Genomic DNA, 126,387 nt, shown 5'->3' with positions numbered 1-126,387 from the left:
TCTGAATGAGGCGGATTAGTAAGAAACCGGGAAAATTCCGTGGAAAGTGGGGAAACTGGGACAGTTAAACAAGGCCGAGCGATTTAGCGCCAAAGAACAGACCCTAAGGTCTCCCTGGCTGGTGTGGGTCCGTGGTTGAGCGTCCACCTATGAACCATGAGGTCAAGGTTCTGTCCCAGATTCTCGGGTCAGAGCACATGCCCGGGTTCTGGGCTCAATCCCCAGCAGGGGGCGTGCAGGAGGCAGCCGATCAATGATTCTCCTCATTGATGTTTCTATCTCTCTCTCCTGCTCCCTTCCTCTCTGAAATCAATAAAAATATATTTAAAAAATAAAATAAAATGCCCCCCCCCCCCAAAAAAATCCTCACCTGCCCACCCTGGCCAGGATTGATCAACTGCCTCCTGCACACCGCCCATTGGGGGATCAAGCTCAGTGGTTAGTGTCAGCCTGCACAACGAAAGGTCCAGGGTTCGATTCCAAGGGCACGTGCTAAGGTTGTAGTTTCTATCTCTCCCTCTCCCATCTCTGAAATCAATAAAAATATACTTTAAAAAACATATTACGAGGGAAAAAAAGGTAAAAGAGGCAAGATCACAGCAACAGGAGTGAGCCTGGCAGGGAGCTCCAGCCAGGGCACAGACAGGAGGAAACTAATCTACATATCAATGTTTCTCTCTCTTTCCCTCTCCCTCCCTTCTACCATCTCTGAAAATCAGTGGAGAAATATCCTCAGGTGAGGATTAAAAACAACAGAAAGACCCTGCCCTGCCCTGGCTGGTGTGCCTCAGTTGGTTGAACTGTGTCCTGTGCACCCAAAGGTCACCGGTTGGATTCTGGGTCAGGGCACCCAAAAAAAGACAAGATCCTCCCCTCACACCTCCCCTAAAATTCCCACCTTTAGAAAACAAATTTAGAAACCTCAGATAAAGGAAGCCAGAGCATGCTCTCCTTAGAGCGTGCCCACACCTTCCCCCAATTCTTTTCCGCAGGGCCCATCTTTGTTCTCTTTCTCCTAAGCTCTCAGGGCTCCAACAAGGCTTGCAACCAGGGGAGCAGCAGGCAGTGGCAGCTTGTCCGGACTACACCCCTGAAGGGCTCTCCTTCTGCCGCTGTAACTTGCTTCCTGCATCCACGCAGCCCAGCGGGCTCACTTCTGCCTCTGTGACTTTCCTAAGGGCCAAGGCAGCTCTCTGCCAGGCTCACTCCTGTTGCTGTGATCTTGCCTCTTTTATCTTTTTTTTTCTCTTAATATGTTTTTTTAAAATATTTTTTATTGCCGAAACCGGTTTGGCTCAGTGGATAGAGCGTCGGCCTGCGGACTGAAAGGTCCCAGGTTCGATTCCGGTCAAGGGCATGTACCTGGGTTGCGGGCACATCCCCGGTGGGGGATGTGCAGGAGGCGGCTGGTCGATGTTTCTCTCTCATCGATGTTTCTGACTCTCTATCTCTCTCTCTTCCTCTCTGTAAAAAATCAATAAAAATATATTTAAAAAAATATATATATATTTTTTATTGATTTCAGAGAAGTGAGGAGAGAAACATTAATGATGAGAATCATTGATCAACTGCCTCCTGCACACCCCACATTGGGAATCAAGCCCACAAAACCGGGCATTGAACCCTGACCTCCTGGTTCATAGATTGACACTCAACCACTGAGCCACACTGGCTAGGCCGGCGACCTCTTTGTGCATGGGTCTACGCTCAACCACTGACCCACAGCCGGGCAACTCGGCTGGACTTTAAATCTGCTCTCACACAGACGCCCAAGTTGGAGGCAGACGATTATTACACCCAGGGAAGACGCCTGAACAGGCTTAGAGGTGGGCATAGGCTTTACAGTGCAGGGGGGAGAGGGGGATTGAGCAGACTGACCAAAAACTCCCTGAATGCAAGCTCGTCTGGGGTTCTTCCTGTGTGGTCATCACCCTTCCCGCCATCAGCAGGACGTTAGGTCGCCGAAGGAGGAACGCACGAGGCCAGGGTGGGGCGGGATTACGAATTTATTCCATCACCCGCACGCCCGGCGGCTGAGCCTGGCTGGCTCCAGCCCCCAGCGACGGGAGTGAGCAGCTTTTAAAGGACTTTTGGCGGGATTTCTCCTGGGCGGAGACTCCTTTGTGCAGACCCCGAGGGGAGAGAATGGAGTGTGGTCTCAGCAAAGGGAAGGTCCATAGTGAAATGGCCCGAGAAGCCAGTCCCGGGGTGGGGGGTGGGTATCAATTGCTCCATCCAACCTGACAGAGGAGGGCGAGAAGCGTCACCCCAGAGAGAGGCGGCCCCGGTGGTTTCCAGCCCAGCACATAGTAGGATGACGCTCCCAACACAGTGCCCACCGACAGGAAGCACTTCGGGGCCAGGGACACAGCGACGGGCAGCGTACAGTTTTGCTGAACTGACCTTCTACTTGCGGCGAAATGTCCAAAACGTTTTAAAGCAAAAGGCCCCACAAACCAGGACATCTGGATCCGCATGTTGATTCAACCACTTCTCTCCCTGGAGCCCAGAAACAGGCAGCAAAAGCAGCGAAGGCCGCGGTGTGCAGACGCCAGGACCGCTGGGTCACACAGGCCGCGTCCCGGGTGAGGCCACGGGGTGAGCACGCCCAGCGGGGCGAGGAGAACCCAGGAGACTGCAGACACGTGGTGAGCGTGACCCCGGCCACAGGTCACAGGCCGCCGTTCCCGGGGGGCGGGGGGGTTCTGCAACCCGCAGCCCTGGACACCACGGCTGCTGGAACATCTGTGGAAGCCCCTTGAGAGCCCGCTCAGACCCCCGCGCCCCATGTGCAGTGTCCCTGTGCCCGTCTCTTCCCACAGGCCCTGCGGGTTTTGTGGTTCGTCTATCAGACCTACTGCCGCGTCCGATTTCAGACGACATGGCTTCGGAGCGACTCTGGGAAGAGCCTCCTCTGGCCAAGGCTGTGGACCGAGCAGCGTCCCCGGAACCAGGGCCCTGGGAACACGTGGCCCATCCGGTAGCAGCTCCCGCTTTCCTGATCCACCAGGAAACCTGACAGCCAGGCGACACCATTCACCACCAGGCCTCCGGGGTCTCCCTGCAGGTCTCAGGGGCCTGTGAGCCACGCTGGCCAATCAGAGCTGTGCCCTGCCATCCGGCCGGCCCCCCAGGCAGATGGAGGTCAGGGAGGCTGCTCCCTCTGTTCATGAGCCCAATCTCGTCCTTTATCCCCTCACACCGAGACCAGGATCCCCAGGATTAAAGGTGACAAGGCCTTTTTTAAAAAATGGTTTTATTGATTTGAGAGAGAGAAAGGGAAAGGGAGAGAGAGAAACATCCATCGATGAGAGAGAACCATCAATCTGCTGCCTCTCTTGCTGGGGATCGAGCCCGCAAACCGGGCACGTGTCCTGACTGAGAATCGGATCAACAGCCTCTGGGTGCACGGGATGTCCAACCCCGAGCCGCACCGGCCAAGCCAACAACAAGGCCTCATTGCTGTGCCCTCCGGAGCAGTGTCAACAGTACGAGAGACCGTTCACCTTCCCCGCACGCCCGTGGGCACTGCTTAGCGACCGTTGGCCACAGCGGGGCGATGCCCACACCTGAACCAGTCGGGACGTAACGCCCAATATGGGCTCCAACACTCAGGACTCTGTTCTACACGGAGCAGGGAGCATGGAGGTCTGCTGTCCCTGAGCACACTGGGCGGCAGACGCCACCATGGGGACTGCCGGACGGCAGCGGCCTGGGCAGGTCAGCGTGCAGCACAGCTCCCGGAAGCTTCCCGCACACCCGACCCCTCCCGGCGGGGTGTGGGGTGTGCCTGGCTCACCTCTCAAACGGCTCCTCTCCTCCACCTCCTCCCTGGAGAGAGACCTTCCGCGTTGAGCAAGGTGCCCGCTGTGGCGAAAGGCCTTCCCCCATCCCGGCCGCTACGACCCTGCTCCCGTGTGGACTTTCTTGTGCTGCAGGAGCGTGGAGCTGTGTTTGAAGGCTTTGCCGCACTCCGCACACTCGTGGGCCCGCTGCTCCGTGTGGAACTGCTGGTGCCGGTTGCGGTAGGACCTGGTGGTGAAGGTCTTCCCGCACAGGCCGCACTCGTAGGGCCGTTCGCCGGTGTGGGCCTTTCCGTGCTGGTACAGGCCAGAGCGCGTCACGTACGCTTTCCCGCACTGCGTGCACACGTAAGGCTTCTCTCCAGTGTGAACTCTCTGGTGGAGCACGAAGCTCTGGCTGTACTTAAAGAACTTCCCACATTCCCGGCACTCGTAGGGCCTGTCTCCGACGTGCACCTTCCGGTGCCGGATGAGGGTGGACAGAACGCTGAAGGCTCTGCCGCACTCGCCGCAGGCGTAGGGCCTCTCCCCGGTGTGGATCCTCCGGTGCAGCACGAGGGCGTCTTTGCGGCTGAAGGTTCTCCCGCACTCGCCGCAGCCGAAAGGTCTGACGCCCGTGTGCACCTTCTGGTGCTTCCTCAGTTTCGACGGGTAGCTGAAGGCCTTCCCGCACTCGTGGCACACGTGGGGCGTTCCTCCCGTGGGGCTCTTCCTGTGACCAGCCAGGGACCCGTTCTCCCCGGGGGCCTCTCTGCCTTTGGGGCACCCGCAGGGTCTCTCCTCACAGCGAGTTACCAGGTGGCCGAGGAGCGCGGAGGCCTCCGGGAAGGCTGTCCCGCAGCCGCTGCACCTGACTCCCTGCTGCTGGCGCCAGGAGCCGGGTGGCAAGGGCTCCCGGTGCCCCGTGCTGCCGTGCGGCCTCCCCTCACCGAGGGTGCCCTGGTGCCGGGGGTGGCCGGGCGGGGCGGGGCGGTCCTCCTCAGGCTCCCCACGCCCAGGGTGCCTCTCCGACAGGTGGACTCTGCAGCTCCTCACCTGCGGAGGGGCCTCCGCGTCGTCCAGTCTCCGGGGACACCCTGAAACAGCAAGGTCAGGTGCCAACAGCTGGGAGAGAGGGAGGAGGCACCTCCACCCCCATGTGCGTTCGACGCGCCCGGACAGGAGCCGCTACGGCCAGGAGGTGGCTGGGGACTGTCTGGGGGAGAAAGGGGCGAGGAGCAGTGCGGGGAGCAGGGTCTCCGCATCACGCCCCTGCAGTAGGCTTCCCGCGGGGCCCAAGCTGCCGGTGACAGTGAGCTCTGCGAGAGGCTGCGTCTACGCCGAGGAAAAGACGGCTGAGCACAGGGAAGGGGCAATGACAGGGCGCAGAGGCAGAGAGGCGGGTCATCGGGGCCTGGCCAGGGGAGATGGGAAAGGACGGTGGGAAATGCCAGTGCACCAGACCCCGCAGCCAGCAGGCTGAGGTCCAACCCGAGAACGAGGCACCTCCGGCCCCACCGGCCGAGACCAGGACCCTCCCGGCTCCCACTCTGCTGACCAGAGTCTCGCCCACCATGCTGGGTACCCAGGGCTCCTGCAGTTGGGCCACGACATGGGACCCCGAAGGCACAAATCCTAGGAGACAGTGTAAGAGGACCCCCTCCCCCCAAGTGAAGGCTGACCCAGCCGGCCACATACCCCAGGAAGCTCATGTCACCATGGCAACCAGAAGGAACCTGAGTCTTAGAAAAGAAACCTCCCCCGTACATTTAAACATTCACTGAGGCCGGGCCAATGTGGCTCAGTGGTTGAGCATCGACCTATGAACCAGGAGGTCACGGTTCGACTCCCAGTCAGGGCACAGGCCCGATCACAGGCTCGGTCCCCAGCGTGGGCCGTGCAGGAGGCAGCCAGTGGGTGATTCTCTCTCATCATTGACATTTCTCTCTTTCTCTCTCCCCCTTCCTCTCTGAAAACAATAAAAATATATATTTTTAAAAAATTATAGAACAGCCCTAGCTGGTTTGGCTCAGCGGATAGAGCGTCGGTCTGTGGACTGAAAGGTCCCAGGTTCGATTCTGGCCAAGGGCATGTACCTGAGTTTCTAACTCTCTATCCCTCTCCCTCTCCCTTCCTCTCTGTAAAAAAATCAATAAAATATATATATATATATTTTTAAATATATTTTATTGATTTTTTACAGAGAGGAAGGGAGAGAGATAGAGTTAGAAACATCAATGAGAGAGAAACATCGATCAGCTGCCTCCTGCACGCCCCCTACTGGGGATGTGCCCACAACTCAGGTACATGCCCTTGGCCGGAATCGAACCTGGGACCCTTCAGTCCGCAGGCCGATGCTCTATCCGCTGAACCAAACCGGTTTCGGCAATAAAATATATTTTTAAAGAAATTACAGAACAGCTAAATAAATGGAAAGACATGTCATGTACACGGATTGAAAGACACAAAGATGGCAATACTCCCCAAACTGACCTACTGATTCGCATCCGTGGCTCAAGCCTGGCCCGGGGAGGGCCCTAGAGAATTCCTTTAGTTGGAAGAAGGCAAAACGCAGCGCAAGAGGCCATGGCTTCCGCAGGGTCACGGAGGGCGGCCGAGAGCGGAGACCAGCCCACGCCCAGTGCCCGCCCCTGCCCGGGCACCAACCCCGGGGCTTTAGGAGGAACAGGAACCCGTGGGGAACCGCCCTGGGCGGCCAGTGAGGGCGGAGCCTGAGGGCCTTACCCAGCGAGACGGTGAGCGCGAAGTTCTCCAGCATCACCTCCCGGTACAGGCTCCTCTGCATGCGGGTGAGGAGCGTCCACTCCTCCCGGGAGAAGTACACGGCCACGTCCTCGAAGGTGACCGGGCCCTGTGGGGTGGCGTCCACTCAGCCTCGGGGTCCGCAGCGGCCAGAAGAGCCAGCCCGAATGCAGACCAGGGGGTCCCGACCTGTCTGGCCGTGCCCCACCTAAGCACCTCTAAAATCCTGATACCCACTCCCCCCTCCCCATGGCATATAATTCTTATTATTCAAAAAATGAACTGTTGCCCTGGCCGGTGTGGCTCAGCGGATAGAGCGTCAGCCTGCAGACTGAAGGGTCCCGGATTCGATTCCGGTCAAGGGCATGTACCTTGGTTGCGGGCACATCCCCAGTGGGGGGTGTGCAGGAGGCGGCTGATCGATGTTTCTCTCTCATGGATGTTTCTAACTCTCTATCCCTCTCCCTTCTTCTCTATGAAAAAAAAATCAATAAAAAATCAATAAAATATATTAAAAAAAGTAATAATACAAAGTGGTATGGAAAAAATAGTAAACAAAGTTTCAAAACATAACAGAGAACTGAAGTGCATAAATATGTCACACTATACATTTACATACTGTCCATGAGGCCCCAGAGCCATAAGAAATGCAAAAAACTCACTGTTAATAACTCAATTCTCGAGTTGCCCCCCTTAAACACCAAACTGCCCCCCGTGGGGCGTCCGTGGGGCGATGGGGACCCCTGATGTCGACGGGACACATCCAGCCCCGGACTTGGGGGTCCGAGCCCTGCCCCGCCCTTCCCTTTGCGCCCCAACACCCCCCCCACCCTGCACCCGCCAGGAGCACCAGCCGCACCCCATCTACTGCCACCAGGCCCCCCGGGTCCAGGGGTCACCCCTTAGAGCCCAGCCTTCTCTCTCCGGCACCAGGACCTGGTCTGGGGTCCCCCCACCCCCAGGCGACCCTTGCGCCCACTAGGCACCCAGCCCCGCACCCCGCACCCCGTCCCCGCTCCACGGCCAGAGCGACAGCGCTGAGAGCAGCCGCCCTCCGCCCCTCCCAGCCTGGCTCCCTCCTGGGCTCATCGGAACCGGACCCCGTTCCGCTCACCCGCGCCTCCTCGGCCATCGGAACCTGTGGGCGCAGTGTGGCTCGGAGCGCGTCATCCGCGGGGTGCGGGGCGCCGCGGGCGAGGAGCCGTCTCCGGAGGCGCGGGGGACGCGGCCTGATGCAGACGGGGCCGCCCTTCTCCTTCGCCGCCCGCGGGGCCCGCGACACACTCGCCGGGAGACCGCACGGACCCGCCGCCGGAGCCACCGGAAGTCCCGCCCCGGCCGTGCTGCGGCCGCTTAACGCTCGCACTCCATTTCCCAGCGCCCCACGCGGGGCCGCTCGCTTGTTGCCACGGCGACAGGGGAGCGCGCTCCCAGCCGCGGCTGGACGCACCGGAACTACATTTCCCACAGTGCCTCGCGGGGCGTCCGTGACGTAGCAACCGACAACGGCCGGGAAAGGGGCGTTTCGGAGGGAGCCGCGCTGGACGCTTCGCTCCGTTACTACGGACTCACTCGGGGCGGCGGAGCAGGTTGCTGCGCGGTCGCCGGCGTCCGGGACACGGGAGCGGGGGAGGCGAGCGAGCGGGGCGGCCCCACGGCGACCTGCGCGCCCGGGGCCTGGCCGGTGGCGGGGTTAGCGAGGCGGGGGCTCGGGCGGGGAGAACGGCGGCGGCGGCGGGTCTGAGGGGGGCGGGGGCGGGGGGGAGGCACCCGGTGTGGAGTTGAGGGGACGGGGGGTTTCCTTTTTCCTTTTTTAAAAGTATTTATTTTTATAGATTTCAGAGAGGAAGGGAGAGGGAGAGAGAAACATCCCTGATGAGAGGGAATCAGGGAGCGGCCGCCTCCCGCGCGCCCCCTACCGGATCCAACCGCCACCCGGGCGCGTGCCCCGAGCGGGATCCAACTGTGACCTCCGGGTTCAGAGGTCGAAGTTCAACTGCTTGAGCGACTCCCCTGATCCTAATTATTTATTTTCAATATTATTTTCAGCCCTGACCGGTTTGGCTCAGCGGATGGAGCGTAGGCCTGCGGACTGGAGGGTCCCGGGTTCGATTCCGGTCAAGGGCATGGACCTGGGTTGCGGGCACATCCCCAGTGGGGGTTGTGCAGGAGGCAGCTGATCGATGTTTCTAACTCTCTATCCCTCTCCCTTCCTCTCTGTAAAAAATCAAAATATATTTAAAAAAATATATTATTTTTATTGATTTTATTTTTTTTATTGGTTTCAGAGAGGAAGGGAGAGAGAGATAGAGAGATAGAAACATCAATGATGAGAGAGAATCATGGATCGGCTGCCTCCTGCACAGCCCCTACTGGGGGGCATCGAGCCCGCAACCCGGGCCTGTGCCCTTGACCGGAATCGGACCCGGGACCCTCCAGTCCGCAGGCCGACGCTCAATCCATTGAGCCACACCGGCTAGGGCTGGTCTTAATTTTTTATTTATTGATTCTTAGACATAAACACACACACACACACACACACACACGGATTTGTTCCATCTTCATACGCATTCATTGGTTGGCTCTTTTCTGTGCTCTGAGCAGGGATCGAACCCACAACCTCGGCGTACTGGGAAGACGCTCCCGCCAGCGGCAATACTCGGCCAGGGTGAGCGGAGGTGCTTTGCAGGGTGCTCCCCAGTCCAAGCCCCGCCCAGCCCGCCAGCCTCAGTTTCCCCATCCGTCATCCTGGACACTGCCGCTCCCTCTGAGGAGAAGGGGGGGGCTGGGGGGGTCCCAGGAGGGGTCTGCTGAGCTGGGGGGTGGGGGGTCCCAGGAGCCTGCTGGGGAAGCCATGGGGCCAAGAGGATGGCTCTCTGCTGAGTCCGCTGGGCACCACCCGGCTGGTGAGGTCCCCTCCTCGGGCCTGGGGGCCCCCTCTGCCCCCGTGCACCCTGGATACACAGCAGGTGCCCAGTAAACACCAGTGGGTCACAGCGTCCCCCTTCCTCTGCCACGCCCTTTCCCAGAGGCTGAGCCCTTCCCAGGTCTGGGCCGACCGTCAGTCCTTCCCGCAGAGACGCAGCCTCCTTGCTGGGCCTGGGCCTCGGGCTGGCTCCCCTTAACCCGCCCCTCCCGCCTCCCTGGCCCCCTCGGCCACCTGTTCCAGGGCAGAGCAGACGCGGGTCCCCAACGGCCTCCGGCTTTCAGAAGGCAGACATGGCAGCGGCGTCCTCCCAGCGCAAGAGGGCGAGCCCCAAGCCCGAGCTGACCAAGGAGCAGATCCAGGAGATCCGGCAGGCGTTCGACCTCTTCGACACGGATGCCACTGGGACCATCGACGTCAAGGAGCTGAAGGTGGCGATGAGAGCCCTGGGCTTTGAGCCCAAGAAAGAAGAGATTAAGAAGATGATCGGAGACATCGACAAGGAGGGGACCGGGAAGATGAACTTCAATGACTTCCTGACGGTGATGACGCAAAAAATGTGCGAGAAGGACACCAAGGAGGAGATCCTGAAGGCGTTCAAGCTCTTCGACGACGACGAGACCGGCACCATCTCCTTCAGCAACCTGAAGCGCGTGGCCAAGGAGCTGGGCGAGAACCTCACGGACGAGGAGCTGCAGGAGATGATCGACGAGGCCGACCGCGACGGCGACGGGGAGGTCAGCGAGCAGGAGTTCCTGCGCATCATGAAGAAGACCAGCCTCTACTGAGCCTCCTCCTCTCTCCTCGCTGCGAGCACCGCTCCCGGGCCTGCTGCTGTGCGGACCTGGCTTGGGGAGCACAGATGTTTCCTCCCCACTAACCTCCCTGCACAGCTTTAGTAACAACCTCACACCCGTTTTCAGCTTTTGCAACTGTTCTCGGAAAAGTTCTTTGTGAGGTGACCTGCTGCTCCCGTTAATTCTCCGGGAAAAAACAAGAGCCCATCGGAGGGCTCACCCACCCGCCGATCCGCCCTGTGCTGCTTCGCTCTGGCCTGAGCCCACCTTATGGCGCCACAGAAAGACGTCGCAGGCAGACACACGTCGTAACTTTGTCACCACAGACAGCAGGCATCTCTACGACGGTTCTGGTTTGAATCGACACCTGAGTGCAGCGTTCTCTTTTAAAAGATCCAGTGAACTCTCTCACTTGCATTTGAATATTTTTTTCCTATTTGTTTTGTGTTAAAATAAAGCAAAAAAAAAAAAAAAAGTTCCCCGTGCAAGTGGAGTGTTTACTGCGGCCCATTTTACAGAAAGAGAGAACCGAAGCCCCGAGTCCAGGCCTCTCAGGCAACCTACCAGGACCTGCGCTTTGGGGGTTCAGAGGACCTGGGGGGAGGAGCAAGCCTGGGACAGGTGTGGGGGGCGGTGCCCAGCAAGGAGGAGTAGGCAGAGGGAGAGCTGGGTGGGCACAGCTCCAGGCGGCCACAAAGGCTGTGAAGCGAGCATCAGGGGTCGGGGGGAGGCCCCCATGATCCGGGCCCCAGGCTGGTTTCAGCAGCTCCTTTGTTTCCGGGGCAGTGGGCGGGCGGGCGGGCATCGAGGTAGCAATCAGCAGCGGGGATGCCCAGCAGTCCCCGGCTCTGTCATCAGCCCCATTTTACAGGAGGAGAGACTGAGGCCACAGGCTCCCAGCTGGGAGGGTGGAGAAGCCCAGCTCCCTTGTAGCCCCCAGGAGGAAGCTGGTTAGCAGAGGGAGGGGCCAGCCCTCCCTGGACCCTCAGCCACCACCTCACTGGTCCAGTTACCCTGAACTCAGTGCCACCTGTCATCTCCCTGAGTGTCCTTGAAGGTACAGCGCTGAGGTCTCTTCCTCCAGGCAGCCTTCCTTGAACACACTCAGGCAGAGAGCATCATCTTTTGCTCTTCTGTGAACCGCCAGTCAAGGGTCCCTTTCTGGTCCCCCGGCTGGACCCATCCCTGGCAGGTCTGTCCCCTCCTGGGGCGCAGGAGGGAAAGGATGAAGAGGGCGCTGTCTGGGACTCGATATAAACTAGATAATGGCCCCCACAGATGTTCGGACCCCGATTCCTGGGATCTGATACCTTCATGGCAAGATGGGCCTGTAGATGTGGTTAAGGGGAGAGTGTGCTGGCTAGTCGGGGTGGGCTCACTTCGTCGCAAGGTTTTTATTTAGTTTTTTCTGTTAATCCTCACATGAGGATATTCCACTGATTTTTAGGAAGAGTGGAAGGGGAAAGGAGAGACAGAGAAACATCGATGTGAGAGAGAGACGCATCGATTGGTTGCCTCCTGCACGCCCCCTGACCAGGGCCAGGGACCTGCAACCAAGGTACATGCCCTTGACCAGAATCGAACCCAGGACCCTTCAGTCCATGGGGAGACGCTCTATCCACTGAGCCACACCGACCAGGGTCAGCGAGAGATACAGAGATACTACCCTGCAGCCGGGAGGACAGGCATTCGCCCCCGGAGCCCCTGGGAGGAACCGGCCTGTGAACACCTGGACTTCAGTCGGGAGACCTATCCTACGACGTCTGCCTGCAGAACTGCGAGGCCCTGCCTGTTGTTCTCAGGGACCGAGTTGGCGGAAGGATGTGGCAGCCGCCAGAGAAAACGGCACATCGCCAGCCTTGCTCCTGCCTGACCGGCCCCTCCCTGCGGGGCTGGGCTCCAGTGACAGGGGCACGCAGGTATGGGACTGGAACTGGTCCGGGAAGACACTCCCTGGGTGCCCTGCTGCTCCCGGCTCCAGGCTTTCCCCCGGGAAGCAGCAGCTCCCATCCACAGGAGCTCCGCCAGCTGCCAGGTCAGGGTGGCGGGCAGCCAGCGGGCTGGGCCCAGGTGTCCACAGGCATCCTGGGCGGCTCCCTGGTCCCCTGCGAGGCTGTCCCTCCCTCCCTACCTGTGTGCCAGCTGCCGAGGACCCAGTGTCAACAAACCAAAGGGGCACGGTTCCAGCCCGTCAGGGCACATGCCTGGGTTGTGGGCTCGATCCCCAGTGTGGGCTGTGCAGGAGGCAGCCGATCCATGATTCTCTCTCATCATTGATGTCTCTATCTCTCTCTCCCTCTCCCTTCCTCTCTGAAATCAATAAAAATATATTTTAAAAAAGGAAAAGCCAGGTGCCCACCCACAACACGCAGCACCCCAGCCCTGGGTCTGGGGTGGGGCAGGGGACTGGAGTTTAGCTGGTGCAGAGGTGGCTGCCATCTACTCTGCTGTGACTAAGCCAGGAAGGCTTCTGAGAGGAGGAGGCCGGGAACCCTAGGGCTGCCCGCCCTGGAGGCGGCTGTCCACAGGGAGGGCCGAAGCTGCACCTGGGGGCCCAACAGGGATGCCAGGAAGGGCACAGCTGGCCCCAAGGAACGAATGAATGGAGATGGGGTGATGGGGGCTCTGGTGGCCAGGGAGGCCCCGGAACAATGCCCCCAAATCAGGCGGCACTGACCCAGAGGGCAACTCTGGCCTCCTTGAGCCTGGTGACACGGCGGCCCCAGACTCTGGAACCCGGCTGCCCCAGCTCAGTGGCTGAGCACTGACCTGTGAACCAGGAGGTTCAAATCCCGGTCAGGGCACGTGCCCTGGTTGCAGGCTCAATCCCCAGTGCTGGGCCTGCAGGAGGCAGGCGATCAGTGGTTCTCATTGTTGATGTTTCTCTCTCTCTCTCTGAAGTCAATAAAAAATATATATAAAGAAGCCAGGACCCATGGGGGACGTTGAGGCCTCGCTCTTGGCAACTCGGTACTCAGCACCCAGCTGGATGCAGCCACTGGTTGAATCCTGGATGTGCCCTGACCCGGGATTGAACCCCCAGCCCTGGCGTATTGAGAGGACTTCTAACCGAGCTACCCGACCCGGCAGCGCTGTGAGCCAGTCTTGGAGGCTCAGGCCCCGTCTGTCCTCCCAGGCCTGGACCCAGCCAGGGGCACAGGGCAGCCCAGGACCGGCCCTGACACAGCTGGAGCCACTCGCCCAGCTGCAGGCGGCAGAGAAGACAAACCCCCACCTGACACCTGGCGGGTCAGCCCTGTGCGCCCAGGTGGGGCGTTTCCAGCAGATAGCACCTGCCCCCGCCCCCTCCCCCCCAGCCTCCTGCTCCCCAGGGCTCTGAGGATGGCAGGGTGCACTCCATGGGGCCCGTGTGAGGATCAGGGTTGGGGTGCCACTGGCAGGCTCCCTGCAAGGGGCCTCCCACAGGGATACGGACCAGGTAGCCCACTTAGGGCGCCTCCCAGCAGTCTTTTATTTTAATCTTTCCCGAGGATACGTTTCCATTGGTTTTTAGAGAGAGCGGCAGGGAGAGGGAAAGAGAGAGAAACATGGATTGGTTGCCGCCTGCACACGCCCCGGAGGGCACCCCGACAGGAGCCTGCACACCAGGTGCGCGCCCTGGACCGCTGACCAGAGTCAAACGCGGGTCCCTGCAGTCCGCGCGCCCAGGCTCTGTCCTCTGAGCCGAGCCGCCAGGGCCCGCTGGGTCTTTGTAAAGATGGGGTCCGGGCGCCCCCCGCTGGATGCCCGCGGGGGTCGGGGTTACTTCCTGGGGCGCCGTGTCCGGTGGCGGTGACCCCGCCAGGCCTCGCTCTGGAGAAATGGTCCCTGCGGCGCCGGGGAGGGGCGGGGGCGAGGGGCTGGCAGGGCCCCCGGGAGGACGCGAGGTGCCCGGGCGGAGGGAGCCCGGATCTGCCGGAGGCGCGTCTACCGCGCCCCCCACACCCGCCTCCTGCCCCGAACCCAGCCGGGGCCGCCCTCGCCTTCCCACGCGCGGTCCGCAGGCCTGTCCCGCACCCCCTCCGCCTCCGCCGCGTCCTCGGGGTCCCCGGGGGGCTCCGGCGTGTCCTCCGCGGCCCCGGGCGGCGTGGCGTCCAGGTCACGGCCGGTGGGGCCCGGCGTCCAGGCGGGGGTCCAGGGCGCCCCGGGCTCGGGCCGCGCCGGGAGCCAGGAGAAGCCGGGCGCGGGGGCGAACGCCACGAACTGCGGCCGCGCGGGGGCGGCGCGCGGGATGAGGAAGAAGATGTAGACGCCGGAGACCACCAGGCCGGCGGCCACGAGCGCGGCGAGCGCCACGGCGGCGTTGAAGGCCCAGGTGGGGCTGTCCAGGGTCAGGCGGCGCGACAGCGGGCGGCCGAGGCGCAGCGGCGGCGGCGGCGGCGGCGGGGGCGGGGGCGGCGGGCGCGCGGCGCGGGTCTTGCGGGGCCCGGGCGCGGGCGGCGGGCGCAGGTAGAGGAGCCCGCGGCGCCGGTCGAAGCGCACGGAGCCCTGGCGCGCGGGCGGGGCGCGGGCCTCGCGGGGCAGCAGGCCGACCTGCGTGGGCAGCGCGGGCAGCCCCCCGCGCGGGGCCAGGCGCGTGGGCGCGCGGCACACCGGGCAGGCCACCGCCTCGCCGCCGCCCGCCGTGGCCAGCGACAGGCGCGCCAGGCACTCGAGGCAGAAGACGTGGCCGCAGTCCAGGCGCTTGGGCAGCTTGAAGGCGCCGTCGAAGGGCGACACGCAGATGAGGCACTCGACGGGGGACGCGGGCGGCAGGATGGGGGACGCGCCCGGGCTCGCGCCGCCATCCCCGTCCTCCTCCTCGTCCTCGGTCTCGCCCTGGTCCGGGGACCGGGGCGCGGAGAGCGCGCCCGGGGAGCTGGGGCCGGAGCCCGGCGAGACCCGCGGGCGGCGCAGCCAGGGCGGCCTGGGGCAGGGCATCCGGACCGGGCCTGCGGGGAAGGCGGCGGGAGGATGGCGGCTCTGGGTGCCGCGGGGCCCCCCTCAGATGGGAAGATTGAGGGGCTCTGCAAAGGGTGGGGGGTGGGGGCAAACTCAGGGGTCAGGGCGGGTTATGCCCCGGAGACGGGGGCTGAGCGGCTGACAGGCGTGGGGAGGGGGTTCCCAGAGCCGGACCCACAGGCCCCGGGCGCACAGGGACCCAGGGGGGACCCCAGGGATGACGCCCACAGCAGGGGAAGGGCCCCCACCGAGACCCCGGGGCGCCGGCGGCTTCCTACCTGCGGAGCCTCCTCCCTCGGCCGGCAGGTCAGCTTTGACCCGTCCCTGGCCCAGTGGCCAAGGGACACCGAGCGCCCCGCCCCGTGGGAGGGGCCCGAGGCGGAGCCACGCCCTCGGGTTCCGGCCTGACTCGTCGGACCGCCCGCCACGCCCACCGGCCGGATGTCTGGGGGCGGCGGCAGGTGATGGCCCAGGGCCCTCAGGTGAGCGATGCCCTCAGCACCTCTTGGTGGACTCCCCACCCGGAGCATCGGTGCGGGGAAGCGGGAGGCAGTGCCCCCTGCAGGCCGCCGGGCCTGGCTGCAGCCGGAGGGCAGGATGGGGACCAGCCGGAGGGACTGGGGTCTGCGGGCGGGAGGCGGCCGACCCTCGGGGACTGCACAGCCGGCAGAGGAGCTGGACGTGGCCGCCGCCGCCCCCGCCAGCCCTCCTGGACCAGGGGCACCTCCGTGAGGACAACCCCGCCCCACTTCCAACCGGCGGGACACTCCCGGTGGCGGGCACCCCGGCTGCCATGGTTCTGAGTCAGTGCTTCCTGGGGAATCCCGGCCCAAGACGTGCCAAGAACGCGGTCAGCTCTCAGGACTTGGGGACCCCCGCTCCCGCGACCCCCAAGGACAGACAGCGCGCAGGCAGGCAGTGCTGCCCGAGGGCAGACGGTTTATTAGAGCCGCAGCGGGATCAGCGGTTGGACTTGGCCACGCGCTCCAGCTCGTCCTTCTTCTTGATGGCGTAGGAGTTGGAGGAGCCCTGCGGGGGGCACGGGGTGAGCTCCGGGCCGGCAGGCCCCCCCCCCCACGTCCTCACCCACAGGACCCCCCCCCCACCGCGTCCTCACCCACAGGACCCCCCCACCGCGTCCTCACCCACAGGACCCCCCCACCGCGTCCTCACCCACCTTGGCAGCGTTGATGAGCTCATCTGCCAGGCACTCGGCAATGGTCTTGATGTTCCGGAAGGCAGCCTCGCGGGCGCCCGTGCACAGCAGCCAGATGGCCTGGGGAGCACAGGGGTCGGGTAAGCCTGGGGCAGAGGACACCCCACACCAGGCAGGGCCGGTCCATGGCCCCCAAGGAATGCTGCCGACCACACTGCCGCTCAGGGGGCAAGCCGCCAGGTCTGGGGTCAGACTGGGGCCACTAAAGTGTAGACACAAAGGGTCCCCGATTCCTGGAGACCTGCCATGACAGGGGTGCTCCCGGCCTGGACCCTGGGTTGAAAACGAGCAGCTAGAGCGCTGGGGACGGCTGCATACAGAGGACAGAGGGAGCCCAGACCAGGAGGAAGTGGGAACAGAACGTCCATGTTCTCTGAAAACGTCATCAACTGATCCTCCAATGGTCCAAGAAACACACAGTGACAGAATATACACCAGACTCAGCCCAATGCCGCCCCAAAGGTCCAGAGCTGGGATCTGCCCTGCACGGCCAGGAATCCAGGAAGGCTCCCTGGAGGAAGTGACACTCCAAGCAAAGCATGCGGCTGGGCGAACCTTCCCACTGGCCGGCCCCTGCCCCGGGCAGGACTCCTCTGAGGCCGCAGCCCAGGCCCACCTGGTTCACCCGGCGCAGGGGGGACACGTCCACAGCCTGCCGCCGCACGGTCCCAGCGCGCCCAATGCGGGTCGAGTCCTCCCGGGGGCCGCTGTTGATGATGGCGTTCACCAGGACCTGCAGGGGGTTCTGGGAGAGAGGGAGCCAATGAGCCGAGGCAGGCCGGACCGTCCATGGTCACCCCAAACCCTGAAGGCCCCCCCCCCCCAACCCCGCGCACTGTGGGCGGTGGCACTGCCCGGCCCGCCTACCTCGCCCGTGAGCAGGTGGATGATCTCGAAGGCGTGCTTGACGATGCGCACGGTCATGAGCTTCTTGCCGTTGTTGCGGCCGTGCATCATCATGGAGTTGGTGAGGCGCTCCACGATGGGGCACTGCGCCTTGCGGAAGCGCTTGGCCGCGTAGCGCCCGGCGCTGTGGGGCAGGTACTTGGCATACTTCTCCTTCACCGCGATGTAGTCCTGGGGCAGAGGCAGGGACCCGTCAGGGCAGAGGGACCAGGGGCCCCTGGCCGGCGGGTCCGGCTGTGCAGCGGGACGGGGCGGGTGGAGGACGAGAGAGAACGCCCCACACTCCCCGCTGTTTCCCACTGTTTCCAACGTGCACCTCAAACTGCACAGGGACGTTCTGAGTTGGACGCTGTGGGGCTCGGGCTGTGCTGAAGGAACCGCCTAACTTCTGAGACGGTGCTGGTTTTTTAAAACACGTTTTTATTAGTTTTAGCGAGAGGAAGGGGAAGGGAGACTAAGAAACATCGATGTGACCGATAGAAACACTGATGGGCTGCCCCCTCGGGCTCCCACCCGGGACTGAGCCCCAAACTCGGGCCTGTGCATGGGCCACACCAGCCAAGGCTCAAAATGTGTTTTTTTTCTTGTTTTTTAATGGATTGATTTTAGAGAGAAGGAAGGGAGAGAAACACTGATCTGTGGTTCCACTTATCTATGCATTCATCGGTTGATCCTTGTCTGTGCCCTGGCTGGGGATCAAACCCGCAGCCTTGGCACACGATGCTCTAACCAACTGAGCTACCTGGGCAGGGCCCAAACCGTGGTTTTAAGAATCACACAGGCCAAAACCGGTTTGGCTCAGTGGATAGAGCGTCGGCCTCCGGACTGAAGGGTCCCAGGTTCGATTCCGGTCGAGGGCGTGTACCTTGGTTGTGGGCACATCCCCAGTGGAAGATGTGCAGGAGGCAGCTGATCGATTCTTCTCTCTCATCAATGTTTCTAACTATCTCTCTCCCTTCCTCTCTGTAAAAAATCAATAAAATATATTAAAAAAAAAATCACACAGAAGTCCTTCCTATACATACATTTCCCGAGAAAATGTCTAGAAAACACGAAAATGTTGGGGAGAGGTTGGGACCAGGAACTGTTGTGTCCTATGAAACACGCCCAGGCCTCTGACTCACACATGAGGACACGGCCCAACAATGCTTTTCTAACGACACAAGCAGCGCTGGCATCTCAGCGGTTGGAGCGTCATCCCGATACCCAAGGCTGAGGGTCCGATCTCTGTTCAGGCCTCAAACAGGAACCAACAAATGAACGAACAGCTGGAACAGCCGGCCAGAATGGCTCAGTGGCTGAGCATCAATCAATGAACCAGGAGGCATCGGATCAATGATCCTCTCTCTCATCATCGATGTTTCTCTCTCTCTCTCCCCCTTCCTCTCTGAAATCAATAAAAATGTTTTAAAAAAATTGGCACAAATGATGTTTCTCAAGTCAGTAAGTTTCAAAACATAATAAAATGAAAATACAAGCAGTAACAGGGAAAGGACGGGATGAGGAGGCTGGTGTCTATTGCACGAGGCAGGTGACCCTGCGGACACAGCCGTCCCATGAGGGTCTGGTTCACGGGCCCCAGCCCAGGGCAGAGGGAACCCAGGGCCATGATGACACCTGCTTCCCGTGAGGGCACCAGGGAAGAGTGAAGACAGGTGTAACGTTTTTCACGGGCTGTACACACACACACACACACACACACACACACACACACACACACACACGACAGAGACCACAGGCGACCCAGAGGCTGAAGCACTTGCTATGTTGTCCTTTGAGTTTGCAGACCTGCAACGTCGCCCATGAAGGAAAACGATCCCTAAGACATTCAGAGCGAAAAAACGGGGCTGAGTCCTCCGACAGGCAGAGGACCTGGGCCCCAAATACACGCAGAGGCAACAAAAATGCTTCTTCTAAACAAGAAGGGGACACAATAAATATAATCCCACCTGGACTTCATTCATCTCCGTACAAACGCAGTCACAAAGCAGTTTTTGTTTCGTTCTGTGAAGGGCCCACAGAAGCGGTGCCGGGGCCACGCAGACAATGTATGGGCGTGAGGCACCGGGGAGGCCTCCCATTTCCAATCTCAAAACCCAGTGCAGCGTCAGCAAACAGGCTGTCAGGCGTGAGGACAGGAACGTGAGGATAGAATCAAAGGAACGGGAATCGCTCTGGCCCGTCGGCTCAGGGTCTCGGGTCCGATTCCAGGTTAACGGTACCAGGTTCCCCGGCCCCGTTGGGGCACGTATGGGAGGCAGCCAATCGATGTCTCTCTCATTTAGATATTTCTCTCTCTCTCTCTCCCTTCCGCTCTCTCTAGAAATCAACGGAGGAAATATCCTGGGTGAGGATTTTTTTAAAAAAAAATAAGAAGAGTGCAGGAATTCAAAAAGGGCGCCACATCCATTCAACAGGGGAAATACCCTTTAACAAACGTTGCTTGGAAACATGCATATAGTGCATAAAAGAGGTTAAACTACAAACATCCTATGGCCTAAGTTTGTTAAATAAATGTGCAGAACTGACAAACAAAATGAGGAGGTGCTGGGACAAATGGATCTCCACATGCAAAACAATGATGTTGGACCCTTGCACTTTAAAATGGTTGCCATGGACACAGAACCTAGACACAGAACCTAGAGACAGAAGAACTTCACTGGAGAGAACATGGCAAAAGATCTTGGACAGAACCTGGCTACAGAACCTGGCAATAGAACCAGGCAAGAGAACCCAACCTTGCTGATCAACTGAACGCTGTCTTTGTGTCATTACTTCTTCGCCGACTCCGTCCACACCTTTGGGGACCCCTGGACCTGCTGGGGCTGGACCACAGCAATTTTTATACTTTTTTATTGCTCTAAAGGGATGCTAACATGCAGATGTACGAATTCCAAAGGACAAAATTTGGGTCTCTAACACATACAATGGTGAATTATGTATGTACTTCCAGGTATAATGGTAATCAATCTATTCAACTGCAAAAATAAAATAAAATAAAATAAAATAAAATGGTTGCCATGGTGACTTCTGGGTTATGTGTATTTTACTACAAAAACTGCAGCGCCCTGGCCCCAGGCTCAGCCGGCTGGACTGTCTGCTGGCACCAAAAGGCTGTGGCTCAGGCCCTGGTGGCGGCATGTGCAGCAGGCGACCCGTGGGTGTTCCCTTCTCCCTCCAAAATCAGTGAGCAGCCCGGCCGGCGGGGCACAGAAGGTCAGGGTTCCACTCCAGGTCAGGGCACAGGCCCCGGTTGCAGGCTCCATCCCCGGTGTGGGGGCGCGCAGAAGGCAGCTGATTGAGGATGATTCTCTCTCTTCCCCTCTGATATCAATAAAAAAATATATTTTTTTAATTTTAATTTTTTTTATATATTTCATTGATTTTTACAGAGAAGACAGGAGAGGGATAGAGAGTTAGAAACATCCATGAGAGAGAAACATCGATCAGCTGCCTCCTGCACGCCCCCTACTGGGGATGTGCCCGTAAACCAGGTACATGCCCTTGACCAGAATCGAACCTGGGACCCTTGAGTCCGAAGGCCGACGCTCTATCCACTGAGCCACACCGGTTAGGGATGGAGATATGTATATATAAAAATAAAATATATTTTTATTGATTTCAGAGAGGAAGAGAGAATGAAACATCAATGAGAATCATTGATCGGCTGCCTCCTGCACGCCCCCTACTGGGGACCACGCCTGCAACCCAGGCCTGTGCCCTGACCTGGAATTGAACCCAGGACCTTTCAGTCCCACTGGGCCAAAGGGGTCAGGGCAATAAAAACATATTTTTAAAAAATAACAATAAAATCGACAAGCATATCCTCCGGTGAGTATTAAAAACAAACAAACAGGAAACTGTAGCAGCCTCTTTCAGGACACGGGGGTGTGGTCCAGGCGTCTCCCGTCCACCTGTCACTTCAGCTCACGGCCAGCAGGGCAGCTCCACGTTCCGAGTGACCCCCCGGGAGGCCCCCGACCCCGAGCCCCGCTCACCTGCAGGGAAATGTCATTGATCTGCACGTCGTCGGTGCTCCACTTGCCGAAGAGCTTGATGTCGGGCGTCTCCGCCACCGCGGGGGCTGCCGTCTCCCACTCGCTCATCCTGGGGGCACAACCGCAGGGCCCGCTCACCGCCTGGCACCCCGGAAGCCACGAGGCGCCCGGGCCGCTGCTCCACGTCCTGAGCCCCGAGGGACCCCTCCAGCGTCAACCAGGAGGAGGCGCCTGCCCCCCAGGAACCCCGGGTCCACCCTGCTGGGCTGTTCGAACCCCAACCCCGGGGTTCAGGGGGTCCGCGTCCCCGGGAGAGTCCACAGCCTGGACCCCGCTCCCCCATCGGCAGCACCGACACATGATCTGCCATCGAGGATCCCCCCGCAGAACCAGGCCGAGCCGACGGTCCGTGTCGGGCGCGAACGGGCACGAGGACTAATCCGTGTGCAGAGCGGAGGGTGCACCGCGCACCTCGGGATAACGGGGGCCCCCGTGTCAGCGCGGGGTGGCAGGGGTCCGCCCACCAGCCGCTGCCCGGCAGCCGGCAAAGCGACGGCGGCGGCCGGGCGCCCACGACTTCCCCGCGCCTCCCCGGGTCCGTCCGCACGTTTTCCGGGAAGAGAGGCGAGGGCGCCCCAGGGCACCCCCAGGCCTAGCGGCCGGCCCGTGGCTCCCCGGGAGACTCTGGGGCGCCCATCAGACCCCCGACCCCGCGGCGGCCTCACCTTAGCGCGCAGCCGGTGCTTTTGGGGCGTCTCGGTCGCTCGGCGCGGACCACGCGCTCCGCTGACACAGACAGGAAGAGGCCGCGGGCCGCGGGCCTACGCTTTTAACAGGGACGAACACTTCCGGGTCACCGGGCTGTACTTCTGAACCAATCCGGACCAAGCAGATAAAGGCTCTCTTGGCGAACGCGGCATGCGTCAATTCCGGACGCATGCGCACAAGCAGAAGCGTGCCCACCAGCCGGCCTGGCGGAAGTCGGACCTCTAACTCTTGCCCGGCCTTGAGGGATCCTGCGCACGTGCGGAGGCCTCCTTGAGGCCAGCGCCGCCATGTCTACTGAGGGCAGATGTCCCGCCAGGGTTCGCCGCTGTGTTCCGCCGCTGGTTTCACGCCCCACCTGCTGCAGGTTTCGAGCGGGTCCAGTTTTCGGCACCGTCTCGTTTTCCGTAATGTCCTATCCGCCGGCACGCACGCGCCACAGGCTCGGGCGGCGGCGTGGGGTTCAGTGATGACGACCGCCCTCCGCTGGTCCCGGCCGCCGGGCGCCACGCGTGCGGCACACTTCCCCGCCCTCCCCCCGCCCCGCCGACACTCGCGAGCTGGGGGCTGCTGCGGGCCTGCGTCCCAGGAGGAGACATCTTTCAGTTCGGCCTCACCCATCACCCGTCCGGGGCACCCCCATAGCTTCTCCTCTACCCCCGTTACAACGCGCGGGCGGAGGCCCGGGAGGGGCGCTGTCCTATGGCCTAGGGCGGCGCCCAGACGGTTGCCTAGGGAACAGCCCCCACGCCCTGGGGTCGGTCCGGAGCCGGAGTTGACGCTGAGCTGAGTTCGCTGGACGGGTGCAGGGAGTCGGCGTGGTGGAGGGTCCCCGACCTCTTTGCAGCCATACCCAGTGACCCCCACCCCATCTGTTAGGCGCCTCTGGCCTGGGGTGGGCATCTGGTGGAGCCTGGGGCCCCCCACCTCCCGGCGCCCACCTCAGCACCCAAGGGGGCCCCCCCACCCAGACCCCAAGGCCCTCAGCCAGAAGGGCCAACATCTGTCCCCAGCGGCCCCCCCTTCCCCCGCCCACCCCCGGGTGCTCATCAGCTGTATTGCTTGTTGACTGATCCCTGAGGCTCACCCTGCCCATCCCCCACGTCCAGGAGCGTCTCAGAGACTCTGGGTTTCTTGGGCTGGGGAAGGGGTTCGATCTCAGCCTCCGGCAGGAGGCACAGGAGCTGCACCCCAACACCCCTGCCTGCAGCCCGTGGCCCATGGCCCTGCCCTCCTAACCATGGGCATGACCAGAGCAGCAGGCTTGGGCCTCCCAATGGGGAGTCTGGGGCTGGGGAGGGGCTGGGGTGGGTTCTGGCCCTGGAGGCACCCTCCCCGGCCCTTGGGGGTCCTCCCTGGTCATAGGGATGCTCGCCGCGAGGTGCTGACTGAGGGACCCTCACACTCAGCAGGACCCAGAGGGCCCCCACCCCTGCCTCTTCCTCTTCAAAGGCAGACACGGACTCCCCCTCGGAACCTCGGTTTCCCCCTGCAGCGTGGAAGGGAGAACAGAATCGGAAAAGGTCCCCTGGTAACTGACGTAATACAGACGTCACGAGAGGGACCCTGCTTGCATTGGAAGGCTATGAATTCAGGAGTCGCACGGACACGGATTCCTGGTGGCTACGATTTGGGGGGGCAAGGCACCAAGTAAGGCAGAAACGGGGACCTGGAATTGGGGGGGACCCAGAGGCAGGAGTTGGGGAAGGACTTTAGACGAATATTGGGGGAGAAGGAGGCATCCGATTTTGATGGAACTAGAGACGGGAATTTAGAAAATTATAGGTCACGAAGACGGGGGGCCCTGGCCGTCGGGATGTGGGGGCCCGAAGACGTGGCGCCAGCATTTGCGGGGCTCTCGGGCTCTCCCCGGCTCTGAACAGGGGTAGGCGGACAGCCTGGTACCCGACCTGAAGCCACGCCCTCCCCTGGGAACGACCAATCACCAGCATCCAAGTGCCTAGAAGGCGGGACGATGTGGGGAGTCTCCAAGGCAACGGCGAATCGCAAGCCGACGTCTCCACTCCCTCCCGCGGGCGGTCGCCATGGTAACCCCGACGCTCAGTTAAGTTTCCACAGGATCTTTCTTTCCTCTCCTGACGGATTTCCTTTCTTTTTCTTTCTTCTTTCCTTCCTTCTTTCTTTCTTTCTTTCTTTCTTTCTTTCTTTCTTTCTTTCTTTCTTTCTTTCTTCTTTCTTTCTTTCTTCTCTCTTTCTTCTCTCTTTCTTTCTTTCTTTCTTTCTTCTCTCTTCTTTCTTTCTTTCTTTCTCTCTCTTTTTTAATATTTTTTACAGAGAGGAGGGGAGAGGGATAGAGAGTTAGAAACATCGATGAGAGAGAAGCATCGATCAGCTGCCTCCTGCACACTCCCTTCTGGGGATGTGCCCGCAACCAAGGTACATGCCCTTGACCGGAATCGAACCTGGGACCCTTGAGTCTGCAGGCCGACGCTCTATCCACTGAGCCACACCGGCTAGGGCACCTCCTGCCGGATTTTCTACCGCAAAGGACCCTGCGGAGAGTCTGGTTCAGACTCGAGACGGAACTACACCTGGAGCCCAGATCCGCCCACTCGGGGCGCCGCTGGGGTGCGACCAGCTGGACCCCTGCCCTTCAGGTGCAGGCGGAGCCAAGGCGGGTTGGTGTGTTGGTTCCGGACTCTGGCTGGCCCGGTTGGGCCGAGACCTGGAGGGTCGACCAGCCTGGGCACCTGCCGCGTCGGGCCTCTGGGGCCTATCGCCTCTGTGTGTGGAGTTCAGGCTGTGGGCAGGGGTCTGGGGGCCCCAAGTTCCAGAGCTGGCGGGGGGTGGGGGGGTCTGGAGCCTGGCACACAGCAGCAGCGTCCCCTACATGTCTGCAGAGTGAACAGCCCATTTTATAAATTAGTTAAAAGCAGCCGCAGGTTTTCGAGCTTCGGCTGGACACCAGACAGCCCTGTGCCCAGACCGTGACACGGATGGATTCATTTAGTCCTCACGCCAGGGTTAGAAAGGTGGCAGCATCGCGTCTCTGTTATATTTTATTTTATTTTTATTATATATATATATTTTTTGCGTCTAGTGTACAGATGAGAAAATGGGGACTAGAGAGAGGAAGCCAGGTCTGGGCTACATTCTTAGCCTTTAGGTCTAAAGGAATCTGAAAATGTTAGCTCCAGAGCTACCACAAGGATTTAAGAAAAAAAAAAAACAGCCCTGGCTGGTGTGGCTCAGTGGATAGAGCGTCGGCCTGCGGAGTGAAGGGTCCTGGGTTCGATCCCAGTCAAGGGCACATGCCCGGGTTGTGGGCTCAATCCCCAGTAGTGGGTGTGCAGGAGGCAGCCGATGCATGATTCTCTCTCATCATTGATGTTTCTATCTCTTTCCCCTCTCCCTTCCTCTCTGAAATCAATACAGAATACATTAACAAACAAATACATGTTTTTATTGATTTCAGAGAAAGGAAAGGAGAGGGATAGAGAGAAACATCAATGATAAAGAGAATCATCTATCGGCTGCCTCCTGCACACCCTTGACCCCACAACCCAGGCATGTGCCCTTGACTGGAATCAAACCCAGGACCTTTCAGACTGATGCTCTATCCACTGAGCCAAACCAGATAGAGCAATAAAACTATATTTAAAAAAATAACAATAAAATCGATAAGCATATCCTCTGGTGAGTATTTATAAAACAACATATCCCTGGCCGGTTTGGCTCAGTGGATGGAGCGTCAGCCTGCGGACTGAAGGGTCCCAGGTTCGATTCCGGTCAAGGGCATGTACCGTGGTTGCGGGCACATCCCCAGTGGGGAGTGTGCAGAGGGCAGCTGATCGGCGTTTCTCTCTCATCGATGTTTCTGACTCTATCCCTCTCCCTTCCTCTCTGTGAAGAATCAATAAAATATATTAAAAAAATGAAAGATACATAAAACTATAGCAACCTCTCGCTTCCTCTCTGAAATCAATAAAGAAATATATAAAATAAATAAATAAGGAATGTGTTCTGTCTCTGTGCTGGAGGTCAGAGTCTGCAGTCAGGGTGTTGGCAGGGCCGCGTCTTGAAAGGGTCGCAGGCAGAAACCTGTCCTGGCTCCTGGCTCCTGGCTCCTGGCAGGTCCAGGTGCTCCTGGCTGCTGGCGGGTCCAGGTGCTCCTGGCTGCTTCCCTCCAATCTGGGCCTCTTCCTCTCCTCCCTACGCCTTCCTCTTGTCAGGACACAGTCATTAGCCGTGGGGCCCACCCAGGGAATTTCCCATGAGCTCATCTCAAGATCCTCACCTCCATCTGCAAATGCTCTTTCCCCAAAGGTCCCATCCACAGGTTCTGGGGATTAGGGTGTGGAAGCACCTTTTGGGGCTGCGGGCACCGTTCAATTACTACGGCCTCCTTCAGGGGGACCTGCTCAGTCGTGGATGACTCGATGCCCAGGACACCTGTCAACCGATTGGTGGCGATTGGCCATCTGGCTGCCCAGGGCATTTTCTCCCGCCCTGGTGGGTCCTTGGCCTCTGGATCTCTGATGATCCGGGAGGTCACGCTGGGTGCTGGCCGGGGGCCAGCTGTTGTGCAAACCGGGACACAAAGCCAGCAGCCATGACCCCGGATTCCCTGGAAGTCCTGAGGCAGGGTCGGGGCAGGTGTCCAGGTCCCACCGTCCCTCATGCCCGCAGCACAGAGAGCTGCCTCCTGACGGCGAGATCTGGGTCTCGGCTGGGGGTTCCAGGATGCGCTGGTACCCCTACCCGGGTGCCTCCCAGGGGTGCCGCTGAGAACCATGGGCACCTGCCCTCTTGCTGCTCAGTGGCCTCTGTGTGAGGGGCCACAGCTCACTCTGGGGTGCCAGTTGTACCAGGAGGAAGGGGGTGGGAGGGTCCCCCACATCTGTGGTCATGGCTGAGGGGCCCCTTTCCCCGTGTGGCGACCTTAGACCCCAGCCTGGCCATGTCCCTCTCATGTGGACGGTGGCGGGGAGCCACGGGGAACCTGGGTGTGGGGGGCGGGGCTCCCTGGCCACACAGGTGGGGGTTCGAGTGCCGGTGCCCCATCCTGCGAGTCACAGCTGCCCGTCTGGAATTCAGTGCCCGTAGCGCCCCAGGGCTGGGACCCCAGGAGGCATCGTGGGCTGTGGCCCAACATGCTGCCCGGGATTCCCACAAAGAGCTTTCTGCCTGGGCTGCGTGGACTGAGACACGTTTGTGGGAGAAAAATCCGTGTCCAGGGGCAGAACTCAGAGTTTAAGTATCTGATGTGAACACCGGTGTGAAGACCCCTGGCCCAGGTTCACACTTTATTCTTACCTAGCAATTCTGAAGACCTTGCTTTCTATATATATATATATATATATCCCTAACTGGCGTGGCTCAGTGGATAGAGCCTCGGCCTGCGGACTCAGGGGTCCCAGGTTCGATTCCGGTTGATGGCATGTACCTGGGTTGCAGGCACATCCCCAGTAGGGGGCGTGCAGGAGGCAGCTGATCGATGTTTCTCTCTCATCGATGTTTCTAACTCTCTACCCCTCTCCCTTCTTCCCTGTAAAAAATCAATAAAATATATTTAAATATATATATTATTACTATATTTTTATTGATTTCAGAGAGAGAGAGGGAGATAGAGTAGAAACGTCAACGATGAGAGGGAATCACTGACTGGCTGCCTCCTGCACGCCACCCACTGGGGATCGAGCCCGCAACCCGGGCCTGTGCCCTGACCGGGAATGGAACCCGGGGCCCTTCAGTCTGCAGGCGGAAGCTCTAGCCACTGAGCCAAACCAGCTAGGGCTTAATTGAGTTTTTTTTTTTTTTTATGCGTATTTATTATTGCTGAGGTTCCTAAAGCCGCAGATGATCTCCCTGTCACCCCACTCTGCAAGGGCGCACAGGTGCACCCACCCACACACACACACACACCCCTGGCCTTGGGGAAGGACAAACACCAGGAAGAGGTCAGTGCCCGGCTCCACCCACTGCCCCCTCCCTCCCTGGGGCCTTATGACCTCCCTCCCTCACCCGCTGGAGCCGGGCTCACACCATGGCCACGCTGGCAGCCTTCCTGCTGCTCTGGGGTGAGGCGCCTGGGCCCCGGTCCCCTGGGGAGGGGGGCGGGCGGGAAGGGGCAGGTATGGGGGCCTCACCGGCCTGTCCCCACAGGTCTCTCGCTGAGCCCGGCGGCTGAAGCGGCCACATGTGAGTCGGGGCCTGGGCTGGGGCGGTGGTTGGAGCACTTGGGACCTGAAGACGCGGGGTGCACAGGGACTTGGGGAAGGTGGGCGCACACAGGGGGTGCCCTGTCCTCCTCCCTGGGTCTGACCTTCGCGCCCCCCTCGCCCCCCCAGTTATTGAGACCCGGCCGGACCTGTGGGCAGAGGCTGGCTCGCTGCAGGAACCCTGGGCCAACCTGACCCTGGTCTGCCGCGCCCTCCTGGGCACCTGGGACTTTCAGCTGTTCAAAGACGGGGAGCTCCAGGAGGGGGTGCGCTTCAGTGAGGGGGGCTTGGAGCGTCGCTTCCCACTGGGGGCGGTGACGGCGGACACGCAGGGCCTGTACCGCTGCCGCTATGCCATGGGCGAGAACAGATGGACCTCGCTGAGCAACCTGCTGGAGGTGACGGGGGCAGGTGCGTGGGGGCCCCCCTCCCTCCTCACTCTCCTTGTCGGCCGCTCCCCCGAGCGCCTGGGGGGCTTTGGGCCAGACCCTGACATGTCTGAGCCTCAGTTTCCCCGTCTGTAAAATGAGGGTGAATTTTGCACTGACCCCAGAGGGTTTGTGAGGAATCCATGACTGAGTTCCTACTGTTCACCTGGCGCACAGTAGGGCCTGTCACACACCTTCCTCCTGTTTTTTGTGTTTTTTTAAAAATATATATTTTATTGATTTTTTGCAGAGAGGAAGGGAGAGGGATAGAGAGTTAGAAACATCGATCAGCTGCCTCCTGCACATCTCCTGTTGGGGATGTGCCCGCAACCAAGGTCCATGCCCTTGACCGGAATCGAACCTGGGACCCTTCAGTCCGCAGGCCGATGCTCTATCCACTGAGCCACACCGGTTTCGGCCCTTCCTCCTGTTTTATGTCCCTGTCCATCTCCCTGGCTCCCTCACTTTATTTATTTATCGATTTATTATAACACTAGAGGCCCAGTGCACAAATGTGCAGGGGTGGGGTCCCGCAGGCCTGGCCCCAATCTGGCAGATCAGGGCTAGGCCTGTTGGGAGGAGGAGATGGCGGGAGGTTGGTAGGAGGCCTGCCCCCCATTGGGGTTGGGGGGCTGATTGAGGGAGGGGCCCATGCAGGGGTGGGAGGCCAGGGGGAGGGGCTGCAGGAGGTTGGCTGGCCGCGGGCCCCCTATTGGCTTTGGGGGGGGGGAGTGACCAGAGGTGGGGCCGGCTGGGGGAGGGGCTGACGGCCGATCAGGGTGGTGGGGGCCCATCGGGGGTGCGGCCTGTGGGGGGGAGGGTCTCCAGGCCCAGCCAGGCCATCCTGCCGCCTAAGTCAGGCCAACCATCCACCCTGCCCGGCCCCCCCCTCCCCGCAGACACCCTGCCCGCACCCGAGCTCTCCAGCAAGCCCGCGTCCTGGATCTCACCGGGTCTGACCCCCACCCTGCTGTGCCGAGCGGGACTCGCGGGGGTGACCTTCCTGCTCAGGCGGCAAGGCGACGACCAGTTCCTGGAGGTGGCGGAGGCCCCCGAGGCCGTGCAGGCCACCTTCCGGGTCCACCGGGCCGGCAACTACAGCTGCAGCTACCGCACCCACGAGGCCGGCGCCCCCTCCGAGCCCAGCGCCACCGTGACCATCGAGGACATGCGTGAGCCTGGGGGCCACCCGGAGGGCTTCCTGGGGGAGGCGGCTCCCGGAGGCCAGGAGAACTGCCTTTCCCTGGACGCCCCTGCCCAGGCCTGGGTCTGGGAAGCCGTGGCCCACGCGGTGCGGTGGGGCGGCCTGGGCTGCCGCAGGGCGGGCGGAGGTCTGGGGGCTGGAGGCTGGGCCTCCTCAGGGAACAGGGTTGGGGGACGCCGGCGCCCCAGCTGCCCTCCTGCCTCGCAGCCAGGCCGCCGCCGCCCAGGCTGAGCGTGGAGCGGGAGTCCGGGGAGTCCGCCGCCGTCCTGTTCCCGGCGAGGCCCCAGGTCTCGCTGAGATGCGTGGCGCCCGTGGAGGGCGTGGAGTTCCAGCTGCGGCGCGGGGACCGGGAGCTCCTGGTCAGCAGCTGGGGCACCACCCCCGGCACCGTCAACTTTGAGCTGAAATCCCTGAAGCCCGCGGACAGCGGCCTGTACACCTGCCGCTACCAGCTGCGCGGGGAGGGCCTGCCCTGGTCCCTGGACAGCGCGCCCGTGGAGCTGCTGCTAAGCGATGGTGCGCTGGGCGCTGCGCCCCGGGGGCGGGGGGCGGGCGCTCAGGGAAGCGGGGGCGCCCAGGGGAACGGGGTGTGTGTGTTGGGGGGAGGCCCAGGGGATGGGAGGGGCTCGCCCGGGGGAGGTGCCCGGGACTGCGGGCCCCGCCTGTTTCCCAATGAGCTCAGCAACCTGGAGGCCTCGGGAGGAGGAGTGATTGAGTCAACACTCAAGTGTGGCGCTTGGCCAAGCAGGCGGCGCGCCGCGCACCCGGGGACCCCCCCCCCCCCCCCGCAGAGCAGACGCCGCGTACGACAAGACAGGACTCCCTCCCCCAGTCTGTTCCTTTTATTTTTAAAAATATATTTTATTGATTTTTTACAGAGAGGAAAGGAGAGGGACAGAGAGTCAGAAACATCCATGAGAGAGAAACATCGATCAGCTGCCTCCTGCACATCCCCCACTGGGGATGTGCCCGCAACCCAGGTCCATGCCCTTGACCGGAACCGAACCTGGGACCCTCCAGTCCGCAGGCTGACGCTCCATCCACTGAGCCACACCGGTCAGGGCAGGGCTGTTCCTTTTATTTTTATTTTCATTGATTTCAGAAAGGAAGGGAGAGGGAGGGAGAGAGAAACATCAATGACGAGAATCACTGATCCGCTGCCTCCTGCGCGCCCCCCGCTGGGGATGGAGCCCTGTGACCTCCTGGCTCCCAGGTCTGCGCTTGGCCTCCGAGCCCGGCCGCGGGGGTTACAGACAAACAGATGGACAAGGACGCGAGGAGGAGACCCAGGAGGACGGGGCGGGAGGGCGGGCGGACTGTTCCCGACGGAGGAGGCTCGCTCGGCGGGTCCCGGACCCTCCGCGCTCACCCGGTCCTCCCCCCGCCCCCCGCCGCCCCCCGCAGAGTCGCTGCCGGCGCCCGAGCTCTCCGCCGAGTCGGTGACCCCGCTCTCGGGGCCGGGCGCGCGGGTGAAGATGCAGTGCCGCGCGCCGCGGGCCGGGCAGCGCTTCGCGCTGGTGCAGGAGGACGCGGGCGGGCGGCGCCGGGTGCGGGGTCTCCAGAGCCCCGAGGGCAAGGAGGCCCGGTTCGAGCTGCGCGACGTGTCGCCCGTGGACTCGTCCAACTACAGCTGCGTCTACGTGGACCCCGCGCGGCCCGGCGGCTCCGCGCCCAGCGCGCGCCTGGAGCTGCGCGTGGACGGTGAGGGCGCCGCGGGCGGCTGTTTCCCTGGGATGTGAGCGGGGAGGCGGCTGAAATCCCCCCCCTCCCCCGTTTCCCGTGTTGTCTTTTAAAAAATATATTTTATTGATTTTTTACAGAGAGGAAGGGAGAGGGATAGAGAGTCAGAAACATCGATGAGAGAGAAACATCGACCAGCTGCCTCCTGCACGGTCCCCACTGGGGATGTGGCCGCAACCAAGGCACATGCCCTTGACTGGAATCGAACCCGGGACCCTTCAGTCCGCAGGCCGACGCTCTATCCACTGAGCCACACCACTCAGGGCTATTTTTTAATCTATTTTTATTGATTTCAGAGAGGAAGGGAGGAGAGATAGAAACATCAATGATGAGAATCACTGATCAGCTGCCTCCTGCTCGCCCCCCACTGGGCAATCCCGCAACCCAGGCAAGTCCCCTGAGCGGGAATCGAACCCGGGACCTCTTGGTTCCTGGGACAGCACACTCCATGGAGCCACGCCAGGCCCTGTGCGCAGGGTGAAGGGTTAATGTGCAGCCCTCGCGGCCCTGGGTCTGCCTGTCCCTCCGATATCCTCACCAAGGTCCCCACGGGCAGGGGGCTGGGCGGCAGGTCCCCCACCCGACCTTTGGCTGGCCGCGCTCTGCTCCGCGGGGAACACCATTTCCACCCTCATGTCTTCCTTCCCTCGCCTGGGCCCCTGCTGCCACATGCGGGGGCCCCCCTCCCCAAAGCCCCAGAACTGGGCCCAGGTCCGGGGGACTCTCAGGGTCCTGAGGACACCATCGGTTTCCAGGGACGAGGTGTGAGGGCGGTTGTCTCCGTTCAGGGCCAGGAAAGGGGAGAAGGGTGTGGAGGGGAGGGCCTGGTGCCGGGGTGGCTGCCGTTGGAAGGGGGACTGACCCGCCTGCCCCCCCCCCCCCAGGACTCCTCCCCAAGCCGCGGCTCCGGCCCCTGTGGAGCGGGAAGGTGAGTCCGGGCCGGGACGCTGCCCTGCGCTGCGAGACCCCCGTGGCCCACCAATCCTTGGAGCTGCTGGCAGCGGGCGAAGTGGTGGCCTCGGCATATGGCCCCTCCGAGGACCTGGTGCTGACCTACGTGGGGCCCCAACACGCCGGCAAGTACAGCTGCCGCTACCGCTCCTGGTGGCCCCTGGTGTCTGAGCTGAGCGACCCCGTGGAGCTCCAGGTGGCAGGTGAAGTCCCCCTGGGTTCTGAGAGCTGGATTCCTCCCCTCCACACCCCTCACCTCTGCCCAGCCTGCGCCCTCTATCGGGCGTGCCCTCCCGGGTGCATCAGTTAGTGCGCTCGGCTGGAGTTGGTGGGGGAAAGAGCAGGTGCAAAGGCCCTGGGGCAGCGAGGAGATTGGTCAGCTGGAGCGCCAGGAGGGAGGCCTGGGCAGGGTTTTGGGGCAGCTGACTCATCTGCTTCCTTCCTGCGGGGGCTCCAGGAGGTCTGCCAGGGTTGCACCCAGGGCACCTCCCTCTCCTACCATTTTTGTCAACTTTGTCTAGAACGCTGATCCAGCTGCAGACCTGGCTGCTGAGCGTCTCCTGGTTCCCTCCGGCCCTGCTCCTCCTGCTGCAGCTTGAGGCTGGACCACGCCCGGAGCAGGAAGAGTGTGTGGGGCATCAGGAGGGCTCCCCCTCACTCCTCCCAGGAATTAATAAATGTGAAAAGACCTTAAAACGTGTCTTTTGCCAGTAGCAGCCCTGCTGAAGGGCTGGATGCCCAGGGCCGAGGGAGGTGGGCGGGTGCTGGGCTGGGGCCTCGGACTGGCTCCAGGGCCCACCTTTTTCTTTTCCTTTTTAAATTTTAAATATGTTTTGATTGATTTCAGAGAGGAAGGGAGAGGGAGAGAGAGAGAGAAACATCCATGATGAGAGAGAATCACTGACCAGCTGCCTTCTGCACTGGGGATGGAGCCCGCAACCCAGGAATCGGACTGTGACCTCCTAGGTCAGTGATGGCGAACCTTTTGAGCTCGGTGTGTCAGCATTTTGAAAAACCCTAACTTAACTCTGGTGCCGTGTCACATAGAGAAATTTTTTGATATTTGCAACCATAGTAAAACAAAGACATATTTTTGATATTTATTTTATATATTTAAATGCCATTTAACAAAGAAAAATCAACCAAACAAATGAGTTCGCGTGTCACCTCTGACATGTGTGTCACAGGTTCGCCATCACTGTCCTAGTTCACAGGCTGATGCTCAACCACTGAGCACACTGGCCGGGCTGGAGCCCACCTTTTACAAGATCTTCCTCCACCCAGATGCCTCCCTCCTGGCTGCTGGGCCCCAGCCAGTGTGGTAGGGAGCTTGAGGCTCCAGACACCCAACCCCTCCCACCCGGACCAAACCAGCCCCCACCCAGGGAGGCAGTTGAGGCTGCACTTTGTTCCGTCCCGGGCTGAGCGGCCACCAGGTGGCGGTGCTGGGCTGTGTCCCGCCAAAGGCCAGGCCTCCCAGGGGGAGCATGAAGCTGTGGGAGGGACGGGACTCCTCTCTGTTCTGTCCCTGCGATCCCAGCCCCCTTTGCCCGCAGGACACTCTGTGAAATCAATGAAAACATTAAGAACAAAGATTCCGCCCTAGCCGGTTGCTCAGTGGGTAGAACGTCGGCCCACAGACCGAAGGGTCCCAGGCTCTAGGGCACACAACTCGGTTGCAGGCTCAATGCCCAGCCTCAGGTCTGGGCAGTCTCTCTCTCTCTCTCACATCGATGTTTCTCTCTTTTCCTTCCATTCTCTCTAAAAATCAATGGAAAAGTATCCCAGGTGAGGATTAAGAACAACAAAGACTCCTCTCCCTACCCCGCCCCACCCCCCACTCCACCCTCTTCCTGCTTTAGACAGACGTGGGCACACACCTGGCGACAGCGGGCTCTGGAGATGCTGAGTGTCAGCGGAGGGAGAGCCTGCTCCTTGGGTGACAGAGATGGGCCTGCCGTGCAGAGGGAGGTGGAGACGGACGTGCCAGCCAGAGCCAGGCCAGGCCCTGGGCCAGGTGCTGCACAGAGCAGGTCCCCCGGGTTGAGCGGAGTCACTTCTCCGGGTCCCTCTGCAGCTGGACTGCAGGCTCACGTCCGTCTCCTCCACTCCCCGCAGCCTGTCCCAGGCCCGAGCCAGGTGCGTGCTGCGGCCATGTCCCTGGGAAGACATGTCCTACGTCTCGGAGTTCCTCCCTCTGTCCATCAACTTGCTCTCCTGCCCGCCTTGGTGCATTGTGGGTGGGCGTCTGTCCAAGTGTCTCAGGGACCCTCATGGAGATACTGACACAAGATCTTTGTCTCCCCAGGGATTTGCCTTCCTGTTCTGAACCTCTTTCCTTGGTCTTTTATAAAAAATATATTTTTATTGATTTCAGAGAGAAAGGGAGAGGGAGGGATAGAAACATCAGTGATGAGAATCATTGATTGGCTGCCTCCCGCGTGCCCCAAAAGTGGGGATGGAGCTGCAACCTGGGCATGTGCCATGACAGGGAATCGAACCGTGACCTCCTGGTTCATAGGTTGATGCTCAACCACGGAGCCAGGCTGGCCGGGCTGGTAACATTTTATTGAGGCCACTGCGTGCTGGGACCCTGGGAGAATCCGGTTGCTCTTGCCTTGTAGAGCCCATGGTGGTGGAAGACAGCCCAGAACACACACACACAAGGACATGCAGCCGCCTGGGAAGGCATGGGCCCCAGCACATGCATTCAGCAGACAGGAGTCCGGGTCTGCTGGGTCCTGTAGGAATATCTGGTGGGTCAGAGAGTAAGACAGGGCCCTGCTCTCGGAAGCTCACGGCATCTCGGGAAACACGTGGAGTGACTACCGTGTGGTAGGTTTAGGAGGCGAGCCGCAGACACAGATACAAAGGCACGTGGGCAGGAAACATGGCTTCTTTAGAACTGCGAGTCGTCCCCGTGGCCCGTGGGGCCGCATCACGAATGGCAGGCACGGGGGTTTGAGCTCCATCCCTGAGGGCAGGACTTGGAAACCATTTCATATCACTGCGCACTCGCAGAAAGGTGACCACATCCGGGCGCGCGTGAGGGTGCGTGGTGAGGCGGATTGGCCCAAAGTGACTCCTGTCTTGGCAAACCCGTATCCTGTTCAGGAAGCTCTGCGGTGGAAGGTGAGGCATCAGAGAGCTTCCCATCACCCAGAACAAGGTCAGATGCAGGGAGTGGAGAGGGTGGCCTGGAGGCCGGAGTGGCGAAGGCAGGAGGGGGCCCTGCTGGAACCGACATGGGCAGCAAGGAGGCCGCACAGGAGGTCCGGATGGTGGAGAAAGCAGAGCCGAGGTGAGTGTGGGTAGAAGGAACAGGGCCGATGGCTGGTGGGAAGCGGAAGGACGGGCAGGAGCACAAACGAATGCCGCTCGGGGAGGGTCAGCAGCTCCCCCAGCGACGGTGGGAGCATGAGGGAGCGGGTCTGGGAGCCTCATAGGAGAGGCAGACGCCCCGGCCGGCCTGGGCGTGGGGCACGAAGAAGTTGGAGGAGCAGCCGGTGGAAAGGCACAGCCCTGGCTGGTGTGCTCAGTGGTTAGAGCTCTGGCCCTTCCACCGGAGGGTTCGACTCCCCGTCAAGGGCACGTCCCTGGGTTGCAGGTTCTTCCCTGGCCCTGGCCTGGGCGTGTGCGGCAGGCAACCAGTCCATGTCTCTCCCCCATCGGTGTTTCTCTCTTCCTCCCTCCTACCCTTCCACTCAAAATCAATGAAAAAAGTATCTTCGAGTGAGGATTAACCAGAAAAATAAAAATAAATAATAAAAAACGGAAGGCACCGAGGTAGCGTGGGCCGTGTGGCTCCCGGGCTCGGCAGGCGAGGACCCCGAGTGTGAACCTGGGGCCCAGATCGTCGTCCTGAGACCACCGAGTCCTGACAGAGGCGCCCCCCCTGCCCTGGCTGCGAGGACCGACACCGTCCGCAGCGCGCTGTCCTCTGAGACGGGCCTGGCGGGGACGGAGGGCGGCGGGTCCTTCCGGAAGCGGAGGTCTTGGCATCTCCCGGGTCCCCCAGTGCAGAGCTGCTCCCAGACAGCCCTAAGTCTGCCCTCGAACCTCCTCATTCCGGGGGCGTCCTCGATGCCCCACCCCATTCTTCTTGGCTCCTTGGAAGTCGGGGTCTCCCACTCCACGTTGCGCAGGAGGCCGCTGCCCGGCGGGTCACCTTAGCACCGGGCCGTGGACCCGCAGGTGCGCCAGGAGGGCGGAGCTGCGGCTGAAGGCCTTCCCGCAGTCCCCGCACCGGTAGGGCCTCTCCCCCGTGTGCACCCGCTGGTGCTCGATCAGCGAGGAGCTCTGCGCAAAGGCCTTCGGGCAGACCTGGCAGCGGTAGGGCTTCTCCCCCGAGTGGACCCGCAGGTGCCGGATCAGCGCCGAGTAGTCGCTGAAGGCTCGCCCGCAGGCCTCGCACGCGTAGGGCTTCTCGCCGGTGTGCGTGCGCAGGTGCTGCGTCAGGTGCGCGCTCTGGCTGAAGGCCTTGCCGCAGGCGGCGCACGCGTAGGGCCGCTCGCCCGTGTGCACCCGCTGGTGCTGCGTGAGGTGCGTGCTGCGGCTGAAGGCCTTGCCGCAGTCCCCGCACGCGTAGGGCTTCTCCCCGGTGTGGATGCGCCGGTGCTGCGCCAGGTGGGTGACGCGGCTGAAGGCCCTGCCGCACTCCTGGCACGCGTGGGGCTTCGCCCCCGTGTGCACCACCTGGTGCTGGGCCAGGTGCGTGCTGCGGCCGAAGGCCTTCCCGCACTCGCTGCAGGTGTAGGGCGTCTTGCGGGAGTGGCCCTTCCGGTGCGCGTCCAGGGCCCGGGCGCTGGAGAACGTCTTGCCGCACTCCCCGCACTCGGAGGGCGCCCGTGCTGGGCGCGCGCACGGAGGGCCGGCGCCACCACCGCCCAAAGGACCGGACTCCTCCGCGGAGGGCGCCTTGTCCGGCCAGGTGGCCTCTGACCACACGCTGGGGACGTTCCCGAAGGCACCGGAGTCACAGCCCGGCTGGTCCCTGAGGGCCGCCTCGGGAGGCCCCGGAGCGGCCCTGAACCCTGTCTCCGGGGCGCAGGGCTCGGTCCAGACGTCCCCCGGGAGCCCCACCATCCTCTCCGAGCTGCCCTGGGGTCCAAAGGCGTCACCAAAGCCGTGTCCCAGGGACGCGCCCCCCGCGAGGGCCTGGGCAGCAGCCTCTGCCTCCTCCGAATCGCTGTGCTTGCAGCTCGGCCCTGGGGGCTCGGCTCCCGGCTTCCAGCCTGAAACACGGAGCCGCAGCGTCAGGCCTCGGGCATCAGCCTCTGGACTCACCCGGGGGACACGCAGGCCACTCCTGACACACCCGCTGGGCGCTGCTGAGAGCATCCAGTCCCTCACCCCCCAAATTCAGAGAGAGAGAGCGAGAAACATTGATGAGAGAGACAGCGATTGGCTGCCTCCTCACACGCCCGACCCCAGGCGGGGATGGAACCTGCCACGCTCCAGCGCACAGGCCCGCTCTAACCACTGCACCGTACGGGCCGGGGTCTGAGGCCCGGCCTCTCCGAGGTGCTGGGCGGGCCGAGGGTGGCGAAGGGCAGCCGGAGGTAGGGTTGTGTTCCCACGAGGGAGCACCTGCCTGGCCTCCCCTTGAGGGGAGCACAGAACCCGGTTCCTGGAGGACCCCAGGAAGGGGGGAGGGGGGCCCCCGGCGACCCGCCCCGGTCTAGCCCCCGGTTTCCTCATCTGTGAGGGAGGAAGGACACACTGCGGGCCCCGGGCTGCTGGCCGCTATCAGGCTTCAGGGCAGCAGACACTGGCCATGGCCTTTCGGCTTCAGCCTGCGGCTCAGACGGGAACGGAGGCCCAGCTGAGGGAAGCTCGGAGTAACTGATGCGCGGCCACATCATCAGCCCAGAGGCCGAGTCCCTGGTACAAGGTCGCACAGCAAGTGGCCACGCTGGGCTTCGGCTGGTGAATCTCAGCGCCCTTGAGTCCCCCAGGGGACCCACCGGCCTCGGGCTGCCCCCCTCCCCTCCCCGTCTCCCTCTGGTCCAGGAACCTGCTCTTCCCAGGACCACGGGGGCCACCCACACCACAGGGCCTCGGCCCCACCTCTCCATCTGGCTCTCCCTCTTCCTTTCAGCCCCGTGTTGCCTTCCTCTCCCTCCCTCCCTCCTCTCCCCAGCCCGATGACATCCGCGTGGGCACAGCGATGGGACCAAGGGCGGGCACCTAGCCGACCTCTTCCAGAAACGCCTGCTTCTCGAGGAGCTGAACAAGCTGCCCCGACAGTGGCTGTTTCACGGGCTGCAGACGCACCGCCATCCCCATTTTACTGACAGGGAAACTGAGGCATAGGAGAGTCACACAGCCGCCCGCCAGCATGGTTCAGTGGTTGAGCGTTGACCTGTGAACCAGGAGGTCACGGTTTGATTCCTGGTCAGGGCACAGGCCTGGGTTTCGGGCTCGATCCCCAGTGTGGGGTGTGCAGGAGGCAGCCGATCAATGATTCTGTCTCCTCATCAATATTTCTTTTCTTCTTCTTCTTTTTTTTTTAATCCTCACCCAAGGATATTTTTTTCCGTTGACTTTTAGAGAAAGTGGAGAGAGAGGGAAAGACAGGAACACCAATGCGAGAGAAATACATGGGCTGGCTGCCTCCCGTTCGCCCCCGACCAGGGCAGGGAGCCTGCAACCGAGGTGCCTGCCCATGACCAGAATCGAACACGAGACCCTGCAGTCCACAGGCCCACGCTCTATCCACTGAGCCAAAATGTCCAGGGCTCAGAGTTCCTCATTGATGTTTCTCTCTATATATCCCTCTTGCTCTCCCTTTAAAATGAATAAAAACATTAAAAAAAAAAGGTGTGCTATGCACAGCGCGAGCGTTTGGGTGAATTACAAACAGGGGGGCAGGCACTGGGCGGCCTGAACCCTGGCCCCTGCCCTCCCCCAAACAGCCCCGCCCCTGCCTGGGGTGTCCTGTGAACACTTGCCCACCGCCGTCTCCTCACCTTTCTGGTCCAGCGCCTGAGTCAGATCCTCCACCAGCATGGCGGCCTCCTTGCCGCTCCTGGGGCACTGGGCCCCCACCCAGGCCTGGATCTTGGGGGGCAGCGCGCCCAGGAACTGCTCCAGCACCAGCAGCTCCAGCATCTGCTCCTTGGAGTGCACCTCCGGCCGCAGCCACTGGCGGCACAGCCCGCGGAGCTGGGCCAGGGCCTCGTGTGGGTCGGACGCCTCCTCATAGCAGAAGCGCCGGAAGCACAGGCGTGCAGCCTCCTCGGGGTGGGCCGCGTGGCCGAGGCTGCACGCCTGGACCTGGGAGAGGCTGGCGTCCTCATCCTCCACCTTCACCCGCAGGACGCCATCCAGTTCCCAGGGCACCGGGCTCAGGGGGGCCTGGAGAACGGCCATCGGGCAGGCGCACGCCAGCGAGCCTGGGAGCTGGGTCTGCAGGGAGATCAGAATGGTGTCATCAGGGAACCTGGGTGCTGCCTCACACCCAGAGCAGGACAGACGCTGGCCTGGGGCCTGGGACACGAGACACATGCTCACAGGAAACAGATCCTCAAAATAATCAGGACAGTGCGACTGGCGTGGCTCAGTGGTTGAGCATCAACCTATGAACCAGGAGGTCGAGGTTCGATTCCCAGTCAGGGCACAGGCCCGGGTTGCAGGCTAGATCCCCACTGTGGGGGTGCAGGAGGCAGTCCATCAATGGTTCTTTCTCATCACTGATATTTCTATCTCTCTCTCCCTTCCTCTCTGAAATCAATAAAAATATACTAAAAACATAATCAGCCCTAGCCAGTTTAGCTCAGTGGATAGTGCATCGGCCTGCAGACCGAAGGTTCCCGGGTTCGATTCCGGTCAAGGGCACGTACCTCGGTTGTAGGCACCTTCCCGGCCGGGGCCCTGGTTGGGGCACGCGCAGGAGGCAACCCATTGATGTGTTTCTCGCACATCGATATTTCTGTCTTTCCCTCTCCCTTCCACTTGCTCTAAAAGATCAATGGAAAAATAGCCTTGGGTGAGGATTAAAAATAAAATAAAATAAGCCTCATTTGTTAAAAAAAAAAAAAAGAAATTCACAATAGACTCAGAGGATGGGAACTTTCTTTCCAATGAACAGATCTGAAAATAGACACAGAGAAGAAAACCATTGGCCCAGTTTCCTAATGATGGGATGGGCGGTGGCTGCGTCGAACAATCCAGGCAGCCCGACTCTATGGCCAGCCTGCTTAAATTGCACGCCTCCCCCCTCCTCTCTCACACGCTCCCCAGGTAGCCACGTGTGTGTGTGTGTGTGTGTGTGTGTGTGTGTGTGTATGAGACGATGCTTAAACCTACTGAGCCACCTGGCTGGGGGGAAAGTGGGTTTTTTTCTTCAATTTTTAGTTTATTTTTTTTAATTTTCATTTCAGAGAGGAAGGGAGAGGGCAAGAGAGAGACAGAAAAAACCTCAATGATGAGAGAGAATCATGGATTGGCTGCCTCCTGCACGCCCCACACTGGGGATGGAGCCCGCAACCCGGACATGTGCCCTTGACCGGAATCGAACCCGGGGCCCTTCAATCTGCAGGCTGATGCGCTATCCACTAAGCCACACCAGCGAGGATAGAGTGTTTTTTTTCCATTTCTCGCTCCTTACTCGTACCCGACCGGATAACGGCACCCACCTCAGAGGGTGGTGGTGAGGTTACCCAAGGCGATCCATGTGTGTCCAGCGCAGGCCGGGCTCACAGCAAACACGCAGGGAACGTCCAACCTGATGACTTTGCAGAGCCTCAGCAGACGCCAGCTCCCAGAAGGCACCGGGGGACACATCCACAAACCGCTGGTCACACGATTGCCGCTGCAGACGAGGCAAGACACAAATTCTTCGTCATATAATTAATAAACACTGCAAATCCTCCACGTTTCAGCCCCCCTGACAAAAATGACAGTCAATCGCACAGGTATGTGCACACACCCTACCTCAGGCAGCCTGTCAGTCATACCCCAAAATATTCCCAGGCACATACAATTTCTTTCTTTTTTTTTCTTTCAATATTTTTATTTATTTCAGAAAGGAAGGGAGAGATAGAAACATCAATGATAAGAGGGAATCATGGATCGGCTGCCTCCTGCGCGCCCCCTGCTGGGGATCCAGCCCACAACCCAGGCCTGTGCCCTTGACTGGAATCGAACCCGGACCCTTCAGTCCCCAGGCCGAGGCTCTATCCACTGAACCACAATGGCCAGGGCCATTTTTTTTTTTTAATGTATTGATCTGGGAGAGGTGGAGAGGATGGGGAGCGAGGGAGAGAGAAACATCGATGTGAGAGAGATGCATTGGTTGCCTCCCAAACTCACCCCGAGCGGATACTGAACCTGCTACCCAGGCGTGTGGCCTGAGCAGGGATCGAACCCACAACCTGCTGGTGTCGGGGAGGCCGCTCCAACCAAACCGGACCCCGCCAGGGCCGGGAGCACAGTCTCCGTCACACACAGACAGCCAAGCACACAACCTGCTGGGCGGTGTGTCTCAGGGGGTGAACTTTGACCTATGAACCTGGAAGTCCCGGGTTTGCTTCCGGGTCAGGGCTCCATCCCCCCCCCCCCCAATGTGGGGCTGTCAATCAATGATTCTCCTCATTGATGTTTCTCTCTCTCTCTCTCTCTCCTCTCCCTTCCTCTCTGAAATCAATAAAAATATTTAAAAAATAAATAAACAGATAAACACAGTCTCGGGGCATCTCCACTGCTTGGTCGCCGCCGCAGCCAGGCCCACAGGGAGGCCCGGTCACCTGGGGCCACGCGCCAGCCTCTGACGTCACGCCCCCACCTGCGGCCTCCCACGCCCCCGCCCCCGTCGGCGGCGCCCCAACCCGGCCCGACCGTCAGACCCCGTCACACCCGCGGACCCCGCGCCCCTACCCGTCTGCCAGGCGCCCGCGCCAAGGCCTGGGGTAGACCCCTCGCCCCGCGCCCGGTTAGCGGTCCCCACCTTGGACCAGTTAGTTCCGCGCAGTCAGCCCTTCACACCCGCCCGCCCTCCCGTGGCCGCGTCCAGCCCGTCTCGCTTTGGGGCGCAGCGGGCGCTCGCGGCTTCCGGGCCCCACCCCAGCGGGAGCCCCCTCGGACCCACCTCACTGTGGGGCGACGGGACACTTCCGGGAGCGGACGCGTAGGCGCCCGACTGAGGAGCCCGCCAGCGCGTCGGCACGCCGGAACTACAACTCCCAGAATGTGCCGCGCAGCTCACAAGAACCACAACTCTCAGAATGCGCCGCGCAGCCCGCCTGGACCACAACTCCCGGAATGCGCCGCGCCACACGGACCGGGCGTCGCCCAGGGCTACAGTTCATAGAAGGTGCCACGCAGGAGCCCACCAGCAGCCCGAGGCCCGCCGGGAGTTGTAGTCCAGGTGGGGCAGCGGGACGGTGAGTGCAGGATCTAGCTGGACCGTGCGTGGGAGGTTGAAGGTGTGTGTGCGAGGGGGTGAGGTGTGTGTGTGCTGGGTTGAGGGGTGTGGGTGCCGGGGTGAGGGGTGTGTATCGTGTGTGTGTGTGTGTGTGTGTGTGTGTGTGTGTGTGTATCTCACTGGGACCATGTACAGGGATCCCACGTGTCTGTCGTGTGTTTGCACATGACCTGGAGGCTGAGCTGTGTGTCACCGCTCCGTCCCTTTCCTGGATTGTGGCTGATAAACAGCGTGGTCACAGGAGCCTCTGTCCCAGATCTGCCCGCTCTCGTGACAGGGTCCCGAGCCCCACTCTGAGGTTAGGAGAGGGAGGAGCGGCCGGGGCAGAGGAAAGGGCTCTGTCCCAGAATACGAGCTCCCTGTTTCGGGATGCACGGTCCTCGTCCTGGGATGCGTGGTGCCCGCTGGGACCACTGACAGTTTTGGAAACTCGCGTGGACTGTCTGCCCGGGAACGTGGAGTCCGGGTGTGGCCAGGAAACCGGATGTCATTTTAATTAAGTCATTTCAACCAATTCCCCTTTCAGCCACCGCAGGGCGTGTCAGCACCTCGGACAGCTCCTGGCCCTTCCTGCAAGGGGTGTGTTTGTGGGGGGCGGGGGGGGGGGTGCGGGGTGGGTGAGCGCTCTGAACATCATATAAAGTGAATTCCCTGCTGTGTGACAGCCGGAGGCCCCCCCCGCCCCCCAGGCTCTGCGCTGCCAGGTGTGCGGACAGCGGCGGCAGCAGACACCTGTTGGCATGCTGCTGCTGCTGCTGCTTTAAAAAAATTATTGATTTCTGAGAGGAAGGGAGAGAAAACTATCAATGAGGAGAATCATTGATCGACTGCCTCCTGCACACCCCCTACTGGGGATGGAGCCTGCAACCCGGGCACGTGCCCTGACCAGGAATCGAACCCTGACCTCCTGGTTCGTAGGTCGAGGCTCAAGCACTGCGCCAAGCCGACCTGGTGTCAGCGTGCTTCCTTACGGGGACTGTCAGGTGGGGGAGTGCTCTGCAGTCCCAGCTGTCCTACATCCAGGCCCTGGCGAGACTCTCAGGAGGGAAGGGCTGATGTGTGTGTGCATGGGGATTGGTTGCCTCCCACAGCACCCTGACCTGACCGGGGACCGAACCCGAGACCCTTTGGTGTGCAGGCTGATGCTCTAACTACTGCTCACCGGTCAGGGCGAGTAGCAGCTATTTTACATTAACCAGGTTCCGCTAAAACACACACACACACACACACACACACACACACACACACACACGTGCATGCACCTGTGTATATATAGAGCAGGTGTGGCCAAGACACAGTCATATGGATGTTTTAATGCAGTGGTTCTCAACCTGTGGGTCGCGACCCTTTTGGCGGTCGAACGACCCTTTCACAGGGGTCACCTAAGACCATCCTGCATATCAGATATTTACATGATGATTCATAACAGTAGCAACATGACAGTGATGAGGTAGCCACGAAAATAATATCATGGTTGGGTCACAACATGAGGAACTGTATTTAAAGGGCCAGAAGGTTGAGAACCACTGTTTTAATGGGTTAGAGAGACAGTAAACAATGGAAGAAATGATTACACTTACTTTCATGTGAGAGTTTTTTATTTCTTGAACTGGTAGGACTTTTCCATGTTTCAAAATTCCAAAAATATCAAAAGATGCAGAGTGAAAATTATTCCTCATCCCTTTCTCCTCCCCAAGAGCAGCTGGTACGTTGCACCCTTTCTCACAGCGAATGTGTGCGACACAAATGGGAGACACAGCACACACGGCTGCCACTGTCTCACTTAACCACGTGTCCTGGAGCTCTGCCCACGCTCGTACACGGAGACACCCCCAGTTTTTTTTAAAGTATATTTATTGATTTCAGAGAGGGAGGAGAGAGAGATAGAAACATCAATGATGAGAGAGAATCGTTCATCAGCTGCCTCCTGCACACCCCCTATTGGGGATCGAGCCCACAACCCAGGCATGTGCCCTTGGCTGGAATCGAACCTGGGACCCTTCAAGTCCGCAGGCTGGGGCTCTATCCACTGAGCCAGGGCGACACCCCCAGTTTTACGGCCGGCAGTTCTCCACTTCACCCCACAGGCCACTCAGCTAGGCTCCCCGTGGTCGACGCGAAGGTGGCTTCCGCAGCTTTACTTTTGACATGAGACGAGAAACGGGACATTTGCAGAGGTTTCGGCTGCCTGGGAGGCAGGGGGGTGCCCGCCCAGAGCCCTCTCTGAACCGTGGAAACAGCCCTTCAGGTGCTGCTGTCTCGGGACCAGTGGAGGGGACGGGGCAACCTCAGGCCGGTCCCGGAGCCACCGAGAACACGGAGCCACAGTGGGGTCCCCCTCCCGGGAACGCCGGCCGGTGGAGCCGTTCTGAGTCTGCACCCCGCACAGCAGAGGGGCAGCGAGAAGGGACTGTCCGAGGGGGTTCAGGGCGCTGGCCTGCTGGTGGCCTGTCCCTTTCCTCTGGGGCTGGAGGTGGGGGAGTGGGAGCAGGAAGAGCCGACATGCAGGTGGTGAGGTCTGCAGAGCAGGAGGCCACCGAGGCCAAAGCTCATTTACCTTCTGGCTTGGGGGGGCTGTGGGGGGGCAAGAGGAGGGGAAACAGACCCCGAGAAAGGGCCCTGGAGCAAGGGGACGGCTCTGCTGCTGTTCTGGCCGGAAGGTAGAACTCGGCACCAGAGGCCCAAAGGGGGGACAGAGCAGCAAAGCTGTGGGTGAGGAGAGGATACGTGGGGAGGGCGAAGCGCACAAGACGGGCCCTGGGGCACTGTCCTGGGACCCCCAACATTTAAGAGGGGAGGGGAGGACAAGGAGGTGGAAGGGATCAGAGGGGCAGGACCCCAGGATGTAGGAGGGCCCAGCCGCAGGCTGGACGACCCAGGGGATGAGGGGATGGGCCAGAGGCAGGGGTGTCTGACCCGGGGACGGGGCCTGTGAGGCTGGAGGAGGAAGGCGCAGAGGACGCCAGCTGCCTGTCACCCACTCTACTCCCCACGCCCGTGTCTCGGGGTGCAGGTCTGCACCATGCAGCCTGGAAAAGCTGAAGACCAGCTTTCCGAGCCCCCTATCCTGAAAGGGGGGCCGTCCTGGCCCATGAGACGCAGTGGGCGTCTGCTGGAGGCCTGTGCGGGCCTGCCCTTCCCGCTTCTCTTGATCTGGATGCAAGGGCTGGGGCCACAGTCTCCCGAGACGCTGGGGGAGGCGGAGAGGCTGCAGAGCGCGCGACGCTGGCCCCGAGGTGGCCTCCAAGGAGCCCCGACCTGCTGAAGCCACTCGGACGTCAGTGTAAAGGCGGGCGGCTCCGCGTCCTGTGCCCCCCTTCCTTCCGAGGCCAGGCCTTCCTGTGCGAAGGGAAGGCTCCCGCCCGCAGGGACCCAGAGGGCGGGGCGGCCGAGGGCGGACACGGGGGCTGCGCAGGGACACAAGCCTGGGCTCCGTGGGGGCCCTGCAGGCAGAACCTCAGCGCTGAGCCGCCAGACGCCCGTCTTTCCGGGACTCTGGGCTCCGCCGGCCTCACCTGCCTCCCGCCGGCTGCAGTGCCTCCCCTCCCAGGGCCAGTGCTGCTTCCTTCCTACTTCGGATGGGAATGGATGCAGCTAACTTCCCTGCGATGCCCGTGCCGGGGGAACAGCAAACAAGGAGGCCGCGTCTGTATCTCGGAGGAAATGACTGACGTGCAGCAGGGCAGGTGCCGCGTCTATGGGGTCCACTTGGCTCCACTCTAGGTTAGAAAGCGGGAGATTCAAACCCTGGGTTTTTGTTTTTATTACATTTATTGGGGTGACACTGGTCAACACGATCATATAGGTTTCAGGTGTGGGCTTCTAGGTCACAAGGTCCATACCACCCAAGATACAACCTTCTGCTGTCACCACTTTAAAAATATATGTTTTTATTGATTTCAGAGAGGCAAAGGGAGCGAGAGATAGAAACATCAACGATGAGAGAGAATCATGGATCGGCTGCCTCCTGCACGCCCCACACTGGGGATCAAGTGTGCAACATGGGCATGTGCCCGATCAGCAATCCTCACCCGAGGATGACTTCCCATGACTTTCTAGAGACAGTGGGTGGGAGGAGAGAGAAGGTTGACATGAGAGATACATCGTTCGGTTGCCTCCTGCACGTGCCCCTACTGGGGCTGGGGAGCCTGCAACTGAGGTACGTGCCCTTGACCCGGAATCGAACCCGTGACCCTTCAGTCTGCGGGCCAAGGCTCTAACCGCTGACTAAACCAGCCAGGGCTATCACAGTGCTCTGTATGTCAACAACAGCGTGGACCAAGTTGGCCAGCTTGGCTTTGCTCAGGTTTAAAACTGGAGAGCAGTAAGATGATCGAGGCGGGGTTTGCAACTGTGAACATGAAGGTCCCGTGAGCATGCCCCGCGTCACAGAGAAATAAACCATGTTCTCAGAAGTCTGGCCTCACCTGGCACCGACATCTGCGGCCTCCAGCAGAGACCCCATACAAGGTGACGTCACACAATTCACGAGGAGCCCCAGCACACCTGGAGGCATGAGGCCAGATCAGAGGGCATTTCACCAGGCAAAGCGAGGAGCAGCTGATGGGCAGGCTGGAGATGGCGACAAAATTCCCCCCCAGAACGAATACAGATGGAAGAAGAGCCCTCGCTGGTGTGGCTCAGTGGACAGAGTCCCAGGTTCCACTCCTGTCAAGGGCACGTGCTCCGGTTGCAGGCTTGATCCCCAGTGGGGGGCATGCAGGAGGCAGCCCATCAAGAATTCTCTCTCATCATTGATGTTTCTGTCTCTCCCTCTCCCTTCTTCTCTGAAATCAATAAAAAAACAAACAAATGTAAAACATTGTTAGCACAACCCCAACCAACCAATATACAGTTTGGGAAATGGTGGCTGGCGCTGGGCGCGGTGCCTCTCCCTTGGCAGCGTGGACATTATGGGATGGTGAGCAGCATCCCCGCCCGAGCCCACAAGACGCAGTGGCCCTGCCTCCTGCAGTCCTGACAGCCAGCTGTCACCAATGGAGAACCAGCCTGCGGCTCAGAGCAGCGCCGGCTTTCCCAGGCAATGGCTTTCCCAGGAGCAGTGGCATCTCAGGGCTTCCATGCCACCTGCTTTGGGCATGAGGGTGGCTGATGTGGCTGATGGGGGTGGGGGCAAGCTGCTCTAAAGCCCGTGAAGTGCAGACTGGCCCTGGGGGCGCCGCGTGTGCGTATGAAACAATCCGTGTGTAAGTGTGAACGGAGACCCTCGGCCGCCTTCACGGGTGCACACACTAATCCCGCACGCTGACAACTTCCCAGAAATGCAACGGCATTTTGTTTTGCTCAAAACTCTTCCAAGAGCGAGTCAACTCTCTGAAGATCCACCTCCCGCCCTGGCAGGTTCTCAGTGGTTAGAGCACGGCCCGTGGACTGAAGGGTCCAGGGTTAGGTTTCTGGCCAAGGGCACGTACCTTGTTTGCAGATTCAATCTGTGGCTCCCTTTGGGGCATGAGTGGGAGCAACCAATCGATGTGTCTCTGACACAACAATGTTTCTCTCTGTCTCTCTCTCCTCTCTGCACCTGTCCCTTCCACTCTCTAAAAAAATAATCCATAGGAAAATTTTTTTATTCTTCTGGTGAGGATTAAAAAAAAAAAAAAATCCGGTCCCGGACAGGAATGCCCCTCTCAATGCTTCCTGGCCAACCTCAGACCCAGTTACTAGACGACGCCCACAGGCCCTGCCAGGTCCCCGGCATGGGACACGTTACTCCATTACAGTTACTTTTGCTTTAATCATCCTGCACAGAACGGGGTCCATGTGGGCTTCCTGACGTGACCTGTGAACCCGTCTCAGGGTCCCAGAGGCAACAGAAAGAGTTTAAAGGGTGCGCCGGGCTCCATAGAGCGGAGGCCCCCCAAGCTCCTGCATCTGCGGAGAGCGGAGGCGCCCAGACCTTCCTCCCCGCGTCAGCCCCACGCGCCCCTGCGCCGGGTCGGTCTCTGCGGTGTCCGTCCGCCTAGGGGGCCTCCTTGATGTCAAACACCACGGACGCGCCCACGGGCGGCTCCTCCACCGCAATCACGTGCACGGGCTTCCTGTCCTGCACGATCCCCTGGATGTCAAACAGCGCGAGCGCCTTGCTGGCAGGCGGCCCTGCCCGGGGCCCGTCCCCGGGGGCCTCGCCTGGGCGCAGGTGAGGCACCGAGCTGCGGCCCAGGGGCGGCTCCGGCCGCCGCCGCCGCCGCCCGCGAGGCCCATCCCGCGTGTGCGTCACCTGGTGCCGGATGAGGTGCGAGCTCTGGATGAAGCACTTCCCGCACTGGCCGCAGCGGAAGGGCCGGTCGCTGCGCGGGGCGCTCTCCCCCGGCGCCAGGGCCGGGTCGCAGCCCAGGGCGCCCGCCCACGGGTGCGCCGCGAGCGCCGCCTGCTGGAAGAGGAGCCGCTGGCGGCACTCGTAGGGCTTCTCGCCCGCGTGCTTGCGCTGGTGCTGCGCCAGCGAGGAGCTGTGCCGGAAGCGCTTGCCGCAGTGGCTGCACTCGTAGGGCCGCTCCTCCGTGTGCGTCCGCAGGTGCAGGAAGAGGCAGGTGGTCCGCGAGAAGGCCTTCCCGCACACGCTGCAGGCGTAGGGCTTCTCGCCGGTGTGCGTGCGCCGGTGCCGGCCCAGCGAGGAGTTCTGGTTGAAGGCGCGGCCGCAGTCCTGGCAGGCGTAGGGCTTCTCGCCCGTGTGGATGCGGCGGTGCACGGTCAGGTGCGTGCTGTGGCAGAAGGACTTGCCGCACTCGGCGCACTTGTAGGGCTTGTCGCCCGTGTGGATGCGCGCGTGCTGCACCAGCGAGGAGTTCTGGCTGAAGGCCTTGCCGCACTCCTTGCACAGGTACGGCCGCTCCCCGGTGTGGATGCGCTTGTGCACCGTCAGGTGCGCGTTGTGGTTGAAGGCCTTGCCGCAGTCCGCGCACTTGTAGGGCTTCTCGGGGGGGCCGGCCGCGAGCTCCGCCAGGGCCCCGCCGTCCCAGGGCGGCTCCGAGGGGCCGGGCTGCTGGCCGGGGGCGCGGGGATGGGCCCCCGAGTCTGCGGCCGGCGAGTCGGAGGGGCCGGAGGCGGCGCTCCCGGGGGCCGCGGGGAACGGGCCCAGGTCTGCGCTCGGGGCACGGCTCTCCCCGGGGCCGAGGCTCTCGGGGCTCCTCCCCGGAGCGGGTGCTGCCTCGAGGCGGAACTCCGCGGGCCAGGAGCCGCCCTGGTCCTCCTCGCCCCAGCCTTCCCCCGGGAGGCCTGGCCTGTCCGTGACGCCGGACGGCGCTTCCTCAGGAAGGACCTGCCCCGCGGGGGGTGCGGGCCCTTCAGGTCCCGGGTCCCAGCCTGGAAGAAAGCAGAGCTGATGAGGCCGGGAAGGAACAGGGGAGTCGGCCTGCCCCCCGCCCCCGGTCCCCCGAGGTCTGCTCTGATGCCAACGCCAGTGCCTGGCTACACCCACCGCTGCCCTCTCACCCATCCTCCGACCCCATGTCCAGGCCCCGCCCCGGGCGGGGCAGTCGCCCAGAGCACGGGCGGAAAGCGAGGTGCCCAGCGATGGGTGGCTTTTATGTTTGTTTGTTTCTAAACTTTAAATAGTTTTTACTTTTTCACTCACAGCTGACATACAATACGGGTACCGGTATATTTAGTTTAAATGGACAACCCAGTGATTAGACTTTATATCACATAAGTGATCAGGTTTTTGTGTTTGAAAAGGGTCTGTCTGTAGAAAAAAAAAAAAAAAAGAATATGCACCACAGACAGGCAGGATTCTAACCTCCGGCCTGCGGTCCAGGCGCAGCCACGGGGGCACTGCCTGGAGGGTCTGCAGGCGGCAGGGAGGTCGCCATCAGCTGCCCTGGACCCTCACAGCAGGGAGATGGGCCCCGGCGGGCGTGGCTGTTGGCTGAGCACGTCCCGTGCACCGAAGGGCCACCGGTTGGATTCCCGGTCAGGGCGCATGCCTGGGCTGTGGGTCTGGTTCCTGGTCAGGGTGCATGAGGGAGGCAACCAATCAATGTTTCTCTCTCCGCCTTCCTCTCTCTAAAATCAATAAAAACATATTTAGGGAACATGTGGAAGCACCCTATCAGTGGGCCTCTCTCCCACATCAATTTCTCTCTCTCTCTTGCCCTCCTTCCCTTCTACTCTCTTTAAGCCACCCCCTCAACGTTTACGGGACGAGGGAGGAGGACGGGGGCGCCTGTGCAGGGGCATCTGTCAGGAGTGCAGGAGCCTCTCTGAGCTGAGAACAGCCCTTGGACGATGGTCTGCAAAGAGCCGGGACCCGCAGTCCCAGGACGCACAGAGCTGAGCTCGGCCAGCAACCCGGTGCAGCCTCCCAGTGAGCCCACCCCGGCCTGGCTGACGTGACTACGGCCATGTGACCCGGAGCAGGAAACCAGCCGGGTCTGACAGAACTGAGACAATCAGTGTGTGTGACTGTTTTTTTAAAACTTACCTTTATTGTTGAAAGTATTACAAATGCCCCTTTTCCCACCATTAACCCCTTCTAGCCCACCCGCTCTCCCTGCCCAATGTGTGTTGTTTTAAGCTGTTATGTTCGTGGTGATAGAAAACAGACTACACGCAGCCTGCAAAGCCTAAAACACTTGCTATCTGACCTCAGATGCTGGGGATCAAGCAGTCACCCCAACAGAGAGAGAGCCTGCCGTCAGGAGCTGGGAGCAGACGCTGAACGAAGCCTGGAGCAGCAGCCTGGGGGCTCAGGGCAGGCGAGCAGCTCAGTTTTATAAAACCCGAGTCACAGGCCACAAGCAAGCAGGGGTGCCCACCTCAGGACACCCTGGGGGGCTGCAGTGCCGAGGCCTCCAGGCCCAGGAGGGCTCCCTGCTTAGTGCACTGAGGTGAAGGTGGACCCATTTTCTCTGGCTGCTGCAACCACCACCAGACTCAGCACCAGGGGAGCAGTGACCCGGAGCCCATGGGGACAGCGACCTGGAGCTATGGAGACAGCGACCTGGAGCCCATGGGGACAGCGACCCGGGGCCCACGGGGACAGCGACCCGGGGCCCACGGGGACAGCGACCCGGGGCCCACGGGGACAGCGACCCGGGGCCCACGGGGACAGCGACCCGGGGCCCACGGGGACAGCGACCCGGAGCCCACGGGGACAGCGACCCGGAGCCCACGGGGACAGCGACCCGGAGCCCATGGGGACAGCGACCCGGAGCCAGTCTTCCTCTGGACTTGGCCTCGCCTGCCCTTTCCCCTTTCTGGACCTTCCCCGTCACCTTTCGCTGTGAGCACTGGTCTGGAGGACCCGGCTCACCACCCATTCCCAGCAGCGCCCCATAGGGATCCCCACCTGGACAGCAGCCCTGGGCGAGTCCCTGCTCCACCACCCACAGCTCAGCGCCTTGCTCCAGCTGGGAGATGACTTCCGGTTTGGGAAGCTCAGGCCCTGGAAACAGAGAGAGACACGGAATGTGGGTTCTGCTCGGGACACGAAGCAGCTGCCCGCCCCCAGCCCTGGACCCCTGACCGCCAGGCGGGGAGTCTCACACAGGAGGAGGCTCTGCCACGGGACAGAGAAGGGCGGACACCTCCCCGTCCACATGTCCCTCAGGGAAGAACCCAAGGTCCTGGTCCCCAGCCCCAGGCCCCATGAAGAATTAGTGCAGGAATCTGCTCTCAGCTCAGGCAGCGGCCTCACCCACAGAGAGCAGGTGCCCGAAGGTCTCCAGCATCACGTCCCGGTACAGGGTCCTCTGCGCCGGGCCCAGCCGCCCCCACTCCTCCGGGGAGAAGTCCACGGCCACGTCCCGGAAGGTCACCGGCTCCTGAAACATCACACACAGGCTCAATCAGCTGGGTGTCCCCTCCGCGTTCGCAGGAAGAGGAGGAGTGGGGAGGAGGAGAGCGTGCACGTCTGGGGATGTGAGCCGGGTCTCGCTGGCACCTACAGGGCATCTATATGTCTCTGTGGATGGCAAAGCGAGGACATGTGAGAGCCGCCAGCGAGATCAGAACCACCCCCGCAGACCTACAACTGGTCAGACAGGTGAGGGTGCGGACAGAGGTGGTCTGCACTCCTGCCTCTCAGATCTGTGGGCCACAGAACGGCTGCTGTCAGGCCCTGGGCCTGGGAGGGTTTGTTATGCATCTACAGTTAACACGAACCCTCAGACTCAAAGCAGGCCTGGCCGCTCTGACAAGAGGGCTACAGTGAAGTCAGAAACACCCCTGCCCTCAGGGACCGAGCAGGCTCCCAGGGCTGGTGTGGCCAGTGTGAGCGTTTAACCCGAGGCCGACACTGGAGGGGACAGGGGATGGGCCCCGTGTACAGGGGCAGCTGGACTCACTGACTGCGGGGGAACGCGGCCTCAAGCGGTCAGAACTGCCCGTCTCGGGTGAGAAGCTGAAAATTAGGTCATGTTTTCAAGGGAAAACTCTTAATTTTTAGACACTGATACAATGTACTTAAAACGTGTCCCACAGCCCTGGCCAGTGTGGCTCAGTGGATAGAGCATCGGCCTGTGGACTGAAGGGCCTCAGGTTCCGTTCCAGTCAAGGGCACGGACCTCGGTTAGGGCTCGATGCCCGGGCCTGGGCAGGGTGCGTGCCAGAGGCAACCAATGGATGTGTGTGCCTCTTCCTGTCTCTCCCCCTCCCTTCCACTCTAAAGATCAACAGGAAAATGTCCTCGGGTGAGAACTGACAACAACAACAACAACAAGCAGCACGGAGCAGGGACCCACACGGCCTCCTCGTTTCCTGCCTCCTCGGGGCTGTGGCGGGGCCTGCGTGGCTGTGAGACACGTCCTCCAGGACAAGCAGGGAGCCGCGTGCACAAGCGTAACGTCGGTCCCCTGCCTCACACAAACGTAGGAGCTGAAGCGACGGAACTCTTCGAAGAAAACACAGGGATAACCTTCATGCCCTTGGACTTGGCAAAGGACTCTTAGAGACGGCAGCAAAAAGCACAAGCAGGAAGTAACGGAACGCCCTCAACAGGAAGAACCTGTGCGCCAGAGGAGACCAGCGAACAGACACCCACGTAACGGAAGGTACTAACTGCAAAACACACACTAACCTGATAAAGATCTGTACCCAGAAGATACAGAGAAATCGCACAACTCAACAGTAAAGGCCGCATGACAAAGCTAACAGAGGAGCTAAGAGAAAACCTCCAAGCACATGGAGCCCTGGCAGGGGAGAGCGCCGTCCCCATAGGCCCAGGGTCAGGGTGCAGGGGTGAGGCCAGGTCCGGGCACGTGCAAGAACCCACCAACGGGCTGGACAGCGTCTCCAGGTCCGGCGCCCTCCCCTGCACAGAAGGGCTGCCCATTGGCTTCTCCCTCAGGGCACAGGCCTGGGTTTCGGGCTCGATCCCCAGTGGGGGGCGTGCAGGAGGCAGCTGACCATGTTTCTATCTCCCCGCTGAGCATAGACCTAAGGACCAGGAGGTCCCAGAAACGCCAATCAGAAAGGAGATATGCACCCCTATGTTCCCAGCAGCACAAGTCACCATAGCTAGGATCTGGAAACAGCCCAAGTGCCCATCAGCAGATGAGTGGATTAGAAAACTGTGGTACATCTACACGATGGAACGCTACGTACGCTGCTGTAAGAAAGAAGGAACTTTTACCATTTGCAACGGCATGGATGGAACTGGAGAGCATTATGCTGAGCGAAATAAGCCAGTCGGAGAAAGATAAATATCACATGATCTCACCCATGTGTGGGGTACAATGATCAACATAAACTGATGAACAAGAATAGACCCAGAGACAAATGGAAGGGGAGGGGGAGGGTTAGAGATGAACCAAAGGGCTTGTGTGCATGCACATTAGCAGAACCAACGGACACAGGCCCTGGGGCAGTGGGGGCTTGCCCGGGTGGGAATAGCTGGGGGTGGGGGTGGGGGGCGTCAATTGGGGAAAAAGGGGCATATGTAAAACTTTAGACAAAAAAAAAAAAATTATAAAAATAAGCAAACAAATAAATAATAATGATAAATACTATATATATATATAGGTATATATATATATAGAACCAGGAGGTCACAGGTCAATTCCCAGTCAGGGCACATGCCCGGGGCTCAAGCTCAATCCCCACTGGGGGCCGGTGCAGGAGGCAGCTGACCCATGTTGCTCTCTCAAATCGATGTCTCTCTCTCCCTCTTCATCCGCCGCCCCCCCGCCCCGCCCCTTTCTGCTAAAAATCAGTAAACATATCCTCCAGTGAGCATTTAAAAAAAAAAAAAAGTTCAAAGATGCCAGCTTCAGGAATTCTGACTTTTGTCTCCTTACAATGGGGAGAAACAGCACTTTATTTATTATTATTATTTTTTTAAATAAAGTTATTCTTTTTAAAAATTTATTTATTCATTTCAGAGAAGAAGGGAGAGGGACAGAGCGATAGAAACATCAACGATGAGAGAGAATCATGGATCGGCCGCCTCCTGCACGCCCTGCACTGGGGATCGAGCTCACAACCCAGGCAGGTGCCCTTGGCTAAAATCGAACCCGGGACCCCTCAGTCCGCAGCCCGACGCTCTTATCCACTGAGCCACACCAGCTGGGGCGGCATTTTATTTTTTTTTAAATTTATTTTCGCTCTAGCCGGTCTGGCTCAGTGGATAGAGCGTCAGCCTGCGGACTGGAGGGTCCCGGGTTCGATTCCGGTCCAGGGCATGTGCCTTGGTTGCGGGCACCTCCCCAGTGGGGGGTGTGCAGGAGGCAGCTGATCGATGTTTCTCTCTCATCGATGTTTCTGACTCTCTATCCCTCTCCCTTCCTCTCTGCAAAAGAAATAAAATAAAATATAGTAAAAAATTGATTTTAGAGAGAGGAAGGGAGAGGGAGGGAGGAAAGCATCAATGAGAGAGAATCAGGCATCAGCTGCCTCCTGCACCGCCCCCCACCCCCCGCAAAGAGCCCGCAGCGCCCCGACCAGGACTTGAACCTTGACCTCCCGGTTCATAGGTCACGCTCAGCCAGACTAACACAGGCAGCGGCCACTCCGCCTGGACTCGCGGGGCCCGGGGTGTCTCTCCGCCCCTCACGGGGGGCGGGGCCGCCTGACGTCTCCTCGCCTCCCGAGGGGCTGCCCGGCCCGCAGGCCAGGGTCCCGGGAAGGACCCTCAGCCGCATCCGAGCCCGGGAGGCGGGGGAGCGGCCGCGCACGCCCGCCTCGCCTCACTTTCCCCGCGCGCCGCGGGGGTGAAAGGTCAGACGCGGAGGGAGACGTCCGGCCGGACCCGCGGCCGCCGTCGTTACGGCTATTGTTACTGTTACCTGCGGCCGTCCCGGCGGCGGCCCCGGCGCCACCGCCATCGCTAGTGCGGCCGCTCCCTCCTCAGGGTCCATCCGCGGCCAAGAGGTCGAGGACGAGAGCGCGGGGAGACCCCAAACCCGCGAGCCTCCCCCGCCGCAGGGTCCGCTACTGCTCGCCCACCGCGGGACAATGGCGGCCGCTCCGGGGACGTCCAGACTACAACTCCCAGAAGGCCGCGCGGCGCGTGGCAGCGCGCAACCAATGGGGTCTCCGGTTGTTGAGGCTTCGACCAATGGGAGGCTTCTGGCATCGGGCCAATGGGAGCCTCCGCCTACCGACTTCCGGCCAATGGGGCCCGAGGCGACTCCGGGATGCGGTGACGCGAGGCGGTGGGGCGACCGGGGCCTGTGTCGCTGGGGAGACGCGGGGGGCGGGGATGGCGTCCCAGACTCCGCGGTCAGCACCTCTCTTCCTGCGGCTCCCGCCTGCGCCCCCCTCACAACACTCTCTACGCAGGAACTGGATGAGCTGGTGTTAAGTCGGGCCTTGGGGGCCCCCTTTTTATCTATTTAAAAAAATATATTTAAAAAAATATATATATATTTTTATTAATTTCGGAAAGGAAGAGATAAAACATCAATGATGAGAGAGAATCGTGGATCGGCCGCCTCCTGCACGCCCCCTACTGGGGATCGAGCCCGCAACCCGGGCGTGTGGCGTTGACCGGAATCGAACCCGGGACCCTCCAGCCCGCAGTCCGACGCCTTATCCACTGAGCCACACCAGCCAGGGCCCCTTTTTATCTTTGGGGTGCCTTGCTGCCTCGGACTCTAAAAATATTTCTACCGCCTTGGCCGGGAGGGTCGGTTGGTTGGAGCGTCATTCCGCACATGGAAAAGGTTGCGGGTTCGATTCAGGTCAGGGAGAGTGCCTAGGTTGAGGGTTTGATGCCAGTCAGGGCACAATAAGAATCAACCGATGAAAAAAAACAAAAAGAATCAACCAATGATTGTGTAAGTGAGTGGAACAACAAATCGGTCTCTCTCTCTCTCTTTCTGTCTCACTTTCTCAAATCAATAAACCTGGCAGGTGTTGCTCCGCGGCTGAGAGTTGAGCCTTGAACCTGAGAGGTTCCCAGTTTGACTCCGTCAGGGCACATGCCTGCGTTTCAGGCTCCATCCCCAGTAGGGGGCGTCCAAGAGGCAGCGGGCAGATGTTTCTCATCAATTTCTATCTCTCCCTTTCCCTCGCTCTCTAAAAGAAGTCAATAAAAAGCCATACATTTTTAAAAAAATATATTTTATTGATTTTTCACAGAGAGGAAGGGAGAGAGATAGAGAGGTAGAAACATCGATGAGAGAGAAACATCGATCAGCCGCCTCTTGCACATCTCCTACTGGGGATGTGCCCACAACCCAGGTACATGCCCTTGACCGGAATCGAACCCAGGACCTTTCAGTCCGCAGGCCGACGCTCTATCCACTGAGCCAAACCAGTTTCAGCCAGAGCTGCCGTTTAAGCAGCTTAATGGAACAGGTTCTGTGGCTAATTGTATTCATGTTTGACGAGGTATGAAACTTACACAAAAAGGGTGAAGACGGCAGCCTGAGGCTGCACATGTTCAAGGTCCTAAAATGTAAAGTGGGCCCTTGGCTGTCATCCGGGAAGTAGGCTTTGAGTGTTGTCTGTAGGCTGATGCCTCACTGTGCCCAGTCTCTGGAAAAAAAAAAAAAAAAGTAAAAAAAACACGTTATTTGCACTGAGCCCCAGCTTTGCTTCTGGGAGTGTGGACTTTGGTACATGCTGGGCAGAAGGTGCCTGCTTGCCAGGTTCTGTGCTGTGTGTGACCACCTCAAAGGCGGGCCAGCGATGTTAACCTACACATGGATTTCCCCAGACTCTGCCTGAATTTTCCTTTACAAACCAACTGTGTATCCTCGGCACATCACCTGCATAAAACTACACATGGGGTCCCATGAAATCTGGAAAATCTCTGGATGTGGGGGGGTGGTCTTGTGGGTCCCCAATCATCCCACTGCTAGTTGTATCAAAATTATGTTTAGGAGCCGAAACCGGTTTGGCTCAGTGGATAGAGCGTCGGCCTGCGGACTGAAGTGTCCCGGGTTCGATTCCGGTCAAGGGCATGTACCTGGGTTGCGGGCACATCCCCAGTAGGGGGTGTGCAGGAGGCGGCTGATCGATGTTTCTCTCTCATCGATGTTTCTAACTCTCTCTCTCCCTTCCTCTCTGTAAAAAAGCAATAAAATATATTTTAAAAAAATCAATAAAATATATTAAAAAAAAATTATGTTTAGGAGAGATACAAGGACATGAGGAGACGCCATGCTGATGGAGGCAGAGATGGGAGCGAGGCAGCTACAAGCAGAGGATTGCCAAGACGAGGCAAGGGATTCTTTTTTTTTTTTTAATTTTTTTTTTATTGATTTCTGAGGAAGGGAGAGGGAGAGATAGAAACATCAATGATGAGAGACAGTCATTGATTGGCTGCCTTCTGCACGCCCCCTACTGGGGATCGAGCCCACAACCCAGGCGTGTGCCCCTGACCGGAATCGAACCTGGGACCCTTCAGTCCACAGGCCGATGCTCTATCCACTGAACCAAACCAGCCAGGGTGAGGCAAGGGATTCTTCTGAGAGCCTTCACAGGGAGCTGCTGACATCCGATCCCAGAATTCTAGTCCCCAGGCTGTGACAGAACAAACTTGTTGCGAGGCATCTATCTGATGGTGGAAATTGGTTGTGCAGCCGTAGGAAGCGAGTGCAGGCTCCATCAGGGGTCCCATGCTGTGCTGTTCAGTGGGGCTGCCCAGAGAGCTGATGAACCTCAGCAGACGGAAACTGGAGCTTCCCTGGGGCCAAGGAAAGAGGAAAGCAACCTTTTTTCTTTTTAATATATATTTTTATTGATTTTTTACAGAGTGGAAGGGAGTGGGATAGAGTTAGAAACAGATGAGAGAGAAACATTGATCAGCTGCCTCCTGCACACCCCCCACTGGGATGTGCCCGCAACCCAGGTACATGCCCTTGACCAGAATCGAACCTGGGACCCTTCAGTCTGCAGGCCGATGCTCTATCCACTGAGCCACACCAGTTAGGGCAGGAAAGCAACCTTAAAGGCATCCACCTGATAAGAAAATTGTAGGGAAAAGACCCCCAGGGATGGAATATCCCTAAGAAACCCATAAAAGTGCCTCATGAGACAGACTTTGAACCACCTACAAGGCTCAGAAAGCACAAAACCACCTTATACACGTGTTAGAGAATTACGAGGGACCCCGTTCCCGTCTCCTCTCCACGTTCTTCCCTGGCAGCATCCCCAGTGGAGTCAGAGACAACAGCCAGGGAGATGGAGGGAGGAGAGGAGGGAGAGGAAGGGAGCTGCCTTCCCCGCAGGTGGCTGGCAGGAAGCTGAGGGAGGGAGAGGGGCTGTAATTTGGAAGGAAGTTCATGAGCTATTTTGTGGCACTGGATCCTCTAAGCACCTTAACTAAAAGTGTTTTCCAGGCGGAGTTATCTGAAAGGGAACGGAAAGGTCATGAGACAGAAGAACTTCCATTGAAAAAAGGCAAAAATTAAGTTGCTTTATAATAAAAAAAAACCCCAAAACACATTATGTGTAGGATTATTTTGGTATCTATTTTCAAAAGCGGGGGAAGATGTGTTTGTTCTGTTAAAAGCAGCCCTGCTTCCCGGCTGGCATGGCTCAGTGATTGAGCATCAACCTATGAACTGGGAATTCTCGGTTAGATTCCCGGTCAGGGCACATGCCCTGGTTGTGGGCTCGATCCCCAGTGTGGGGCATGCAGGAGGCAGCCCTTCAATGATTCTCTCTCATCATTGATGATTCTCTCTCCCCCTCTCCCTTCCTCTATGAAATATTTAAAGCAGCCGGCGGTACGACAAAATAGGTCTGGTTTCTCTTTTGGGTCTTCTTTTGACCTAAGTGACTACTTCAAGTGAAACCAACAAAAAGGAAACATAAATATACAATTTTAAAAAGTATATTTTTATTGATGTCAGGGAGGAAGGGAGAGGGAGAGACAGGAACATCAGTGATGAGACAGAATCATTATTGGCTGCCTCCGCATGCCCAACATCGGGGATCGAATTCACAACCTGGGCATGTGCCCTGACCAGGAATCAAACCATGACCTCCTGGTTCATAGGTCGACGCTCAACCACTGAGCCACACTGGCTGGGCATAAATATACAATTTTGAGAATACAAAATGTTTACAAATATAGGTTACAGAAAGTGTCTTCAAACTACAGAAATATCCAGGTACCACCTAAGCCTGACCAGATGGACTCTCTGAAAATGGGCCCAGAAACCTGCAATTCCAACACCTTTTTCAGGTGGGTCCTACGCACAGTATGAGGATCATTTCAGGTGGAAAGGTCTTAGGTTCCCATTTTAAATGAGCCCAGTTCTTGGGTCCTTAGGAGCCTCAGGTTTCTGATTTGTTAAGGGCAGAACGCCTCTCAGGAAGGGCCGGACGCCCTCACTGCAGACACCCCGTCCCCCCACTTCCTGCACACAGATGTCTCTGTGTGTGATTCCCACTGGGGGTTGCCTCCGGGAGCACATAGCCACAGAGCCTGTGTGGGCTCCCCATTTTGGAGAGAAGGGACGTGAATAGTACCCTGGGACCTCAGATACACATTCTGAGACTCCAGTAGCACCTTCACTGAACAAAGCTACTTTCAGGACTTACTGAGTGGAACCTGCTTAGATGTCTGGACAAGAATGTCAAACAAGCCCTAGCCGGTTTGGCTCAGTGGATAGAGCCTCAGCTTGCAGACTGAGGGGTCCCAGGTTCAATTCTGGCCAAGGGCACATGCCTGGGTTGCGGTCTCCCTTCCTCTCTAAAATCAACATACACACACACACACACACACACACACACACACATATATAGTGGGGACTTGACTTACGAGTGTCCCAACTAACGAGTTTTTTTGAGATACGAGCCATCTCTCTGCCGATTTTAAAAAAATATATATATTTTATTGATTTTTTACAGAGAGGAAGGGAGAGGGATAGAGAGTTAGAAACATCGATCAACCGCCTCCTGCACATCTCCCACTGGGGATGTGCCCGCAACCCAGGTACATGCCCTTGACCGGGATCGAACCTGGAACCCTTCAGTCCGCAGGCAGACACTCTATCCACTGAGCCAAACAGGTTTTGGCATCTCTGCCGATTTTTTGATTTGAGTTGCAAGCTCAAAAAAATTCATGTCATGAACCAGCTTCAGATACCCCACCGCTAGTTGGCGCAGCGAGCGTCACAGTGATTTGACAAACGAGTAATTTGAGTTATGCGGTCCATCACGGAATGAATTAAACTCGTAAGTCAAGGCCCCACTGTATGTATGTGTGTGTGTGTGTGTGTGTGTGTGTATATATATATATATATATATATATATATATATATATATATAATGTCAAACATTCACTTTGCTGAATCTGTTGGGTGGGTCCTTCCTCCCAGGCCCCACCTTCTGAAAGCTGCAGAACTGTGCTGGTTGCGGCAGCAGGGCCAAGTGTCCCAAGATGCAAAGCCCCCACCAGCCCTGTACAGACCGCCCATCACAAGGGCTGTTACCTAAAGGATGTTATGAAAGGTGCCATCAACTGCCTGAAGGCCCTTGGGGAAATACAGTAATTGTGGCTACGCCAATTCCCACACGTCTTATTTATTAATCCTCACTTGAGATTATTTTTTTCCATTGAGAGTGGGAGAGAAATATCTATCGCTTGCCGCCTACACTGGTCCTGACTGGTGCTGGTGATCGAACCTGTAACCCAGGTACGTGCGCTTGACCAAGAATCAAACCCAAGACCCTCTGGTGTACAGGCCAAGGCTCTAACACTGAGCCACACTGGTTAGGGCCACACACTTGTCTTTCCTCTTCAGACGGATCCTGCCTAGTTGTCCCAGGATGACAACCCCCTCTCCAGGCCCACAGTGACTTCCTGATGAGGCTTCTGCAGTATCAAGTCTTAAAAACAGCCCATCCAGTGTGGCTCAGTGGTTGAGCATCAATCTATGTGCCAGGAGGTCACGATTCAATTCCAGGTTGGGGCACATGCCTGGGTTGCGGACTCCATCCCTAGTGAGGGGAGTGCAGGAGGAAGCTGATCAGTGATTTGCTCTCATCATGTTTCTGTTTCTCCCTTCCTCTCTGAAATCAATAAAAAACCAACCAGCCCTGACCGGTTTGGCTCAGGGGATAGAGCGTCGGCCTGCGGACTGAAGGGTCCTGGGTTTGATTACGGTCAAAGGCATGTACCTTGGTTGTGGGCTCATTCCCAGTGGGGGGGTGTGCAGGAGGCAGCTGATCGATGTTTCTAACTCTCTATCCCTCTCCTTTCCTCTCTGTGAAAAATCAATTAAAATATATTTTAAAAAAACCAAACAAACCAACAAACAAATAACATGAACCCATCTTTAATTCCAATGACTTCTAAGAAGCCAAGGAGACTTTCTGTCCTACTATAATGAGGCAAACAGGAGAGTCTGACGTATTTTCCTCTCACGCCTGCTGTTTAAATTGCCAATTTACTTCTACAACAATAGTGAATCAAAAAAAGGGAAAGTGTACATAATCCCACAAATCACTTGCAATTGTCCTCATGTACATTGTTTTGCTCACCTATAGGTACATATGTGAAGTTACTCGAATAAGACGTGTGCCAGGGAAGGAAAGACAGGCTTAAAGTGGAAAGCAACTGTCTCCGGCTCCACCCCACCCAACAGCCACACATTCCACTGATTACTTTTAACCATTTTTATTCCAGTTCCTAAGTAAGGCTATGTCTGTAATTCCGATCTTCCATGGCTTATACACTTTACTGCCTTCCTTCTTTGATAAGGAATTAAGATTTTACTTAGTTCTGTGATCCTCTTTGATTCCAATTTTTGTCCTATCACTGTTTCATGTTCTAATTTTGGCCTCCTAAGTAACCTAACCTATTCTATTTAAAAGCTAACTTCCTAAGATGAGGATACAGAGAAACTCCCCTACACCCCACCCCCAAATTCACCATTACACCTCCGAGTTTCTTTGTAAAATGCAAAACCAGCACCTACTGTTTATACTAGTTATAAAATAGTGTTTAGTGAAGGGCCAAGCGAAACAATCTGAGTATATTTCTCCCTCTTTTATTCCAATCTCATGAGTCCTCTGCCTTTTCTAGGATGAAACATTAACATCACAGTCAAAGGAAGACTCCTTTCTAAAGTCTGGCTCACACCTGGACTACAACTGTCTCGTATATTTGTTTCTTTTTAACAATTTGTTTACCCTAGAGTTCCGATACACACCCCTTCTCCCCCATCCTTAGAACACTCCTTTTTAAAAAAATTCCCCTAGTTTTAAACTTATACTCTCCAGAAGTTTCTACAATGTTTTCTTGACTACAGTATTCTCAATTTCTCATGCTACATGGATCCCACTAATCCCGGACAGTATTTGGCATGATCTTAAGATTTTCTTTCAGCTCTGCAGGAGTTTCTTTTTCTTCGCCAACTTTCTTTTTTCTTAGCCAATTATAGTGTATTTTTGTCCTCATAACTCTCTAGGAGTTATCTTAGACTTATTTTCATTTGCAATTATTTCTTGGCTCAATCTCCATTTTATTTTATTATTATTTTTTAATATATTTTATTGATTTTTTACAGAGAGGAAGGGAGAGAGATAGTTAGAAACATCGATGAGAGAGAAACATCGATCAGCTGCCTCCTGCACATCTCCTACTGGGGATGTGCCCGCAACCCAGGTACATGCCCTTGACCGGAATCGAACCTGGGACCCCTCAGTCCGCAAGCCGACGCTCTATCCACTGAGCCAAACCGGTTTCGGCTCAATCTCCATTTTAAATGTTCGGTTCCCCAAGTATCTGTTCTTTCTTTTTTCAATCCGTTTTTCCTTTCACATGGAAAGCTTTCACGTCTCTTGCTCCCTACCTTCCATCTATATTGAAGAGACTATCTGGAAAAACATGGGAGCCTCCATAGATGGGGAGGGAAGCTTGTTCAATGGCAAGATCTGCTTTGAAGGGAGTGGGGCCAGAACCAGGTATTAGGATGAAGGTAACTGAGATGCCAAGAAAAGGCAGCCCTTGTTCTGGTGCATCAATCTCCCAGTCTCCAGACGAAATTTTTTTTTTTTTTTGGGGGGGGGAATACCTCATTTACTTCCTATTTTATTTTGCTCAGCCACAGGCAGATAATGCAAAACAAGAAGAGGCAGGAAACTTGGAATTTCACCAACAGACCACCAGTTAACCCTGCTTTTCTGCCCCAAATGTTAGTCTGAAACTCTGTCAAGGGGCTGAGACCTCCAGTGCCATGGCCCTCTCTTCATGGTCCTGGCTTTAGCCTTTTCCACTCTGCATCTCCAGGTGATGGTCTCCCACCTGCTTTCACTTTGCTCAAATCTGCAGTAATGGTCTCTCCACTTTACCATTATTGATATACACTTCAGCCTTTTTTTGGGGGAACAAATCTTCCAATACCTTATCATTTCTACGAATGTATTATAGGGATAACATCTGATTAAGTTTGGGTGGTTGTTTGCAATAAAATGATAGTGTGATGGACACAGTTCCATTCTGAATTTCCCATTTCCTGCTAAAAGCTTTGAAAGCTTTCCATCAGTTGTCATGTTCATACCTTCTCACCTAAATGTATACGTACACACATTTTAGTGCACATACAGGTAACTTGTGCTGTTTTGGGAAATGACAGGCTCTTGGGTTTTATTGATAGAGATTCTGACTTTGTAAGTCAGGGTAAGATTGGTAATCTGCAGTTTCAATGTACACACCAAGCAATTCTGGTGCATGTGGTTGTCTGATGTCTAGAAAAGAAGTTCTGGCATTGAACTCTTCCATCTTAATTACTCATAGGGTTCCTCTCCCCCGAGTTGTCTCATATTGAATAAGGGATCTGTAATAATTGAAAGCCTTCTCACATTCATTACACTTATAGGGTTTCTCTCTAGCATGAAAAGGCCTCTTCATAGTGATTACATTTATAGGATTTCATGCCAGTGTGTTCTCTGGTGCATCTCCATTTGAAACCTTTTGTACAATGACTGTATTAATAAGGTTTCTTCCCTCTAGAATGAATTTGCAGATACACAAAGCTCTGATCACTGCTAAAAAGTTTCCCCACAGTGGTTACATTCATAGGGCTTCTCTCCAGTGTGAATCCTTTTATGTGCAAGAAAGATAGTTACAGCAGAAGGACTTTCCCCAATGAGCACACAAATATGGTTTCTCTCCAGTGTGAATTCACTGGTGCCTGCCCCATAAAGAACTTTTTCACAATGATCACATTCATTCATGGGGTTTCTCAACCATGTGTGTCTTCTCGTGTTTTTTAAGAGCTAAACGACCACTGAAGGCTTTCACACACATGGCACACTGATAGGGCTTCTCTCCAGTGTGTGTTCTCTGATGCACAACGAGGAGATATCTCTGGCTGAAGGCTTTAACACAAATTTTACACTTATAGGGCTTCTCTCCAGTGTGTGTTCTCTGATGCACAATGAGGCCAGATCTCTGGCAGAAAGCTTTCCCACAATGACCGCATTCATAAGGTTTCTCTCCAGTATGGGTTCGCTTGTGCACGACAAGCTGTGACTGTTGCCGAAAAGATTTCCCACACTGGTCGCAGTGGTAGGGTTTCTCGCCAGTGTGTGTTCTCTCATGTTTTCTAAGAGATGACCCATCACTGAAGGCTTTCCCGCAGTCAATACACTCATAAGGCTTTTCTCCAGTGTGTGTTCTCTGATGCAAAATGAGGTGAGACCTCCATTTGAAAACTTTCCCACAATGATTGCATTCATAAAACGTCTTCTCTCCAGCATGAGTTCGCAGATGCGCACGAAGCTGTTTTCGCTCCCAGAAAGATTTCCCACAGTGGTTACATTCGTATGGTTTCTCTCCACTGTGAATCCTTTTATGTGCAACGAAGTCAGAGCTACGGCTGAAGGAGTTTCCACAGCGAGTACACAAGTACGGTTTCCCTCCACTATGAATTCTCTGATGCCTAGTAAGGTGACGCTGCCAGTTGAAGAACTTTTCACAATCATTACAATCGTGGTGTTTCTCACCTGTGTGGGTTCTCTTGTGTTTTAGAAGAGCTGACGGACCCCTAAAGGATTTCACACACAGGTGACACTGATAAGGCTTCTCTCCAGTGTGCGTTCTCTCATGCGCAACGAGGAGATATCTCCATTTGAAAGCTTTTCCACAATGACTGCAGGTATATGGCTTCTCTCCAGTGTGTGTCCTCTGGTGCGCAAGCTCAGAGCAACAGCTACGGGATTTTCCACGTAGATTACATGCGCGTGGCTTCTTTCTGGTCTGGATGATGTCACTGTCATGAACAGATGAGGCCGCACAGAAGGCACCATAATCCTCCTCACATCCAGGATCACCGACAATTATTTCAGTTTGTACAATGTGTTTGTCACATGTGTCCTGACTTTTTCCAAAATGCACTGGCTTGTTTTCTTTCAGGGACATGCTGTGCTTAACATTTCCATTGTCCTTACAATCATCTCTGTTCTCTACTGAAAAACTTCTATTATGGAAACGCACAGATGTGCCATAGCGGAAAGAATCACTGTCAACAGTATAATCATAAGGCTTATTATTTCCCGTTTCAACATTTGCAAGTTTATTCAAGTGAATGCTCTGACAGAAGGCTCTGGCACTTTCAAGATTTTCACAGGGCTGCAGATGGGCACCACCTTTCTGATGATTAATGAAAACTGAATTCTGTTTCAACTCTTGAAACTGTGAGTCAAGTTTGTGCAAATGTGTTCTTGCAGGTAATGTCAGAGGTAGAAGGCTTTCACTCAGATAACTTCCACCAAGGTCATGCTCACAATGTTCCACTTTAGCAGACACATTTTCCCCCGAGGTAGGTACAATCTGACTCAAAGATTCCTCCTGGTGCTCCTCTGGCTGGTCCCTCCAATCCTGTATTTTTCCTACTGACACAGACCAGGGGCCCTCTATACAGCGTTTCATTTCCATGTGGAAGGATGGTTCTTCCACACCAATAGCCTCTTCAGAACTGGACTCTTTCTTTTCAAGTGAAGTCTTCCACTCTGAAAGAAATCCAAAAATGCCTGAATGACTGCAAAAGCCTTAGGTGGGAAGGAGAATGAAGGAAAACACCAAGTATGAGAGGTGCCTCTGGGTTTGTTTAGAGTCCACGAACTATAATTCCACGCAGGATGTAAAAGAGTGGGGTGGACCAGCAAATAGGAAATCAGTGAAGCAGCACAAAATCAAGCAAAGGTAATGAAGAGCTGATTGAGGAGAGCTGATACCCAAAGAGGGAGTAGGGAAGTAAGAATAAGCACGAGCCCTAGCTGGTTTGGCTCAGTGGATAGAGCGTCGGCCTGCAGACTGAAGGGTCCTGGGTTCGATTCCGGTCAAGGGCACATGCCTGGGTTGCAGCCTCAATCCCCAGTGGGGGGCGTGCAGGAGGCAGCCAATCAATGATTCTCTCTCATCATTGATGTTTCTATCTCTCCCTTTCTCCTTCTCCCTTCCTCTCTGAAATCAATAAAGATATATATAGCCGAAACCGGTTTGGCTCAGTGGATAGAGCGTCGGCCTGCGGACTGAAGGGTCCCAGGTTCGATTCCGGTCAAGGGCATGTACCTGGGTTGCGGGCACATCTCCAGTGGGAGATGTGCAGGAGGCAGAAACATCGATGAGAGAGAAACATCAATCAGTTGCCTCCTGCACACCCTCTACTGGGGATGTGTCTGCAACCAAGTACATGCCCTTGACTGGAATCGAACCTGGGACCCTTCAGCCCACAGGCCGACGCTCTATCCACTGAGCCACACCGGTCAGGGCGAGAATGTATAGAAGGAACTGATCTGAGGACATGTGGTCCTCAATAAGCACAAAAGATATTGATGCCAAGTTGCTGGGACCTGAGAATATGGTATCTTATTTATTTTTTATTTTTTCAATATGTTTTTAATTAATTAATTAATCCCCACGTGAGGATATTTTTCTATTGATTTTTTTAGAGCAAGTGGAAGAGAGAGGGAAAGACAGAAACATCGATGTAAGAGAAACACATTGATTGGTTGCTTTCTGCAGGAGTCCAGAACAGGGCCCAGGCCAGGGAGGAGTCTGCAACCAAGGTACATGCCCTTGACCGGAATTGAACCTAAGACCGTTCAGTCCGCAGGCTGAGTGACGCACTATCCACTGAGCCAAACTGTCTAGGGCTCAAATATGTTATTATTGATTTCAGAGAGAGGAAGGGAGAGGAAGAGAGGGACAGAAAGATAACTGCTGAGAGAGAAACTGAAAAGAGACCTGAGGACTGCTTCCTCAGGTGGAAGCTAGGATGAGGGGCTGGTGAGAAGAGAGGGCAGGAGGCCTGGGGACAGGACAAGGTGGCTGAAGGTAAAGAAGAGAGGGAAACGGGAACAGAAACGAACCCAGGCCTGAGAAACGCGCAGGCGACAGCAGCGAGTGTGCCTGCTGGGCCGGACCCGTGGACGACGACACGGCTGTCTCGCTGGACATGAGGAGGCAGCAGAGAACGCCGAGGAAGCTCCCGCAAATGGCCTCCCTCCTCCTCTGCCCGAGTAACGAAATGCTCTCACCTCCGGGAGGCGGCTCCTGCCCCGCCCTCCACGGACCAGCACCTCGCTCCAGGCAGGAGAGCACATCCACAGTGGGGAGCAGAAGTCCTGGTCAATAGGGAAAAACACAGCACTTGATGCTCTGCTTCCAGAGAGAAACTGTGTCCCCAGGCCCAGCCCTCTCCCCTGGGGTCCGACCGGGATGGACCAGGAGGGCCCGGGAGCCATTCCTAGGAAATAAGTCACAAACGTGCAGTGGAGGCTGACTGAACAGCAATACCCAGGATCTGCATCTAAAAGGGACTCACTTCTGTCCTGAGTATAGGGTTAGTTCTTAAAGGCACAATTTAAGATGAAGGAAAAACAAACAAACAAACAGAAATATATATACATACATATATATATATATATATATATATATATATATACACACACACACACACACATGCATATATATATATATACACACACACACACACACACACATATATATATATATTCTGTAATTTTACAAAATATAAGGTGTTCTAGCAGAATAACTGAATAGACAGTCCAGAAATATGTTTCCTCCTAAGAGAAAGGATTATCAGGTCTTTATATTAGAGTTTCGCTTTACTGTAAAGAATGACAGTTATCTGTGGACCTTACTAAAGTGTAGGTTTTATTTGTAAGCAAGCGCGCGCACACACACACACGCACACACACACACACACACTCACCCACTCTGGGGATCACCCAGCACAAGCACCTCCCTGGAGTCAGAGCTCGGAGTCCCAGGGGCAGAAAGCCCCTGCGATGGGTAGAGCCCAGCTTACCCAGAGAGACAAGGTGGTCACATGTCTCCAGAGTGACGTCGCGGTACAGTGTCCTCTGGACCAGGTCCAGCTGTCCCCACTCCTCATGTGTGAAGCTCACCACCACATCCTTGAGGCTCACGGGGAGCTGAAACATCACCTGTGTTACTAGGGGCCCTGCCCCTCCGACAGGAAGGTTGAGGAGGGCAGGACGGCGAAGGGAGGGAGGTGGTGTCCAGAGCATCCAAAGGGTTCCCGCCTCTGGGCAGTGCTCTGGTCAGACACCAATGCAGTCAGTCCTCAGCGTCTTCACTTCTGAGGGCCTGTCTGTTGCTGGTCACTCCACTGATTCTGACTTTCTGTCCCAGGAAACAGCAGGAACTCCACCCACTACTTTTCCACAAAATCACAGATTTAAAGGCAAAGAGGACGTTCAAAGTCGTAGATGAGCAAAACACAGCCCGGCAGACAGGCCACGACTGTGTGTGCTTTCAGAAGGTTAATGCCAGGAGCTAAACTGTTCCCCCCAGATTGACACGTTGAAGTCCTACCCCACCATGTGACTGCATTTGGGGAGAGGGCCTTTATGAAAATAATGTAATGGGGGTTCTACGGGCAGAGCCCTAATGCAGTGGGATTGGTGCCCTCAAAAGGAGACCACCAGAGACTTCTTTCTCCACCGCTGAGGACACAGAGAATTAGCAAGCGAGGAAGAGGGTCGTCAGGAAACCAACTGTGCTGGCCCCTGGTCTCAGACTGTTAGGTTTCAGAACCGTGAGAAAATGAATGCTGCCTGAGCCACACAGTCCGTGCTGTTTTGTTACAGCAGCTGCAGGAGACCTAATACAGCTAAAAAGGGATTTTACTTTTTTTCAAAGGCCAGGTACAAAAAGAACATGGGGGAGCGAACATAGGTGGCCTGCAGAGCCTAAGGCAGTTCCCACCACCTGGTCCTTTACAGAAAACACGGATGGAGCAGGCGTTCGAGGAAGGCTGGCAGGTGAGGGGTCACACACCCTGACCCTGGGTGCCAGGCCCAATGTGGCATCTCAGCTTCACAACTGAGTCCCTGAACTTCTCAGGCGTGAGCTGCCCTGACGTGACCATGAAGGCAGCACCCCACTCTGGACGCGAGGGAAAGAGACCTGGCCCAGGGCACCAGGTACAGGAGGCCCCAGGAACCCCTGGCTCACCCACACAGGGAGGGAGCTGGATCTGCAGGGAGCCCGGGGGTCTCACCCAAAGGAATAAGGCAGCTTCATGGCTCCTGGGGCGGCGAATGCTATATTCCTGGACCCACTTTACAGCTGAGGAGAGAGCGAGGCAAACACAGCCAAGGTCTCTAACTCACCTGGGATGGGACTGGCTGAGCACACACTTCCATTTCCTCCTCAGACCTGAAGACGCCGTCTCAGAGGGGCAGCCGTCCTCAGGGGGCAGTGCTAGTGGCGGAGGCACAATCAGGAGTCAGCCCCTCCTCGGCACCCCCACACCCCCAAGCCCACCCCACCCCCAAAAAGGAGAGAAATGTTCCGGCTGAAGGGCATTGCCTTTGGGTATGAGGGGCAGGAAGGCAGGACTCTTGAGGAAAGCCATGCCGGCTTCCCAGTGGGGAAGCGGGTCCAGCCTGCTCAGGCCTGGGCTGGGGATGGTCCTGAGCTGCCCCAAGGCTAAAGGAAATAAATGCTCAGGCACGTGCTGTGGTGTCTGAACTGTGATCTCACAGATACAGTTTTCCCTCAACATACAAACAAACAGGTAAGTTTTTTTTTCCTGTCATTTCAAGAGAATGAATGGGAGAGATAAAGGCAGGGTGTCAAAGCAATTGTATAATTTTTAGTTATTGCAATGAGCCTGGTCGGTGTGGCTCAGTGGTTAAGCGTCTACCTACGAACCAGGAGGTCACGGTTCGATTCCCGGTGAGGGCATACGCCTGGGTTGTGAGCCTGATACCCAGTAGGGGGCGTGCAGGAGACAGCTGATCAATGATTCTCTATCTCCGTTCAACTCTGAAATCGATTAAAAATATATATCTGAGTCACGGCACCAAATAAATAAATATATATATAAAATATTCCAATGAAACATCTAGTGGTTTGGAAAAAAAAAAAAGAAAGAAAGCAAAGAAAACCTGTACAGTTCTCAAACAACAGTGAAACATGACCTGGTTTCAAAAAATGTTTTTGCACAATTTAAAATATTACAAGGAAACATCTACCAGTTTCAAAATATGTGTGTGGAGGATGGTGACAAGGAGGATATGAGAATCCCCAGGACAGCAAAGGACACTACGAAAGAGGGGTGTCGCCCCACATGCACCCTCCCTCCAGACATTCTGGAGGTGCCAAAATGCTGCCCCACTGCCTGGGCCAGAATAGCAGAATAGACAGTCCAGAAATAAAACCTCGCTTATATGGTCAATCCATGACAAAAGGTTAAGACAGTCTCTTCAAGAAATGGTGATGGGAAAAACTAAACAGACAGATGAAGAAAAATGAAACTAGGCCACTTTCTAACTCCATATGCAAAAATAAACTCACACTGGATTAAAGACTTAAATGGAAAAGAAAAAAAAGGAAAAAACTTTTGACACTGGTCTTACCAATAATTTTTATTTATTTAATTTTTAAAAATCCTCACTAAAGGATATATTCATTGACCTTAGAGAAAAAGACACACACACACACACACACACACACACACAGAAATGGATGTGAGAGAAACTTCATTAGTTGCCTTCCATAAATGCCCCAACCAGGGATCGAATCCACAACCATTTGGTGTATGGAACAATGCTCCAACCAACTGAGCCACCCAGCCAAGTCCTATCAATCATTTTTTTAAATACACACACACACACACACACACATATATATGTATATATATATATTTTTATTAATTTCAGAGAGGAAGGGAGAGGGAGAGATGGAAACATCAATGATGAGAGAGAATCACTGATTGGCTGCCTCCTCCACGCCCCCCACTGGGGATCGAGCCCGAAACCCAGGCACGTGACCAGAATGGAACCCGGGACCCTTCAGTCCACTAAACCAAACCAGCTAGGGCCTACCAATCATTTTTAGATATTGTGTCCTAGGGCAAGGGAAACAGAAGCAAAAATAAACGAACGGAAGTATATTAAACTATAAAGCTTTTGTGCTGAAAGGAAACCATCAACAAAACAAAAAGGCAACTTGTGGATGGGAGAAGACATTTGTAAAAGACATATCTGATAAGGGGTTAATATCCTATATGCTAGTATATCAAGAACTCAGACAGCTCAACATAAAAGAAGAAAATCCAGCTGAACAATACGCAGAGCCCTGCCTGGGGTGGCTCATTTGGCTAAAGCATCGTCCAAACGGAACCCGAGTGCCCTGCTGGTGAGCGTGCAGAGGGCACAGCCACTGTGGACAACAGCGTGGAGTGACCTCAAGAAATTTAAAATGGAGCCGCCTTATGACCCAATGACTCCCTTTGGGAAATTTATCCCAAGAAACCTGAAACACTAACTTGAAAGAATGTATCCACCCTTATGTTCACTGCAGTATTATTTACAATAACCAAGATATGGAAGCAACCCGTGTCCGTCAATAGATGAGTGGATGAAAAAATTGTGGCACATATATGTCTACAAACAGAATATTACTTGGCTATGAAAAAGAATGAAATTTCGTCATTTGTGACAGCACGGATGGACCTAGAGTGTATTATGCTCAGTACACTAAGTCAGAAAAATAAAAACTGTATAATTTCACTTACATGCAGAATCTAAACATAAACAAAATAGAAACAAACTCATAGATATAGAGATAAACTGATGGTCGTCAGATAGGTTGAGGGACGGGTGAAAAGGTCAAGAGGATCAAGAAGTACCATCTGCCTGTTATCAAACTAATCCCATGGATTGGAAAGTACAGCCTCGGGAATGCAGTCCCTAACACCATATTAACTGTGAATGGTGCCGGGTACCAGACTTACCAAGAAAAGCACCAGGTACCTGAATGTCTAATCGCTATGTGTACACCTGAATCTAAGAGTGCACGTCAACTATAATTAAAACAGACTTTTTTAAAAAAAATAAAAAGCTCGAGTAAAAATTCACCAAGGCCTGGTGACTGGGGAGCCAGAAGCCAGGAGCTCTGCAGCCAGGATCCTGAGCACATTGTCACCCTGATTTTCAACTTGCCCCCCCAGCACAGCCCTGCCCGGCCCAGTGCCCCTGCCCTTTCTTGTCATTCTCCACCAGGAGCCACCTCTCAGCCCCTCCCACCTGGGTGCCCTGCCCCATCTGCCCCGTGCTACCGGATGCTTCTCTCTGCCTTCTCCTGCTGGTGTCTACGTTCTGGGTGGTTTGAGACTGCAAGGACATCGACATCCAATCCATCTCCATCCCTTACAACTGCAAGGTCTGGCTCTCGCTGCCCCTTCTGGCCCCACTCACCATTAACTCTTCTCTGCAGACAAACTTTTTTTAAAAAAAATATCACTGTTTTATTTCAGAGCGGAAGAGAGAGGGAGAGAGAGAAACATCAACGATGAGAGAGAATCATTGATCCGCTGCCTCCCGCATGCCCCACACCGGGGATCGTGCCCTGACAGGGGATCAGACAGTGACCTGGTTCTTAGGTCGACACTCAGCTGCTGTTAAACCTCGCCCGAGGTTATTTCTCCATTGATCTTTTAGAGAGAGGGAAAGACGGAGAGAAACATCCATGTGAGAGAAACACGTCGATGGGTTGCCTCCTGCACACGCCCCAACCAGGGCCGAGTCCAGGGAGGAGCCTGAAACCAAGGTACGTGCCCTTGACCAGACTTGAACCCGGGGCCCTTTGATCCCCAGGCCGATGCCCTATTCACTGAGCCATGGTGGCTCGGGCCCATCTCTGCAGACAAACTTCTCAATTCATTCCAATCAATGATCCGGGACGCCCCCAAGTCCACAGCCTTCGAAGTGGCTCCTAGCCAACTTCTCAGGGGAGGTTTTCCTTCAGTGTAAGCCCCGCCCTTGCCAGCTGGGTGGCCAACACCCTCAGTCTCTCCTCTTCTCCCTGCCCATCCTCGCCCTGCCCGCTCACCTATGCCCACTCACAGGCACGCCACACCCAAGAAGGCTGCCCACAGCTGAGATAATGCCGTCTTGTTGGGACACTCCAGCCCAGCGGTTCTCAACCTGGGGGTCGAACGACCCTCTCACAGGGGTCGCCTAAGACCATCGGAAAACACATCTATAATTACATACTGTTTTTGTGATTGATCACGATGCTTTCATTATGTTCCATTTGTAACAATGAAGTTGGGGGTCACCACAACATGAGGAGCTGTGTTAAAGGGTCGCGGCGTCAGGAAGGTTGAGAACCGCTGCTCTCGCCCGTCCCTGAGCAATCTCCTACTGCCTAACCATCTCCACCCTCCGATCCTCTCCTTCCTTGTCTGGAGGCACCCACGGGCCAGGTCTCGGAGCACCCACTCTGCAGCCAGACTGCTGGCCCCCCGATTTTTTTTTTTTTAAAGAAGTTTGCTGATTTTTGGAGAGGAAGGGAGAGGGAGAGAAACATCCTTGTGAGAATGGAACACCGATTGGCTGCCTCCTGCACAGCTCCTACCAGGGATCGGGCCAACAACCTGGGCACGTGCCTTGACCAGGAATCAAACTGACAACCCCATGGTGCACAGGATGACACTCAACTCACTGAGCCACACCGGCCAGGGCCAGAAGGTCTGCATTCAGAGTCCCAGCTCTGCCACTGCCTCAGTAGGAAGGACCCCCGCAGACGTTAACCCCCTGGCCTCCGTCTCATCTGTAGAGTTCTGGGAGAACAGCAGGCTCTGCCTCATGGTGGTGCCGTGAGAATGAGATGAGCTGAACCCTGAGCTGACACCCAGGATGGGCACAGCACATTCACATCAGTTACACACAAACATGAAATCCTCCTTCCGTATCGCATGCTGGACCTGGGAAAGGGCTGGTCTGGCTGGGACCCTGCAGGACTGGGGAGGAGGCTCCTTCTCTTTACATTTCCAATTTCCTCTTTCCCTGATTATGGGGTGGGGTTTCAAGTGCTGCCCCAGGCTCCCGGACACTGCCATTCCCTCCTCCACATCTAGTCATACCCCCTATAGAACCGGTGGCGAACCTATGACACGCGTGTCAGAGGTGACACGCGAACTCATTTTTTTGGTTGATTTTTCTTTATTAAATGGCATTTAAATATATAAAATAAATATCAAAAAGATAAGTCTTTGTTTTACTATGGTTGCAAATATCCAAAAATTTCTATATGTGACACGGCACCAGAGTTAAGTTAGGGTTTTTCAAAATGCTGGCATGCCGAGCTCACATATAGAAACATTTTGATATTTGCAGCCATAGTAAAACAAAGACTTATATATATATTTTTATTTTTATTGCTTAAAGTATTACAAAGGGTATTACATATGTGTCCTTTTTTCCCCCCCGCCCTTGACAGTCCCCTGGCCTCCCCTATCCCCCAGTGTCTTATGTCCACTGGTTATGCTTATATGCATGCATACCAGTCCTTTGGTTGATCTAGACTTATATTTTTGATATTTATTTTATTTATTTAAATGCCATTTAACAAAGAAAAATCAACCAAAAAAATGAGTTTGCGTGTCACCTCTGAGACGCGTGTCATAGTTCACCATCACTGCTCTAGGGCAAGGGTGGGGATGTAAGGGCGGGGGCAGCACCCCTGGAGAACTTTTCTAGTTCATGGGAGCCAAACAGAGAACACAACTAGAAGCAAGATCTCCGCAGACTGACAAAGGGCTTTCCCGGAATGAGCTTGCAGCTTCTTTTAGGCCAGTGGTCGGCAAACCGCGGCTCTTTAGCCCCTTGAGTGCGGCTCTTCCACAAAATACCACGTGCGGGTGCGCACGTACAGTGCGAAGTTGACTTAAAACTTTAAGTAAAGTTTATAAAGTTAATTTTAGGGAACGTTGTGGAGTGAAAGAAGATGTAGTGTCGAGGATGGAGAAAGGTATGTGGAGATGGTTTGGACACAGAGAGAGGGTGAACGAAAGGAGATACAGAAACAAGTCTACAAGACGAGTGTGGGTGGGAGAGTTGGAAGGGGTCGACCTCAGCGGACGTACCTCAATCAGATGGAGGGCGTTTTTAGCAAAGGCCAGCTTAGGAGCACCCTGATTAAGTTATTAACAATGTACCTACGTATATAGTTTAATTTAAAAAATTTGGCTCTCAAACGAAATTTCAATCATTGTACTGTTGATATTTTACTCTGTTGACTAATGAGCTTGCTGACGGCTGTTTTAGGCATTCAGAATTAAGGAAGGAACACGTGAAGATTACGTGCAAAGAGGGGAGGGGAGGGGAAGGAAGACAGGGATCAGGGATGACACAATATTCAACAACAAAAGCATTTCAAAGGGGTGCCAACCCCGGGTAGAAACACGGAAACAATGGGCACAGTCTGCCTAAGACCAGTGGTTCTCAACCTTCTGGCCCTTTAAATACAGTTCATGTTGTGACCCAACCATAAAATTATTTTCGTTGCTACGGTGATGAATCGTCATGTAAATATCTGATATGCAGGATGGTCTTGGGCGACCCCTGTGAAAGGGTCGTTCTACCGCCAAAGGGGTCGCGACCCACAGGTTGAGAACCGCTGGGGCCCTAAGACAATGATAAGCTTTTTCACTACAGAATAGCCCTGGGGCGTGACCACCTGCCAGGACCGGCCTGGTAAGGAATTTCCGACCTTCTTAGGACCCTGAGGGGTCACTTTTCACAGAGGACTCCTTTCTTTATCCACAAGGAGGACCTGCACCCAGAGCCTCACTGGGTGGGCAGTGTGGTTTAACCCTTTGAGTGACAACCCAAATCCTAGGAACTCTGCTAAAATTGCCAAGGCATTTTTTGCTGATTATACAGCAGTTTTTTGGGGGGGAAAAAATTATGAATCGCAAGTAAATGAAGTGACATATTCAAAAACTTAAGGAAACCTTTACTACATTGACATACTTAGCAATACCGTCGTCACTAATAAAAGCAGACTTAGAGCCCTGTCCTGTTTGGCTCAGTGGATAGAGCGTGGGCCTGGGGACTGAAGGGTCCCGGGTTCGATTCCGGTCACGGGCATGTACCCGGGTTGCGGGCACGTCCCCCCCAGTAGGGAGTGTGCAGGAGGCAGCTGGTCGATGTTTCCCTCTCATCGATGTTTCTAACTCTCTATCCTTCTCCCTTCCTCTCTGTAAAAAAATCAATAAATTAAAAAAAAAAAAGCAGACTTAGAACTGGACGCCCTTTCGAAGCTTTGCTAGCGCTCCCGGCACTCTAGGGGTTAACAGAGGGACAATGGAGGCGCGGTCCAGGCGGGGGTGGGAGGCGCCACAGCCACAGACAAAAACACTGCGGCCCGGGGCCTGCTTTCCGGCAGAAGACGGCCCACGAGAGGCGCCCCGCCCGGTCCGGCAGCGGGAGGGCCGCCGCCACCACCGGGCGACAGCGAGGTGCCCTGGCGGGACCGACCGGCCCTCTCCCGTTCCCGCAGCCGGAGCGCCGTGAATCGGACAGGCCCCTGCCCGGCCCCACAAGAGGAGGCCTCCGGGCCGGTCCGCTCCCTTCTTCCCCGGCGCCGTTCGGGTCACCTCGGCCCGGTCCAGCGACCCGCTCCGCCCCACTCACAGCGGAACCTCCGCGCCCGTCGCGGCGCGCCTGACTCACCTGCGCGGGCGAGGCAATGGCGGCGCTTCCGGTGCGCGGCGGAAGTGCGCGCGCTCGGCGCCGGCAACTACAAGTCCCAGAAGGCAGCGCGCCGGGGGGTGGGGGGGGCGCCTGGTTCTCGCGCGCCTTCGGCCGTTTCTCGCGTGGCGCGGCGCGGCGGTTGCTCATCGCAACGGCGGCAGCGTCGTGACTGGCGGTGGGTTTAGGGCGCCGCTGGCTTCCCCTCTGTCCCCTGCCCCTCGCCCCCCGCACGCCGCACCCCCGTTTTACTGAGGCTCACGCTGCGGCCCGGACCCTCCCTTTCTTCCGGTTCTGCCCCTGGGGGCGCCCTCTCTTCCGGGATCGATGATTCTCCTTGTCCGGCGTCCGCGGCCGACGCTACAGAAAGGGGCGCTGAGGCCGCTGACGGACGCTGAGACCCACGGCGAGGGCGGGGGTCGAGTCTGAACTGCGCTTGGCCTTGCTTCTTCCTTTTTTAAGCCCTCACCGAGGACATGGGGATTGTTTTTAAAGAGACACGCATTGATTACCGATGTGACAGAGAAACGTGCCCCGGAGGCACCCCGCCTCCGCCGACTGTGCCTGACCCGGGGGTCGAACCCGCCACCTGGGTACCTGCCTGACGGGAATGGAACCGAAAGCTTTGGTGCTGGGGAAGGACGCCCCAAGGAATGGATACCCCCCGCACCCGGGGACACACAGCCTCCTCTCCTGGGGGGACCTTGATGACGTCCGCCTGGACCTGCCAGGGAAGTGGAGGAGGACCCCGATGGGGGAGCCCGAGTTCACCGCATCCCGCGCGTTTGGCGGAGGCTGAGATGCTGGGCGCAGACAGTGACCATCAGGAAAAACCGAAGCGTGTCGCCCGGTTGCGTGTCGCCGGGGCTGGAAGCCGGAGGCAGGAGGACCAGAAGCGGGTCGTCGCCTGTGGCTGCTCAGGGGGCCGTGTTTGCCTCCCCATTGGCCCTAAGGACGGGGGCGAAGACCGGGGAGGCTGGCAGTTTCGGATCCAAGTCTTTTTTTTTTTAATTCGCACCCGAGGATATGTTTTTATTGTTTTCTTTTTTTAAAGAGTGGGGAGTGTGGCGGGGAGAGAAACATGGGTTTGAGAAGCATCGGTCGCTTGCCTCTTTGCACGCACCCCGACCAGGGAGGGAACCCGAAACCCAGGACCGGGAGTCGAACCCGCCACCTTTTTGGTTTACCGGATGACACGCCAACGCACAGAGCCGCCACGCCTGGGCTGTGACCACCGAGTCCTGGCCGATTGGAGCCTTGTTGGCTGCAGGGAGGGTCGGCAGGGCCGTCGCCTGTAAAGTCAGTCATTGCTCGGTGTGTAGGACACAGTCAGGCCCGACACCCGCCCTGGCTCTACAAGACGGACGTCTTCCCAGGCAGCCGATTGGTGGGAGCCACTCCCCATCTCCTGAGCTCCTGGATTGTGCTCCTGTGTCTGGGGTGCTCCTGGCACTCACCTGGGACCCACCTCGTTGGTTGCTTTACCCAACAGCCATTGCCTTCCTACTCACAGATACTTGGTACTTGCTACCATGACCCTGCAATTTGCGTATTCCAGAAAGTCTGGAATCTACATTCCAAAGGATGTCTTTAAAAAAAAACAAACTATATATATATAATTGATTTCCTAGAGGAAGAGAGAGGGAGCGGGGTGATACCACACCCCTCAGGGAGTCTCCCAGAAAGTCTGCGGGACAGCGGTGGCAAAGGGCCTGGGCGTGGGGGCCCCTGGCCTGGTGCAGTGGGACAGTGTCCCCTTCCTGTTAGAGGGTGGACGGTTGGTTGGGAGCGGGGCGATGAGGTCTCCAGGACTCCTGGGCTGGGAAGGGGGTCTTGGCCAGGCTATAGGGGTCTCTCTAGGCAGGGGAGGCCTCCGGTTGAGCTGGGAGTGGGTGGTTCTCTGCTGAGGAGGTAGGTGTCAAGCCTGCCTAGGGGTTGTGGACCGGGCTGAGCTCAAGTAAATGGTCCTTTGGGCTGGTCTGAGGGCCCTTGGGTGTGGGGTGGGGCTGAACTGGAGGACCAGGGCACATGGTGAATTTGGGACCCCATTCCCACCGAAACTTCCCAGGTTCAGTCAAACAGCCTAGAATGCAGGCCTCTCTGACCGTCCAGCCATAGTTGAGAAAGGGACCCGGGGACTCACCTTGTGCTGGAGGCCCAGGGTGGTCACCGCCCGTCCCTCCCAGCTTCCCTTGCCCACCTGGCACAGGCTAGGGGCGTTTGCCCAAGTACAGTTTGGTTTCGTTCAGCCATTGGGAGGGGGAGAATTGGAGGGGCTAGAGTTGTGCCCTGAGCATAAACTTGGTTGAAGGAACTGAGAAATCTTGGGGGACCACACCCAAGGGCATGCCTGACTGCAGGGGAGCAGCAAAGGGGAGCCGTGTGGGGGCTGCTAGGAAAGGCCTCTCAAACTGGGTATCCACTCCCATCCTTGGGTTTTGCCCTGTCTGGTACTCTCCATTTGATTTGCTTAATAATCTCCAAATCCACTCACTTGTTAAAACTCAAAACTCCTCCATTTGACCCAGCAATCCCACTTCTAGCAATATATCCTGTATTCAATAGCAGTGTTATTTACAATGGCCAAGCTCTGGAAACAGCCCATGTGCCCATCAGTAGATGAGTGGATAAAAAGAAAAAGTGGTATATTTACACAATGGAATACTACGTGGCTGTTAAAAAAAAAGAACCCTTTTGCTTTGCAATAGCGGGGATGGACCTGGAGATTACGATGCTAAGCGAAATAAACCCGTCAGAGAAAGACACCTATATGTGGAACCCGATGAACAAAATAGGACCAGAGACATGGACGCAAGGACCAGACAGATCTCAGAGGGAAGGGGCCTTGGGGGGGACTGGAAGAGATGAGCTAAAGAACGTATGTGCATATATATATATATAAAGCCCATGGACACAGGCTACAGTGTGGTGAAGGCAGGGGGTGGGGCTGGGTGGAGGAAAATGGGGGACATCTGTAATAGTGTCAATAAAAAACCCTCAAAACTACTTTTAAAGGGGTCTTTCAGTTATTCACTTATTAAACATGAATTAAATTCAGTTGAAACAAAATATTGAATTTTAGCCAGATTATGTTGCCTCTGAAAGCCTGTTCTTTTTATTATTTTTTAAATCCTCACCCGAGGATATTTTTCAATGTTTAGAGAGTGGAAGGGAGGAGGAGAGAGAAATACGGATGTGAGACACATCAATTGGTTGCCTCCCGCATGTGCCCTGAGAAGGGCCAGGGATGGAGCCTGCAACCTAGGTATGTGCCCTTGACCAGGATCAAACCCAGGCCCCTTCCGTCTGCAGGGCAGCGCTCTATCCACTGAGCCAAACTGGCTAGGGCATGAAAACCTGTTCATTTTGTTAAAAAAAAGGTTTATTTGCCAAGTGTGTGAGAGGCTTAAAAAACAGCACCAAACCACGACCTTGATATTGGGAATCTTTGGTGGAAAACCACGAAGGGAGCCTCTTCCTTGCTTTGAGGGTTGGTATGAAGGGCAGATGATTTAGTTGCTCATCTACACCAGTGATGGCGAACCTTTTGAGCTCGGCGTGTCAGCATTTTGAAAAACCCTCACTTAACTCTGGTGCCGTGTCACATATAGAAGTTGTTTGATATTTGCAACCATAGTAAAACAAAGGTTGATATTTTTGATATTTTATATATTTAAATGCCATTTAACAAAGAAAAGTCAACCAAAAAAATGAGTTTGCGTGTCACCTCTGACACATGTGTCATAGGTTCGCCATCACTGATCTACACCGTTCTTGGGTGATTCTAGTGTTAAACCAGGGGGTGATCTTTCCATCGACCCTGAGAGGAGGGGTGTCATGGAATTCCGGGGATGGTCATCCTGGGAGGAGAGATGCTTGTGGTTGGGGGATCGGTTTGTTGATTTGAGAGGCAGGTGGAGTGAGACACACCTGTTTGTTGTCGCATTTATTGGTTGCTGGTGTGTGCTCTGACAAGGGATCGAACCTGCAACCTGGGGGTATCAGGACACGCTCTAACCAACTGAGCCACCCTGCCAGGGCCCAGCAAATGTTTCTTAAGGGGAGAGTAGTGAACAGCCACGCCCAGTCTCTGCCCGCATGGGCCTCATGTTCCAGCCAGAACCACAGGCCTGTAGTTCCATTGGTCATGCAGGGCTATGGGAGCTGTGAGGCTGAGTCAGGGTGAGGGCTGAGGGCATGAGCAGGGCGGCTGGCCAAGCCATCCCAGAGGGAGGGAGAGTGTCAGCAAAGAAGATGGAGCCACATCCTTCTAAGACAGTGGTTCTCAACCTTCCTAATGCCGCGACCCTTTAATACAGTTCCTCATGTTGTGGTGACCCCCAATTTCATTGTTACAAATGGAACATAATTAAAGCATCGTGATTAATTACAAAATATGTAATTATATATGTGTTTTCTGATGGTCTTAGGCGACCCCTGTGAAAGGGTTGTTCTACCGCCAAAGGGGTCGCGACCCACAGGTTGAGAACCGCTGTTAAGACCTTGTCTCAAGGAAGTCACATGGCATTATTCTGCTGCCGCTATTGGCCGGAACAAGCCCAGGCGGTTTCTGGGGAGGAACGGCTAAGGATTTGTGGCCACGTTTGAAATTGCCGTGGACAGGAAGGCAGTCGGCTCACCTCCCGTGACCACCTTCTCAGCACAAACCAGTGTATGACATTTAGGATGAAGGAAGCTGGTTTGAGGACATGGCTGTGAACTCACCAGCCAGTGCTGGGCACCCCGGTGAGGCGCGTCTACATCGCTGGTTCTCGGAGAACTGCTCCTTCTTCCTAGGAAAGGTCTCCCACTCATGCATGGGAGGGCAGCAGCACCCACGTACCTTCTTCAACCCAGATCTTCCCATTGCTCCAAGCCAACAGGGCCATGTCAGGTCGTGGGAAAGACTAAATATGATACCACAGCCAGGAGCCCTTTGCCTGGGGAGGCCGTGCAGGCAGCACCCAACCACTAACTGCTGAACGTTCATTACTTCTGACCCAGGGGTTTAGAAGATGTTTTAAAATGTTTATGCAGAACCCAAGAGAACAAAGGTGGAGGAGGAGTGGAGGAAGGGGTAGAATGGGCTGCGGGTTACAGGCTGTCACCTGGAGAAATTTGTAAAGAAATACATTTTTATTGATTTCAGAGAGGAAGGGAGGGGGAGATAGAAGCATCAATGAGGAGAGAGAATCATTGATCGGCTGCCTCCTGCACACCCACTACTGGGGATCAAGCCTGCAACCCAGGCACGTGCCCTAACCCGGAATCAAACTGTGACCTCCTGGTTCATAGGTTGATGCTCAACCAACAGACCCACCCCAGCTGGACCTGGAGAATTTTAATGTCATCTCACGTGAAACATGGGCGTCAAATACATGTCCCTCCCTCCCACAAGTCCCTCAGGGAAGTGGAAATGTGAAGCGCACATGCCTAGGTGTCCATGCTTGCCTGGGTTTCCAGCTCTCTGGGCCCCTAGGACAGTGATGGCGAACCTGACACGCGTGTCAGAGGTGACACGTGAACTCTTTTTTTTTTTAATATATTTTATTGATTTTTTACAGAGAGGAAGGGAGATAGTTAGAAACATCGATGAGAAAGAAACATCGATCAGCTGCCTCCTGCACATCTCCCACTGGGGATGTGCCCGCAACCCAGGTACATGCCCTTGACCGGAATCGAACCTGGGACCCTTCAGTCCGCAGGCCGACGCTCTATCCACTGAGCCAAACCGGTTTTGGCTGAACTCACTTTTTTGGTTGATTTTTCTTTGTTAAATGGCATTTAACTATATAAAATAAATATCAAAAATATAAGTCTTTGTTTTACTATGGTTTCAAATATCAAAACATTTCTATATGCAACACGGCACCAGAGTTAAGTTAGGGTTTTTCAAAATGCTGGCACATCGAGCTCAAAAGGTTCGCCATCACTGCCCTAGGACGTTCTCTCTCTGTCCCCATGCCCTGCACCTAACTGTATCTTGATGGGACAAGGGACCCAATGACATTCATCCTGACTCACTTGGCATCTTGGGCTGGAGGGATTGCAGCCTTGCACAGAATCTGCCAGAATTGGTCTGACAACCTCCATCCTTTTTTTAAAAAAAACCCAATTAATTTTGTTACCCGCCCGCCCCACCCCCGAGGATTTTTAAATATTGATTTTTTAGAGAGGAAAGGGGAGAGAGAAACATTGATCAGTTGCTGCCCACAGGCGCCCTGACTGGGAATCAACCCGCAACCTTTTGGTGAATGGGACGATGCTCCACCCAACTGAGCGGCCTGCCAGGGCTCCACTCTTGTGTTAACATCGCTTATTTATCAAAACAATGAAGGGTATTTAAACAGGAAAATACACAGACTCTACCGCAGAAATATAGTTTACTTATCCATCTTCTCTTTTAGTCCTTGTTCATACACATAAATACTTTACTACAAATATCAGTGCACCCACTTCATTGTAAGCACTTCGCTTGCAGTAACATCCCTCGTAATGACCAAATCACAACTGCAAATCCATTGAGTAAAAAACTAGATCTCTTTTCCAGCTGTCACATTCATTATCGACGATGCCCACGTCCCCTGTGTGCGCAGGACGGGGCCCCTGGAGGTCCTTTGGTCTTGAGAACACCGTCCTTCAGTGCTTTGGGGTCAGGCCCGAGTCCCAGCACACCACTCAGGTTCTGGTGCAGGACTGGGCTGAGAAGGCAGCGTCTCATCAACTGGCTTTAGCGCCCGATCGGTGTCTCTTCTTGCGTTTAGCCCCACTGTGCGTCTTCTGGTGCCCGATGAGGTGTGAGCTCTGGGTGAAGGCCTTCCCGCATCTGTCGCAGACATAGGGGCGCTCCCCGGTGTGGATCCTCTGGTGCCGGATGAGGTGGGAGCTCTGGCGGAAAGTCTTGTTGCAGAACTTGCACAGGTAGGGCCTGGCTCCGGTGTGAGTCCTCAGGTGCTGGGAGATGGCCGAGCGGTCATTGAAGGTCCGCCCACACTCTCGACACTTGAACGGCCTCTCTCCAGTATGAATCCTCTGGTGCTGCGTGAGGGAGGAGCTCTGGATGAAGGCCTTCCCGCAGTACCGGCACACGTAGGGCTTCTCTCCCGTGTGGATCTTCCTGTGCACGGAGAAGTACCTGGGGTTCCGGAACAGTTTGCTACACGCGCTGCAGCGGAACACCTGGCTCCCCTTGTGGATCTGCACAAACGTGACCTGCGGGGTGCTCCTGCTTTCCCGGGCTCTGCTCCCTTGGCGGCTCTGCTGGGTTTGTACCTGGGAATCGAGCGCTGCCTTTCTAAGGCGTGAGCTATGCCTGCGTGAGCTATGCCTGCGCAAGCCTTTCCGGGGTAGGGTTTTCCGGAGGGAGGCGCGGCTTGTGGCGAGACCCCTGCCTGCTGGGGACTTGGGGCTTTTATGCTGCTGCTTCTCAGAGAGGGCTTCCTCCTGGGCCAGCCCCACAGGCGGCAATGCCGTGTCCCCAGCTTCCAGGGCCCGCCGCTGCGGGGCCTCCCCTGAGGTAGAGGGTTGGGCCTCAGCCCCCGCGAGCTCTTCCACTTTCAGGTTGGGGGCTGGTTCTGCCTCAGGAAGAGCTGACTTTGGGGGTAACTGCTCCCCTTCCAGTGTGGTCTCCCAGCCTGAAAGACACCAGAAGGTGTGGGTTACGCAGAGGAAATGCTGACGTGGGCTGAGAGCAGGACGATTACGTTTGAAAGCTGGGGGATGTCTTATGTGTTTTTTAATCCTCAGCTGAGGGTATGTTTTTATTCACTTTATTAAGGAAGGGGGAGAGAAAGAGAAACAGTTGCCTCCTGTAAATATCCTGACCGGGGAACCAACCCACAACCTAGGTATGTTCCCTGATGGGGAACTGAACCCGCAACCTTTTGGCGTGCGGGACCAACACCCCCACCAACTGAGACACCCCGCCAGGGCAAAGCTGGGGATGGTCTCCCCCAAGTGCAGTCTTGCAACCTGGGGAGCGACTGAGAAAAGCAGTGATGCAGCCAAGCGGGGACACTGTGCTTGAGACAGGCTAGGGTGTCTGCCAGCTCTCCATCTCCCGTGCGGCCCTCAGACGCCCACAGTGAGGTCCTTCAGTGGGACTGAGGCTGCCCCGTGCACACAACACCCACCCCTTCAGGGCCACAGGCCAGTAAAGGCCCTGGTTGGAGCAAGGGACTTGAGAAACATCCATGTGAGAGAGACACATCGACCGGTTGCCTCTTGTATGCGCCCTGACCCAGAATCGAACCTGCAGCCTTTCGGAGTACAGGACGATACTCCAACCAACCAAGCCCCCCAGCTCTTGAGGGCACACCCATTCCTCCAGCTGGGCCCAGAGAAGGCACTACCTGACGCGGGGCCCCCGTGCCACCCCTGTCCTGAGGGCAGTGCGGGCGAGAGTGAGGGCAAGGCCTCACCCACGGAGACCAGGTGTCGGAAGGTCTCCAGCATCACGTCATGGTACTCGGTCCTCTGCGTGGGGTCCAGCAGCTCCCACTCATCCCTGTTGAAGTCCAGGGCCACGTCCAGGAAGGTCACTGGCTCCTGCGAGGCCACGGTGTGCTGATCAGCAGGAGGGTCAGGAGCCCTCGAAGGGGACAGAGCCTGCTCTGCAGGGAGGGGTGCCTTTGCTTTGGGGAAGAGTGTGGGCTGAGGCAGAGCCCCAATTTCACCAGGAGTAGCAGGTACCTCCGCTACCCACACCTGAGTGCAGCTCACCTTTCCCCACACTCCCCACGCGTCCGGCTCCTGGGCAGCCGACCCACGTGGGGGAACAACAGCTGCCGTGGGGGGTGTCCCCCGGCCGCCATGACCGGGATCAGTCCTTTCCGAGGGGCCCACGAAGACTCCAGGGGGAGAGGCCTCCCACGGCCCTTTGCCTGGACCTGGGAGCATTTTGCCCCCAGGAGGCAGAGCCACAAGATGGGCTGGAGAGCCCCCCACCACCGGGGAGCCCCTGGACACAGCCTTGCCTGAAGCACCCCCAGATCACCCCACACGAGCGCCAGCACCTTCCTGCAGAGGCAGCTTCCGCCAGGAGCAGCCCTGGCCAGGGCCACACAGACACAGGGCTGGGGCCCACCTCTGAGCTTCAACAACTCTGGTTCTTTTGCAGCGAATCTCGACCGTCTCTGTCACGCTCTCCTGCCCTTCGCGCTAGGGAACTCCGAAAGGCCTGGCCCGCAGGCTGTGGGGTGGGGTGGGGGTCCCTCACAGGAGAAGCTGTGACAGAGCAGGAAGGGGTGCCGCTCCCCTCACCTCTGGCAGGACCTCTGCTGGGCAGGTGGTCTCCTTCTCCTCCTCCTCCTTCTGAGCTGGGGTCTCCGGGGGGCAGGTGGGGCCCGGGGCAGGCAGAGCTGGGAGAGAGCAGCACAGGGTCAGGGGGTTGCAGGACAGGGTCAGCCCATCTCTGGCCCGACGGGGCTCCGTGTGCTCCACTCACCTTCTCCTCAGAGGCTAAGCCCGCACCTCTGGCCCCTGAGTCCTCCGACCGCCTGTCCCCACCTGACACTGTGGAGGGTGGGGCTGTCCGGCCCCAGGACAGACCCGCTCTCCGACACACCCGTCCTGATGTGAATTCTGCCAAGTCTCCTCCAATTCAGGAAACAGCCCTGCTCAGCCTCATAGCCCTGCTCAGCCCTAACTTTCCCCAACCTCCGTGTACCCCATCAACGTCTCTCTCTCTCTTCCTCTAAAATAAAAAAAATATCCTCAAGTGAGGATTTAAAAAAAGAAAGAAAAAAATCCATCAGGTGCTGCATGGGGCAGGGAGGTGAGCAAAACGGACCTCAGCCACACAGAGGCCAGTCCCATGGACTCGGCTCCCAAACGCAGCCACCCCTCCTGGCTGGGTGGCTCAGTGATTAAAGCGTCACCCTGATATACCAAGGTTGCGGGTTCCATCCCTGATCGGGGCATAGGTGGGAGGCAGTTAATTGATGTCTTTCTCTCTCTAAAATAAATAAATAAGTAAATAAAAAAGACCCCAGTGGGTGTGGCTCAGTGGTTGAGTGCCAACCTATGAACCAGGAGGTCATGGTTCAATTCCTGGGCAGGGCACATGCCTGGGTTGTGGGCTCAATCCCCAGTGTGGGGCGTGCAGAAAGCAGCCGTCAATGCTTCGCTCTCATCATTGATGTTTCTCTCTCTCTCCCTTCTCTGAAATCAATAAAAATACTTAAAAAAAAAAAAATACATAAATAAGTGGAACAACAAATCAATGTTTTTCTTTCCTAAATAAATAAATACATTTATTTAAGAAAAAAAAGCAACCCATTAGCCACCAGCCACACCTGCTGCCAATGAGGAGTCTGGGAAGCTCCCTCAGACCTGCCGCTGCCCCTGAACTCAGGGCTCGGTGCCCCGAGCCAGGGAACTTCCCAAGGGCCCTGCCCTGCGCTGTGCTCCTGCTGGTGGACCTACCCCACCTTCTGATGCCGGAACAGACTGACGGCTCCCACCGTGGCCTGTGCGGGGATGCTCCCCCCTGGCACACCCATCCTGCTGCCTCTGAGCTCTGCTCCGGCCGGGTGCTGGCCTCCACGGCCCCACTGCCAGCGCCCTCTAGTTCCTCTCAACGCCACCGTCTCACACGCATTCATCCGTCACATTCGTCTCACACGCATTCCTTCGCCATATTCCCACCTCACACTCTCATCTGCCACGTTCCGTCTTTGCTGGGAGACTGGGGCCGGCTGAGCTCAGGAGCCTGCGTGTCCTGGTCACTGCGGTGGGTGTGCACAGCCCCACCGCAGGGGAGACACGGGACGGCGCCCCAGGAACGTGCCTGTGGGACTGAAGTCAGGGTTCCTCCTGGCTGTGGGCAGAGCCGACGGAGGACACTGAGCAGCTCATTGGAGAGCTCCCTGAGAAGCCTGGGGTGGGGGTCCCTGCACCGGCAGCCCCCCCCCCCCCAGGGTTCCATAGCGGGGGTGGGGCCCGAGGCCTCCATTTCCACAGCTGGGTCCAGGGAGGATTCGCCAAGCCCTTGAGCTGGAGGCCACGGCAGGGACCCCCGCAGCACGGACGCACAGGGCACCCCCACCCCCACCCTCCAAGAGCCCCACAGGGGTGCCCCCTCCGCACCCGTCCCTGCACCCACCTTTCTCCTCGGATGCCCAGGTCACATCCTCCACCAGGGCCACCGCCTGCTGGCAGTCCTGCGGGTGCTGCGACTCCACCCACAGCCGGAGCTTGGCGGGCAGCGCGCCCAGGAACTGCTCCAGCACCAGCGCCTCCAGCATCTGCTCCTTGGAGCGCGCCTCGGGCCGCAGCCACTGGCGGCACAGCGCGCGGAGCTCGGCCTGGGCCTCTCGGGGCCCCGCCGCCTCCTCAAAGCGGAACCCCCGGAAGCGCTGTCGTGCGGCCTCGGGGTCGGCGGGGTGGCTGCCCGGCGGGGGCGGGGGCTCCCCGCGGCCCTCGGGGCTCAGGCCGTCCTCTCCGGCGTAGAGGGCCCAGAGGCGGGCGTTCCGGGAGCGCGCCGCCTCCTCGTTCAGGGAGAGGACCTCCACCACCTCGATCTGCATCCGCGGCGCCCCGGGGAGGAGGTCCGACGGGGGGTCCGACGGGGGGTCCAACGGGGGGTCCGGTGGGGGGTCCCGCGGAGCCTCAGGACGCCCTGCAGCGAGAAGCGGAGGAGCCGTGACCCGGGGGCTGCACATGGACCTGTGAACCGGGTCACAGCTCCATCCGGGTCGGGGCACAGGCCGGTTCGGCTCCATCCCCGGAGGCGGGGGGGGGGGGGGGGGCTCTCTCCCTCTTCCTCTCTCTCTGTAAACAACCGATAAAATATATTAAAAAAAGAAACACATGAAAAGACGTTCAGCATCAGTCGCCACCTGGAAAGCGCAGAGTAAAAGCAGGTGAGATACCTCCTCCCGGAACAGGGCGAGCAGTGTGCGCCCGGAAGGCCCAGCGCCAGGAGGGGGAACCACAACCTGAGACGGGAGGCCGGCACCCCCCCCCCCGGGGGCAGGAGCCCCGCAGGCACCCCCCCCCAGAACAGGAGCCCCGCAGGCACCCCCCCCCCGGGCAGGAGCCCCGCAGGCACACCCCCCCCCGGCAGGAGCCCCGCAGGCACCCCCCCCAGGGCAGGAGCCCCACAGGCACCCCCACCCCAGGGGCAGGAGCCCCACAGGCACCCCCACCCCAGGGGCAGGAGCCCCGCAGGCACCCCTCAGGGCAGGAGCCCCGCAGGCACCCCCACCCCAGGGGCAGGAGCCCCGCAGGCACCCCCACCCCGGGGGCAGGAGCCCCGCAGGCACCCCCACCCCAGGGGCAGGAGCCCCGCAGGCACCCCCCCCGGGGCAGGAGCCCCGCAGGCACCCCTCCCCGGAGGCAGGAGCCCCGCAGGCACCCCCACCCCAGGGGCAGGAGGAGCCCCGCAGGCACCCCCCCCCCCCCAGGGGCAGGAGCCCCGCAGGCAGCTCCTCGGACGTGACACCGGAGCCGCTGCCCCCGGTGCAGCCAGGAGACCCGAACCTGCCGCTCGAGCCTCAGGCTTATGCTTATTGGAACTAGGCGGACATATTTGAGAAGTTGCTTTAAAACAAACAACGAAGAAAATGGGCGTGGACCCCGAACTATGTCCCCACAGGGAGCGGGTGGCCGCGAGGAGGGGCGCAGGGCTGACTCGCTGCGGGCGGAGGACGAGCGCGGAGCCCAGGGAGCGGCCAGGCGCCTGGCCCGGCTGTGGGACTCCATCCACCTGAAGGCGGGCAGGAAGCGGGCCGGGGCGGCCAGGCCTTCCCGGGCTGCGGGGCCGCGCTGACGGAGGAGGGACTTTAGCGGGTGCAGAGGCCTGGCCCCAGGTCCGAAACCAGAAACAGAAAGGAACCCGAAGGCAGACAGCCCGCGGTCCCCACGGGAGAGAGGCCGGGCGACTCCACGGAGGAGGGCGGGCGCGGGGACAGCCAGCGGGCGGCTCAGGAAGGCGGCGAGCACAGGGGCGGGGCGGCGACTCCCGGGCGGCGGCCCAGCGCGGGCGGGGGGTTTGGGGAAGAAACGCCCCCCCCCCCCCGGATCGGCCAGAGACGGGGACCAGGCGTGATCGGCACGCCCGGGACAAGTGAGGGAGGCCAGCGGGTGCTGCTCCCGGAGCCAGGCAGCGGCCAGGGGAGCGCTGGTGCCCGTCCGCGCTGAGCCGCACCCGGCAGCGGCTGCGGTTGGCGGGACGGAGACAGAGCCGCGCCGGGTCCGTCCCCCGGGGACACTCCAGCCGCCGGGGGTGCAGGTGCGGGAAGGAAAGGGGACCCGCGGGCAGGCGGTTCTCGGGGACCGCGAGGGAGGCCCCAGGAGCTTGGACTCGGGCTCCACAAGGGACACCGGGCTTTGCTGAGGCCTCACTGGGTGCTGGGCTGTTCCTTCAAAAAAATATCTTTACCACATTTCCATTTCCAGAAGTAAAAACAAAACCAAGAAAGAAAGAAAAACTACGCTTTCGAACCCAGGGTTTGGGTGGGGAGGGGGGGGCAGAGGGAGCGAGCCCGCCCTTCCCTGCACCCGGCCAGGCGCTGCGACGCCGGACGCGGTTCCCGAAGCCCGTGGAGCCCACGGAGCCTGAACACCCACACGGACCTCAGCCTCATCACCACAGGAAAGCGGGGGGAGGCAGGGCAGGAAGTCACCACCAGCGGCTGCGGCTGAGAAAAAGGAAAAAAAAACGGACGCAAAAGGACGCGACGTTAGGAGCGACGGCGCAGCCCACCAGCGCGCGGTCAGCCAGGCGCGGGAGGGAGGGGGAGGGGGAGGGGGACGCCGCGCACTACATTTCCCAGGAGCCTCCGCGGCGCGGACTTCCGGCGCCGCCATGTTGCCTTGGGCGCGGCGCGGCCACGCCCCCAGGACGGAGGTTCGGCGGGTAGCCCGGCTGGTCTCGGGTGTCCCGACCCCCGAGGAACCACCGGCGCCTCACCGTCTGCGAGTCCGTCCCTCCGGACCCGCGGGAGCGAGCGCGGGCGCCTTCCCTCCCGCACCGCAGCCGGCATCCCGGCCCCTTCGCCCGCCATTAACCCCTCGCCCTCTTCTCGGAGGCCTCCCCGGTTCCCATTCCAACCCCCACGTCCTTCTAACAGGGCGCGTCCGACGTCGCGGTGTCCCCGCCTCCAGACCCCACAGGGACGCAGACGCGGGAGCGGGAAGGGCGCGGCCCGCGGTCCTGCCCCCGCCCGGGCGCTGCGCTGGCGCCACAGCCCCGAGCTGAGCTGAGCTGAGCGGGGCTCGCTCTCCGGGTCTCACCGCCACCCAGGCGCTCCCGTCCCAGGTTCGGGGTGCTCCCCCTAAGAATGACAGCGCTGCCCCGCCCTCCTCCGCAGCAGGCGCCCCGGGCTCCACGGGCACCCGCTCTCGCTCCTTTTCCCGCTCCCTCTGGCGCTGACCTCCCCGCCGGGGCTTCAGGGCTTCGGGGTTCACCCTGCCCCCACCCCAATCCTGGGTTCGAAGGCGTAGTTTTCTTTCCTTTTTTTCGGTTTTGTTTCACTTCTTGAAATGGAAGCTCTCAGGCTTGAAACTTCCCTCCGCGGTAACGCGGCCCCCTGGCAGTGCCCCCAGCGGGTGCGGGCGAGCGGGCGCCTCCCCAGAGGCCGGACTGTAGCCATCAGCAGGCCTGGCCCCGAGCCCTCATCTTCTCATCTCCGCGCTGCTGCAGCTTCCTGACCCCAAACATGTGGGTTTTGGATCCTGGTTCGTCAGGGCGTTTTACTTGGTGCCTCCCCTTAAAGTAACTGCTGGGTTCTTATCCGCCGCCCCGGTTCTGACGGACTTATTTCTCCTTTAATGTTGGTCATGAATTTAGTTTCTTCTCATCCTTGGGGGCACTGGGGTGCTTTTCAAAATCTTGCGTTGAGTGCTCGCTCAGAAATGTGAGCTCGTGTTGTTTTAAGCCGCAGAACCTTCTGGGTCGGGGTGTCAGGAGCTCAGTGGGTCCTTACGGTGCCGAGCGCCCAGGGGACCGCAGGCCAACACGGTTCTGCACAGTCACCATCAAAACCCCCGACAGCTGAGCTCCAGCTTGACTTCCAACCTCACGAACCACCCGCAGTTGAAAATGAATGCGACACCGGACCCAGGACTCTCCCCCCTGAGCCCGGCCCACCCCCTTACACAGCCCAGAACCCACACCGGCCCGCAGCTGTTCCCATTCCACCAGGAACAGGAGAGCAGATGGGCGCTCTGTGGCTGATGGGAAGGGAAACACAATGGTCCAAAGACGCTGGCAACACGGTTCCTCCCGTGGTCACATGGCTGGCTGCACAGGCGCGTGTTACTCCCGTGGTCACGTGGCTGACTGCACAGGCGCGTGTTACTCCCGTGGTCACGTGGCTGACTGCACAGGCGCGTGTTACTCCCGTGGTCACGTGGCTGACTGGCGCGAGCATAGGCTCTGCCACTGCTAGCATTGGGAGAGTGTTGTGACACCCCACCCACCACTAGCCCGGGGAGAGATAAAAACTCTGGGCACGGTTTCTATTGCAAGCACACTGCTTTTGAACCTTCATTAAAAAAAAAAAAAATCGTAGTGTGAACCATCTGCCGGGGAACAGAGGTCCTGGCTTTCGGCCCACCAGCCGAGTGCCCCCAGGGAAACCTGGGCCACGTAATCCGCTCACTTGCAACTAGGACAGGCTAAAGGGAGCTGCTCTTTTCCTCTCATGCGCCGTCACCTGCTTCTCTCTCAAGGTAAGTGGCTCCCTCACAGCAGTTTCCTAAGGAAGCTGACAGCTAACCAGGTGTATGTCAGCGACGGCCCACAAACCTAAGTTACCTAATTACAGTGACTGCTGAGGCCGCCAACTGGGTTTTGTGCACCGGAAACACCAAACCCAGGCCCAGAGAAGGACCTGCTGAAGGTGTGGATGATCACCTTGACATCAGCCAAAGTCTTGGAATCCACCACAGCAGCTGCCATTTCATTAAGGCCCCATAGTCTCTGTAAACAAGTGTCCAACCTTTACACAAAGAAGATCATGTTGGGAGAGGCTGGGAACCCTGCCCAGGGCCCCTCGGGGAACGTAGCAGGGATACAAACCCTGCTCTCTTATGCCCTTTACACCAAAGGGGACTTATAATAACCAGCACCTCACTTTTTCTCAGATGTGCCCAAGTGTGTCTCACCCAGAGGTCTTCACATTGGCCACCTCCCTACCAGGCTGTTTTTCCCATGTTCCCATCCAGCTCTCAGCTCATGTGTCACCTCCTCAGAGCTGTCTTCCTGCCCACTTCCAAAGCAAGCACACTACCCACCCTCCCCAGCAGGCCCCATTGTGTCATTTCTCTCAGAGCACTGACTCATCTCCAAGTCTCTGGTCCAGTAATTACTGTCACCTCTTCACCTCTACAGCAGCCCTGCCCAGGGAATTTGATCGAAAGACATGTCCTAGATCTGCACTGTCCCACTCGCAGCCACCAGCTGCACATGACCAAGGAACATTTGAAGGAAGGCCAGTCCCACTAAGTTCAATCAGCTGCATGTGCTCTGGAATTAAAGAGGCCAATGAGATGGGCCTCCCCACTTGGTTCCTCACCGTGACCCACACCTGAGACAGCGCTAGGCACTCGGGCAGGTGCTCAAGCAGTATTCGTTGACTCAACACGGCTTCTAAGGGCCTTTTAGTCTTCTGCCTGGATTTCCCATTTCTGTCAAATTCCAGAAAATGTCACTGGCACTGAAACTGTGTCCTATGTAGAAATTATCCTGGGAGGATTGCTGCTGCTACAAAGTCCCCACCTGCTTGGGAGTCTGAGCCATGGCTTGAAGTACAGGCCTCAGAGTAAGAGGACACCTGGTTGACACCCCCACCTGCTGCTTCCCAGAGGAGCCAGGCCAGCAGGTGGCATTCCTGCTCCCACGGTAAAGTGGCGCCAGCGGCACTTCCCTGGGGGCTATCGGACTTAAGTCCTAACTTTATACACTTCTAGCCTTTGTAAGCCCTCAAAAGTTAATATTTACACTTATTCTTCTACACTCCACTAACGGAACTTTCTTCAAATAAAGCCTGTCCATTCCTTAATTTATTCTTGGGTACAATTTCCAAAAAGTATTAACAAAATCTTTCCTTCATTTGTATTCAATTGATTATTCCTGGTATAAGGCAAAACTATTAATTTCTGCATTATCTTATACTTTGTCACACTTTTATATGTATATTTTTTTTTATTGATTCCAGAGATGGATAGAAACATCAATGATGAGAATCACTGACTGGCTGCCTCCTGCATGCCCCCTGTTGGGAATTGAGCCTGCAACCCAGGCATGTGCCCTTGACCCGAACCGAACCTGGGACCCTTCAGTCCCCAGGCCAACAACCTATCCACTGAGCCAAACCGGCTAAGGCTAATTGGTCACATTTCTGAGCTCATTACTATTTCAGAGGGTCAGCCTTTGCCAGTCTGTGTTCTATTCTGTCTGAATTGTTAATGTTCCATGAAACCATCTTTCTTTTTAAATATATTTTTGATTTCAGAGAGGAATGGAAGAGAGAGATAGAAACATCAAAGATGAGAATCATTGAGTAGCTGCCTCCTGCACGCCATCTACTGGGGATTGAGCCCAAAACCTGGGCATGTGCCCTTGACCTGAATCAAACCCAGGACCCTTCAGTCAGCAGGACGCTCTATCCCTGAGCAACACCAGCCAGGGCATGGAAACCATCTTTTAACAGAAAGCTGGAAGGTAGTCCCTGCCCAGATTAGGACTGAGATGTAACTGGCCGCTGCATAGTTACGGGCAGCACCTCTAAGATGGAATATCGCCCCCCCACGCAGTTTCCTTCTTGGGCTGTATTCACAACCTCTCAGTTTCTACATCCTGCCAGCCACAAGCAATCAACACACATTCATATTTGTGTTTTATGTGTATGTTTTTAAGAAAAAGGCATAGATGATATGTGCATCCATGTATCTTTACATATGTAAGATACATGTGGTTAAAAGATATTTTAAGAAAGGCACATATTAGAGATGTTTTCATCCAGTACACAGATTTGGCTCATCCTTTCTAACAGTTGTGCAAAGCAGTATAATGAAAACAACTACACATGGTGCTGAATATCTGTATAGTTTTCCCCTGTATAGTCTTTTACCTTGACTCTTTATTTGCTTAATCAAAGTTACCCCCAAAATGGGCTCTTCGATCATTTTTTTCTCCTCCATTTGGATTCAGTTATTCCTGCTTTGATCTGATTTATCCTCTTTCCTTAGATCTTTTGGAGGTGCCCCCCCCCCAAATGTTGGCTATGCTTAGTTGATTTGTTTCTCTTCATATTCAATTAATAGGTAAGGAATTACCCTGGGGATTACATCTGGATATCCAGTGGTGCCAGGTAAAAGGATCAAGATTGCATGGGCCTTAGAGAACAAAACAGGTATGTGGAAGGTGACAGAGGACATAGTGTTTTCAAATAAAGATTGCACAGTATTTGACCGCACTCTTCCAGGCTGGGTTCCTATCTCCAAGGACGTGAGCTCTCAGAGTTCTTCATAGCACCATTTCATCTCAAGATTTCCTTCATCATCCCTTACACACTCTCATCGCAAAGCCTTGCCTTGTCTTCAAAGCCTCCTCTCTTTAAGACGCCCTCGTGCAGCACTTATTCACTCAAGTTTCCTGAGTCAGAGATTCAGTGACTGTCTTAGCAACTGGGGACACATCACAAATTGAAATAAGGATGCCTGTCCTCACCCATGTTACTTAATATTTGTTCCAGGTGTTCAGGTCAGATAACAGGACAAGCTGGGAAAGCAGGCCCTGTTTTATTTGTATACTTTTATCATCTGTTTTATGCAGTTTCCCTCCTGTATGACTTATTCAGTATAAAAACAGAGTGAGACATTTCATTCTTCTTCAATATGGTTGGTTCAATCCAGTGTAAGGCTTTTTGTTTGCTTGTTGTCAGGTAAGGTGAGACCAAGGCTGTGGCTTTCACCTGCGCAGGTTGCATTGAGAGTGACCTCTCATATGAGTCCTCTGTTGCGGGACACGACGAGGACTCCTACTGAAGGGCTTGCCGTGGATTCTGTGATTCCTGAAGCCTTCCTAACACTGGCCACATCCTCAGGCGCATTCCAGTATGACTTGTGAGGCTGAACGAGAGAGCTACTCCTCAGGCCTTTTCCACAGCAATCACATCCCCATGGTTTCAGATTTCTCAGATGTAATTACTTGATGTTAGAACTTTTTCCATATGACTAGATTTTTGGGGGGTCCAGTATGAATTCTCTCAAAACTGACTGACTCAGACCAGATGCCTTTCCTGCTATGGCCATATTCCTCAGATTACGTCTGTTTGAGCCATCATGTTGAAAACTCATGAAGAGGTCTAACTCCGTTCAGTCTCTGCATGGTAGTCTCCCATATGTAGGGAAGGATTTCCTTCTCTTCCAACAAAATTCTCATGTTTTTTTTCCTACTAATGTTAGTACTCCTTTGAGAGTTGCCACATTCATATTTGTAGGGCTCATCTTCTGCTTAATTTCTTGACAAATCAAAAAAAAGTTAAATGTCCTGCAAGCTTTCCTACAATCATGACCTTCAAACAGTGTCTTCACTCCATTGCTTTCCTAAGGGTTAAATCTAGATTATGCGTCAAGTTTTCTACGCGAACCACACATATGGCAAAACCTTCTTTAAAGAACACTGTGTGATGGTTGAAGATCTGAGTACCATCAAATATTTCTCCACATATGCCCTGGCCAGTTTTGATCAGTGGATAGAGCATCGGCCTGCAGACCAAAGGGTCCCGGGTTAGATTCCAGTCAAGGGCATGTACCTTGGTTGCAGGCTCCTCCCCGGTGAGGGCCCTGGTCAGGGCTCATTCAGGAGGCAACCAATAGATTTGTTTCTCACACATCAATGTTTCTCTCTGTCTTTTCCTCTCTTTTTCACTTTCCCTAAAAAATCAATGGAAAAATATCTTTGGATGAGGATTAACAACAACAAAACAACGACAAAATATTTCTCCACATTCCTTATCTTCACAACATCTTTTCAAATCAGCACCTATATGAAAATGAATGCCCTCTGTCTCAAGTGTTTACCATTTCCTTTTACTTCCACCAACACCCATGCTGCCATTGTTGCAATCATGGGGAGCCAGAGGGGCATGTGAGGTGAGCTGAGCTGTGTCAGAAAGGTCTGGTTTCCACTCATTTCCCCTCCTCTGCATGAGCTGTAGCACAGCTATAGCAGCGTTGGGAGAAAGTGACCACTGCAAGAGATGGCTGTCTCCTCTAACAGTAAAGCATGCCATTCCAAACACCTATGATTCCCATGCTTTTAATACATTCCCCAGGCCTCCTGAGGTTCAGAAAGGTGCACTCAACTCACAAACTTCTAAGGCCCCTCTCATTCATAACTCATTAACAGAATGGGTCAAGACATGGGACAATTCCAAACACTTGAATCTAGGTGAAAGTTACTAGGGAGTTCTTTGTACTCTTCATGTAACTCTTCTGTTTAAAAAATTTATTATTATTATTATCATTATTTATAAGTGCCCTTGACAGGAATCGAACGCGGGACACTTTGGTCCACACGCTGACACTCTATCCAGTGAGCCAAACCAGGTAGGGCAAAAAAATTATTTCAACATAATAAGAAAAACTAAACCTCTACCCTTCAAAAACCTATGCCTTAACCAGACTTCCCCGTGTCACTGCACAATGCCAAAAGTTCTTCATTACTGTATTTTAAGAATGAGATACAAAAAGAACTTATGTGGTAAAAACACATGCAACAAATACTAGTCACAGGAAGTTCCTGGAAGCCTTTGCCTGTGGGGGATTGCCAGCAGGTTCCTCACTTGCCCCCTTGGTCAGTCACTCGCCCAGCCCACTGCGTCCACCTCCGAATGGGGAGAAGCACCATGCCAGCCCCACGACTGCTCTCTCAGGCCAAGTACCATCACCTCTTCCCCAGATGCTACCTCGACCACGGCTTCCAGCTGCCTACCACCGTTCTTTCTTCACAAGCCCCCAGAGTGAGCTGTGAAAAGCCACATACACCTCATTGAAAATCAAACCACCTGCACAGCGGGCCCTGTGCACCTGCTGAACTTCAGCTGTATGTCAATACGTGACAGTTACCTGCCCTCTGCCCTCAATTGGGTGACATGTTGTTCCCCGAATATGGGGCGCTGCTACAGTGTTTTGGACAGGTTCAAGCCTTGGACTGAGGAGAGGGCACAGTCCTCTCATTGCCACGTGCAAGTCCCAGCTTGGAGGGCAGAGCCTTCCCAGCACAATTAGCCAACAGCTATAGCTGTAAGCTTGAACCTGTGGTCCAAACACGTGGCCCCATGTGCCTGAGTGATAGAGTTCAGGTGCATGTAGTTGAGTAGGGTTGAAACCAACGAGAATGTTGTAAACATCTTGATCACGCCCCTACTTTGCCTCATGGCATCTACTATAAAATAAAGACACGGCTTGTGGGCGCTGTCTCTCTCCATCAGAGAGGGCAGCGTCCTCTGAGACCCAGCTTTTCTCATGTCTGTCTTTTCTAAGCCTTTCATCACCCCCACTCCGGTTCACCCTTGGCCATGCTGGCGCGGCACACCCGAATATGCCAAGCTCCAATCTGTCACCCCAAACTCTGTCTCCATGCCTGGAAGCTCTCTTCACCATCACTCTTAAAAGTCTGCAGAATCCCACCTACCCACCCCACCCCCGGAATCAGCTTAAATCTCACCCCACAGTGTCCACGACCACCTCCTGTGGAGTAATCCCCACGCTCCCTTTACGCCAGGCCCTTTCCCTCAGGACGCACCACTATTTATGTGAGCACGGTCCCATCTGTGCAACTTGTCTGCAGAAGCTATAAACTACCAGACCACAAAGTCCAAGACAGCACCACCAGAGTGATTAGTGCCTTGCACAGGACACAGGAGGGCTTCCACGGTGCCGGGAGGCGAAGGGACTCTGACATCAGAGGAGCCAGGCACCGTCCCTCAGGGACACACACAGACAGGACCTGATGGCAGAGGAGCCAGGCGCTGTCCCCTGATGCCTGGCCAGGGCGAGTGTCCTGCTGAGCCCCCTACACATGGTTTCTGCGCTGGCACAAGCCCTGATCTCATCCTCCCTGGCAGCTGGAGTCAGGAAACCCCCAGGTCAGGCTGAAGTGCACTCAGGTGAGGACTGAAAACAAACAAAAAACCTAGTTCATGATAAACAGGGTGTTTCCAGTAAGTGGAAGAACCTAGACTGAAAATGGGCACTGAAAGAACACATGCGATTCTCCCACCGCATGTTTCCACCCAAGTTCATGCAGGCACCTTGGTAATTTCCTTAGTTGTTGTTATGTCTGTAATAAAGAAGGGCTATATTGGGAAGAAAAAAAAACACACGCCCTACGCTACACAACATGAAGAAATGCCAGACAAGTAAAACAGCTAAGAAAAAAACCAAAGAAACTAGGAAACAAAAATATTTGTACAACCTACCTATGTATGATATAGAGCCTAGAACAGGAATAAAAATAAATTCTAAAACTTAACTTTTTTTACTCCTCACCAGACAATATTTTTTCCATTGATTTTTTAGAGAGAGTGTAAGGGAGGGGGACAGAGAGAGAAACATCGGTGGGGGATCAAACTTGCAGCCCAGACAGGTGCCCTGGACTTGGAATCGAACCTGCAGCCCTTTGGGGCATGGCCAACACTCTAGCCACTGAGCGCACCAGCCAGGGCTTAAAGAATTTTACACAGCAATTTGTTGCTACCACTTTCAGCTTACATCTTGGTTGATTCTCAAGTTCCATTTCTATAAATCCTACCTACAAGAAAAACCAACTTCAATGTGCCAAAAAATAAAATGTATACAAGGAATTTTTTTCCAACAACTTGAATGTCCATCAAGCGAAAAATTAAATATGAACTATACTGCATCTTTTAAAATGAAGCAGACCTGTATTAAGAACAACCCAAAATATAAACATATACAAATGTCCCTCGACTTAGGGATGAGTTATGTCCCAATAAACCCATCCTAAGTTGAAAATATCCTAACTTGAAAATGCAGTTAACCCAGCCTACCTTAAACACACTCAGAACACTTCCATTAGCCCACAGCGGGGCAAAATCATCTAACACGGGTGGGGAACGTCTGGCCCACAGGCCTTATCATTTAGTCTGGCCCTGTCAAGGCATTAGGGGTGAGTTCATCAAATGTTTGACCAACTATAGCAGGCTAGTTTTTAAGTGGATAATTTTGTATGGCCTGAGAATGATTTTATAAATATCTTAATGGTCCCTGGCAGAAAAAAGGTTCCCCACTCCTGATCTAACACAAAGCCTGCTTGATAATAGTGTTGAACATCTTAAATTGTTAAATACTATACTGAAAGCACCACCATAAAGTTAAAAACTTCTTTCAAACTATAGTTGAGTAGGGGACAGAATTCATATACATATATGTAAACATAAGAAGAAAAGGCTGGTGTTGTTCAGTGATTGGAGCAGCGGTCGCCAACTGGTGGTCTGTGCATTAGAGTGTCTTGAGGGTTCGATTCCTGGTCAAGGGCACGCACCTGGGTTGCAGTTCACTACCCAACCCTGGAGAGGGCGTATGTGGGAGGCAACCAGTTGATGTCTCCCTCCCTCTCTCTGAAAAGCAATGGAAAGAATATCCTCAGGTGAGGATTAATAATTTTTTAAAAAGCCTGGCCAGGGACACACCCCAGTTAGTGGTGGTTACATGAGGGGAGAGCAGTTGACCATGAGTGGAGCCAACCGACCACCAGCACCAGGTTCACGTTCAACCAAGCAGCACACCCTGACCCTGAGGCCCGAGGAAAAGGCAGCGTGTCTGCAGCCACTCACCCCAGCACCCCACCCAGTTCCCTGTCCAGTCAGCCCATTCCCTGCCAGGACTCCGCGTGCCTGGCTCTCACCTGAAAAGGTGTCTTGAGGAACTCCTCTCTCCACCGACCAGAGCTCTTCCTCCTCCTCTAACCGAGACACCACCTCTGGCTTGGAAAGCTGATACTCTGCCCAAGGGAAGAGAGACAGGACTTGGGGGTCGGTGTTCGGAAGAGAATGCTTTCCTGCTGTGGCGCCTGGTCTCCTAGGATGTGACTTCGGTCTAGGGCAGTGATGGTGAACTATGACACGCGTGCCCGAGGCGACACGCAAACTCATTTTTTTGGTTGACTTTTCTTTGTTAAATGGCATTTAAATATATAAAATAAGTATCAAAAATATAAGTCATTGTTTTGCTATGGTTGCAAAGATCAAAAAATTTCTCTATGTGACACGGCACCAGAGTTAAGTTAGGGTTTTTCAAACGCTGACACGCCGAGCTCAGAAGGTTCGCCATCACTGGTCTAGGGCAGTGATGATAACCCGCCCACTGACTATGTCCGCTGCTGCTTGCTTTCCGGGACTCCCTTGCTGGTAAAGCTGGCAGTGGACCCAGTTCTGGCCAGCAAGTCATCAAGGGAAGTGTGTCAGAGGGGCCATAGGGCTTTTTCTCTTTTGCTAAATACAACAGCTGGGAAAACACCACCAACCGGGGCTGCCCATCCCCTTCGTCCTGCTTTTTAACAGGAAAGTGATGCTTGGAGTCATGATGCAGTCACCCAGTTACCGACCTAAGACTGGAAACGTTCACCCTAACCCCAGAGATGGAAGGGGTCAGGGTCTGGGACGCCACCCCTGAGCTGCTGGACGCGGACACCATGCCCTCTGGAATTCAAGGCCTCTGAGGGGTGGGCTAGGTGAAGCTTGCTTCCTAAGTCACAGGTGAAGATGCCCTTTACCCAGGGGTACAAAATAAAGCCCTCTCCCTCAAGCTCTGGGCCTTGACTCTTGCACTCTGACCCCTGCAGCCTGAGCCCAAGCAGACACACACAGGTCAGCGGCACCACAATCGAGCAGCAAAGCGCACATCTTTCTCAATGCGGAGGCTGGGCTTACCCACGGAGGCCAGGTTCCTGTAGTTCTCCAGCACCACCTGTCTGTACAGGGACTTCTGCTCAGGGTCCAGCAGTTCCCACTCTTCCGGGTCAAAACCCAGGCTCACATCTTCAAAAGCCACCAGTTCCTAAAAGCCACAGGTTCCTGTTCAGCTGGGGCGTGTCACCTTTCCGAGTGACAGGACGATGTGGGGGGCTGAGGACGGGCAGGCACAGGCTACCAGAGGACCGGAGAGGGTGCTCGGGGTCTCATCGGGTGTTCCTGTGCCCGCCTGACCCTGAGCAATCCCAAGCTGGGCTTCATTCAAGCCACGCGGCTGAAGAGGGTTTTTGATGTTTTTTTTTTTTTTTTTTTTAATATATTTTATTGATTTTTTACAGAGAGGAAGAGAGAGAGATAGAGAGTCAGGAACATCGATGAGAGAGAAACATCGACCAGCCACCTCCTGCACATCCCCCACCGGGGATGTGCCCGCAACCCAGGTACATGCCCTTGACCGGAATCGAACCCAGGACCTTTCAGTCTGCAGGCCAACGCTCTATCCACTGAGCCAAACCGGTTTCGGCGTTTTTGATGTTCTTAAAGCCCAGTGGTTCTCAACCTTGGCTGCACATTAGAATCATATTGGGAATCTTTTTAAAATCCTGATTTCTGGGCTTCATCCTCTGGAAATTCTGTTTCTTTGTTATGGGGTGAGACCACAACATTGGGAACAAAGAAACAGAATTTCCGGAGGATGAGGCCCAGAAATCAGGATTTTTAAAAAGATTCCCAAGTGATTCTAATGTGCAGCCAAGGTTGAGAACCACTGTTAAAGCCTCCCCATTCCTTATGAATCTAGGGCCTAGATTCTAGGGTTTCCAACACTGGTGTCAGGGTGTCTGCCTCCTCCTAGGGGAGTCCCTGTGCTGAATCCTGGCACCCCAGCCGTCATCCCCCACCCCCTGCCCGCAATGCTTCCACTTCCTTCAAGTGCCAAGGAGCCACCTTTCCTAGTGGCCGAGCTCATGTCACCTCTAGCTTTGCTGCTAGCGTGGCTGTTGAAATCTAAAAATGAGTGAGATCTGCCTGGCGGGTGTGGCTCAGTGGTCAGGGTTGGATTCCTGGTGGGGGCACGCTCTGGGGTTTTCGGGCTCGATCACCAGTGTGGGGTGTCAGGAAGCAGCCGATCCATGATTCTCACTCATCACTGATGTTTCCATCTCTTTCCCTCTCTCTCCCTCTCTGAAATCAATACAAATATTTTTAAGAAAATAAAAATTAAATATGAAAAATATAAATAGGAGTGTGGTTGGCCTGGCTGGTGTGGCTCAGTGGTTGTGCATTGTCCCAGGAACCAAGCGGTCTGGGTTCGATTCCTGGGGGTTGCGGCCTGATCCCCAGCAGGGGGCGTGCAAGAGGCAGCCAACCCCTGGTTCTCTCTTATCACTGATGTTTCTCTCTCTTTCCTTCTTCCTCCCTCTCTGAAATGAAGAAAAATATACTTAAAAATATGTATATTAAAACATATATATGCCCTGGCATCAGTGGTCAACAAACTCATTAGTCAACAAAATCCAATATCAACAGGACAACGATTGAAATTTCTTTTGAAAGCCAAATTTTTTAAACTTAAAACTATATAGGTAGGTACATTGTTATTAACTTAATTAGGGTACTCCTAAGGCTTAGGAAGAGCCACACTCAAGGGGCCAAAGAGCCGCATGTGGCTCGTGAGCCGCAGTTTGCCAACCACGGCCCTAGCTGGTTTGGCTCAATGGATAGAGTGTCGGCCTGTGGACTGAGGGGTCCCAGGTTCAACTCTGGCTCGATTCCCAGTGGAGGGTGTGCAGGAGGCAGCCCATCAATGATTCTCTCTCATCACTGATGTTTCTAGCTCTCTCTCCCTCTCCCTTCCTCTATAAAATCAATAAAATATGTTAAATAAAACCACAAAACACACACACACACACACACACACACACACACACACACACACACACACACGAGGCCTGATGCACGAAATTCATGCAAGGGGCCCCTGGCAGCCCCAGCTTTGTCCGGAAGGTAGTCCGGAAGGACATCCGAAAGGTCGTCCGGCTGTCCAGTCTAATTAGCATATTATGCTTTTATTATTATAGATTATTATTATAGATGTATTAGAATCCCGGTTAGGGACCTCAACAGTAACACTCCCTTGGGAAGCTAAGCACCTGCGGCCCCTCCCTCCACCCAGCTCTCCCGCCTGGGCTCGAGGTCCCAGGGGCACCCCACCCCCGACCGCTCCCTCCCACCCCCTCATTAAGGCCCGGGTACCCTAAAACCTAAGGAGGCCTCTACTCACATGCAACCAGGCCATCGGAAGCCCGGAGGCCATGCCTTCCTCTCCGACGCGGCTGGCGGGAAAGGGCGGAGTCCTAAGAGGACGGAATTGGGAGGCGGGAGCAGCGTGAGGGCAACGCCCAGGAGCCCCGCCTCGGTCCCCAAACCGCCGGGTCAATGGAAACGCCCCGAGGGGTGGCCTCCACCTGCCCCCAGGCGCGTGGACGCCGCTTCCCGACGGACAGGGATCCCCTCCCACGTTCCGCATCTGGCGGGAGCCGCCTGCGGGCCTCACCGCCCACGCCCGGTGGGGGAGGGGGGAGGTGAGGAGAGGGCGTTGGCCAGCCCACGCCCGCAGGGAGTTGCCTTCTTGCTCCGACCCCCAACACCCACCACAGCGCCCCTCCCAGCCCCGCGGCGGAGGCCCCGGGCTGGGCCGGCACCGCCGAGTCCCCGACGGGCGGAAGTTTCCCTCCGGACTCACCCGCGCGTAGTGCACAATGGCGCCCGTCGCCCCGCGGCCAAGTGCGTCAGTGCTCGGGCCAGGACTACAACTCCCAGACACCCCCGCGGCGCGCCGCGCCGGCCGCTCCCAGGCGGCGGCCATCTTGTCTGGGCAACTCGGGGCGGCCGACGAAGCCAAGGCGGCCAGGAAGAGGGCTTTCACCCGTGTGACCCCGGCGGTCCCGCCGGGCAAGGGGACACCTGCGGGGGAAGGGGTCTGTGCACGCCAGGCCGCAAAGTCCCAACCACTCCTGCGTGGGCGGCGACGCAGGCCGGGAGACAAGTGCTGCCCGACCAGGAGGGCGCCCACCCGTGGGGTGAACCGGAAGTTGGAGCTAGAAGGAGCGGGTGGGGGAAGACTGTGCCGGAAGTGCTGACTGGGTTAGAACTAGTTGGTAGGAGACGAGACTGGTTATTACGTCCTTTGGGGAGAAAGCAGGGCGCTTAGGGTCGGACGTGTAGGAGCCGTGGATAATTCTCGATGTGGAGGAGGGCGGGGCGGGAACAGGAAGGGCAGCCTTTGGGGGGCGGGGTTAATGTCCACCAATTTCCTAGGATTGGAGGAGGGGCAGGCCGGAAGCTTGGGGCGGGGCTAACGTCCTCTGGTTGAGGGAGCGACAGGACTGAGGTACGTACGCGGGGGCGGGGCTAAGTGTGCGTCCAAGGCAAGACGGAAGGGGCGGGGCTTGCAGTGCTGGGGGCGTGACTAAAACCAACCCAAGGTCTCTTGGGGACTTTCCCCGGAAGCCTAGGGAGGGGCGGTGAGAAGGTTTGGGTTAAATGTGACACGGACACCGCGGTTCAGCGGTTCTCAACCTGTGGGTCGCGACCCCTTCGGCGCTCCAACGACCCTTTCACAGGGGTCGCCTAAGACCATCCTGCATATCAGATATTTACCTGACGATTCATAACTGTAGCAACATGACAGTGATGAAGTAGCAATGAAAATAATGTTAGGGTTGGGTCACAACATGAGGAACTGTAGTTAAAGGGCCGGAAGGTTGAGAACCACTGCAGGTGGGTATTGTCAAAGATAAACCAGAGCTGGGTAGAAGTTAAAGCGGTGAAAATAGGTTTTTTAAAAATATATATTTTTGCTCTAACTAGTTTGGCTCAATGGATAGAGCCTCTGCCTGTGGACTGAAGGGTCCCGGGTTTGTTTCTGGTCAAGGGCATCCCAAGGAGGGGTGTGCAGGAGGCAGCTGATCGATGTTTCTAACTCTCTATCCCTCTCCCTCCCTCTCTGTAAAAAATCAGTATTTTTTAAAACATTTGAAATAATTAAATTATTTTAAAAGTATATATGTTGATTGATTGATTTCAGAGAGGAAGGGAGAGATAGAGAGATAAACATAAATGATGGGAGAGAATCACTGATGGGCTGCCTCCTTCACCCTCTCTACTGGGGCTGGAGCCCGCAACCCAGGTTTGCTGCGTCCTGACCTCCTGGTTCACAGGTCGATACTCAACCACTGAGCCACACTGGCTGGGCTGAAAATAGATTATATTCCATAAAAAAATTATAACAAGAGAAGAGAGACAGCATTATTGAACCTGGCTTAATTCTGAGAGCAACCAGAACAAGTGGGGTTTATTGACAAGGAGAAAGATTGGGATGGGAAGGGGTTGGGGGGGGGGTTGTTAGTGGATAGAAAGTGACAAAGAGGAGATATCAAGTCGTTTCGGGGGAGGTGGAGGGGGTTCTGGTTGAACCCACCTAAAAGGATTCTTGCTAGGGGTAAGGCAGGGAGACCGGATGTCCCCTGGGGGACTATAATGAGGATGAGGAGTTTTATTAGATATCAAGGTTAGGGAATTCTTGACAAACTGATTTACCATGATTCTTGCTAAAATGATTCCAGAGATGAGCCTTGGTGGAGAAAGGATGCAGAGGGACCTGCCTACAGTTTGCTTAAGCAAAGAATCCTTGTCCGAGGAGCCAAGGTACCCATGTCTCGGAAATGGAGCAAGTCTGTCACTGCCAGGACATGACATACCTTCTTCCTCAGGCCCAACAGTCTTCTTCCTTGACAGCCTGGAAAAAGTATTCTCTTGCCTTCCTTGGTCTCCTTGCAGATCTCAGCAGCCCTATGCCTCCCTTGGGTCCTCTTGTTTACTGCCTGCTGGAATGTGTTTCAGAATTTATTAAGTCTTATGGCCGCCGTGGAGAGCATCCGCTTGCAGGCTGTGCATTGTTCATAGTATTGCAGTTACCCAGTAAGTCTGTCGATTTTTTTGCAGGTAAATATTTACTCGGAGACCATCCAGATGTCTTTGATCCTAACAGCATTTCTTTGGATTCTTTTGGCCATTAGAGATAAAACACCATCCCCATTCCATGATAATGTAGTTTCTTCAGTTTCCATAGTTGGACTTAAAATGGATGATGTGATACTGCCCTAGGTCGCGTGACAGAGCCACGTTAATTACTCATGTTGTTTTATTTTGTTTTGGATTTGTCTGGGGATGCTTCCAGTGGTTCACCATCAAATTTGATGGAAGCTTTTAACATCTTAAGGAAGCAAACCCACTTGGAAGTTATTTTACTTATTTCTTTCTTTTTATATGATATAGAATAAAAGCATGATTTTAGATTAAAAGTGATGACAAATTAATATATTACTGAAGGTTGATTTATGAAAGCCACTTTAATACAACTTTTAATGATTAATTTTGTCCTTTTTTCCTCTTTAGCGAATTAAGCATGCTATTTAATTGACCATAATTTGATTACGTAAAAAAAAAAGAGCATTTCTGAACAGATATTAACTATTATGCATGTAAGATGTCAAAAATGTTTTGCATACAGGGGCCCAATCCCTCGTTGAAAACCTTAAGGGCCAGTAGTATTTTGGAATTCACAAGTGTTTGGATTTCAGCAGGATAGTAAGGTACATACATTACTCAATATGTACATACCAATAGGTCTGGGCCCCCTCTGGCCGTTAAACACTTGAATATGTGAAGGGTCACACTAGGTTCGAGAAAGACAAAGTTAGTTTGTTAGTTCGGGTAAATTTTGCTGATACATAATATATAAGAAGAAACTTTTCATTAGAAATGTATTTGGAATTTAGAATTGCAGCAAGGCGTTGTGGATCACACATGAAAATCGATGGATTCTCAATAATAGTTGTTTCACTCAATTGCAAAGTGTAAGTTGTACTTTTTCTTTTTTAATATGCTCCATGTAGTCAGACTCACATGTTTATTAAGATACTGAATTGTCAAAATATATTAACATTCTTCATATGCTTTCTTTAACCAATAGTCCACTGTCTGTTTAATTTAAATAACATATGACTAAGAATAACAGATACAAAACTATATGCTGTCCAAATCACTATGGTCGTGGGTGGCATTCAGTTGAGTCATAAGCCAGTCATGTGACTGGATCATGAACTTGTGATTTGATCACCATTGTCTCTTGTTTCATTGCACAGAGCATCTCAAATGTTTTCACATGCAGAGGAATACATGTTAAATTCATTTAAAAGAAGAAGAAAGGTACACCTTTCTGTCTTTAAAACATGAACCTCTAGGACCCTTCTTGGAACTCCTTGGAGCTTGAGAACTTCAGGTCGAAGAAGCAGGAATTAATTATTTGGCATTTTACCTGTACCATAACTATTTCCCAGAAAATACGCTCTGGAGTCTATTTATTACAGCTACACATTTCCTCTTCACCTGTTCTCCACACCATCAAAGATAAGATCAACTTTAAGATCATCCAGATCTGACGTAGCACCTGGGGGAAGGGGAAGACTCTGAGCTCAGAGCAGAGGCAGACCACACCGGGCTTCCAGAAATGGCACGTCTCCAAGAGGAATGTGGGGCGTCCACAGAATGCCGGACAAACCAGTCAGCCCGGTTTGGAGTAAGCCAGTGCTTGCCTTTGTATCCTGTGTCCCACAGTGTGTGTGTGGTTGTAGATAACTGAAAACCCAACTGATTTAAAGAACAGACAGTGTTCCCGCAGCGGAAAGGAAAGTCTTTAAGTAGGTGGCTCCTGGTACTGGCTAAGCTGCCCACCAGTGTCACCGAGGACCAGACCCCTCCTTTCCCTCTTGTGATCCTCAGTGTGGGAATGTTTCATACTTCAGCCACTACGGTGTAGACAGAGGACAAGCCGGCCACACGCTCACTGCTGGTCCTGGATTCGAGCCATTTCAACATTTCTCTCAGCCTGATGAAACTCTGATGAAACTCTACTCCCATCTTTCTTCTTTTTTTAAAAAAATATTTTACTGATTTTTTACAGAGAGGAAGAGAGAGGGATACAGAGTTAGAAACATCGATGAGAGAGAAACATCGATCAGCTGCCTCCTGCACACCCCCCACTGGGGATGTGCCCGCAACCAAGGTACATGCCCTTGACCGGAATCGAACCTGGGACCCTTCAGTCCGCAGGCTGACGCTCTATCCACTGAGCCACACCGGTCAGGGCCCATCTTTCTTCTTTTTTTTTTTCTTCTCGGTTTTGTTTGTTTGTCTCTTTTCCATCTTTCTTCTTGAGTTTCTCTTGTTTTTTCACACTTCTACTCAATACGCACGAATAGATATACACAATGAAAGAAGGATCTGCCCTCAGCCATCTGAATGTAAACATTTCTGGATTTCCTGTTACCACAAGTCAGATATATAACAGACCTAAATGTTTGCTGTAACTATCTGGAAGATAAAATATATAAATAACATGGACACACTTAAACCCCACTGGAACATTTTAAAATTCAATGAGATTCCAGTAAACCAGGCAGAATAGCAAAGATACAGAAATCAACACATACACACAAAATCTCTATAACCTTCACAGGTATGTTGAAAAGGAGATTGCTTTCACAGTAGACTCATAAAAACATAGAATGCCTGGGATTGTGGGAAATGCCGGGGGCCTACAGGAAAACAAGTCTCTGGAAAGAATAACAAGTGAGCCTGCATGAACGAAAATGCTCACCACGTGCCAGAATGGGGAGGCCAGTTGTGAACCCCACATTACCATTACGCTCAATGCGAGAGCAAACGGGATTCCATCCGGCCTTTTGGGAGCCTGGCCCTTGGACTTGGCTCTTTACTTGCTTCCTCGAATGTGAGGGAAGGAGATGATGGCCGTTGTTCACAAGAGCAGACAAGTTGGATTCAAACTCATCTTGAGGAGAAACGTCCCCAGCAACTACTGGTTCGAAAAATGTTCCTTGTCATTTTGCTAATAAACAGAGCCATCAATAGCACACAGTTATAATCACAGGATGGTTTTTTGGAGGTGGCTGGGGGGTTCATCTTGTACATCAGCAAGATGGCACCACTGTTTTGAATTGAGGTGTGTGGTTTGTATCAAGCACCTTTTTATTTTTTCTCACCCAGAGGGGACTCTTACGTCACCAGTGACTGTGGAATAGTGTTTGAGAGGTGAAGCAACCGCATCCTCTTGGTCCCACTGTGGGTTTTCTGGTTTGTTTTATTGATTTCAGAGTAAGGGAGAGAGAGAGAGAAACATCAATGATGAGAGAGAATCATGGATCGGCTGCCTCCTGCACACAATCTCCTACTGGGGATCGAGCCCACAACCAAGGCATGTGCCCCCAACCCGAATCAAACCTGGGATCCTTCAGTCCGCAGGCCAACAACACTCTATCCACTGAGCCGAACCAGCCAGGCCCCACTGTGTGTTTTTACATCATACCCTTGGGACTCTGGAGTGTCTCCTCGCCTTCTCTGCAGCCGCATGTCTGAGGAGATGGCCATTCCTGCCGACTACGGGGACCTCTCCTCTGGGATGTCCTCCTCCCTAGAGGAGTGACTCTGGGTCAGGTGAGCAAGACTCGGAAGCTGGTTGGGAGCAAGAAGGGGTTGTTGTGTTCAATGTGTTTTGGCCACAAGTAACAGAATCCGCCACCATCTGTTATCTGACATCGCGTGACGCCCAGAGACATGGCTTCCAGGGGTGGTTCCGGACTTTGACTGTCACCCTTCGCCAGGCACCCTCCGTCTTTTGGCTCAGTCCTCCTCGCTGTTGCCTGGGTTATTCCTAAGGCTTGTGTCCTCATGGTCTCAAGTTGGTTGTCACAGTTCCAACCATCGCATAGAGCAGTGGTTCTCAACCTTCTGGCCCCTTTAAAGACAGTTCCTCATGTTGTGACCCAACCATAAAATTATTTTCGTTGCTACCTCATCACTGTCACGTTGCTACTGTTATGAATCGCAATGTAAATATCTGATATGCAGGATGGTCTTAGGCGACCCCTGTGAAAGGGTCGTTCAACCGCCAAGGGGGTCGTGACCCACAGGTTGAGAACCGCTGGCATAGAGCCATGCCATATTTGCCTTAAGTTACTGGCATAAGGGAGTGTATTTGTTTCCTTTGCCATTATACCAAATGACCACAAATTGTATGGCTTTAACAGAGCACATATTTATCACCTCACACCTCTGGAGGTTAGACATCCAAAATGGGTCTTGCCAGCCCTAGCCAGTTTGGCTCAGTGGATAGAGCATCGGCCTATGGACTAAAGGGTCCTGGGTTCGAGTCCAGTCAAGGGTACATGCCCGGATTTTGGGCTTCATCCTCAGTGGAGGGCATGCAGGAGGCAGCTGATCAATGATTCTCATCATTGATGTTTCTATCTCTCTCTCCCTGTCCCTCCCTCTCTGAAATCAATAAAAATGTATTTTAAAAAAATAACTAGAACAACAAATTGATGCTTCTCTCTCTGGAAAAAATCAATAAACAAAGAAAAAAAACAAGCAAGGGCAATTGTGATGACATTGGGCTCAGAAGTAATCCAGGATAATTTCCCTATCTCAAGATCCTTAATTACATCTATATGGTCTTTTTTATCCTGTAAGAACTTCCCCTTCTCCCTTTCCCCAGAACACTTCCGATACCCACGGGGGCATCTGTGGGTCAGGTTGACTCCCAAACCCAGCTTTTTAGGGGATTTTGGTCAAAGCTTGTGAGGTCTGCATCATCCTTGGAGTATGAATACTTCACCAGGTTGTGGTGTGTCATTGTAGTCCTGACTGGACACTGGCGAGGCCCTGGAAGAGTGAAAATGCACACCATTCTCTGTGATGCTTGTTTTGAAAATAAATTTTATTGATTATTTACAGAGAGGAAGGGAGAGGGATAGAGAGCTAGAAACATCGATGAGAGAAACACCGATCAGCTGCCTCCTGGACACTCCCTACTGGGGATGTGCCCACAATCAAGGTACATGCCCTTAACTGGAATCAAACCTGGGACCTTTCAGTCCCCAGGCCAACGCTCTATCCACTGAGCCAAGCCGGTCAGGGCATGTGATGCTTCTTTTAAAGTTAATAGCAGAACACCACCTGTGAAACGTTGGTGAGTTGCTGTAAAGCTCCGTGATTTGTTTGAAGGGACAGCTTTTGGATTATGCAGGGAAAACATGGGTGGTATGTTTTCAGCTTGCTTCTCTGAATATCTGAGAATATAATGATAATGTCTCATGGAAATGACTGCCCTAGATAACAAAATGTAAATGTTAAAGACAACAGCATCTATATTTTATTTATTGACTTTTTTATAGCAAAGGTAGAAATTTATTCAAGAACAAGCATAGACTCCCACGTGGGAAGGCGGAAAGAGACCCCTTTATTGATTTTTTTTTTAAGAGAGAGAAACATCAATTTGTTGTTCCACTTACCTATGCATCCATTGCACGGCCTCTGAATATAATGAAGAGCTAATATGCAAGTGGTTGTCATGCCGTCATGCTGGAGCCAGGGGACCTGAGGCCGGGCTGGGGGACCTGAGGCCATGCCCCTCCCCCTCCCGTGGGGCTTGACCGGGTGGGGCTGGCTGGGTCAGGGTCTCGCGCAGTTTCCAGGTGTGCGCAGGTGGGCAGGGACTTGACTCTGGGTCCCGTAGCACGCCCCAGACTCTGACAGAAGGGGGATTTTCATATACATTTTACTAATTTTCATCTCTGGTACTTCTATTATAGAGAAAGGGCAAATAGCAACAGTAAAATATTTCCTCTAATTAATTTTCTTTTAATGTGCATGAATTTTGTGCACCGGGCCACTAGTTCTATAAGGAGTGATCCCTGTGATACTAAAAGATGAATAATCTCTGCATGAAACTTTAAATTGGGTGGTTCTCTGATTCATATATGATGTAAGAAGATAGATGCTGTCCTGCCCAGGTGGCTCTGTTGGTTACAGCGTTGTCCAAATACACCAAGGTTCCAGGTTCAATCCCCGGTCAGGGCATATATGAAACAACCAATGGATGCATAGGTAAGTGGAACAACAAATTGATGTTTCTCTCTCTTAAAAAAAAAAAAAATCAATAAAGGGGTCTCTTTCCGCCTTCCCACGTGGGAGTCTATGCTTGTTCTTGAATAAATTTCTACCTTTGCTATAAAAAAGTCAATAAATAAAATATAGATGCTGTTGTCTTTAACATTTACATTTTGTTATCTAGGGCAGTCATTTCCATGAGACATTATCATTCAGGTCTAGACTCTGAGTCCCATTGAATTGTGTTTCTAGGGCGAATCAAGGGCATATGTAGAGCATAACTGTTCATACCTGCTCATCCATGACTGCAGGGAGCCACAGCCACAGCTTTGTTATATTATATCCAACTATAGGCCCGGTGCACAAATTAGTGCATGGGTGGGGTCCCTTGGCCTGGCTGGCGATTGAGGCCTATTGGGGGACTGGCTGGCAGTGGGGAGGGACCTCAGGAGGTTAACTGGCCAGCCCCCCAATCGGGGCCTATTTGGCGGGGGGCTGGCCAGCAGAGGGGAGGGACCACGGGAGGTTGGCCAGCTAATCGGGGGGCCAGCCAGGCGAGGGGAGGGGCCACGGGAGGTTGGTAGGCTGTGGGAAGGGGCCACAGGAGGTTGGCTATGGGAGCACATAGACCACCAGGGGGCAGCTCCTGCATGGAGCATCTGCCCCCTGGTGGTCAGTGCACGTCATAGCGACTGGTCGACCGGTCGTTCTGGTCGTAATGGTCGCTTAAGCTTTTATATATATATAGATGAGTTTCTCTATATGAACTTCCTGGTGTCAAATAGGGTGACAGTCATCCTTCAAAACCTGCCATGTTGGCCCTCCGTGTCCTGTTCTCTAGTATGAGTCCTTGTGTTGAAAAAAGCGAAGACACCCCCTGAAGTTCTTCCACGCTGACTCTGCGTATAGGGCTCCTCCCAGTATGAGTTCTCTGACGTCGCATCACAAGTGCTGAGCTGTGTTCGATGCCTTTCCCACGATGACCACGCCCATGTTTCTCTCCAGTGCCCGTTCTGTGATGTGGAGTAAGGAAGGAGGAAAGGCTGAGACTTCTCTCTGAAGGCTCACATTGTAAGGTTTTCTCTCCTTGATAAATCCTTAGGTGTGAAGCAGTCTCTCCCAGAAAATAACTTCCTGAATTCACTGCAAACATAGTTTGTTGTAAGTGTAAATTCTCTCCTACTGAGAGAGGGGTGATTTGTGCCTGTACGTTGGTAGGGTTTTTCTCCTATGTGAGTTCTGAAACATACCGAAAGGCAAACTTTCTCCAAGGCTACCCCACACTACACATATCGGTAAGATTTGGCTCCTGGCCCAGCTGGTGTGGTTCAGTGGGTTGAGCGTTGTCCCATGCACCAGTTCGATTCCCTGTCAGAGCACATACCAGGATTGCGGGCTTGATCTCCAGTGGGGGAAGTGTGGGAGGCAGCAAATCCATGTTTCTCTCTGCGTGTTTCTATCTCTTACTCCCTCTCCCTTTGTTTTTAAAATTAATAAAAACATTTTTTAAGAGATTTGTCTCCTACCCTAGTTGGTTTGGCTTAGCGGATAGAGCACTAGCCTGTGGGTTAAAGGGTCCCACGTTCAATTCTGGCCAAGGGCATATGCCCGGGTTGCGGGCTCGATCCTCAGTGGAGGGGGGTGCAGGAGGCAGCCAATCAATGATTCTCTCTGATCATTGATGTTTCTATCTCTCTCTCCTTTTCCCTTCCTCTCTGAGATCAATAAAAAATAATCTTAAAAAAAATGTGGTTGTAGCAGACTAATTTAAAAAAAGAGAGAGATTTGTCTCCTGAGTGATTTTGTTCATAGTTGAAAGGGTTAAAGAGGAACCAAGATGGCAGCATAGGTAAACACCAGAGATTGCTGCCTCGCACAGCCACTTCAAAAATACAACTAAAAGACTGAACGGACATCACCCAGTACGACAGGAAGGCTGGCTGAGGGGAAATTCTTCAACTAGAAGGAAAGAGAACAGCATACCGAGACTCAGAGGAGGCGCAGTGCGGAAAATACAAAGGTGCAGAGGTACGCGCGGAGCGGGCTGGTGGCTGAGGGCGCGGTTGTCTGTTTCAATCAGGAGGGAGTCTCAGATTCTGAGCTCCAGTTCTAGGCAAGTCTCTAGGGACCCAGACTCAAACGGGAGAAGCGGGACTGTCTGGCATCGGTCGGAACTCGAGGGCAGCTTTCTCTCCGAGGTTTGCAGTGGTTGCTGGGACTCTGAGAGGCAGAGCCTCTGGGAACAGGACTGAGAGCAGCCATAACTGCTCGCTCCACCCGCCCTGTTGATCCCGTGCGACCTCCCCTGCCCAAGCCCTGCACAGAGCCATTTGCTGGATAGCCTCAGGCAAGGGCTAGATTAGCACCTCCCTAGAGGACAGAAGTTTTCCTACTGCAGACACAACTGATTTGCACAGCCAGTTGGCCTGGAGGTCAAATCACCCCCAGTATTACCTACAACAATCAAGGCTTAACTACAAGACTGCGCACAAAGACCACTAGGGGGTGCACCAAGAAAGCATAAAAAATGCGGAGACAAGGAAACAGGACACAAATGTCGATGGAGGATACAGAATTCAGAACCACACTTTTAAGGTCTTTCAATAATCTTCTAGAAACTGCTGATGAACTTAATGAGATCTGCAAGAAATCTAATGAGACCCTCGATGTTGTGATAAAGAACCAACTAGAAATTAAGCATACACTGACTGAAATAAAGAATATTATACAGACTCCCAACAGCAGACCAGAGGAGCGCAAGAATCAAGTCAAAGATTTGAAATGCGAAGAAGCAAAAAACACCCAACTGGAAAAGCAAAATGAAAAAAGAATCCGAAAATATGAAGATAGTGTAAGGAGCCTCTGGGACAGCTTCAAGCGTACCAACATCAGAATTATAGGGGTGCCAGAACATGAGAGAGAGCAAGATATTGAAAACCTACTTGAAGAAATAATGACAGAAAACTTCCCCTACCTGGTGAAAGAAATAGACTTACAGGTCCAGGAAGCACAGAGAACCCCAAACAAAAGGAATCCAAAGAGGACCACACCAAGACACATCATAATTAAAATGCCAAGAGCAAAAGACAAAGAGAGAATCTTAAAAGCAGCAAGAGAAAGAAACACAGTTACCTACAAGGGAATACCCATACGACTGTCAGCTGATTTCTCAACAGAAACATTGCAGGCCAGAAGGGAGTGGCAAGAAATATTCAAAGTGATGAATACCAAGAACCTACAACCAAGATTACTTTATCCAGCAAAGCTATCATTCAGAATTGAAGGTCAGATAAAGAGCTTCACAGATAAGGAAAAGCTAAAGGAGTTCATCACCACCAAACCAGGATTATATGAAATGCTGAAAGGTATCCTTTAAGAAGAGGAAGAAGAAGAAAAAGGTAAAATACGAATTATGAACAACAAACATGCATCTATCAACAAGTGAATCTAAGAATCAAGTGAATAAATATTCTGATGAGCAGAATGAACTGGTGATTATAATAGAATCAGGGACATAGAAAGGGAATGGACTGACTATTCTTGGGGGGGAAAGGGGTGTGGGAGATGCGGGAAGAGACTGGACAAAAATCGTGAACCCATGGATGAGGACAGTGGGTGGGGAGTGAGGGCGGAGGGTGGGGTGGGAACTGGGAGGAGGGGAGTTATGGGGGAAAAAAGAGGAACAAATGTAATAATCTGAACAATAAAGATTTAATAAAAAACAAACAAAACAAAACAAAAAAAAACTCACACTGACATTGCAAAACCAAAAAAAAAGAAAGAAAGAAAGAAAGGGCTGAGCTCTGTCCAAACATCTCTACAACCATTACATTTATATGATCTCTCTCTACTATGACTTCTCTGATATCATTGTACCATGGGAGAAGGATTGAGTTCTAGTTAACGTTTCCCCCAAAATCATTATACTTTTTTTTAAAAAAATACATTTTATTGATTTTTTACAGAGAGGAAGGGAGAGGGATAGAGAGTTAGAAACATCGATGAGAGAGAAACATCAATCAGCTGCCTCCTGCACACCTCCTACTGGGGATGTGCCCGCAACCAAGATACATGCCCTTGTCCAGAATCGAACCTGGGACCCTTCAGTCTGCAGGCCAACGCTCTATCCACTGAGTCAAACCATCCAGGGCTCCCTGTACTGTACTTTATTTATTTTTTAAAATATATTTTATTGATATTTTTACAGAGAGGAAGGGAAAGGGATAGAGTTAGAAACATCAATGAGAGAGAAACATCGATCAGCTGCCTCCTGCACACCCCCGCACTGGGGATGTGCCCGCAACCCAGGTACATGCCCTTGACGGAATCGAACCTGAAACCTTTCAGTCCACAGGCCGACGCTGTATCCATTGAGCCAAACCGGTCAGGGCTGTACTGTACTTTAAATCCCAATTTGTGCCTCTTAATCTTCATCTTTTCACCCATCCACCCAGCCCCTTCTCATCTTTTTCCTTTTTTTTAAAAAAAAAATATATTTTATTGAATTTTTACAGAGAGGAAGAGAGAGAGATAGAGAGTCAGAAACATCGATGAGAGAGAAACATCGATCAGCCGCCTCCTGCACATCTCCCACTGGGGATGTGCCCGCAACCCAGGTACATGCCCTTGACCGGAATCGAACCTGGGACCTTTCAGTCCGCAGGCCGACGCTCTATCCACTGAGCCAAACCGGTTTCAGCATCTTTTTCCTTTTTTAAAAAAACATGTTTTTATTGATTTCAGAGGGAGAGAGAGAAACATCAATGATGAGAACCAATGACTGGCTTCCTCCTGCGTGCTCAACACTGGGGTTCTAGCCTGCAACCTGGGGATGTACCCCGACCCGGGAATCGAATCATGACTTCCTGGTTCATGGGTCGACACTCAATCACTGAGCTAAGGAGGCTGGGCTCATCTTCAGTTTCTTGATTGCACCATATTCTTTCCACCTGAGATCCTTTGCTAGCGCTTCTCTTTCTGCCAGAATGCTCTTTCCCAACTCATGCTAGCAGCAGCTGGCTCCTTCTCACACTTGAGAGGTCAGGTTTAAGTGGACCTGTTCAAAAAGGCTTTCATGCCTGGCTGGTTTGGCTCAATGGATAGAGCACCGGCCTGCGGACTAAAGGGTCCCAGGTTCAATTCTGGCCAGGGGGACATACCTGGGTTGTGGGGTCAATCCCCAGTGGGGGGCGTACAGGAGGGAGTCAATCAATGATTCTGATTCATCACTGATGTTTCTCTCTTTTTACCTTCCTCTCTGAAATCAATAAAAACATATTTTTAAAAACCCAAATGATCCCACTTTTGTGGACCCTTAAATGTATCATGGGCCCTGGGCGCTGTGCCTTCTGAAGTCTAGGAATGTAACCCTTTGAGGGCCAACCAATATCCTAGGAACTATGCTAAAATTTCCAAGGCATTTTTGCTGATATTACAGCAGTTTAGGAAAAAAATTATGAATCGCAAGTAAATAAAGGTACATATTCAAAAACTTAAGAAGACCTTTACTACATTTGTTTTCATCTTTGACATATATTGTTTTCTGATTGTATTATAAAATACTAGTAGAAAAAAATTTTAACAAAACATAGAATGTTAGAATAGAGGGACACCCTTCTCCAATATCTTCCACAAAATCGTCATCTTCATAGCAAGAATTGACATATTTAACAATATCATCATCACTAATAAAAGTAGACTTAGAACTGGACGCCATTTCGAAGCTTTAAGGCTACAAAATCTGAGTAAACTTCATAAAATCGTAGTTCCTGTAAAAAAATTAGGCAGCCGTAGCCAGTTTGGCTCAGTGGATAGAGCGTCAGCCTGCGGACTGAAGGGTCCCAGGTTCGATTCTGGTCAAGGGCATGTACCTTGGTTGTGGGCACATCCCCAGTAGCAGGTGTGCAGGAGGCAGCTGATTGGTGTTTCTCTCTCATCGATGTTTCTCTCTGTCCCTCTCCCTTCCTCTCTGTAAAACATCAATAAAATATATTTTTTTAAAAAAAGAATCAACCAATGAATGCATAAATCAATGGTACAACAAAACAAAATAAATAAAATGCTCATACTATTCAGCAGAGGCCTGCAGACTGAAGGGTCCTGGGTTCGATTCCAGTCAATGGTACATGTCAGGGTTGTGGGCTCAATCCCCAGTAGGGGGTGTGCAGACGGCAGCCGATCAATGATTCTCTCTCATCATTGATGTTTTAGCTTTCCCTCCCTCTCCCTTCCTTTCTGACATCAATACAAATATATTTAAAAAAATGTTCATACGATTCTCTCTAGCACTTAGGAAGTTCACTTCTAGCAGTTCATCCTAAAGTCCCTTAGGAACGGTAGTGAATTTGCATTGAAGGTTAGTGTGCCCAGAGCAATTCCAGTATTAGGGGGGTGCCTGAAAAGAGATATCCAAAGGTGTGTTCATCTAGATGCACAGAAACAAACCCAGTATTAGAAAAAATTTTTTTTACTGCATTAGCAAATCCAGTCCTCTCACAGCCCTCTAATTATCCTGATGTACAAATAATGAAGATGTGCTTTGGAGAGTTGAAGCCTTTTGTTCAAAGTTTTGGAGTTAGAAAGCATCTGTGCTAATCTGAGGCAAAAGCTTGTGTCTGAAACCATAGCCACTCAATCCCATTTTGCATGTCATCAAAATAGACCCAATAATGGATATGTGGACAGTGAGAAAGCACGTATTGTCAAATGTTCAGTGACTTGTCTAGGGGCTGGGTACAGAATGCTGATGAGGTTTCTGAACATTTGAAAATGTTCTTAATAGAATGCTGAGGAAATGTACATCCAATAAATGCAATGCTTTTTAAGGTCCACACATCTTTGGCTGAAGAAATGATCTCATTCGTTTTTAGACAATCCACTGATGCTTCCTTTTATTTAAAAAATACTCTAGCCGAAGAAACCGGTTTGGCTCAGTGGATAGAGCGTCGGCCTGCGGACTGAAGGGTCCCAGGTTCGATTCCGGTCGAGGGCATGTACCTGGGTTGCGGGCACATCCCCAGTGGGAAATGTGCAGGAGGCGGCTGATCGATGTTTCTCTCCCATCGATGTTTCTAACTCTCTATCTCTCTCCCTTCCTCTCTGTAAAAAACCAATAAAATATATTTAAAAAAAAATAAAAAATACTCTAAACTTAGGGTGATCACTTAACAAGTTGTATAAATGTCTAATCATTATGTTGTCCACCTGAAACAAATATTGTATGCCAACTGTCATTGAAACATTTTAAAAATTATTAAAATATTCTGGTAAAAATACCTAGGGTGGCACTAATTTCAGCCATGAGATAAATGGTCCTCTACCGCCCCCTATAGGCCATAGTTGGTCCTTCATGTGTAGCTTCAAAGTGTGAATCTGGAGTTATGGCTGCAGTGAGTGAACCCTTGGGAACCCTTGGGAGCCCTTGGGCACCAACGATTCTGGCTTTGTGAACTTCTCCAGGCTCCGTAAGATCACAAATATTCAAGCGGAAATCAACCAGAAAAAAAAAAAACCACCGAAATTGAACTTCTAAGATTAGAAAAAGATACCGCAGATGTTTCTTCATCCTTCCTTTTGGGCTCAAAAGCGTTGTGCTTTGCAAAGCATGAATAACCCTTTGGAAGCAGGGCTGAAAGCGAAGTGGTCCCTCAGGCAAAGACAAAGTCAGGAAAAACCGCCCATCGAAGCTGTTTATCACGGGGACCTGGTCCATTTGCTGGGAGTTGGCAGTAACTTTCCCATGAGAGATGAGAAACCCATCTTGACACAATTAGAAATATTCCTCATTTAGATGCAAATACAAAAACAATGAGCAAGGCTTTGGCCAAGATGGATATTTTGGCGAATGAGACAGAAGAATACGAGGCAGAGAATACATTCAGGTGGCAAGAACAAGAAAAGGAAGTTTCCTTTGAATCCCCAAAATATTCGCTGGAGAAAATGATCTTCACAAACAGGATGCTAGTATATCGCCTTCCTTTTACTTTTCACGTCTAAAGTTCACGTCCAAAAGATGAATAAAATGAAGTTCGTGTCCAAACCATGAATGGTCAAATAATTCAACTGCTTGTTTTTGCTGATGTGCAGCCACGTGAAGTCCGTTTCTCCTCAATGGTAACAGGGTGTTGATAGGCGTTGTTGCTAGCGGTACTGAAAGAGCCCTCTCCAATCGAAGTACTAAGGTTCCAAGTCCATGAAGGCCAAACTAAAACTTCCTTTGTTTTGCATATACTCTCATTCCACTTTTCAATAAAACTCATGAAGAGACTACGAGATTTGGGAGAAGGAAATACCCCCTCGTAGTCCCGGAATTTTAATAAATGTGACTCCTTTAATTTGAAAAAAAAAATAAATTAAAAAAAAAAATAAAACTCATGAAGATAAAACAAAAATAGCCCTGGCCGGTTTGGTTCAGTGGACAGAGCGTTGGCCTGCGGGTTGAAGGGTCTCAAGTTCCATTCTGGTCAAGGGCACATGCCAGGATTGCGGGCTCGATCCCCAGTTGGGGGGAAGGGGCATGCAGGTGACAGCTGATCAATGATTCTTTCTCATCATTGATGTTTCTATCTCTCTCTCTCTCTCTTTTCCTCTCTGAAATCAATAAATTTTTTTTTTTAAAAAAAATACAATAAAAATAGCCTGGCCAGGTGTAGGTCAGTGGTTAAGCATCCACCTATGAACCAGGTGGTCACGGTTTGACTCCCTGGTTGAGATTGTGGGCTGGATCCCTACTGGGGGCGTATAGGAGGCAACCGATCAATGATTCTCATCAGTGATGTTTCTCTCTCTCTCTCTCCCTTCCTCTCTGAAATCAATAAAAAAAAAATAAACAAATTGTGATGGGTCTCAGGCTCTTATCGACCTGTTGCTTGAGTTTAAGCCCCTCCGAGGACTTTTTCTTTCACCTGTGGGGTCATATAAAAGCCTCATGGCCCAGAGCCCTAGCCGGTTTTGCTCAGTGGTTGGAACGTAGGCCCTCGGACTGAAAGGTACCAGGTTCGATTCCCGTCAAGGACACATTCCCCAGCCCCTGTGAGGCATTGGAGGAGACAACCAATGAATGTGTTTCTCTCACATCCATTGTTTCTTGCTGTCTCTCCCGCTCCTATAAATCAACGGAAAAAATATAACCTTGGGCCCTGACGGGTTTGGATCAGTGGATAGAGCGTCGGCCTGCGGACTGAAGGGTCCCAGGTTCGATTCCGGTCAAGGGCATGTGCCTTGGTTGCGGGCACATCCCCAGTAGGGAGTGTGCAGGAGGCAGCTGATCGATGTTTCTCTCTCATCGATGTTTCTAGCTCTCTGTCCCTCTCCCTTCCTCTCTGTAAGAAATCAATAAAATATATTTTAAAAATATATATATAATCTTGGGTGAAGTCCAAAAAAAATAAAATAAAGAGCCCTAGCCCATTTGGCTCAGTGGATAGAGCGTCAGCCTGCAGACTGAAGGGTCCCAGGTTCGATTCCGGTCAAGGGCACATGCCTGGGTTGCGGGTTCGATCCCCAGTAGGGGGTGTGCAGAAGGCAGCTGATTGATATTTCTCTCTCATCGATGTTTCTAACTCTATCTCTCTCCCTTCCTCCCTGTAAGAAATCAATACAATATATTTTTTAAAAAAAGAAAGAAAGAAGGAAAGAAAGGAAGAAAGAAAGAAAGACAGAAAGAAAGAATGAAAGGAAGAAAGAAAGAAAGAAAGAAAGGAAGAAAGAAAACTATTTAAAAAAAAAAAAAAAAAGCCTGGTGTCCCCGGGGTCCTCCCCCGAGCGCCCTAAGGACCCTGACTTCAAGGACCCGCTGTCATTCCGACTGTCGGCCGCTAGATGGCACTGCGGACCAGGCGGAGGCGACCGGCGGGGAAACGGGGCGCGCGGGAGGCCTTCTGCGCCGGTGTCAGCCAATCAGAGCCCCTCCCTGTGAGCCAATCAGAGCCCCTCCCCCGCGGGGGACACCCGAAATCTCTGGAACAGTCACCTGAGAAGAACTAAACATCACGCGGCAGCAGCCCCCGTCACAGCACGCTGCGCGCGGCGGCGCCTCCGGGGACGCGCACATCCGGGTCCCGGCGCGCGCACGCACGCACGCGCACGCGCACTCGCCCCAACATGGCGTCCGCCGTCCCCGCCGCTGCCCGCCGCCGCCTTCCCGCCTGCGGTGAGTCCGTCGCGCTCCCTCGTCTCTCGGGGTCTCAGTTTCCCTCCGCGGGGAGGACCTGCCGAGTCCCGCTGGGTCGCGAGCGGCGCGTTGCGGGCGGGAATCAGGGAGTCGGTGGGCGCGGTCGGCTCGCGGGGCGGGGTCGGCGCGGCTCGGCGGCCGTCGCCCGTGAGGACGCCCCCGGGGCGCGGGGTGAGGACCCCCGGCCTTCCCGGCCCTCGGGGAGCTCCGCCGGGCCGCGGGGTGTCTGTCGGGCCCGCCTCAGGGACCGCTCGGCGCCCGCCCGCCTGGTGTCCGGGCCGCGGGGTGACCCCCCTCCCGCCTGCAGGGCTGCGGGGTGACCCCTCTCCCGCCTGCAGGGCTGCGGGGTGACCCCTCTCCCGCCTGCGGGGTGACCCCCCTCCCGCCTGCAAGGCGACCCCCCTCCCGCCTGCAAGGCGACCCCCCTCCCGCCTGCAAGGCGACCCCTCTCCCGCCTGCGGGGCGACCCCTCTCCCGCCTGCAGGGCGACCCCCCCTCCCGCCTGCGGGGTGACCCCTCTCCCGCCTGCGGGGTGACCCCCTCCCGCCTGCAAGGCGACCCCCCTCCCGCCTGCAAGGCGACCCCTCTCCCGCCTGCGGGGCGACCCCTCTCCCGCCTGCAGGGCGACCCCCCCTCCCGCCTGCGGGGTGACCCCTCTCCCGCCTGCAGGGCGCCCCCTCCCGCCTGCGGTTCCCCTGAAGGGCCGTGTTTTTCCTTCTGTTTTATGGCCGTTTTTTGCGTTTTCTCTGCCTTGGTTTTCGGGGTTCGTTTCCTTGGCTCCTCTCCCCGCAGGAGTCCATGGTGAGTTTTCCTGCAGATGGAAAAGGGGGAGCCCTGGCGCCCCCTTATGCCGACCCGTGAATGCCTCCTGTGCTTGGTCCCATAGAGAGGAGGTCCCCCAAAATGTAGACGCACTTCGAGTAACCATAGAGGCAGCGTTTAGTAAGATGCGTTTCATTTTATTTTTAAAAATATCTATTTTCATTGATTCCAGAGAGGAAGGGAGAGGGGAAAGAGAATACAGACACCAGGGATGAGAGAGAGTCATGGACCGGCTGCCTCCTGCACACACACACCATCGAGCCTGCAACCCGGGCCTGTGCCCTGGACTGGAATCGAACCTGGGACCCTTCAGCCCGCAGGGCGATGCTCTATCCACTGAGCCACACCCGCTAGGGTGTGTTTCATTTTAAAATTGTAATAGAATAAAAAAAATTGTAATAGAATCAGCTGTTAAAGTGTGTATACATTTTTTTTAGCGGGGGGGGGGCGGGGGGGGGGGAAGGCACGCTGTATTTCTCCCTTTCATCCTTTAAATATTTTGGGTGGGAGACATTTAAATTGAGTGGCAGGTACCATCGAGCTTCCCCCTTACATACCTCACTGTGCTTCCCATCAATTAGAGTTCAATACTATTTTTTTAGGGGAAAAATATAGTTTTTATTTTTTTTCTTTACTGATTAAGGTATTACATATGTGTCCTTATCGCCCCATTGCCCCCCTCCCCACTCCCCCACTCATGCTCTCACCCCCTGGTGTCTGTGTCCATTGGTTAGGCTTATAGGTGTGCATACAAGCTCTTTGGTTGATCTCTCCTCAATAATATTTAAAAAAGAAATTTTTAAGAGACTTATTACTACTATTTTATTTTATTTTATTTTTTTTATATATTTTATTGATTTTTTACAGAGAGGAAGGGAGAGGGATAGAGAGTTAGAAACATCGATGAGAGAGAAACATTGATCAGCTGCCTCCTGCACACTCCCCACTGGGGATGTGTCCGCAACCAAGGTCCATGCCCTTGACCGGAACCGAA

At 55.0% G+C, this 126,387-nt stretch overlaps 9 protein-coding genes, 1 long non-coding RNA gene and 1 pseudogene across 19 annotated transcripts; 3 read left to right on the top strand and 8 right to left on the bottom strand.

Annotated features, from left to right (window-relative positions):
• Positions 1 to 3,245: 3,245 nt before the first annotated feature.
• ZNF584 (zinc finger protein 584) lies at positions 3,246 to 7,849 on the bottom strand. The gene is made up of 3 exons (XM_081107276.1): positions 7,660 to 7,849; positions 6,528 to 6,654; positions 3,246 to 4,879 (listed from the first exon to the last, which is right to left on the bottom strand). The coding sequence occupies exons 1-3, from the start codon at positions 7,675 to 7,677 to the stop codon at positions 3,900 to 3,902; spliced, it is 1,125 nt and encodes a 374-aa protein (XP_080963402.1). The 5' UTR covers positions 7,678 to 7,849; the 3' UTR covers positions 3,246 to 3,899.
• A 185-nt stretch (positions 7,850 to 8,034) lies between these two features.
• Positions 8,035 to 10,743, top strand: LOC308530563 (centrin-2). 4 transcript variants are annotated; one of them, XM_081107284.1, is made up of 3 exons: positions 8,035 to 8,134; positions 9,150 to 9,213; positions 9,715 to 10,743. In XM_081107284.1, exon 3 carries the CDS (start codon positions 9,765 to 9,767, stop codon positions 10,257 to 10,259), a length of 495 nt encoding a protein of 164 aa, XP_080963410.1. In that variant the 5' UTR covers positions 8,035 to 8,134; positions 9,150 to 9,213; positions 9,715 to 9,764; the 3' UTR covers positions 10,260 to 10,743. The 4 variants fall into 4 exon arrangements, with proteins under 4 accessions (XP_080963410.1, XP_080963412.1, XP_080963411.1 ...); XM_081107286.1 differs by having other exon boundaries at positions 8,063 to 8,134; positions 9,725 to 10,743; XM_081107285.1 differs by having other exon boundaries at positions 8,111 to 8,237.
• Positions 10,744 to 14,043: 3,300 nt separating this feature from the next.
• RNF225 (ring finger protein 225) lies at positions 14,044 to 15,238 on the bottom strand. Its single transcript, XM_081107277.1, has one exon. It carries the CDS (start codon positions 15,186 to 15,188, stop codon positions 14,196 to 14,198), a length of 993 nt encoding a protein of 330 aa, XP_080963403.1. The 5' UTR covers positions 15,189 to 15,238; the 3' UTR covers positions 14,044 to 14,195.
• Positions 15,239 to 16,123: 885 nt separating this feature from the next.
• RPS5 (ribosomal protein S5) lies at positions 16,124 to 23,195 on the bottom strand. Its single transcript, XM_081107280.1, has 6 exons — positions 22,055 to 23,195; positions 21,330 to 21,438; positions 17,293 to 17,502; positions 17,042 to 17,170; positions 16,387 to 16,485; positions 16,124 to 16,238 (listed from the first exon to the last, which is right to left on the bottom strand). The coding sequence occupies exons 2-6, from the start codon at positions 21,435 to 21,437 to the stop codon at positions 16,170 to 16,172; spliced, it is 615 nt and encodes a 204-aa protein (XP_080963406.1). The 5' UTR covers position 21,438; positions 22,055 to 23,195; the 3' UTR covers positions 16,124 to 16,169.
• A 4,906-nt stretch (positions 23,196 to 28,101) lies between these two features.
• Positions 28,102 to 33,291, top strand: A1BG (alpha-1-B glycoprotein; the record flags this gene model as incomplete). Its single annotated transcript, XM_081107434.1, has 8 exons — positions 28,102 to 28,135; positions 28,221 to 28,256; positions 28,406 to 28,687; positions 29,604 to 29,876; positions 30,116 to 30,424; positions 31,313 to 31,609; positions 32,533 to 32,802; positions 33,121 to 33,291. The coding sequence occupies 8 exons, from the start codon at positions 28,102 to 28,104 to the stop codon at positions 33,126 to 33,128; spliced, it is 1,509 nt and encodes a 502-aa protein (XP_080963560.1). The 3' UTR covers positions 33,129 to 33,291.
• A 5,821-nt stretch (positions 33,292 to 39,112) lies between these two features.
• Positions 39,113 to 42,792, bottom strand: LOC308530562 (zinc finger and SCAN domain-containing protein 22-like). Of its 2 annotated transcripts, none has more exons than XM_081107282.1 (3): positions 42,690 to 42,792; positions 41,239 to 41,414; positions 39,113 to 40,009 (listed from the first exon to the last, which is right to left on the bottom strand). In XM_081107282.1, the coding sequence occupies exon 3, from the start codon at positions 39,971 to 39,973 to the stop codon at positions 39,455 to 39,457; it is 519 nt and encodes a 172-aa protein (XP_080963408.1). In that variant the 5' UTR covers positions 39,974 to 40,009; positions 41,239 to 41,414; positions 42,690 to 42,792; the 3' UTR covers positions 39,113 to 39,454. The 2 variants fall into 2 exon arrangements, with proteins under 2 accessions (XP_080963408.1, XP_080963409.1); XM_081107283.1 differs by having other exon boundaries at positions 42,549 to 42,692.
• Positions 42,793 to 48,769: 5,977 nt separating this feature from the next.
• Positions 48,770 to 52,581, bottom strand: LOC308530753 (zinc finger protein 8-like; the record flags this gene model as incomplete). The annotated part of the gene is made up of 3 exons (XM_081107433.1): positions 48,770 to 50,345; positions 52,330 to 52,425; positions 52,527 to 52,581. The coding sequence occupies 3 exons, from the start codon at positions 52,579 to 52,581 to the stop codon at positions 49,006 to 49,008; spliced, it is 1,491 nt and encodes a 496-aa protein (XP_080963559.1). The 3' UTR covers positions 48,770 to 49,005.
• An 11,867-nt stretch (positions 52,582 to 64,448) lies between these two features.
• On the bottom strand, positions 64,449 to 70,255 carry LOC308530536 (uncharacterized protein). The gene is made up of 3 exons (XM_081107247.1): positions 69,719 to 70,255; positions 68,925 to 69,011; positions 64,449 to 67,394 (listed from the first exon to the last, which is right to left on the bottom strand). Exons 1-3 carry the CDS (start codon positions 69,939 to 69,941, stop codon positions 65,611 to 65,613), a joined length of 2,094 nt encoding a protein of 697 aa, XP_080963373.1. The 5' UTR covers positions 69,942 to 70,255; the 3' UTR covers positions 64,449 to 65,610.
• A 7,854-nt stretch (positions 70,256 to 78,109) lies between these two features.
• LOC308530568 lies at positions 78,110 to 82,810 on the bottom strand. The gene is made up of 3 exons (XR_013996865.1): positions 82,182 to 82,810; positions 80,084 to 81,946; positions 78,110 to 79,992 (listed from the first exon to the last, which is right to left on the bottom strand). It is a non-coding gene; the product is annotated as an uncharacterized lncRNA (long non-coding RNA).
• A 1,975-nt stretch (positions 82,811 to 84,785) lies between these two features.
• ZNF274 (zinc finger protein 274) lies at positions 84,786 to 106,620 on the bottom strand. Of its 5 annotated transcripts, none has more exons than XM_081107252.1 (8): positions 106,116 to 106,620; positions 105,654 to 105,726; positions 103,331 to 103,457; positions 102,307 to 102,402; positions 89,527 to 90,042; positions 87,684 to 87,781; positions 86,843 to 86,969; positions 84,786 to 86,056 (listed from the first exon to the last, which is right to left on the bottom strand). In XM_081107252.1, the coding sequence occupies exons 2-8, from the start codon at positions 105,684 to 105,686 to the stop codon at positions 85,143 to 85,145; spliced, it is 1,911 nt and encodes a 636-aa protein (XP_080963378.1). In that variant the 5' UTR covers positions 105,687 to 105,726; positions 106,116 to 106,620; the 3' UTR covers positions 84,786 to 85,142. The 5 variants fall into 5 exon arrangements, with proteins under 5 accessions (XP_080963378.1, XP_080963377.1, XP_080963380.1 ...); XM_081107251.1 differs by lacking the exon at positions 106,116 to 106,620 and adding an exon at positions 106,025 to 106,107; XM_081107254.1 differs by lacking the exon at positions 102,307 to 102,402 and having other exon boundaries at positions 106,116 to 106,148.
• Positions 106,132 to 122,415, top strand: LOC308530752 (HAUS augmin-like complex subunit 2; annotated as a pseudogene). The gene is made up of 2 exons: positions 106,132 to 106,350; positions 121,818 to 122,415. The product of its transcript is annotated as an HAUS augmin-like complex subunit 2 (transcript).
• Positions 122,416 to 126,387: the final 3,972 nt, after the last annotated feature.

This window comes from Myotis nattereri (genome assembly GCF_964212035.1).
Source record: "Myotis nattereri genome assembly, chromosome: 15".
Classification (NCBI taxonomy): Eukaryota; Metazoa; Chordata; class Mammalia; order Chiroptera; family Vespertilionidae; genus Myotis; species Myotis nattereri.
The sequence above is the reverse complement of the archived record's forward strand: the minus strand, read 5'-3'. Positions and strand labels throughout refer to the sequence as shown.

Bases quoted from the DNA above. Each gene is read 5' to 3' on its own strand.
- LOC308530563 (XM_081107284.1), top strand. From the start codon at position 9,765: ATGGCAGCGGCGTCCTCCCAGCGCAAGAGGGCGAGCCCCAAGCCCGAG.
- LOC308530562 (XM_081107282.1), bottom strand. From the start codon at position 39,973: ATGGCCGTTCTCCAGGCCCCCCTGAGCCCGGTGCCCTGGGAACTGGAT.
- RPS5 (XM_081107280.1), bottom strand. From the start codon at position 21,437: ATGAGCGAGTGGGAGACGGCAGCCCCCGCGGTGGCGGAGACGCCCGAC. The intron at 17,503-21,329 runs GTGAGCGGGGCT...CCTCTGCCCCAG, and splicing joins TCAATGACATTTCCCTGCAG to GACTACATCGCGGTGAAGGA. The intron at 16,486-17,041 runs GTGGGCCTGGGC...TGTGCTCCCCAG, and splicing joins CCCTGCGCCGGGTGAACCAG to GCCATCTGGCTGCTGTGCAC.
- RNF225 (XM_081107277.1), bottom strand. From the start codon at position 15,188: ATGCCCTGCCCCAGGCCGCCCTGGCTGCGCCGCCCGCGGGTCTCGCCG.
- ZNF274 (XM_081107252.1), bottom strand. From the start codon at position 105,686: ATGGCCTCCGGGCTTCCGATGGCCTGGTTGCAT. The intron at 90,043-102,306 runs GTGAGAGCCAGG...TTCTCGCTGCAG, and splicing joins TCCTCAAGACACCTTTTCAG to GGCGTCCTGAGGCTCCGCGG. The intron at 86,970-87,683 runs GTGAGGGGAGCG...GTGGCCTCGCAG, and splicing joins CAGCAGAGGTCCTGCCAGAG to GAGCCAGTGACCTTCCTGGA.
- ZNF584 (XM_081107276.1), bottom strand. The intron at 4,880-6,527 runs GTAAGGCCCTCA...TTGCTGTTTCAG, and splicing joins CGCGCTCACCGTCTCGCTGG to GGTGTCCCCGGAGACTGGAC.
- LOC308530536 (XM_081107247.1), bottom strand. From the start codon at position 69,941: ATGCTCTGGACACCACCTCCCTCCCTTCGCCGTCCTGCCCTCCTCAAC. The intron at 69,012-69,718 runs GTAAGCTGGGCT...CCTATTGACCAG, and splicing joins TGACCACCTTGTCTCTCTGG to GACTTCTGCTCCCCACTGTG. The intron at 67,395-68,924 runs GTGAGAGCATTT...GATTTCTTTCAG, and splicing joins GCAGGAGCCGCCTCCCGGAG to AGTGGAAGACTTCACTTGAA.